This window comes from Scyliorhinus canicula, chromosome 2 (assembly GCF_902713615.1).
Source record: "Scyliorhinus canicula chromosome 2, sScyCan1.1, whole genome shotgun sequence".
Classification (NCBI taxonomy): Eukaryota; Metazoa; Chordata; class Chondrichthyes; order Carcharhiniformes; family Scyliorhinidae; genus Scyliorhinus; species Scyliorhinus canicula.
The window spans coordinates 78277818-78421996 of record NC_052147.1 but is presented as its reverse complement, the minus strand read 5'-3'; positions in this window follow the sequence as shown (position 1 = coordinate 78421996).

Sequence of the window (144179 nt, the reverse complement as noted above, 5' to 3'; positions counted from 1 at the left end):
ATTCAGTTTCCCCTCCACAGATGCTGCCAGACCTGCTGAGTATTTCCAGCACTCTCCGCCTCTGTGCCAATAAACTTCATGGCTTTTTTTTGTGATTCTATGCACTAAATTGTTATAATTCAATTTTCTTCTGGTAATTTCTACACCAGCCTCATGCAACAGTCAATTTCCAGATACAAGCCCTGGCTCCTTAAGAATTGCTCCTTATGCACACATTATCTAGGACACAGAGTGCCGGAGTGAACAATGAACATTTTTATTGTTGCTTTGTACATGGGAAACAGCGTGGGTTCTCTCATTAATTCTTGACCTCTCCAAAATCAGTGGAATGTAAAATATGAAGAAATTGTTCTGAAAACTAATTTTATCAAGAATATAAATATCAAACATAAAAGTATCAATCAGCAGATTGCGTCCAGTCATAGAATACCTGATTTGTCACTAGTGCTTTATGTAATAGGTCAAAAAGATTTAGAAGTTTCCTTCAATAACTTTGCACCGTCTGTCCATAATTAAAAGCATTAAAAGACATGGGGTGGAACCTTACCAAAAATTTGCCAAGTATCAGCCCCGGTGAGAAAAATGGAGTGGCTCGGTCAGCAAAATTTCTTCCGGAATCTTACGCCTCTTAAAGGGTTCCCTCCGCAGGAGAATCACACAGCACTCTTGGTGCCCTCCCGCTGATTCACTTGCCCCCGGGGAAACCTATCACCGCAATAACTGAGGAGCTCCATTTAAACCCTTCCCCAGCACTGCTCAGCATTTGTTTCAGATCCATGAGAGGGTGTGGTAGCAGGAAAGCCAGCACTGCATTTCATGGAGGGACCCCAACCAGATTCCCTAATGGTGTGCTGCAGACACGGGAAGTCCTGTACCTGCGATCTGGGAGGTGTCCCACCAGTAGGTTTTCCACCCCTGTCCGGGAGTGCCAGCAGGCTACAGAAGAGGACAGGGAGCAGTACAGGAACAAGAGGATTGGCCTCTTTGAGCGGCCAGGGTAGGTCTGCCACCTTCAGTCAGCCAGCCACCTCGCGGATTGCTCCCACTCCAGTGCCACGAATGCCACTCCTCAACTAGCTGAACTGGCAGGACTCCCGCCTGCACTCTCCCCATCTGTGTCTCCGCAGGACAAACCTGAGCGGAACCACGTAAGAGGGCACAGCCATCCAGTGTCATGCAGGAGCTCTGGAACTGGCATGAGGAACGAGTCCTTGAGCTGGCCGGAGAGGAGCCTGACAGTGCCTGTGCTGTTGGTGAAGTGGGGGCAGAAAGCAAAAATCAGAACCAGAAAGACAAACAGTCATTCCTCATGATATATCCTCCATTTATCCCCTACGATATATTAATGACAGCCCACAGTCCTGCACCCTGGGGATGTCCAGCCCACAGCTCTGCACCCTGGGGATGTCCAGCCCACAGCTCTGCACCCTGGGGATGTCCAGCCCACAGCTCTGCACCCTGGGGATGTCCAGCCCACAGCTCTGCACCCTGGGGATGTCCAGCCCAATGGACACCCCCCCCCCTCTCCCCACTTCCTGTGAGCAGCCGTACACACCAAGAAAGGCAGCACTGCAGCACCTGTGCTGATCAAAGGTATGCCCGGATCCTCAAGGTCCAGGCATCCAAAGTCATCTCAGGCAACAGGGCATGGATGGCAACAGACTGCCTCAACCTCAGCAGTGGATCCTGGGCAGACATCTAGACATAGTGTGAGGGTGAGGAAGAGTAAGAAACTGTAGGGAGCGTGTGAACATAGGCACTATATAACATTGCTCACCACCATAAATAGGCACTTGTAAATAAACATCACTTTGTTCACCAACAAATCATCCGCCCTGTAATTTCATGGCGCCATGCTCCTTAAACCACTGATGCTTCATCCCTGTGGAGTGTGAGAGTGGCAGGGGTGGGCTTCAGTGACGGGGAAGTGCTGAGCAGCTGCACGTGAGGTGGGATTCCTCCAGAATACATTAAAACAGGCATTTTTTGCCGGTTAGCCTGAAAATTTGGACTGATTCTACTCTTCAACAGAAAAGAAAGAGTAAAAGAGCAAATATCCAGCAAGCAATAGCCTGCGATAAAGTAAGAGATCAAAGTGGAGATCCAGGTGGTGGTCAAAGTGGCGGAGACGGTGGTCACCATGCAGATGGCGCTCGATGGAAGGGGGAAGAAGCTAGAGGTTCAGGGAAACACAATCCAGGATCTCGAAAAAGTGTCGACCAACCAAAACGACAGGATCGTTGCTCTGGAAGCAGAGATAAAAAGGTTGTGGTGACCCAAGGGAGCCTGAAGGGGGAAGTCGTGTGGTGAATGTACTTCATGTAATTCACACTGTATAGTATTGTGTCCTTGTGGGCTCTGTCTGTGAGCCGTTGCGCGGCTCTGCCCACAGGGGGAGATGAGGAGCTTGTACAGGGCTCCGCCCATGGCTCTGTCCATGGCCCCTCCCACTATCGGAAGTATAAAGTGCTGCAGCCTTGTGAGCCTGCCCTCAGTTCTTCTGGTCGCAGGCAGGCTCAGTTGTAAGTCTATTAAAACCACAGATTACTTCCTATCGTGACTTGAGTGAATTGATGGTCACATCAATTTACAGACTTAAGAAAACTACTATGGAATCAGCCCTCAAACCTGATCGACTAGAACTCGACCCGCAGGCTGCAGAGGCAAAGGAAATCTTTCTACACTGGCTTTGGTGTTTCAAGGCCTACCTGGCTGCATCGACTACCTCTGAGACTACAGAGGAGCAGAAACTCAGCCTACTGCACGCACGGGTGAGCCATCGCATCTCTACGCAACTCAACTGTACCGACTCGTATACCGAGGCCCTCGCTATGCTTGACTGATTATACGTGCGGCCGGTAAACGAGGTCTACGCGCGCCACATTTTCGCTACCCGCCGTCAGCGCCCCGCAGAGTCACTAGAGGTCTTCCTGCGCGACTCAAAAGCCCTTGCTCGGGAATGTAACTTTCAGGTTGTAACTGCCTCCCAGCATATGGAACTTGCTGTCCGTGATGTGTACGTTGCGGGGGTACGGTCTAACTATGTGCGCCAGCGACTACTCAAAAAAAGGGCCCAGAACTTGGAGGACACGGTAGCGCTAGCAACCTCAATGGAGGTCGTGTTTCAAAGTCTCAACTCATTCCCCGCATACCAAGCGACACCACCGTGGACCCCCGACCAGCGCCTGCCCCAGGCCTGCGCCACGCGGCCACCCACCCACTATGGAGTGCCAGAGTGCCATTTTTGTGGCCAGCCCCAACACCCACGGCAGCACTGCCCAGCCTGCAACGCGACCTGCAGCAGCTGCGGCCAAAAAGGACATTATGCCAAAGTATGCTGGGCGAGATCAAAACCCTCTAACTCCCCCGGAGTCCAGAGGAATCGCTGCCCCAACTCGCAGGCCCGCAGGCCCCGCAACGTTGCAGCGTGTCTGCCTACTCTGCCCCCACCCGACATGTGCGACTCATGGGGGCCGCCATCTTGGCAATCCTCCCCCACGCGGCTGGCCATGTGCGAGTCATGGGGACCACCATTTTGGGCACCATCTTCCTCGCCGCCTGCCACGTGCGACCCATGGGGTGGCCATCTTGGACGCCATCTTCTTCATCGCCCGCCACGTGCGATCAACGGGGGCCGCCATCTTGGCCATCACCCAATGTTCACCTCGACGACTACGACCTCCGCGGACAGTCATCACGGGGCCACTCCAGCACTGCTGATCGAGCCGCCGACTACCCGCAACTCAACGCAGTCACTTTGGACCAGTCGCGTCCGAAGCACCTCAGGACTCGATGATGTCCGTTCAAGTCAACGGTACAAGACACCGTGACTCTTCAACTCCGGGAGCACCGAGAGCTTCGTACATCCTGACCTGGTAAGACGCTGTTCGCTCCCCATTTTCCCTGCACGGCAAACTATCTCCCTCGCCTCTGGTTTGCACTCGGTCCAAATACAAGGGCGCACCGTTGCGACCCCAACGATTCAGCGTGCCAGCTACTCTAATTTCCAGCTGTACGTGCTCCCCGACCTCTGCGCCCCATATTTACTCGGGATCGACTTTCAATGTAACCTCAAGAGCCTCACACTCAGCTTCGGCGGACCCCTACCTCCTCTCACTATATGCAGCTTAGCGACTCTAAAAACCGACCCCCCTCCACTCTTCGCTAACCTAATGGCTAACTGTAAACCAGTAGCCACCCGCAGCAGGCGATACAGCCTGCAGGACAGAGTATTTATCAGAGCCGAAGTCCAGCGGCTCCTACGTGAGGGAGACATAGAGGCCAGTAACAGCCCCTGGAGAGCTCAGGTGGTGGTCGTCAAGACCGGGGAAAAGTTCTGGACGGTGGTTGATTATAGCCAAACCATTAACCGGTTCATGCACCTCAATGCGTAACCCCTCCCCAAAATTGCAGACATGGTCAACCAGATCGCCCAGTACCGCATCTTCTCCACGGTGGATCTGGTTTAGTTCACTGGGCTAAATCGCTGGCTTTTAAAGCAGACCAAGCAGGCCAGCAGCACGGTTCGATTCCCGTACCAGCCGCCTCGGACAGGCGCCGAATTGTGGTGACTAGGGGTTTTCACAGTAACTTCATTGAAGCCTACTCGTGACAATAAGAGATTTTCATTTTCATTTTTCATTTCATCTGAAGTCTGCATACCACCAGCCCGGAGGACCACCACTACACGGCGTTCGAGGCAGATGGCCGCCTCTTCCATTTCCTCCGGGTACTCTTTGGCATCACGAATGGGGTCTCGGTGTTCCAACAAGCAATGGACCGAATGGTGGACCAGTACGACCTGCGGGCCACGTTTCCGTACCTGGATAACGTCACCATCTGCGGCCATGACCAGCAGGACCACGATGCCAACCTCCACCGATTTCTCCAAACCTCCCAGAAACTCAATCTCATCTACAATAAGGAGAAATGCGTTTTCCGCACTACCAGACTAGCCATCTTCGGCTATGTCATGGGAAACGGAGTCCTGGGCCCTGACTCCATCTCCCTCATTGTCCCAGGGCCCTCAAGAGGTGCCTGGGATTCTTCTCTTATTACGCACAGTGGGTCCCCCAGTATGCAGACAAAACCCGCCCACTTTTTAAGACCACACTCTTCCCACTGCCAGCAGAGGCCCGCCAGGCCTTCAACTGCATCAAGGAGAACATCGCCAAAGCCGCCATGCGGGCGGTGGATGAATCCGTCCCCTTTCAGGTGGAGAGCGACACTTCAGAGGTCGCTCTCGCCGCCACTCTGAATCAGGCTGGGAGACCAGTAGCCTTCTTCTCCCGATCCCTCTCCGCTTCGGAACTTCGACACTCCTCAGTAGAAAAGGAAGCTCAAGCCATTGTGGAAGCTATACGGCACTGGAGGCACTACCTCGCAGGTCGGAGGTTTACCTTCATTACCGACCAGAGATCGGTTGCCTTCATGTTCGACAAATCGCACCGAGGCAAAATAAAAAAGGATAAAATATTTGGTGGAGGATCGAACTCTCCACCTATAATTATGACATCATATATCGGCCGGGGAAGCTCAACGAGCCCCCAGATGCCCTGTCCCGCGGCACATGTGCCAGCGCGCAAGACGACTGCCTAAAGGGTATCCACAACGACGTCTGCCACCCGGGGGTCACCCGGCTCGCCCACTACGTCAAAGCCCGAAATCTGCCTTTCTCCACCGAGGAGCTAAAAGCCATCACCAGGAATTGCCCGATCTGCGCGGAGTGCAAACCGCACTTCTATAGGCAAGACAAGGCCCACCTGGTAAAGGCATCCTGGCCCTTTGAACGCCTGAGCATCGATTTCAAAGGGCCCCTCCCCTCGACCAATCGAAATGTGTACTTTCTCAATGGCATAGACAAATTTTCCCGCTTCCCCTTTGCCATCCCGTTACCCGATATGACCTCCCACACAGTCATCAGAGCCCTGTACAGTGTCTTCACCCTGTTCGGCTTCCCCAGCTACGTACACAGCAACAGGGGTTCGTCCTTCATGAGTGACGAGCTGCGTCAGTACGTGCGCGACAAGAGCATCGCCTCGAGCAGGACTACCAGCTATAATCCCAGGGGGAACGGGCAGGTGGAGAGGGAGAACGTGACGGTCTGGAAGACCGTCCTACTGACCCTCCGGTCCAGGAATCTCCTGACCTCCCACTGGCAGGAGGTCCTCCCCGACACGCTCCATGCAATTAGGTCCCTCCTGTGCACTGCCACTAACCAGACCCCTCACGAGCGATTATTTGTTTTCCCTAGGGGCACTACCACGGGGGCTTCGCTCCCATCTTGGTTCAGGACACCGGGCCCGGTTCTCCTCCGGAAGCACATCCTGAGACATAAAACGGACACACTAGTAGAAGGGGTACTACTGCTACACTCGAACCCGCACTACGCCTTTATTGAACACCCCAACGGCCGTCAGGACACCGTTTCCCTCCGGGACCTGGCGCCTGCAGGATCCACCACTACCACCACCACCGAGGTACCCCTCACACTATACCCCACCCGACCCCCCACGCCCTGCGCCCCACACCTACGGGTTTCCTGCAATCCCTTTCGCCCGTCGCACCGGTCAAGAACGAAGCTCTGAACAAACCACCCTCGGTGTCCACCCTCAGATCCACACCACCCTTCAGCACACAGCCATCCGAAGAGGCTGCAACCCCGGTGCTCCGCCGATCCCAAAGGACGACTCGGCCACCGGACCGGCTCGACCTGTAGACCCGTCCCCCTGCCGGACTTGATTTTTTTACAGGGGGTGAATGGGGTGAATGTACTTCATGTAATTCACACTGTGTAGTATTGTGTCCTTGTGGTCTCTGTCTGTGAGCTGTTGCGCGGCTCTGCCCACAGGGGGAGATGAGGAGTTTGTACAGGGCTCCACCCTCGGCTCTGCCTATGGCTCCGCCCATGGCCCCTCCCACTACCGGAAGTATAAAGTGCTGCAGCCTTGTGAGCCTGCCCTCAGTTCTTCTGGTCGCAGGCAGGCTCAGTTATAAGTCTATTAAAACCACAGTTTACTTCCTATCGTGTCTCGAGTGAATTGATGGTCACATCAGTCGACCAGAAGAATCGGTCTTGGCAGCAAATTATTCGAATAGTGGGCCTGCCAGAGCGGATTGAGGACAGTGACCTGACTGACTATGCACCCACATGCTGGGCAACTTGGTCGGAAGGGACAACTTCCCCAAGCCACCAGAGATTGAAAGGGCCTACAGGTCACTCCGACCGAATCCCAAGGCCAGGGAGCAGCCAAAGGTGATAATCGGCAAGTTACACAGGTACCAGGATCAGGAGAAGATCCTGTGTTGGGCTTGGCAGACCAAAGTGAGCAGTTGGGAATGACACAGAATACAGATGTACCATGACATTGGGGCAAACCTGGCAAAGCGCAGGACCAAATGAAATCGGCCCTCTACACGAACGATATAAAATTCGGGATGTTATTCCCAGCAAAGCTCTGGGTGACATTCCAGAAGAAAGAACATTATTTCACCACCCCGGCAGAGGTGGACGAGTTTATGCGGAAGTACGGCCTAGACAAAAGGCAGACAAAGCAACGATGAAGACGCAGGGAGAGAAAAGAAAAGTTATGGAATTGAGCCATGATCTAATTGAATGGCGGAGCAGGCTCGAGGGGCCAGATGGCCTACTCCTGCTCCTAGTTCTTATGTTCTTATGTTCTTATGAACAACCTTTGCGCTGGATGGTGCTGCTTTGCTTTGAGCAAGAGCACTAGCCCACAGGAGGGAAGGGACAAGGGTAGTGGAGCGCAGACAAGGATGAAGAGGAGTCAGAATTGATGGCAATTGATCAGGCACAAGGAGGGGAAAAGATCAGCACCGGGAGGGGGGCCAGCACTCGAGCAGGGATAGCTGGCGCCAGGAGATGTGAAAGAGAGGGGGGCTGCGGAGCATCTCCCAGCGCGGAGGAAGTGCCTGGTTGGGGTTGGGGGGGGGAACCACAGGGATAGGGGTGGGGAAGATGGGGGGGCATGTGGGGGCAGGGGAGGGTAGAAAGGGGGACAGAGGGGGAGAAGGGGGACCATGGGGAGATCATAATAATAAGGAATGGAAGGGCTCCAGACTGTCTTCAGCAAGTCAGGTTTGGGTTGATGAAACAAGATGGCACAGTAAGCAGCCACTTTGGAGGGTCCCTAAACAAAGTGAAACCCCTGAGTACAGGGGCTCACCCACATGGCATACACACATTTGCCATCCATGTTGGGTGGCCCCTGGACAAAGGGAAACCTGAAGCACAGGGGCCAGGCCTCGTGGTGAGAACGGCGACTATGGCCATTTTAGATGCCCCCTAATAAAGGGAAACCCCAGAGTGTAGGGGCGCATCCACAAGGTAAATATGGTTGATCCTGCAGGAAGGGGGGACAGAAATGGATGGTCACCTGGAACGTTAGGGGACTTAATGACCCAGTGAAAAGATCCAGAGTCTTCATCCACCTGAGAAGTTTAAAAGCCAACATAGCCTTCCTCCAGGAGATGCACCTGAGCAAGAAGGACCGACTGCGGGCAAGGAAGGACTGGTTGGAGAAGACTTACCATTCCTGCTATGGGAAGAGCGCTAGGGAGGTAGAAATATTGATAAGTTAGAGGATGGTGTTCACGGCGAGATAGACGGTCACGGACTAAGGGGGACAGTATGTTATGGTCAGGGGTGTCCTAGACGGGGCACTTGTAGTCCTGGTAAAAATGCCCAACTGGGAGGCCACGAAATATATAAAGAAGACCATGGTGGAAATCCCTGTCATAGATTCGCACTGACTGATCATGGGGAGGGACATTAACTGTGCACATGACCCATTGACGGACCGATCAAACCCCATAACGGGGAAAACGACAGGCATGGCTAGGGAACTGGGAACGTTGATGGAACAGATGGGGACAGTGGACCCATGGCAGTTCCTGCAGCCAGGTGAGAAGGAACTCTCGTTCTTCTCACTGGTACATAAGATCTACACCTGCATCGACTTCTTTGCAGTGGGGAAATCGTGCTTCCAGAAATAGTCAGGGCTGAACACCATGATTGTAATCTCCGACCATGCTCCACATTATGTGGACGTGAGGTTGGAGAGGAGCCATGCCCAATACCACCCATGGAGGTTTGGCACGGCCCTGTTGGCCGACAAGGTCTTCTGCCAGAAAACATCACTGACTATCGGCGAGTACATTACGAATAACCGGAATGGGGAAGTCTCACCTTCCACATTCTGGGAGGCACTAAAGTGGTTAACCACAGAGTGGTTAGGGGAGAAATTATAGCCTACAAGGCTCATAGAGACAGGGAAGAGAGGGCGGCTAGGCAACAACTGATCAACTCCATCCTGGAGGTCGACAGACGGCACTCCGAGGCCCCAACTGTAGAGGTTCTGGCAGAGAGGAAAAAGCTACAATTGGACTTTAAGCTGCTATCAAGCAGGAACAGTAAGAAGTTTTACAACACCAGATTAAAGTCCAACAGGTTTGTTTTGAATCTCTAGCTTTCGGAGCACTGCTCCTTCCTCAGGTGAATCAAGCAGAAAGCAGCGCACCAACTCCGCCAGGCACAGAGGATCTTTTATGAACATGGAGAGAAGGTCAGATGCCTGCTGGCTTACCAGCTGAGAAAGCAGGCAGCCACGAGGGAAGTAGCCCAGGTAAAGGACAGCAGAGACAGCCTGCTAGCCAAACCAAAAAAGGTCATCAAAGCATTTGAGGGCCTCCACTGGGGACTACACCTTTGAGCCCTCCAACGGGGACTCAGGGATGAAATGGTTCCTCGATGGACTGGAGAAGCCAATAGAACAGATGGGGCAGCTTGAAGCACCAGTTCCCGGCGGACTTCGAAATAAAATTTGCACCGGCTCTCGCCCCGCACTTGCGGGAGATGTTCGTAGACACAGCAAGGGGCAGCCTGCCTCCAACGCTAACACAGGCCAGCATATCGCTGATACTCAAAAAAGACAAAGACCCAACTGAATGTGAATCATACATACCCAGTTTGTTGCTCTATGTGGACGCAAAAATACTCGCTGAAGTCCTGGACAGGAGACTGGAGAACTGCATACCAGCGGTGGTTGCAGCGGACTAGACAGGCTTTATCAAGGGTAGACGGCTAACTGTGAACATCAGACGACTGCTGAATGTGATACTGACCCCATCTGGGAAGTGAACACCAGAGGTGATCATCTCCCTGGACACAGAAAAACCATCGACAGATTAGAGTGGAAGTACCTCATTGAGGTATTGGAGTGATTTGGGCTGGGGACAGTGTTCATCTCATGGGTGAAACTTCACCCCCAAGGAGAGTGTTTGAACCAACACCACCAGCTCTGAATACTCCCAATTGCACAAAGACACAAGACAGGGATGCCTGCTGTCCATATTCCTGTTTGCCCTGGCAATTGAACCCCTGGCAATGGCCCTGCAAAACACGAGCTGAAAGATCTCCCATTTAAAATAGCCCAAAACAAATTCTGCTACCAGATAGCTCACAATTAGACATGGATCCAAAAGTTGAATCTGACCAGCCTGGTGGAGGAAGTAAAAAAGGACCTACAGAGATGGGATGCACTTCCGCTTTCCCTGACAGGAAGAGTGCAGGCGGTCAAGATGAACATAATGCACAGGTTCCTCTTCCTGTTTAGATCCCTACCGATCTTCATCCCCAAGACCTTTTTCCAAAAATTAGACAAAATGATTAGGGTGTTTGTGCATGTGTGTGTGGGGGTTGGGGGGGGGGGGGGGGGGGGGGGACACGCGGAGAATCCAAGAATCCCTAAGACAACACTGAAAAGTAGAAGAAGCATTGGAGGCCTGGCCCTCCCGAACTTGCAATACTGCCATTAGGCAGTCACAGCCGAGAGAGGAGATAGGTAAAGGAACCAAACATGGAATGGGTGAGGATGTATGTGTCCTCCTGCATGGGAATGACCATCTGAGCCCTCGCCATGAAAGAGCTTCCATCCCCGCCACAAAATATTCAACCAGCCCAGTGGTAGTAGCAACACTAAGAACCTAGAACCTGATGAGACAGCACTTCGGTCCAACCAAGGTGTCCACCATGACCCCCATCTGCGGCAACCACAGGTTTCCACCAGCTATGCTAGATGTCATCTTTAAGAAGTAGAGACAGGACATGGGGACTCTAGCAGTTAGGGAGTTCTACAGAGGGTACAGACATGCAACCTTAGAAGAGCTGATGGAGAGACTGAAACTACCGAACGGACAGGAACTCCGACATTTACAGATCAATAACTTCCTCTGCAAGGAGACGATGTGGTACGCTAGGGCCCCAAGAGACATAATGTTGGAGAAGCTATTGGATGTGGACAGTATGGAAAAAGGGAACTGCGGGGACATATACAGACCACTTCTAGAAAGGACATACTCTCCACTGGACGGAACAAGGGAGAAATGGTAGGAAGAATCAGCGACAGAAGTATGGTGGGGACTCTGAAGCGAAGGACTGAACAGGGCCAACTCTACCTCCTCCTGCGCAAGGCTAAGCCTCATGCAGCTTAAAGTGGTGCATGGAGCCCATCTGACAAGAACCTGAATGAGCAGGTTCTTCCCGGAGGTGGAGGACAAATGTGAACGGTAGCAGGGAGGCCTGGCCAACTACGCTCACATGTTCTGGACCTGCCCCAGACTTGTCGGGTTTTGGACAGCCTTCTTTGAGGCGATGTCCAAGGGTGTTGGGGTGAGGATCAAGCCCCAAGATTGGCAGTCTTCAGGATATTGGACCAGCCAGACATCATTTGGGGAAGAGGGCCGACGGCCTTGCATTTGCTTCCCAATCGCCCGCTGGAGAATCCTGCTCAGCTGGCGATCAGCCAGAACACCCACAGCTGCAGACTCGCCGGCAGACAAATCAGAATTTCTCCATGTGGAGAAGATCATATACACCATTGGAGGGTCGGACAATAGCTTCCACAAAGCTTGGGGGCCATTCATCAGCCTGTTCCAAGACCTATTCGAAGTCAACAATGGGTAGAACAGAAGGGGGGGAGCACAGCCATTTCCCAAATCCCATCCCAAGGTTAACCCTCCTGCCCTCCCTCCCCTTGCACTGTGTGAAAGGGCTGTTGGGTGGATGCATGGGATCTGTGTCTGCATCCTCAGGGGGCACCTAAAAGAAGTCCCCCCCCCCACCATCCCATTATGACATGTGAGGTGTAAGTGATCATGGACTTAACCATGAAGCCTTGCTTTGGGGGTGGGGGGGGGGGGGGGGGGGGGGGGGAGGGGGGGTCATTTCAGAGCATTCTGTGTGATGTAAACTCTTGATCGAACATTGGGGTTCATTGGTTGGAACTGATGCAGTCTATAGTTGCATGGAACTGCTGCATGCAACACCCTCCAACCCATGTCCCTCATGTTAAGGGGGACAACTCCTCCGTAAGGGGATCATCATTGCCAGATGGCAACAAGGCGTGCCAAGGCATGTCCAGCTGATGGTCAAGTGAAGGGTGTGCAACAGCAGCCTATACAGAAAACAGCTCCTTGAAGTGTGGTTGGGACTGAACTATTTTGTATGAAACAAATTAAACTAAATCAAACGAACTGAAGGATCAAGTAAAAGGGGCAGCTCCTGAAAGAGATATAGCCTTAAACAAATTCAAATGAAACTTAAATCACCAAAACTAAAATGTGATTAAGAGTCATAAGACACTCTAGTCCTTGTGGTGCCCAGTGGACATAGAAGGCCTCGAGGATGCCAGTGGACACCACATGTTTCCATTTGTAGGGACACCTGGCCATGAATGTAGTTGTGGTAGAGAGGCTGACACTTAAATCAGATGACGCCCTTGTCGCTCGCTGCCTGGACCTGTTGATGGCAAGTTTGGCCAGGAGCAGGTTTAGAATTTAGAACAGTACAGCACAGAACAGGCCCTTTGGCCCTCGATGTTGTGCCGAGCAATAATCACCCTACTCAAACTCACGTATCCACCCTATACCCGTAACCCAACAACTCCCCCTTAACCTTACTTTTTAGAACACTACGGGCAATTTAGCATGGCCAATCCACCTAACCCGCACATCTTTGGACTGTGGGAGGAAACCGGAGCACCCGGAGGAAACCCACGCACACACGGGGAGGACGTGCAGACTCCACACAGACAGTGACCCAGCCGGGAACCGAACCTGGGACCCTGGAGCTGTGAAGCATTGATGCTAACCACTATGCTACCGTGCTGCCCCATTCATGAGGAGGCTCTCCTCCTTCCCTGGCTCTTTCCGTATGGGGTGCCCGTAGATCAGGAGCATGGGGCTAAAGTGCAAACAAAACTGTAACAAAAGGTTTTTTTCAAATAACGTAAAAGCGAGTGCAGCCTAAAGCAACCTATATACGTATGGCCCACAGACTCCACAAGGCCGCATAAAGGGCAGTCCGTGAATTGGTGCAACCTACGGTTATATGGGACCGCTGTGTGCAACACCCTCCACCCCAGGTCTCTGATTTCAAGGGAATGGACACCTCCTATAAGGCTCCTCCTGTTTAAACCTGGCTGATCTTGTGTCTTCCCTTCATTTTCTATTATTCTTTGTTTTTATACAAACTTGCCTGCCTGGACGGTTTCTGGGACTCACGCCTTTCAGATGGACTGCACTTTTAATTTTAAAAACAAACGGGACACCCCCGGCAGATATGCTAGTTGTTCTGACCTCAGGACACCCTCCCGGTGAGGTGTGCTGCTTTGTTTGGCCCAATGGTAACTCATCTTGATGGACTTGGTTGGCCACCATCCAGTTACTTTAAATTCCTGGGACTTAAAGATCCTCGATGCTGATCATTCCAAAATGTCCCTTACCTGTGAGACTGAGTGTTTTGGCTTTCATTTTCGACTTGAACTCAGAGCTGAGCAGAACTCTTTTAAACTCTTTGGGCAGCACGGTAGCACAGTGGTTTGCACAGTTGTTTCACAGCTCCAGTGTCCCAGGTTCGATTTCTGGCTTGGGTAACTGTCTGTGTAGAGGCTGCATGTTCTCCCCATGTGTGTGTGGATTTCCTCCGGGCGCTCCGGTTTCCTCCCACAATCCAAAGATATGGCGGTTCGGTAGATTGGCCGTGCTAAATTGCCCTTAGTGTCCAAAAAGGTTAATTGGAGTTACTGGGTTCAGGGGATGGAGTGGAGGAGGTGTTTCTTGAGATGGGCACTCTTTCCAAGGGCCCGTGCAGACTCGATGGGCTGAATGGCCTCCTTCTGCACTGTAAATTCTATGATTAATCTATGAGATGTCTCTTGCAGAAAGGGTGGAACTCTCTCCCTAATACCTCAGCTGGGCTCACTCCAGATAAACGGAGCAGCCAGTGTTTTGCTCTCTCTGGAACGCTTGAGGCTTTCCGCATCTGGTGGGCATCGTCAATCTGGAGTGCATCCTCAGCCCAAGGAATGTTACCTTAATTTGCTTTGGGTATTTGTTGGTAGTTCCCGTTTCGAATGGGGCACTTAGTTTATCATAATTGACGATCTTTAAATTGCTTCACAATGGTATAAGTTGAAGAATAATCTGTGACGCTGGGTTATCAGGTGAGTGTTTCTAAGTGTATCTCTGTTAAAAAACACTGTAAAGTGTTTAAAGATTGGCTCAGTTCTATCCTTCGTCATTAGGCTTTATGGACTATAACATGGTAGCAGAGAATGTTGCCTAAAACAGAAGGTTGGAAATTAAGAAACAAAATTCAGACAGAAAACTAAAATCCCATCGGCCTTCATGAAAAAAGGCAGGAAACAAATATAAATTCTTGGGGTGTGGTTGCCTTCCAATATTCTCAGAATCTGAGCTATATGACTGGTGAAAGAATGACCTGCATATTACAAGCCTATCAAAGGAAAAGCCTTATGGCCTTGATGTTGTTGCTTCGTGCAAGACATTAAATCAGCTGTAAAGTACCTTGTGAGATGGATTTTCATCAGTTGTACATATGAGAGTTCCTGGGTGAAATCTACAAGGATGAAAATCTGTTAACTGCTTATGGGGTATTTTCAGAATTTGATAAATTTCAGAAAACAGATGGTCATCCCCTGGAAGAATACATCATGGGCTTTAATGGATTGTACAATAGGTTGACAAACTTCAACTTGCCGATTCCACTAAGGTGGTTCATATATGGATAGGTTACTGGCTCTAATTGGTGTCTTGTGGCTCAGAGAAGGAGGCTTTATTCGATCAGATGTCTGCGACCTTAAAGAGTTTCCTGAGGAAACATTCATTTCCTTTAGCCATCATGGAACAAATTAGACATTCCGTGGTTACACAAACAATAGAAGACTCAATGATTGCCATATTTTGAAATAGTCCAGATTCCAGACGCAGGCATCAGTACTACAGAGGGATTAAAGACAGGCGGAATGAGGATGAAAGCATCTTCAGCAGATCTGCCGATTACAACAGAAGACAATATTGGGACAATAATAGGTGAATGAGTAACCGAGGAACAGCTAATGAATGCCTCGGGTGTGACTCAAAATATTATTATGTGATGAACTACCCAACGCGAAAGGCAAGATCCTCAAAATGACATAGGACAAAGAGAATTCTGAGGAAGAGGAAGAAGATAATGCTGATTCTGAACACATCACGAGTCACAAGGAATTTTAGTTCTCTGATGAATACATTAGTCACAGTACTCCTTTAACTTTTCAGTGCTAGGTAATACTTGTACTTCAACAGTACGTGGGTTAGATGGATGAAATGTTATTTTAATTCACTAAATGGTGGCGATTGAGGAATACAAAAGTACTACTTACTAAAGATTTGGCGATGACAATAATTGAGGTCACTAAATAGAGTTTTAAAATAGCTGGAGTAAATATTTTCTAACTAACATCGTAGTCTCTAATGAGGTTGACTAAATCTTCTATGAAAAGAGTGCAAATCAAACTTGACACAGAGCATGGTAAGCTTTTTATTTTTACAGTTTATTCAGCCAGAACAAAAACAAAATACTATGCAAATTAGAAATTTGAAATAAAAACAGAAACTCATGGAAGTATTCAGCACCTGAAGATCTTGGGCGGGATTCTCCGCGAACCGACGGGGCGGGCCACTCCGCCGGCTGAGGAGTGGCGTGAACCACTCGGTGTTGGGCCGCCCTGAGGTGCAGAATCCTCCGCACCTTCAGGGGCTAGGCCAGTGCCGGAGTGGTTTGCAGCGCGCCGGCAGGCGCGGAAGGGGCTTGGCGCGGCGCCGAAGGGCCTCCCCCGGCCGGCGCGAGTTGGTGCATTCGCGGGAGTGCCAGCGTGTGCTGGCGTCATCCCAGTGCAGGCGCGGGGGGGGGGGGGGGGGGGGGGGTTCATTTCCGCACCGGCCATCGCGGGCTGTTACAGCGGCTGGCGCGGAGGAATACAGTGCCCCCATGTCACAGGCTCGCCCACGGTTGGTGGGCCACGATCGCGGGCCAGGCCATCATGCGGGCACCCCCCCAGGGCCAGATTCCCCCCACGCTCCCCCCTGAGGACCCCGGAGGCCGCCCTCAGAGCCAGGTCCCGCCAGTAAGTACCTGTTGTAACATATGCCGTTGGGACCGGCCGAAAATGGGCGGCCACTCAGCCCATTGCGGGCCAGAGAATCGCGGGAGGTCCGCTGCCAATGGCACCCGACCGGCGCAGCGCAACTACCATCCCCGGTGCCGGAGAATTTGGCAGCCGGGGGGGGGGGGGGTTGGGATTCACGCCACCCCCCGCCGATTCTCCGATCCGGCAGGGGGTCGGAGAATCCCGGCCCATAGATCTGAAATGTTTGTCAAAGGCAAATGAATGAAAGCCTTCTGTGTCTCTGGTGAAGTGTAGACGTTCTCCTAGGTGTAATAATTTTGTTTACGAGCTCAGTGGGCTAAAACCCATGCTCCACCCCATATCATAGACAATGGGGCAGCACAGTGGCACAGTAGTTAGCACCTGCCTCTCAGCACCGTGTTCAATTCCTTGAGAGACTGTCTGTGTGGAGTTTGCGCATTCTCCCTGCATCTGTGTGGGTTTCCTCTGGGTGCTCCGGTTCCTCCAACAGTCCAAAGAATGTACAGGTTAGATGGGGTTACAAAGATGAGGCGTAGCCTGGCTAAGGTGCTCTTTTGGAGGGTAGGTGCAGACTCGCTGGGCCTTCGGTACTGTAGGGATTCTAAGAAATGGTCATTTCATGGCTCCCATTGCTGAGAACAAGCTATGTTTCAGGCATGGTAATTGAACACTGTGGTCCCACTGAAGGCAACTCCTTCCCTGCTGCTGGTTCCTTGGCGATAGGATGGGAGAACCATACAAAACGTTGTAGACATTGACAGGAAATTCCTGCCAGCAACCAATGGTGAGTCACCTCTGCCATTGGAAAGCACACTGGAAAATCCCACCCTATGAAGCTGTTGATGCACCATCAGTTACACACGAGGCAAGTTGTATAAAATGAAGTAATGGTTTTAATACTCTAAGATGTAGCCTGTCTGCTGCTGAACCCAGACTGAAAACAGGGCTACAGATCAGTCGACTATATACAACACCCAGTGGGGCAGAGCCACAGAGGAGCAACAATATATAACACTGTGAGTAACAATGAAACAAACAGTAACAGAGAATATATACAGCACTGTATACAGCACGGGGTGAGGTTAGCGAAGAGCAGGGGTGGGGCGACCTTAAGGATTGCGAGGCTACAGATGGTGAGATAGGGCAGGGGTCCACCGAACGTTATGGTCAGGCTTCGGATTTGGCATTGGAAGTCTCGGCCTAATAAAAGTGGAGCGCAGAGACAGGGTAGGACGTAGAGTTTAAAGTTAACATCCTCTACGCCACGTATCGCAAGAGTGCAACACAGAACCCCGGACCTCAACAGAGTGTGATTCGGAAGCCAGGGAGATTGTCTCAGACGCAGGAAAAATTCGGAGGGAGCAGCGCCTTACCATATCCGGATGGACGAAGCTGTCCGTGCTCCCGGGGTCGAATAAGCAGGTCATCTCATGCCCATTGATCCGGATGGTCATCATAGAGTTCTTAAGATGACGGGGCCGGGACTGGTCGAGGGTGACAGAGGCGCGCTGTGGAAGGAGGCTGATCTGGTCGGTGAAAGCGGGTGGCGTAGAAGGTGGCGGCCAATATGGCAGCCCCCACGAGTTGCACGTGATGGGTCTCGTCGGAGATGGCGGACTCCACGGGTAGCATGAGGTGGATGACGTGTTAGAAGGGGAGCGGTCCCGACAGGCAAAATACCATGCGGCGGGATTTGGACGTTTTAGGCCGGGCCTGGCAGACTTTTGCAAAGTGGCCCTTCTTACCGCACATGCTGCAGTCGCGTTCTGAGCTGGGCAGCGTTGTTTGGAGTGCTGACCCTGGCCGCAGAAGGAGCAGGATGGTCCCCCAGAGTTGGTGGGCTGCCGCGCGGCACAGGGTTATGACACCCCCGGATTGGGTGATGGCTGCGCCCAGGACACCCACGAAGATGCCGCGTGTTCGGGCATGAAGGCAGTGGCGGACTGGCCAGGGTGTCAGCTTGCCCGATGGCAAGTGGGCCCTGATGAAGTGGGCCCCCTATATCAAATAAAAATGCAATAAAGAAACAAACACAGACAACTGTTTTAGTAATAAAAAGGAATAAGAAAAAAAAGAGAACAGCAGTGCATGAAAAGGAACGAAGCAGGGGAGGTAGTGGAAGGATGTGGAATAGTGGGGCCCAGGTCGGGCATAATTAAGGAAATTCCATGTTTTCAGCAAGAGTGTGTGAATTTAAAGATAAAGTTACAATTCGTGATTTGAGATGGTCGGCAACTTCAAAGGATATCAAGCAGTAGTCTTGGTTCAGCCGGTACATCGGTCCGGGGCCCGGAGAGCCAAGAAGGGGCCTGTGAATCTTTGAAGGGCCCTTAAAAATTATAATTAATTAGATAAATAAATCTCCAACTTCTTTCCTGAGATTTGTATTCTAACTTAATAAAATATAATTGTTTTTAAAAAGAGCAATACCAAATAAAAATGCAATAAAGAAACAAACAAATAATCACTCAGTGTATGAAGGAACAAAGCAGTGTTAAACGGATGTGAAAAGGAGTGGAGGGGGGCTGGTTCACCCAGGTCGGACATAGTTGGAAATCCACGTTTTCAGCAAGAGTGTGTGAATTTAAAGATAAAGTTACAGTTCGTGATTTGAGATGGTTGGCAACTTGAAAGGATATCAAGCAGTACATAGGGTCATGAGGTCACCGAAAAGGACCGTGAATCATGAGGTCAAAGATATTGAAGTGATAAGCCATGATCGGTAAACTCAAAGGGTTGCGACTTGTAACACTACACTGGTATCAAACTGGACATGTTAACTTTGGTCGTGGGACCATTCTTAATGTCTTACTATAGTCGGACCAAACTTCTAAGTTTCAACAGTTGTCTCAGTTGCTTGCTGGTGTGAACACTGAACAGTGGATTGTCTCCTCTTCTGAAGCTGCATAGGCCACAGTAGTATTGACTAATGAACATAGCCTATTGAGGTGTAAGTAAGTTATTTTATATTTTTTATCAAGTAGGGGTTTATCTGGCGTTCCTTCAAGTTATTCTTGCAATCATCAATATTCATTTTTCCCAATGTGGGCTATTTTTAATTCAGTTTTTATTTCAGGAATATTACCCCTACCAGCATGGAAAAGAAAAGGCATAAATCTGGGCCACTAAAACGCAAAGAACAAAAAGAAGCAGAAAGGAAGGAATCAGCCAAGCGATGCAGGCCTATTACAGAGTTTATAATACCACAAGCACAATCCACATCAATATCCAGTTCTGCAACAAATAATCAAGAAGCAAGAAACAATGCTCATGGTGATGATGCAATGACATGCGAGTTACAAGAACAGAGAAGAGCTACTTTGAATATAGAGACAAATACAAGTGCATCCATTACTAATCAACCCAGGCCCAATATTTCTTTTGGCTTCCTTGTTCCGGTATCTGTACTGCTACAGGCAACATCTGAACACATAGCTTCAACTAGTGACAGGGAATCAGATATTCCTTCAAGCATAAATGACTTGGTTTCTGAAGCACATCCTGTAAATGAACCTACGCAAGAAAATGTAAGATCAATTACTGGATTCTTCCAATATCCATCACGAGCAAAGCTAAAACAGTTTTTTGCTGAACATCCACTTCAGCCACTTGATGATCTGCCATTTGATGCTCGTTTGTATGAGAGGAAAATTATGAATGACTCAGTCCCAAGAAAATGGCTAACATATAACAAAGGAAATAGATGCTTATATTGTTCATACTGCTTAGCCTTTGAGTTTCCCAACACTTGTAATCCATCACCCTTTGTACGTGGCTTTAGTGACTACAGGCATATTAGCCAGACCTTGACTTTACATGAATCGACAACAACACATGTCAGAAATGCTCAGCAATATATCAGTGTGGTTAATGATGGCACCTTAGATAGATTTTTTGCAGCATCACTAATTAAAAGGAAAGAAGAAGTATTGAAGCAGAGAAGTATTGTCATGAGGATTATAGACATCATCATAAAGATGTTAGGCAAGCAAGCACTTCCTTTTCGAGGTCACAGAAATGAATCGGCCTACACTCTAGATAATGAGGTTCTGAATCATGGCAATTTTTTAGCTACAGTGCAGTTGATGGCAAAATATGACCCCATTATGGCAGCTCACGTTTCTGCAGTGCAAAACAAGTCTAAACAAAGAATCAAACGATTAGAGCAACAAGGAAAGGCTCAAAGTAAAGGCCGTGGTGGACTTGTTACATACCTGAGTAAAACAACTATAAACATGTTAATCAAAATTATGAAGAATATGTTACAAGAAAGAATTAGTCGTGAAGTTTCTCAAGCAAAATATTATTCTATTCAGGTTGATTCAACACAAGATAATTCATCCATCGATCAGTTTAGCATTATTATTCGGTATGTGCTTAAAGGTATTATCTGTGAGCGACTGCTTTCAGTTGTGCCAAGTAATGATGGTACAGGATAGGGACTTTTTGATCTATTGATTGAAACATTACAGCATCTTAAAATTGACCCCCAAAAATGTTTATCTGATAGCACAGATGGCGCTGCAAGCTACCATGGCCAGTATAATGGTTTACAAAGTAAAATTGCTGATGTGGCTGATCAACATGTTCATATATGGTGCTATGCCCATGTCTTGAATTTGGTGATAACTGAAACAACAAAATGTTGTGTGCCTGCAGTTTCTTTTTTCAATTTGCTCCAGAATATAGCAACTTTTGTGAAAGCATCATACAAGAGAATGGCTGTATGGATGGAAGTTGTTGGAAAACATCTAGGACAAGAAAAAATGAAACGATTAAAGCTAATTGGTGAGACCAGATGGTCAGGAAAATCCAATGCAGCAACAACTATATTTGGATGTTTTGATGATGCTGCTGCCAGTACTTTCGTAATGTACATGCTTATCATGGCTTACGCCAGTACATGCTTATCAATGATACAAGATTCAGAAAAGTTTGATGCAAAAACAAAACATGAAGCAAATGTCTTCTAAAGTTTGAAACCATATTGACAGCATTTACTTACTTATATATATTTGAAACTACAACCCCATTTTCAAGTTATCCACAGACAAGTGGTTTAGATATGTTTACTGCATGGAGTTTGGTAGATTCAGCTACAACAAAGTTGAAGGAACAGACAAGAACATTTGATAACGTTCACAGCAAGGCTTTGGAATTTGTAAATAAATGTAATGACAGGATTTCACAGATGAATATGGATGAAAATCAAACATTGGAAATTGATGCGTTAGAAACAGCATTGCCAGTTAAGAGGCAGAGGAAGAAGAAAAGAATGGCGGATGAGCTTATTGATGATGAAAGAAATTCCTCAGATTCTCTAGCTGATTTTCGAATAAATGTGTTTAACCTAATAATGGATCGCATTGTCCAGTCACTAGAATCACGCTTTGTACAACACAAACAGTTGTATAAAGATTTGTCCTGCTTGGACCCAGCAAAGTTTAAAACTATTGCAGAGAAGGGCCTGTAAGATGAAGAATTGGAAGGTATTATTAAGCTGTTTCTACAAATCAGCAAAGATCAAGTAATATTGGAATTGTTTTCTTTTGCTTCAAACTTTGATGTATTAAAGCTATTGCTTAATGATGGTGAGAATATGGATTCCAGTTGCAACAATTGTAAAATTTGCAGCATTTGCCCATCGTGTGTACTAAAAGTTCTGGCATCCAACAGACTTCATGACAAGGCATATGATAACCTTTATGAACTTTATAAAGTCATCTGCACACTATCAGTTACTCGAGTCCAATGTGAGAGGACATTTTCAAAGCTAAAGATCATAAAGACAAGGTTAAGAAATTCGCTGTCTGAGGAGAATTTGGAATCATACATGTTGCTATCCATTGAAAAGGAATTGTTAGATGAATTGGATGCAGGAGCAATTATTGGCAGATTCGCACAATCATCTAGCGAACACAAACGATTGCTCTTAATATAGTGGACTGCATGCAATGCTCTATTGTGCTTTTGAACTATCTGTTAATGTGTAAATTGTGCAGTAAACTATTTAAAAATATCAACTAATTACTTAAAGTAGATAGATGGATACGTAGATAGATACATGGATAGACAGATCGCTGGCTTGATTGACATATAGACAGATAGATAGAGGGTTAGATAGACAGACTGATCGATCGTTATACAGATAAATAGTTTTAGCCCTCACGTACTGCCCTTTGAGGAGTGTAATAGCCTCGTCGTACGTGGTCGCGTCTCTGATGAGGGTAAATATTCGGTGGCTCACCCAGGCGTTGAAGACCCGAAGCTTGTGCTCCCCTGAGATGGCGTCAGTGGAAGAGTCGAGGTAGGCCTCGAAACAGCTTAGCCAATGCTGGAAGATCGCGATGGCGCGGCTTCCTCTGGGTCCAGGTCCAATCGCTCAGGCTTGAGTGACTTATCCACCGTACTATCTTAGAGTATTAAATTGATGCACCATCAATTACACACAAGGCAAGTTGTAGAAAACAATGGTTTTAATACTCTAAGATATAGCCTGTCTGCTGCTGAACCCAGACTGGAGACAGGGCTACAGATCAGTCAACTATATACAACACCCAGTGGGGTGGAGCCACGGAAGAACAACAATATATAACACAGTGAGTAACAATGGAACAAATAGTAACAGGGAATATATACAGCACTGTAGGTAACAGTGGAACAACAGTGGAACTACAATAACAGTGGTCCACCACAGCTGTCAATGTTTTAGCAGTCTAGATCAATGACATTACCACTACTGAATCATTCACCATCAACATTCTGGGGTTATCACTGATCAGAAACTTAACTCTAGCAAGGCTTCCCTACTTTTATATTTCATCCTCCTTGTAATAAAGGCCAACATTCCATTTACCTTCCTAATTATTTGCTGTACCCAGATACTAACCTTTTGTGATTTATATGCAAGGACACTGAGATCCATTTTTATTGCAGTATTCTGCAGTCTCTCTCCATTCAAATAATATTTTCCTTTTCTATTCCGGTCAAAGCAGACAACCTCCCATTTTTCCACATTATACTCCATCGGAAAATTGTTTTGCCCAGTCACTTAACCTATCTATATCCATTTGTATCCTCTTCACAACTTGTTTTATATCAACAGCAAATTTGGCTACATTACAATTGGTCCCTTCACTCAAATCATTACTATAGGTAATAAGTAGTTGAGCCCCATGGGTTAACATCAGAAGTGTACAGGTGCTAATGTAATAATGATGTCAGATCACATGACAAAGAGATATCTTGAAGAGAGCTGAGCTCTTAGTCCCTATGGAGGTCCAAAGGTGTAAATACTTGCTGTAAATAAATAATTCTAGTTAAAAAGACTATGGATTTGTACAACAAACGTTTGGGAGACCAGACAATCACTGAACCCCATCTAAATACCGACCACAACAAAACAGTCCCAGCGTTGATTGCTGTGACACTCCACGAATTAGTTTGCCAAGTTAAAAATTGCCAATTTTTCCAGAATCTCTGTTCTCTGTTAGTTGACCAATCTTCAGTCCACATGAATATATAATCCTCAGCACAATAAGTTCATTGATGCTGTGGTGACGTGCAGGTCAAGGCTGAAAATTCTACAGTGAGTAATTCACGTCCTGACTGTCAACTATGTACAAGGAATGAGTTAGGACTGTGAAGACATACTCTCCACCTTGATGAGTATGGTTACAACAACACTTAAATTTGACACCATTTCAAGACAAAGCAGCTTGCTTGATTGCTATCCCAAAGACATCCCCCATTGACGCACAGTGCGTAATGGATAAAAGATACGCTATAACAACTCATCAAACCTTCAGCAGCATCTGCCAAGCCAGTGCCCTCCACTTTCTAGAAGGACAAGGGCAGCAGACACATGGGAACACCACCACCTGCAAGGTTCTCTCCGTCCTGACTTGGAACTAAATTGCCATCCCTTCATTGATGCTGGGTCAAAACAGCCCTTTGGAACAGACTGTCTACTGGATGGACTACAGTGGTTCAAGGCTGCTCATCACCACTTTCTCAAGGACAGTTAGCGATGCTCTTATCACATCAATAATTTAAAAAGCATAACTAGAGAAGATATATAATGTTCAAATTTAGTTATTTGTATCTTTATCATTTTCCATAGTGAAGGAATGTAGGGACATTATTAAAATCACGGTGCTTATTGCATACAGTTCATTTGTGCATTTTATACAAATAAAATATTTTATGGTTTGCAAATTTGATTGGCAGAGCATCTTCCACTGCTTAGCAAGTGGATTGTGCTCCTGGTCACTACCCGCGTGGCCCATTGACATAGTGAAGAATGATTATGGGCACCTGTATACCCTGGGACACCATGAAAGGCCTCATCCAGACATCACACAGCCTAATCAGCTGATGGAATTTACAGTTTTAAGCTTGAATCACACAGGTCCTGTATAAATATGCATCAATTATTCAATAAAGAACAAATGTTGTTGGAGCTGCACTCATCCAGGCAAGCGGAGAAGATTCTATCACAGTCTTGATTTGGTTCTTGTAGGTAGTGGACAGGGTTTGGAGAGTCAGGAGGTGAGTTGTCCCTGGAAGAATTCTCAGCCTCTGGCCTGCTCTTGTAGCTCCAGTTAAGTTTCTGGTCAATGATAACCTCCAGGATGTTGCTGCTGGAGGATTCCGATGGACAACAGGTTATTGATGATTGACCATAGGATGCTACCCTGAAGATCTCCTTCAGCGATGTTCTGAGATGAGATGATAGGCTTCCCGCAACCACAACCATCTTCCTTTGCGCTAGGTATGATTCCAACCAGTGGAGAATTTTGCTCCAGGTTCCCACTAACTCAGTTTTGCTAGGGCTCCTATAACTTGGTCAATTGCTATCTTGATGTAATGAGCAGACATTCTCATCTCATTCTGGGGTTCAACTCTTTTGATTAAAGTAGCCTGTAAAGAAGTCTAAAGGCACAAATCAGTGAACCCTTTGTGCAAGGCGTAGATCCGTGTGCAACAGGTGAATCGTGTGAGAGCTCCAAATTGGTCTCTAAGCCAGGCTGATTGCAAGTCACCCCGACTCACTGCCTGCTGTGATCTGCATCTCAGCGTCACTGGGCGAGATCTAGATCTGCACATTGAAATGAGTTGATGGCTGATTTAACTACCTGGACGCCGGATTCACCCGGCGCCAGGGACTCAACGTCCACGCCTGTGAGACCTTGCCAGGATGTGGGTATAGTGCTAGTCCACACAAACATGGACCAGCATAACAGCACCTTGGGGGCTCTTGCAGGGCATTAGAGACCCCGGGTGGTCGGGAACAGGACAGGGTAGTACCCTGGCACTCCCTCAGGACCTGGGCACTTCTAGCCTGGCACCCTGGAAGTGCCAGGGTGGCACTGCTAGGGTGCCCAGGTGGAACTGATAGGGTGCCTGGGGCACTGCCAGGCTGCAGTGCCAGGTGTCAGGCCGAGGGGCCTTGCCAACTGGAGGGGAGTGTTTCCAGGTGCCGCAACAAGGTGGGGGATGGGGGGTCGATAAAGCCGGAGGGGGGGGGGGGGGGGGTCTGAAAGGGTGGGGGGAGGATCAGGTTGCCAATCAAAATGATGCTCCAATCTGCAAACTATCGTTCTTGCTGGCAAGATCAGCTCGCCAGCAGGAAATCCCTCTAAGTGCGGCCTCAGCGGGGAGAAACTCCCCAAGGCCAAAATTAAAGGCAAAATGGACTTTAACATTTGTCTGCTGAATCACTCCCTATATCTGGTGTTCCTGGTGGACTCTAAACCAAGTAACAGTGAACAGGTTGTGGGCAAAATATGCCACTTGATTGATATAGCACAGATGATTGATTGTGTACTAATGATAATTGACCAGAATGGATTGTCTTGATTTTTTGTGAACAGAACATACTTGGGCAATTTTTCATTTTCATCAAGTGGATGCCAGTGTTATCGTTGTACTAGAACAGCTTGGCCAAGGGCATAGCTTGGTTTGTCATGCAAGTCCTCAATGTGGGCGGCATGGTAGCACAATGGTTAGCACAGTTGCTTCACAGCTCCAGAGTCCCAGGTCCGATTCCTGGCTTGGGCCACTGTCTGTGCGGAGTCTGCACGTCTCCCCGTGTCATTCCATGCACGGTAGCATGGTGGTTAGCATAAATGCTTCACAGCTCCAGGGTCCCAGGTTCGGTTCCCAGCTGGGTCACTGTCTGTGTGGAGTCTGCACGTCCTCCCCGTGTGTGCGTGGGTTTCCTCCGGGTGCTCCGGTTTCCTCCCACAGTCCAAAGATGTGCGGGTTAGGTGGATTGGCCATGTTAAATTGCCCGTAGTGTCCTTAAAAGTAAGGTTAGGTGCGGGGGGGCGGGCGGGCAAAGGGGGGGGGGTTGTTGGGTTACGGGTATAGGGTGGATACGTGGGGTTGAGTAGGGTGATCATTGCTCGGCACAACATCGAGGGCCGATGGGCCTGTTCTGTGCTGTACTGTTCTATGTTCTATGTCTGTGTGGGTTTCCTCCGGGTGCTCCGGTTTCCTCCCACAGTCCAAAGATTAGGTGGATTGGACATGGTAAATTTCCCTTAGGTTAGATGGGGTTGCTGGGTTACGAGGATAGATGGAGGTGTGAGCTTAAATAGGGTGCTCTTTCCAAGAGCTGGTGCAGACCCGATGGGCTGAATGGCCTCCTTCTACACTATAAATTCTATGATTTTTCTATGATCAATACCATAGTTGGGATGTAGTAAGGTCTAATAGCCTTTGATTTATTCAGTGCCTTCATTCATTTCTTATTAGCAAGTGAAGTGAATTGACTAAAAACTGCCATCCATAATGCTGGGGAACTCAGAAGGAGGCCAAGATGGATCACCCACTTGGCACTCCTGACTGAAGATGCTTGTAAACGCTTTAGTCTTGTCAATGCATTAACATCCTAGGCGTTACCATAATGGAGGATGGGAATGCTTCAGAAGCTTCCACCTCCACTGAACTGTTTAATTGTTCATGACTGAATGTAATATATCTGCAGAATGTGGATATGATCTATTGGGATTGGGGATTGATTGATTATGTTCATAGCATGCTGCTTCTCCTATGTGACATACATATAATCATGCATTATAGCTTCACCAGGTTGACACCTCGGGTGGGATTCTCCCAACGGGAGACTAAGTGCTGATGCCGGAGTGAAACCCGGAGTGTTTCACTCTGGCGTCGGAGGGTGCTCCTCGCCCCCTATTCTCCCACCCCCGGGGGGCTAGGAGCAGCGCCGCATCATTTACACGCGCCAGGCCGTGGCGCCGTGTAAAAGCGGCGCCGCATAAATTACGCGGCCAGTGCCGCGTAAATGACGTCACCCACGCATGCGCAGGTTGGCCGGCGCCAACCCGCATGTGTGGTTGCCGTCCTCCCCGCAGGTGCCCCGCAAGAAATGTCAGAGTGATCTTGCGGGGTGGCGGAGGAAAGGAGTGCCTCCTTCAGAGAGGCCGGCCCACCGATCGGTGGGCACCGATCGCGGGCCAGACCCCTTTTGAGCGCCCCCCCGGTGCTGGATCCCCCCCCCCCCCCCCCCACAGGCCGCCCCCCAGCGTTCCCACGCTGTTCACGCAGGCAGCAATTAGGTGTGGTCGGCGGCGGCGGGAACATGTCGTATCGGGCAGGCCGCTCGGCTCATCCGGGCCGGAGAATCGGCGCTCGCCCGTTACAAACGGCGAGCAGCGATTCTCCAAGCAGCCAGCCGTAAATCTCGGCATGCCGGTTTGGGGGGGGTGGGATAATCGCGTGTGGGTGCCGGGGCGGCGTGGCGTGACTCGACCGGCGCCCCCGCGATTCTTCCACACAGCGTGGTGGGGGGGGGGGGGGGGGTGGAATTCTACCCCTCATTCCTGATGCCTGCTGTCGGCATTCTTTCCTACACTCCTTACTGAACCAGGGTTGATCCCCTGGCTTGCCGGTTTCTGGTAGAGTGAGGGATACACTGGGCCACGACGTTACAGAACACAAGAATTAGGAGTAGGCCATTCAGCCCCTTGAGCCTGCTCTGCCATTTGATATGATCATGACTGATCTGATTATGGCCTCAATTCCACTTTCCTCTCTGCCTCCTGAACCCTTGACTCCCTTGTTGATCAAAATTTATCTAACTCAACCTTGAATATATTCACTGAGTCTTTTGGGAAGAGAATTTTCAGCTTCGTGTTGTCTAGTTCGAGACTCCCAAAAAAGGGGAAACATCCTCTCAGCATCCACTGTCAAGACTACAAGACCTCTCAGGCCCTTACATGTTTCAATAAGATCTACTCTCATTCTTCTAAATTCCAATGGATATAGGCTTAACCTGCTCAACCTTTTCTCAGAAAAGAACCCTTGATCCCAGGAATCAGGCGAGTGAACCTGCCCTGAACTACTTCTAATGCAATTATATCCTTTCTAAGTAAGGAGCCAAAACTATACACAGTACTCCAGATGCTGTTCAACTAAAGCCCTGTACAGATTTAGCAACACTTCCTTATGTTTAGACTTGATTCCTCTTGCAATAAATACCAACATTTCATTTGCATTCCGAATTACTTGCTGAACCTGCATAGTAACTTTTGTGATTCAATTCACGTGACAAGACACTCAGACCTCTCTGTATCAACTGTTTTTTTTTACTTACTGCCAGGCAGATTCAGCATGGCTTCATGAAAGGGAAATTGTGTCGGACTAATTTCTTTGAGTTTTTCGAGCAAGTCACAACCAGTATCATAGAATTTACAGTGTAAAAGGAGGCCATTCGGCCCATTGAGTTTACACTGGCCTGTGAAAGAGCACCCTCCTTAAGTCTACATCGCCACCCTATCCCCGTAACCCAGTAACCCCACCTAACCTTTGGTCACTAAAGGGCAATGTGGTGTGGCTAATCCCCCTAATCAGCACATCTTTGGACTGTGGGAGGAAACCGGAGCACCCGGAGGAAACCCACACAGAGAAGGGGAGAACGTGCAGATTCCGCACAGGCAATGACACAAGCTGGGAATCAAACCCAGGTCCTGGCACTGTGAAGCAACAGTGCTGACCACTGTGCTACCCTGCCGCTCAGCAGATGTGTTGCATTTAGACTTCCAGAGGGCGTTCAACAAGGTACCTCACAAAAAAGGTTAAGTCATTAGAGAAGAGCCCATGGTGTTGGAGGTAGTATATTGGCATAGATCGAGAATTAGCAATTGGGCAGGAAACAGCGAGGTGCACAAGTTCACATTTTCCCAAGTTATACTCCATCTGCCAGACGTTTCCCACTCACTTAACCTGTCTAAATCTCTTTCTGGACTTTTTATGTCCTCTTGACAACTTAACTTCCTAGCTATCTTAGTATCATCATTAAATTTAACTCATATATTCAGACCTTTCAAGCAAGTCATTGATATAGACTGTAAATAGTGAAGGAACCAACACTGAAGCCTGTGGCACTCCACTAGTAACAGCTTGCCAGTCCAAAAATAACCCATTTAGCACTGTTCTCAGCTTCCTGTTAACTAACCAATGCTCCATCCATGTTGCGATGATATCTTTTTTTAACTTTATTTGTCCCCATATTCTTGTAAATTATCACCTGTTGAGAGTGGCAGTTGTTTAACTGAAAATTGTAACATTCAAGGCACGGAATGTTCCAATGATTGTTACATTCAATTCTGCCGAGGGACAGCAGTTCTGAATATTTTAGTAAATTGCACAGATCAGTTCAAGGGTCAGTGAATAGCAATTTAGCAAACAGTCAGGAGCAGGCATAGAAGAAAGTGACTTGCTGGATATAGCTGAAGTGCTATGGTTACCTCTAAGGAGCTGAGGGCTCAGAGAAGGCCTGTGAGCCATAGTTCCATGCTGCTAAGATTGGGTGTCAGAGAGGCCCAAGGGCAATGTCAGCTCAGTAAAATGGCAGATGGGGCAAAGGAATGCTCGTGAACTGTGGTGTTCTGCTAAGTGTACCTGGTGACCTGGAATTGTGCTGGTGATGAGATGCTGGAATGCAGCCCCTTACGAATCTAGTGGAATACAGTCTCAGGAGAAGATTTTGAGCAACTGGGAGATGAGCAGTTGTTCAGGTAGTCTGAATTGGAGAAGCTTTTGAGGGAACTCAGAGGCTAGATCTTCAAATGCAAAGAACCAAAATCTCTGCTTGAGCAAAATCAGAGCCATTCCCTAATGTAGCTATCCAAACCTGATATGAGATATCTAAAAGTGATATTATAAAGATTGGGTAATATGCATCTAACTAGAATGTAATTTTGAGAAAATACAAATTGATAGAGGACTTTTACAAAATATTGCTTCGGCCTCAGCTGGAGTATTGAGCTTCATTCTGGACACCATACTTTAGAAAGGAGGTCAAGGCCTTTGAAGAAGTGAAAAACAGATTTACTAGAATGGTACTAGGGATGAGGGACTTCTGTTTTGTGAAGTTAAGATTGTTCTCCTTAAAGTAAAGTAGGTGAAGAGGAGATTTGAAAGGTGTATTCCAAATCATGAATGCAGAAGGATGAGTAACCAAAAATTACAGATCTAAGATGATTTACCAGAAGCAACATGAGGAAATATATTTTACACAGGAAGTTATCGTGATCTAGAATGCACTAGCAGAAAGGGTGGTCCCATAGTAGCTTTCAAAATGAATTGAGTAAGTGCTGAAGGAAAAGATTTGCAGGGCTGTGGGGAGAAAGTTGGGGTGTACCACCATTTATCTAGCTCGACCAAAGAACGATGGGCTGAATAGCATCCTGCCTTGTATCATTGAGAATCTAAGAACATCGGGAATAGGATCAGGAGTGAAGCATATGGCTCGGCTAGCCTGCCTCACCTTTGTTAGGACTCCTCGATGAGAATTCCAACAATTTGCAAGTTGGAAGACTATTAAACCACAAGAGCTATAACACTGACCAATAAATATCTTTTATGTTCAAACTTTAATTTAAATACAGAATTAGTCACATTGGCAACACAGTACTAGCTTTCCAATAAACAGTTAAAGTCGTTCTTAAATAAAAGGGAAATAAACTTTAACGCCCTTGTGGTAAACACCATTGGTCATACACTACGTGTATTACGGTACTGCCATTGTACTACAGTAAATACAGTAAATCCCGGCCTGCTGGCTCCACCCAGCAGGCTCTGTATAAAAGTGTACACTCCCCTGCACTGCCTCCATTCTGGTTGCATCTGCAGAAGGCTTAACATCTAGCACAATAAAGCCTTAATAGTTCACCATTTCATCTCGTGGCCATTAATGGTACATCAATTTATTGTGCTACAATTTTAAAGATGGATGTCTTAATCAAGCCGGTTCGCCTGGAGCTGAACTCTCATGCAGCCGACGCCACAGCCATGTTTGAGCACTGGCTCGCCTGCTTTGAAGGATATCTCAGAGCATCCACAGAAGCCCTCTCAGACCCGACGAAGTTCCAGATACTCTATGCACGGGTGAGCCCACAAGTTTTCCTCCTCATTCGGGATGCCCCCACTTACACGGAAGCGATGGCACTACTGAAAGGACAGTACATCAAGACTGTTAATCAGGTGTTCGCCAGGCACCTCCTGGCCTTGAGACGGCAACTCCCGGGGGAGTCTCAAGACGATTTCCTGCGTGCCTTTCGGATACTTGGTAGAAACTGTAGTTGCCAGGCGGTGTCGGCAGTCCAACACACAAAACTGCTGATCAGAGACGCCTATGTCATGGGCATTAAGTCCAATTACGTCCGCCAGTGATTACTGAAAGGGGGTACGCTCGACCTTACAGAGACTGTGCAGCTCGCTAACTCCCTAGAAGTGGCCTCCCGCAATCTAGAGTCCTACACTTCCGACCGCGCGGCACCCTCGTGGGCGTCATGAGCCCCACCATCGTCCGACCCGGGTACACCGCAAGCCTGCGCCGCGTGGCAGCCAGCTAACTCCGGAGGCCCCAAATGCTATTTTTGTGGCCAGAACAAGCACCCCAGACAATACTGCCCATGATGTTGTGCCGAACTTTTGTCCCAGATTAAGAACAAATCAATCTACACCCCAGCATTCTACCGTAATCTATGTACCTATCCAATAGCCACTTGAAGGTCCCTAACGTTTCCAACTCAACTACTTCCACAGGCAGTGCATTCCATGCCCCCACTACTCTCTAGGTAAAGAACCTACCTCTAACATCCCCCCTACATTTTCCACCATTCACCTTAAATTTATGCCCCCTTGTAATGGTTTGTTCTACCCGAGGAAAAAGTCTCTGACTGTCTACTATTCCCCTGATCACCTTACAAACCTCTATCAAGTTGCCCTCATCCTTCTCCGTTGTAATGTGAAAAGGCATAGCACCCTCAACCTTTCCTCGTAAGACCTATTCTCCATTCCAGGCAACATCCTGGTAAATCTCCTTTGCACCTTTTCCAAAGTTTCCACATCCTTCCTAAAATGAGGTGACCAGAACTGCACACAGTACTCCAAATGTGGCCTGACCAAGGTTTTGTACAGCTGCATCATCACCTCAAGGCTGTTAAATTCAATCCCTCTGCTAATGAATGCTGGCACACCATAGGCCTTCTTCACAGCTCTATCCACTTGAGTGGCAACTTACAAAGATCTATGAACATAGACCCCAAGATTTCTCTGCTCCTCCACATTGCCAAGAACCCTACCGTTAACCCTGTATTCCGCATTCATATTTGTCCTTCCAAAATGGACAACCTCACACTTTTCAGGGTTAAACTCCATCTGCCACTTCTCAGCCTAGCTCTGCATCCTATCTATGTCTCTTTGCAGCCGACAACAGCCCTCCTCACTATCCACAATTCCACCAATCTTCGTATCATCTGCAAATTGTGGCAGCACGGTAGCATTGTGGATAGCACAATCGCTTCACAGCTCCAGGGTCCCAGGTTTGATTCCGGATTGGGTCGCTGTCTGTGTGGAGTCTGCATATCCTCCCCGTGTGTGCGTGGGTTTCCTCCGGGTGCTCCGGTTTCCTCCCACAGTCCAAAGATGTGCAGGTTAGGTGGATTGGCCATGATAAATTGCCCTTAGTGTCCAAAATTGCCCTTAGTGTTGGGTGGGGTACTGGGTTATGGGGATAGGGTGGAGGTGTTGACCTTGGGTAGGATGCTCTTTCCAAGAGCCGGTGCAGACTCGATGGGCCGAATGGCCTCCTTCTGCACTAAATTCTATGTAAAAAAAAAATTTACTGACCCACCCTTCAACTCCCTCATCCAAGTCATTAATGAAAATCACAAACAGCGGAGGACCCAGAACTGATTCCTGCGGTATACCAATGGTAACTGGACTCCAGGCTGAATATTTGCCATCCACCACCACTCTCTGACTTCTATCAGTTAGCCATCTTGGATGTCGTCCGCCATGTGCGGCCCATGGGTGCTGCCATCTTCGGTGCCACCATCTTGGAATGCACCCCAGGACCTCTGCTCACCTGGCCATTTGCGTGCCGCCGATACCTCCGCCAACGCCGATCAGCCCTCCCACCAACTTCAGCAACTCGCCTCCATCACCCTCGATCAATCTCTGCCCCGCAACCTCGCAACCTCGAAACCGCTACAACGACCGTACGGATCTACGGGCACGAGATGACCTGTCTCTTTGACTCCGGGAGCACGGAGAGTTTCATCCACCCTGCCACGGTAAGGCCCTGCTCCCTCCCGGTCCTCTCCATCACCCAAAAAATCTCTCGGGCCTCCAGATCCCATTCCGTACAGATCCAGGGGCTACTGCATCACGACCCTCTCCGTACAGGGTGCCTGCATACCACCAGCTCCCCATCCACCCAGAGGACCTCTAATACACTGCATTCGAAGCAGACGGCCGCCTCTACCATTTCCTTAGGGTTCCCTTCGGCGTCACCAATGGGGTTGGTCTTCCAGAGAGAGATGGACTGAATGGTTGACCAGTACGGGCTGCGGGCCACGTTTTCGTACCTGGATAACATCACCCCAGGATCACGACGGAAATCTCCAGAAATTCCTCCACACCGCGAAACTCCTTAACCTTACCTATAATAAGTAGAAATGTGTTTTCCGCACTACCCGCTTCGCCATTCTTGGATACATTGTGGAAAATGGAGTCCTAGGGTCCGGCCCTGAACGCATGCGTCCCCTCCTGGAACTACCCTTCCCCCACTGCCCAAGGCCCTGAAACGATGCCTGGAGTTCTTCTCATACTACGCACAGTGGGTCCCTAATTATGCGGATAAGGCCCGCCCACTCATCAGTCCAGTTTTTCCGCTGACAGCTGAGGCCCGCCGGGCCTTCAGCCACATCAAGGTGGACATCGCCAAAGCCACGATGCACGCGGTCGACGAGTCCCTCCCCTTTCAGGTGGAGAGTGAGGCATCGGACATGGCTCTGGCCGCCACCCTCAACTCGGTGGGCAGGCCCGTTACCTTCTTTTCCCGCACCCTCCATGCCTCCGAAATTCGGCACTCCCCTGTCGAAAAGGTGGCCCAAGCCATTGTGGAAGCTGTGCGGCATTGACGGCATTACCTGGCCTGCAGGAGATTCACTCTCCTCACTGACCAATGGTTGGTTGCCTTCATGTTTAGCAATACACAGCGGGGCAAGATTAAGAACAACAAGATCTTGAGGTGGAGGATCGCACTCTCCACCTACAATTACGAGATTTTGTATCGTCCCGGTAAGCTCAACGAGCCCCCCGATGCCCTATCCCCTGGTACATGTGCCAACACACAAGTAGACCGACTTTGGGCTCCCACAATGACCTGGGTCACCCGGTTCTTCCAATTTATCAAGGCTCGCAACCTGTCCTACTCCATCGAGGAGGTCAGGACTGTGACCATGGACTGCCAAGTCTGCGCGGAGTGCAAACCGCACTTCCACCAGCCAGACTTCAAAGGGGCCCTCCCTTCCACTGACCGCAACGTGTACTTTCTCAATATCATTGATGAGTACTCACGTTTTCTCTTCTCCATCCCATTCCCTGACATGACTTCTGCCATGGTCATCAAGGCCCTACATAGTATCTTCACCTTATTTGGTTTTCCCACCTACATCCACAGTGATCGGAGATCCTCCTTCATGAGTGATGAGCTGCGTCAGCTCCTGCTCAGCAAAGGCATTGCCTCGAGCAGGACGACCAGCAACAACCCTCGGGGAAACAGACAGGTAGCGACGGTCTGGAAGGCCGTCCTGCTGGCCCTTCGGTCTAGGAATCTCCCGGTCTCCCGCTGGCAGGAGGTCCTCCTTGATGCGCTCCACTCCATCCGGTCGCTCCTGTGCGCTGCTACCAATGAGACCCCTCACGAACATGTGTTTGCCTTACCTAGGATCTCCGGGGTCTCTCTCCCAACCTGGCTGACAGGTCCTGGGCCCGTCCTCCTCCAGAAGCATGCAAGAAGCCACAAATCAGATCCCCTCGTCAAGAAAGTCCTCCTCTTCCATGTGAACCCACAGTACGCCCAGTTTCCCTCTGGGACCTGGCACCCGCTGGTTCCCCATCCACTATCACCACCACCCCTGACCTGGTACCATCCCCTTCCCCGCCGGTTGCCAACCTTACCCCAGCACCGTTCACCCCCCCCCCCCCCCGCCCCCACCAGCGACTATCACTGCGACCCCCACCCCAGCAGCACCCATTCCCCCCACCGGATCCACTACTGGGTGAAGGAGAGGACAACACGCTCCCGGACTCGCAAGTACCCACATCGGTGCCCACACCACAACCGGGACTGAGGCGATTACGGTGGAGGGTAAAAGCCCCCGACAGACTCGACCTGTAACGTTGCTTCACCCCAGCTGGACTTTTGTTTAAATAGTCAGTGAATGTGGTAAACACCACTGGTCATACACTACGTGTATTACGTTACTGTCATTGTACTACAGTCAATACAGTAAAAGCCGGCCTGCTGACTCCACCCAGCAGGCTCTATATAAAAGTGCACACTCTCCTGCGCTGCCTCCATTCTGGTTGCAGCTGCAGAAGGCTTAACATCTAGCACAATAAAGCCTCAATAGTTCACCATTTTGTCTCGTGGTCATTGATGGTACATCAGCCCTATCTACACCTGCTACTACATATTCAAAATAGGCAACCCAATACAGTTTAAATGCCACTTATAAATAAAATTAACCCAAGGTACTTGCTTCTCTGTGCAGACCTTTGGAGAGAGACTATTTCAGGAAGAACCTGAAAATCTTTCTGCCTTGTCAGACTCAATTCCTATGCAAACTACAAAACTACAGAGGGACCTGGCTCTTCCCATTAATGACATTACCTGTATCCCAAACAGAAGGCATTCTCCAATATCTTCCCACTAAGTTGTCTCATGATCTGCTTAGCTAGGTCTAAACACAATCCCTGATGAATTATCTACACCGCAGGGAACCTCTTAAACATAAAACAATCTTCCATTAGCCACCTCTCTGGAAACAAGTAAATGGTTAAAATCTATGATTACCTCGCCTTTATGACCCCTAAATCATAGCTGTAGCACACATACTGCCTTTATGTATTTGAACACAGGGTTTTTAATAACATTACTACAACAAAATATAAAATGCAATATCTAAACATTTCCTACCTGAAAAAAAATGAAAAATGAAAATCGCTTGTCACGAGTAGGTTTCAATGAAGTTACTGTGAAAAGCCCCTAGTCGCAACATTCCGGCGCCTGTCCGGGGAGGCTGGTACGGGAATCGAACCGTGCTGCTGGCCTGCTTGGTCTGCTTTAAAAGCCAGCGATTTAGCCCAGTGAGCTAAACCAGCCCCTAAATGAAAATCGCTTATTGTCACAAGTAGGCTTCAAATGAAGTTACTGTGAAAAGCCCCTAGTCGCCACATTCCGGCGCCTGTTCGGGGAGGCTGGTACGGGAATTGAACTGTGCTGCTGGCCTGCCTTAGTCTGCTTTCAAAGCCGCACCATTCAATATGATAATGGTTCATCTTCTGCTTCAACTCCACTTTCCCTGAAGCTCCCCATATCCTTTGATTTCCCAATGACCAAAAATCTGGAAACTCAGCCCAGAATTTCTCAACCTTCAAGCATAGAGAATTCATAGAACATAGAACAGTACAGCACAGAACAGGCCCTTTGGCCCTCAATGTTGTGCCGAGCCATGATCGCCCTACTCAAACCCACGTATCTACCCTATACCCGTAACCCAACAACCCCCCCCCTAACCTTACTTTTTTTTATTAGGACACTACGGGCAATTTAGCATGGCAAATCCACCTAACCCGCACATCCAGGGTCCCAGGTTCGATTCCCGGCTGGGTCACTGTCTGTGTGGAGTCTGCACGTCCTCCCCCTATGTGCGTGGGTTTCCTCTGGGTGCTCCGGTTTCCTCCCACAGTCCAAAGATGTGCGGGTTAGGTGGATTGGCCATGCTAAATTGCCCGTAGTGTCCTACAAAAAGTAAGGTTAAGGGGGGGGTTGTTGGGTTACGGGTATAGGGTGGATACGTGGGTTTGAGTAGGGTGATCATGGCTCGGCACAACATTGAGGGCCGAAGGGCCTGTTCTGTGTTGTACTGTTCTATGTTCTATCTTTGGACTGTGGGAGGAAACCGGAGCACCCGGAGGAAACCCACGCACACAGGGGGAGGACGTGCAGACTCCACACAGACAGTGACCCAGCCGGGAATCGAACCTGGGACCCTGGAGCTGTTCAAAAGATTAATTCAAAAGATTCAAAAATTCAAAAGATTGATTCAAAAGATTAATCCCTCTAAATAAATAAATAACCTCTTCTTGTCATGGAAATCATAATAAAGATTATTATCCAGAACACAATCCTCTATCCCAACGATCCTAACCACCCAAAGCCAAAGTCCCATCCCTCATTTTTGTGTAATCTTGTTACCTCTCTACGAATGTGATCCACCAGATTATCAATTTTTCTGAGTTATCAGAGATATATGTGCAACAGTCACTTCCAATCAGGGCACAAGTGCCTCCCTTTTCAGCTAACAAGAAATCAAGAGCCATTCTATTCTGCAGGGCAACCACTCTTATAGCAGCCATCTCAGTTTCTATCTGGTTAACAGCTTCTGTGGTGTCATTAGCTACCTGCTCAAGGATGTCTCGTAGTTCGCGTAGTTTGTATGCATTAGTGGATATTCCTAATGGTGGTATCATTATTCCCAGCATTTGTGCCCATGTCATTAGACTTCGTATCGTCCTGTGATGGGGATGGTCCTGCAATTGCTGAATGTGATGCACATAAGGGACTACCTATCCCAAATAGCAGGAGCCTTCCACACATCTCAATCCTAAAAGATCAATCCTTTATCTTGAGAGTATCCCATTATCCTAGATTTCCCAGCCACGGGAAATAATCTCTCAGTGTTCAGCTTGTCAAACCCCTCCAGAATCTTGAATATTGTGATGAGATCACCTCTCATTGAAAGCCTCGTGAATATGGGCTCAATTTGTTCAGTATTACAGCCTTTTCATCCCAGGAACTAACCTCATTAACTGCAATTTTCTGTACTGTCTGCAATGTAAGTATATCCTTAGATATGAAGACCAAAACAGCGTAGTAATCAAGGTATGGTCTCACATAAATGCTATATATTTGTAGCAAGACTTTCTTGTTCTTATACTCTGATTCCTTTGCAATAAAGTCCAAAATGTGATTTGCCTTGCTAATTGCTTGCTGTCTCCCTGAAAATTAATCTTTGTAAAAAAAATTCTGATTTGTGTTGTCAGCAAACTTTACACTCAGTCCCTTCATCGAGGTCATTGATATATATTATAAATAGCTGAGGCCCCATTGATCCTTGTGGCACTCCACTAGGCACACCCTGCAAATGAAAATGTGCCACTTATTCCTATTCTTTGCTTCTCTCCATTAATCAATCCTCTATCCATGTGAATATATTAGCTCCAACTCTGAGTTCCTAATCATGCCTTCTGTAAGGCAGACTATTGAATTCCTTTGGAAATCCAATTATACTCCATCTGCCTGCTCCATCTATTAGTTACATCCTCAAATACCTGAGCGCATTTGTCAAACATAATTTCCCTTTCATAAAACCATGTTGATTCTGTCAGATCATATTATGATATGTTAATTGCATTAAGAATTCCTTAATAATGGATTTGACTATCTTGCCGACAACTGATGTCAGGCTAACTGGCCTATGGTTCCCTGTTTGCTCTCCCCCACATTTCTTGAATAGCCTAGTTATTACTGATTTGCTAATGTCCAATCTGTTGGAATTGTGTTGGAATCTAGTGAACTTTAAAATGTCATAAACCAGTGCAACCACTATCTCTGCAGCTACCCCTTTTCGAACCAGGGCCAGGGAGAAAAATCACAGAGCGGGATTCTCCCGTACCCGGCGGGACGGCAGGTCCCGGCGGAACGGATTGGCGTGAACCACTCCGGCTTCGGCCCACCCCAAAGGTGTGGAATCTTCCGTACCTTCAGGGGCTAAGCCGGCGCCGGAGTTGTCCAGCCGGCTGGCTGGCGAGTCCGCGCATGCGCGGGAGCGTCAGCGGCTGCTGATGTCATCCCTGTGTGCATGCGCCCGTGGGGGTGTTCACTGCGTAGCCTGACACGGCTGGCGCGTAGGAAAAGAGTGCCCCCACGGCACATGCCCGCCCGCGGATCGCTGAGCCCCAATCGCGGGCCAGGCCACCGTGGGGGCACCCCCGGGGCCAGATCACCCCTCGCCCTCCCCCCTCCAGGACCCCAAGCCCGCCCACGCCGCCAGGTCCCGTCGTAAGGGACCTAGTCTAATCTGCGATGGCGGGACTGGCAAAAAACCAGCAGGACTTCAGCCCATCGCGGGTCGGAGAATCGCCGGGGGGGGGCCGCTGTGAGCGGCCACCGACCGGCACGGCGCGATTCCCGCCCCCACTGAATCTCCGGTGCCGGAGAATTCAGCGGACTGCGGGTGCGGGATTCACGCCGCCCCCCGGCGATTCTCCAACCCGGTGGGGGTTCGGAGCATCCCGCCCCTGGACTCTGATAGTTCTCCTGTTTCCAGGCCCCTTATTTGCATCCCGCTAACCCTCTCCCTCAATTGTGCCCAATATTTATTCCCCTTTCAAGATTCATTGATCAATTCACCTAACAATCACAGAAGAGTCCTTGGAAAATTATAGTGCCCATTATTGACATTTGGTTATATATGATTTAATGTATATAGATAGCATGGGTTATTACTATTAAGAGCAGCAATAATGTAATGCAGTGCGAATTTGTGTGCACCCTGTAGAAGATCCCACTGTGGCTATTAAATAAACCAGAAAATACAAATTGTACTTTAACAGCATTGTTGTTAATTTGATACGAAAATGTCCCATTAGTTAGTAATAACACTGTGCAGATGAAACACTGATTTTAGTGACTGCCTCAGCCCTTATTAATATGTTCTGCACATCGCACCATATTTTTTTTCATTCGTTCATGGGATGTGGACGTTGCTGACTGAGCCAGCATTTATTGCCCATCCCTAATTGCCCTTGAGGAGGCTGTTAAGAGTCACTATGCGACCACCTCTCCATAGGGACATGGTGACAGTAAATTCATACTCTGGGGAAAGAGTCATTACTTGAAACTCAGACGAACTGCACAAAATCTTTTCCATTCTATAGAAAAATCTTTTCCATTCTATAGAAAACTTACATTGCCTGGGTTCATGGTATTGTTCAATGGAATTATTTCACACAAGTGTTCAAATTGGATTCTATTTTACCAGTAATATCACAGGATCAAAAGATCAAATTACTCCGAAGCAACAAAATAAATGATTGAACAACATAGGTCTTCACTGAAGTGTCAGTGAGAAGCGTTGGAGCCCTCAAATGTCTCTATGCGACACAACATTTAAGAGGCCAGAGGGCAAAAACTGAATGGTTCATAATTATATCTGTGTTTTCTTCAACAGCAAGTGAGAAGACTCTGATGATTGCTTCTCACTGCAATATATTTTCAATATCTATTTTGCAACACAATTTTATTATGTGTTAATGTCCAATCTGTTGGAATCGTGCTGAAATCAAGATAGAGTGGGATAATAGGTATAATCAAAAGGACAAGATCAAAGTCAATGAAAAAGTCTCTTGAGAATCATGTGCAGTGTAAAATATCTTACTGATTCATTTATGAGCCCACATTGCAACTTCACCTCTCAAATCCTGTTAGCAACAAAATAAACAAAGCTCCAGCTATGACTCCACTCACTGTTCACAAGATAATAAAAGGCCATCTAGTGCAGCTCAACACATCCATACAGAATGACATACAAACATATAAACATATAAACATACATATACATAATAAGAACAGGAGCAAGCCATTCAGCCCCTTGAGCTTGCTTGCTTTGGTCTACCATTTGATAACATTGCCTTTATTATACCAGTGACTACAAGTCTAAAGTATTGAATTGGCTGTCAAGTGAGTTTGGACATTATGAATGGTGCTGCTTTTAGTTCATTGCACCTGCATACAGTAAGCAGAATGACTGCAACAATGGTAAAATTGGAGGCCCAAATCTGATTCTTCAAGGATAACCAGAACAATCAATTGCTGGGAACGCAGCTACAAAGAAATCACGATCTTTACAAAACAATTCAATTCTGTAGCTAATACCACCTTACCATTTTGAGTTCTCTGGCACAATATTCAATAAATGGTGTCTGCCCCTTTCGTGGTAATGACATTATCTCCAGGGTTTGTCAGTCAGACATGTACTAGCAGCTCAGGAAAAATATAGATTGAATTTTTAATCAGAATTTTTCAGAAAATAATGAGACAAAGTACATAAATTCAGTGCAGCCTTAACCCAACATGTGGATTGTTTCCTCTTCCCCAGAAGCTGTCATAAATATTGTGCTGTACATTGTGAGTTTACAGACTATCTGGAGTCAACCTTGGATGGAATAGAAATTTGTAAAACCTTTCTTTAAACAATCTCCTAATGACAAATAGTAATTTAATTCCCAGACTTTGAAAGACTGATATAATGGGCAATAGTGAGTTAATGCACTAGTTTCTGTTTCTGACATTTATTTTGATAAGGACCAAGATACCCAAGCCTCTGTTACATTAAGACAGCATATCATCAGAATTGTGTCTACTTTAGAGCATATGGTGGTTTAAATTCAAAAGAGAATTTTGAGAAATGTGCAGTATTCAATTTTGTGGTTCTAAAATTTCAAAACGACTGTCCAACCTACTATCACACCTTACCCCACCAACCACCCAACCTACCCACTCCATCTGGACCTTCAACCCTAACCACTCTATCCTACCCTTCACCACCACCCACCCCACCCCCTCATCCCAACTTCCACCAGCACCCCCATACATCCAATCAGTTTCAGAATTATTCCAGACACTTACCACATTTCAAGCATTCAACAGAGAGCACTCTCTTCACAGTTGCTGCAAAAAAAAACTGCTGCTGCTGACCTTCCAACAGCATTGCGGTTTTCTGACAGGCTTTTCAAAAAAGTTAATTTGAAGTAAATTTGAAGCAGCAACATAGCAACTCAATGAAATTGACCTGGAAGACTGTTTTTTTAAAATCAGACATGTCAAGCTGACAATTCCAATTTTCTTTGTAAAGCTGGTCTGTTAAGTCTGGCTGCTCAATCAGGATGCTGTTTGCAACACCAACCCCGCTACCCCATCCCCTGGGCACCAGTGTTTTGCGTTATATGCACCCCCTCTCCTGGGCCCTGTTTAGAAATCTAGGGTATAAGTTAGAATTTGCCAATGTTTCGTCTCTTACGTTTCTCTAATATGGCTTATCTGCTGGTGTTAATTATGTAAAAGTTCCTTACTCTTATTAGTCCCTTGCTTACCCTCAATTTTTGGTATATAATTTGTGCCTTCTCCAGTGACGAAAGGCACAAGATATTTGTTCAATGTCCCTGCCATTCCCTCACTCTCAATGAAACTTTCCGTTGCCTCTGCTTCTCAGAGACCAATATTTACTTTAGCTACTCTTCTAACTTTTATATACTTGTACAAACTCATAATCTGATTGATCATTCTTGGCTTGTTTACCTACATTCTAAGGCCAGAATCTTCCGGCGCCTCCCGTCGTTGGGCCATTGCTCACCCGTGCCTATGTCTCTGCTCTTGACCTTTCTGTCTAGCCAGTGTCTGCCACCTTGTAAAGTACTCTGGGACACTTTGATGCCCCTGATGAGTATTATAAAATATAAATTCTTCTTTCCAGAACTCTGAAATCATAGCAATATTACATTGTAATATTTCCAACATTGATTCATGAATTTCAGCACAGGAAAGTGTTTTCATGCCATGATACCTTGCAGAACTAAATCATCAAAAGGGTAGTCAGATGTGTGCATTTGATGGCAGCACGGAACCTTTAGTAAACTCTGGGTAATTATGAATTCAGCACTGCAAGACCTTCTGTTCCCTAATAGCAGTATTTTGTGTGCTGTCTCAAGTTCTCTTGAGGCATTAATGGAGACTCAGCTGATATCATCCAGACACCCATGTCTCAGTTGTCATCTCACTGACAGATGCACTTGCCAGGTAAGCATGTCCTGATATCTAGTTTCTCACAGTCAATGCAGCAGCAACAGCAAGACAAATGGAACTTGCGTCACATGTTCGATTTAGTACTGAATGTTCTGGGTTCAGTCGATGATGCATATGTTGTCACATCACCTGCTAATAATGACACTGCCTTTCCAAAAAAGGTGCCAGAATGTGCAACTGGTCTGTGAGGCAATATGTAAAGTCTTGCCCATCTGCATAACTGAGGGCATATGACTTATAGCCCAGTAACTCTTTTTAGATGCAAAATCCTCTTCCCTTGGATTCATGCCATTCTGCGATTGTCAACTATCTGTTCTCTCTTGTGCTGCTTTGAAGGAGTTCTCCTGTGCTTGATACCTAGATTGAAGCTCTTTGGATGTTAAATTGGACATTTTAGCAAGAACACAGTCAATATCAATTTTCACTGTACCTCGGTACACGTGACAATGAACAAATCCAATCCAATATTTTACACTTTTTCCTTTGTGCAGCCTCTGAGGAAGGTGGTATTAGGGACTGACAATCAAAACGTGAAGATATTGATTGAGCCATTGATCCTTTTTACCTCAGGCAAAATTTTCGTGCAATATTCCAGAAAATCTGGCACATAGCTTGAAAACACACCAAATCAATTGGTGTATTCTTATCCTGCCAGTATGTATTCAATTTGTTTCCACTCAATTGTGGACACTGTTCAATTTTCAATGAAAATCTTGTTAAAAGCAATTTAGTCAGAGTTAGCAAGCTTTCTGGAACATGTAAATACATGCATCCCAGTCCATATTCACAGAGATTCTGGCACAAATGTTATTATCCATGAAATGGTTCAACGCAATGAAGGTGTTATTTGATTAAATGAAAATTATAATTTGTACGCACTTAGAATGATGCCTGGAATATCGAAAAGATGACTAGGAACAAAGTTGGTAAGTCAAAGACCAATACCCCTCTTTTATATTAATTCCTGTTTTTAAAAAATGAATTTATTCAAAGTCTTTCAAGAAGTTTTATTTTACAAAACACTCTAAAAAGGAAAATAATACAAAGAAAAAAAAAGGGCAACATGCCAACCGAACAGAACAACTTAACCCTCTAAACGATAAACAGTTTAACCAATTAACACCCAACTTGAAACAAAATAGAGCAAGCACCCTTTTCAAGAAGGAAAAGAAATCAGCCACCTCCCCCGGGTTGCTGCTGCTGTTGACCTCCACCTAACATTCCGCGAGAAAGTCAAGGAATGGTTGCCACCGCCTGGAGAACCCCTGCAAGGACCCTGGCAAGGCAAACTTTATATTCTCCAACCTGAGAAATCCCGCCATGTCACTGACCCAAGCCTCTACGCTTGGGGGATTCGCGTCCCTCCACATTAACAAGAGCCTTCTCCAGGCTACCAAGGAGGCAAAGGCCAGAACTCCAGCCTCTTTCGACTCCTGCACTCCCGGATCCTCCGATACCACAAATAACGCTATCCCCCAACTCGGTTTTACCCGAGTATCCAAGACCTTGGACATAACCTTTGCAAAGCCCTTCCAGAACTCCGCAAGCGCCGGGCACGCCCAGAACAGATGGCGTGGTTTGATCACACATCTGTCTCCACCCCAAAAAATTTACTCGTCCTCGCCCCTGTCATATGCGCCCTGTGCACCACTTTAAACTGGATCAGGCTGAGCCTGGCGCAAGATGAGGAGGAATTGACCCTGCCTAGGGCATCAGCCCACAGGCTCACATCCAGCTCCTCACCCAGCTCCTCCTCCCATTTTCCCTTCAGCTCCTCCACTGAGGCTTCCTCCGCCTCCTGCAGCTCCTGGTATATCTCCGAGATCTTACCCTCTCCAACCCATACACCTGAAATCACCCTGTCCTGTATCCTTCGGGCAGGCAGCAACGGGAATTCTTCTACCTGCTTCCTAACAAACGCCCAAACCTGCATGCACCTGAAGGCATTTCCCGGGGGTAACCCAAATTTCTCCTCCTGTGCCCTTAAACTGGCAAAAGTCCCGTCAATGAATAGATCCCCCAGCCTTCTAATTCCCAACCGGTGCCAGCTTCTAAACCCACTATCTATCCTGCCCGAAACAAACCTATGGTTATTCCGTATCGGGGACCAGACTGAGGCCCCCGTCTCCCCCCTTTGCCGCCTCCATTGCCCCCAAATCCTCAGCGTCGCCGTCACCATCGGGCTCATGGTATACTGCGTCGGCGGAAGTGGAAACGGTGCCGTCACTAGTGCCCCCAGACAAGTACCTACACAAGATGCCGCCTCTAGTCTTTTCCATGCCGCCCCCTCTCCCTCCATCATCCGCATCCGAATCATCAACATGTTTGCTGCTCAGTAGTAGCTACACAGATTCGGCAGCGCCAAACCACCCCCCCCCCCCCCCCCCCCCCCCCCCCCAACTGCACTCCAAGAACAATCTTTTAACCCTCGGAGTCTTACTGGTCCACACAAATCCCATGATGCTCTTGCTCACTTGCTTGAAAAAGGCCTTAGGGATGAGGATGTGCAGGCACTGAAACACAAACAAGAACCGAGGGAAGACCGTCATCTTGACAGACTGCACCCTACCCGATAGGGAGAGCGGTAGCATGTCCCACCTCCTAAGGTCCTCCTCCACCTGGTCCACCAGCCACGCCAGATTGAGCTTATGCAAGACCCTTGGCCACCTGAATACCCAAATACCGAAAACTCCTCTCCACCATCTTGAGTAGCAGCTCCTCCAACCTCTTTTCCTGGCCCCTCGCATGCACCACAAAGCGCTCGCTCTTCCCAACATTAAACTTATACCCCGAGAAGTCTCCAAACTCCCTGAGAGTCTGCAGCAGCACGGTAGCATTGTGGATAGCATAATCGCTTCACAGCTCCAGGGTCCCAAGTTCGATTCCGGCTTGGGTCACTGTCTGTGCGGAGTCTGCACATCCTCCCCGTGTGTGCGTGGGTTTCCTCCGGGTGCTCCGGTTTCCTCCCACAGTCCAAAGATGTGCAGGTTAAGTGGATTGGCCATGATAAATTGCCCTTAGTGTCCAAAATTGCCCTTAGTGTTGGGTGGGGTTACTGGGTTATGGGGATAGGGTGGAGGTGTTAACCTTGGGTAGGGTGCTCTTTCCAGGAGCCGGTGCAGACTTGATGGGCCAAATGGCCTCCTTCTGCACTGTAAATTCTATGTAAATAACCTCCCCCATCCCCTCCACCGTATCTGTAATATGTAAAAGCAGATCATCCGCATATAGTGAGACGCGGTGCTCCTCCCCGCCCCTCCCCCCCCCCCCTCCCCCGAACCAAACCCCTCCAGCTTCTAGATTCCCTCAGTGCCATGGCCAATGGCTCAATCGCCAAAGCAAACAGCAGGGGGCACAGGGGTCACCCCTGCCTCATTCCACGATATAGTCTAAAGTACTCTGACCTCAACCGGTTCGTCGATACACTCGCCACTGGGACCTGGTATAACAATTTAACCCACCCTATGAAATCCTCCCCAAACCCAAACCTACCCAGCACCTCCCACAGGTACTCCCACTCCACCCGGTCAAAGGCCTTCTCCGCGTCCATAGCCTCCACCACCTCTGCCTCCCCCCCCCCCCCCCCCCCCCCCCCTCTGAGGGCATCATAATCACATTCAGGAGCCTCCACACATTTGCATTCAACTGCCTACCCTTCACGTCTGATCCTCATGTATCACTCCCGGGACATAATCCTCAATCCTAGTGGCCAGGACCTTCGCCAACAACTTGGCATCCACATTAAGGAGTGAAATCGGCCTATACGAGCCACAATGCAGTGGGTCTTTGTCCTGCTTGAGAATAAGCGAGATCAGAGCTTGCAACATCGTCGGGGGAAGACTTCCTTTTTCTCTCGCCTCGTTAAAAGTTCTCAACAGCAATGGAGCCAACAGTTCCGAAAACTTCCTATAGAATTCAATCAGGAACCCATCCGGTCCCGGGGCCTTGCCCGCCTGCGTACTCCCCAACTCCTTAACCAGCTCCTCCATCCCAATTGGGACGCCCAAGCCCTCTACCTGCTCCTCCTCCACGCTTGGAAACCTCAATTGGTCCAGGAACTATCGCATCCCCCCCCCCCCCCCCTCCTCCTCCGGGGGCTCTGATTTGTACAAGTTCTCATAGAGGTCCCCAAAGACCTCAGTTATTCTGGCTGGACTCCGCACCGTATTCCCTCCCTTGTCCCTGATTCCCCCAATTTCCCTAGCCGCCTCCTTCCTCCGCAGCTGATGTGCCAGCATCCGACTCGCCTTCTCCCCATATTCATACGGTGCTCCTTGTACCTTCCTCCACTAGGCCTCAGCTTTCCTCGTCGTCAACAAGTCAAACTCCGTTTGGAGGCTCCGCCGCTCCTTCAGCAGCCCCTCCTCAGGGGATTCCACATATCTTCTATCCACCCTAAGTATCTCTCCTGCCAATCTATCCCTCTCCCTCCTCTCCCTCTTCTCTCTGTGAGCCCTGATGGAGATCAGCTCCCCTCTAACCACCGCCTTCAGCGCCTCCCAGACCACACTCACCGAGACCTCCCCGTTTTCATTGGCCTCCATATACCTCTGTATACACCCCCGGATCCGGCCGCAGACCTCCTCATCCGCCAACAATCCCATGTCCAAGCGCCACAACGGGCACTGGTCCCTCGCTTCTCTCAACTCCAGCTCCACCCAGTGCGGGGCGTGATCCGAAATCGCGATGGCCGAATACTCCGTCCCCTCTACACTTGGGATCAGTGACTTGCTCACCACGAAAAAGTCTATCCGTGAATAGGCCTTGTGCACGTGGGAATAGGAGAACTCCCTCGCCCTTGGCCTAGCAAACCTCCACGGATCCACTCCCCCCACCTGATCCATAAACTCCTTCAGGACCTTGGCCGCAGCTGGCCTCTTCCCCGACCTAGACCGATTTATTGCCGGGTCCGGTACCGTGTTGAAATCCCCACCAAAATTAGGTTCCCCACCTCCAGATCCGGGATCCGGCTTAGCATCTGCTTCATGAACCCTGCATCGTCCCAATTTGGGGCATATACATTCACCACCACCACCCGGGCCCCCTGCAGCCCACCACTCACCATCACTTACCAGTCCCCTTTATCCGCCATGATGCCCACTGCCTCGAAAGTTGATGTGACCATCAATTCACTAGAGACACGATTGGAAGTAAACAGTGGTTTTAATAATCTTACAACTGAGCCTGCCTGCGACCAGCGGAACTGAGAGCAGGCTTACGGCTGCAGCACTTTATACTTCCGGTAGTGGGAGGAGCCATGGGCGGAGCCAAGGGTGGAGCCCTGTACAAGCTCCTCATTTCCCCCTATGGGCAGAGCCGCGCAACAGCTCACAACAGAGCCCACAAGGACATAATATAATGCAATGCAATACAGTGTGAATTACAATACAGTATAATTCACCACATTCACCCCCCTGTAAAAAAATCAAGTCCGGCGGGGGTGACGGGTCTACAAGTTGAGCCGGTCCGGTGGCCGAGTCGTCCTTTGAGATCGGCGGAGCACCGGGGTTGCAGCCTCTTCGAGTGGCTGGGTGGTGACGATCGGTGTGGGTATGGGGGCGGACTCTGGGGGTGTTTCGGTCCGAGCTTCATACCTGACCGGTGCGACGGGGGGTACAGGAAACCTACAGGTGCAGGGGCGCCGAGCGTGGGCAGGGATCCTATAGGCGCGGGGGTTTAGGTGGGGTGTAGTGTGAGGGGCACCTCGGTGGTGGTGGTGGTGGAGCTGGATCCTGCAGGCGCCAGGTCCCAGAGGGAAACGGTGCCCTGACGGCCGTCGGGGTATTCAATGAAGGCGTATTGGGGGTTTGAATGCAGCAGTAGCACTCTCTCCACCAGCGGGTCTGTTTTGTGTTTCCTGATGTGCTTCCGGAGGAGAACCGGGCCCGGTGTACTCAACCAGGATAGGAGCGAAGCCCCCGTGGTAGTGCCCCTAGAGAAAACAAATAGTCGTTCGTGAGGGGACTGGTTGGTAGCAGTGCATAGGAGGGACCTAATAGCATGGAGCGCGTCGGGGAGGACCTCCTGCCAGTGAGAGGTCGGGAGATTCCTGGACCGGAGGGTCAGTAGGACGGTCTTCCAGACCGTCGCGTTCTCCCTCTCCACCTGCCCGTTCCCCCTGGGGTTGTAGCTGGTAGTCCTGCTCGAGGCGATGCCCTTGTCGAGCAGGTACTGACGCAGCTCGTCGCTCATGAAGGACGAACCCCTGTCGCTGTGTACATAGCTGGGGAAACCGAACAGGGTGAAGACACTGTGCAGAGCTCTAATGACTGTGTGGGAGGTCATATCGGGGCACGGGATGGCAAAGGGGAAGTGGGAGAACTCATCGATGACGTTCAGAAAGTACACATTTAGATTGGTCGAGGGGAGTGGCCCTTTGAAATCGATGCTCAGGCATTCAAAGGGCCAGGATGCCTTTACCAGGTGGGCCTTGTCTGGTCTATAGAAGTGCGGTTTGCACTTTTACCTCCTCTGGTGATGGCTTTTACCTCCTCGGTGAAGAAAGGCAGATATCGGGCTTTGATGTAGTGGGCGAGCCGGGTGACCCTTGGGTGGCAGAGGTCATTGTGGATAGCCTTCAGGCGGTCGTCTTGCGCGCTGGCACATGTGCCGTGGGACAGGGCATCTGGGGGCTCATTGAGCTTCCCCGGTCGATATATGATATCTTAATTATAGGTGGAGAGTTTGATCCTCCACCACAAGATTTTATCATTTTTAATTTTGCCCCTTTGCGAGTTGTCAAACATGAAGGCAACCAATCTTTGGTCGGTGATGAGGGTAAACTTCCTACCTGCGAGGTAGTGCCTCCAGTGCCGTACGGCTTCCACAATGGCATGAGCTTCCTTTTCAACTGAGGAGTGTCGAAGTTCCGAAGCGGAGAGGGTTCGGGAGAGGAAGGCGACTGGTCTCCCGGCCTGATTCAGAGTGGCTGTGAGAGCGACCTCAGAGGCGTCGCTCTCCACTTGAAAGGGGACGGATTCATCCACCGCCCGCATGGCGGCTTTGGCGATGTCCTCCTTGATGCAGTTGAAGGCCTGGCGGGCCTCAGCTGACAGAGGAAAGAGTGTGGTCTTAAAGAGTGGGCGGGCTTTGTCCGCATACTGGGGACCCACTGGGCATAATAAGAGAAAAATCCCAGGCACCTCTTGAGGGCCCTGGGACAGTGAGAGAGAGGGAGTTGTAAGAGTTGTAAGAGTCGGGTCGGGGCCCAGGACTCCGTTTTCCACGACATAGCCGAGGATGGCTAGTCTGGTAGTGCGGAAAACGCATTTCTCCGTATTATAGGTGAGGTTGAGTTTCTGGGCGGTTTGGAGAAATCGGTGGTGGTTGGCGTCGTGGTCCTGCTGATCATGGCCGCAGATGGTGACATTGTCCAAGTACGGAAATGTGGCCAGCAGCCTGTATTGGTCCACCATTCGGTCCATTGTTCGTTGGAACACCGAGACCCCATTCGTGACGCCAAAGGGGACCCGGAGGAAATGGAAGAGGCAGCCATCTGCCTCGAATGCCGTGTAGTGGCGGTCGTCCGGGCGGATTGGGAGCTGGTGATAAGCAGACTTCAGATCCACCGTGGAGAATATGCGGTACTGGGCGATCTGATTAACCATGTCTGCAATTCTGGGGAGGGGGTACGCATCGAGGTGCGTGAACTGGTTAATGGTTTGGCTATAATCAACCACCATTCGGAACTTTTCCCCGGTCTTGACGACCACCACCTGAGCTCTCCAGGGGCTGTTACTGGCCTCTATGATTCCCTCGTGCAGGAGCCTCTGGACTTCGGCTCTAATAAATACCCTGTCCTGCAGGCTATACCGCCTGCTGCGAGTGGCTACGGGTTTGCAGTTTGAGGTGAGGTTAGCGAAGAGTGGAGGGGGGTCGATTTTTAGTGTCGCTAGACTGCAGATAGTGAGTGGAGGTAGAGGTCCGCCGAAGCTGAGTGTGAGGCTCTTGAGGTTACATTGGAAATCGAGTCCAAGTAAGAGTGGGGCGCAGAGTTCGGGGAGTACGTACAGCTGGAAATTAGAGTAGCTGGCGCCCTGAATCGTTAGAGTCACAACGGTGCGCCCTTGTATGTGGACTGAGTGTGAGCCCGAGGCGAGGGAGATAGTTTGCCATGCAGGGAAGATAGGGAGCGAACAGCGTCTTACCAGGTCAGGATGTACGAAGCTCTCGGTGCTCCCGGAGTCGAAGAGGCACGGTGTCCTGTACCCGTTGATTTTAACGGACATCGTCGAGCTCTGGAGGTGCTTCGGACGTGACTGGTCCAACGTGACTGCGTTGAGTTGCGGGTAGTCGGCAGCTCGATCAGCTGTGTTGGAGTGGCCCCGTGATGGCTGTCCACGCTTCAGACGCGACTGGTCCAACATGACTGCGTCGAGTTGCGGGTAGTCGGCGGCTCGATCAGCTGTGCTGGAGTGGCCCTGTGATGACTGCCCGCTGAGGTCGTAGTCGTCGAGGTTCGGTTCGGTTGATGGCCAAGATGGCGGCCCCCGTTGATCGCACATGGCGGGTGCTGAAAAAGATGGCATCCAAGATGGCGGCCCCCATGACTTGCACGCGGTCGGCCGCGTAGAGGACGGTTTCCAAGATGGCGGCCCCCATGAGTCGCACATGTCGGGTGGGGGGGGAGTCAGCAGACACGCTGCAGCATTACGGGGCCTGCGGGCCTGTGAGTTTGGGAGGCGAGTGCTCTGGACTCTGGGAGAGTTTTCGATCTTGCCAGACATACTCGGGCATAGTGTCCTTTGCGACCGCAACTGCTGCAGGTCGTGTTGCGGGCCGGGCAATGCTGCCGTGGGTGTTGGGGCTGGCCACAAAAATGGCACGCTGGCACTCCATAGTGGGTGGGTGGCCGCGCGGCGCAGGCCTGGGGCAGTCGCTGGTCGGGGGCCCACGATGGGGTCGCTTGGTCTGCGGGGAATGAGTTCAAACTGCGGAACGCGACCTCCATAGTCGTGGCTAACTCTACAGTGTCCTCCAAGTTCTGGGCCCCTTTTTCAAGCAGTCGCTGGCGCACATAGTTGGACCTGAGCCCTGCAACGTATACATCACGTACAGCGAGTTCCATATGCTGGGAGGCTGTTGCAGCCTGAAAATTGCAGTCCCGAGCAAGGGTTTTTAAATCGCGCAGAAAGTCTTCTAGCGACTCTGCGGGGCGCTGGCGGTGGGTCGTGCCGCGTGTAGACCTCGTTAATCGGCCGCACGTACAGTCGGCTGAGCATAGCTAGAGCTTCAGTATATGAGGTGGTACAATTGAGTTGCATAGAGATACGATGGCTCACCCGTGCGTGCAGTAGGCTGAGTTTCTGCTCCTCTGTATTCTCGGATGTGCTTGATTCAGCCAGATAGGCCTTGAAACATCAAAGCCAGTGTAGGAAGATTTTCTTCGCCTCTGCAGCCTGCGGGTCGAGTTCTAGTCGGTCAGGTTTGAGGGCTGATTCCACAGTAGTTTTCTTCAAGTTTTCTAAGACTATTAAATTGATGTGACCATCAATTCACTAGAGACACGATTGGAAGTAAACAGTGGTTTTAATAGTCTTACAACTGAGCCTGCCTGCGACCAGAGGAACTGAGAGCAGGTTTACGGCTGCAGCACTTTATACCTCCGGTAGTGGGAGGAGCCATGGGCGGAGCCATGGGAGGAGCCAAGGGTGGAGCCCTATGCAAGTTCCTCATCTCCCCCTATGGGCAGAGCCGCGCAACGGCTCACATACAGAGCCCACAAGAACATAATATAATGCAATGCAATACAGTGTGAATTACAATACAGTACAATTCACCACAAAGGTCACTCGCCTGCTCACCATAATTGCTACCCCCCTGTTCTTCGCGTCCAACCCGGAGTGAAAGACCTGCCCTACCCATCCCTTCCTCAGCCTGGTCTGATCCGCAACTTTCAGGTGCGTCTCCTGTAACATGGCAACATCTGCCTTCAGTCCCTTTAAGTGCGCAAATACCCGGGCCCTCTTGACCGGCCCATTTAGGCCTCTCACATTCCACGTGATCAGCCGGATCGGGGAACACAGGGGCACACAGTCGCACGAGCTGCAACAGTCCAAACTTCAGTCCCTTTCCGTGGAGAACCGCTTTGGCCCGATTGAATCCTGCCCTCTTCTTGGCCAGCTCTGCACTCCAGTCCTGGTGAATGCGAATTTCAGCATTCTCCCACCTGCTGCTCCGCTCCTTCTTCGCCCATCTCAAGATGCACTCCCGGTCAGTGAAACGATGAAACCTCACCACCATAGCTCTCGGCGGCTCATTCGCCCTCGGTCTCCTCGCCAGGACTCTGCGCCCCATCCAGCTCCAAGGGCCTCGGGAAGGCTCCCGCGCCCATCAGCGTGTTCAGCATCGTAGCTACATAGGCCCCAGCATCCAACCCCTCCACACCTTCAGGGAGACCCAGAATCCGCAAATTCTTCCTTCTCGACCTGTTCTCCAGATCCTCGATTTTCTCCTGCCACTTTTTATGGAGAGCCTCGTGCACCTCCACTTTCACCACCAGGCCCAGGATCTCGTCTTCGTTATCAGAGGCCTTCTCCTGCACCTCTTTAATCGCTGTCCCCTGCATCCTCTGGGTCTCTACCAGCCTTTCGATCGATGCCTTCATAAGGGCCAACATCTCTGCCTTCAATTCCGCAAAGCAGCTTCGTAGAAACTCTTGCTGCTCCCGCGAACCATTGAGCCCACGCTGCCTGGTCTCCGCCCGCCGCCATCTTGCTTTTTCGAGCCCATTCTTCTCTCTTCTCTAACTAATGCCCCTTTTTTGACCGCGCCGCTCCTGGTCCACTCCATACAGTGCTGGGGGGACCTTACTGCCGTCTTCCCACACCAGGAATCGTCGACCAAGTGCCGCTGGGGCTCCTTAAAAGGGCCCAAAAGTCCGTTTTCGGCGGGAGCTGCCGAACGTGCAACCTACCCAGGCATAGCCGCAACTGGAAGTCCTTTATATTAATTCCTAATGTATCTCATAACATTAAAAATCTGAACAGTTTGCTGCTAATGCATTCTATGTTCTTAGAAGAGCAAGATCCATTATCAAACTTCTGTAAAATGTTAGTTTTGCTAATAAATATATAACAAATACACTGTGATGTAAAAACAGAAAATGCTGGAAATACTCAGCAAGTCTGGCAGCATCTAAGGAGATGCAGAACAGAGGCCGGGATTTTCCACTCCTTTTTTTTTGTAAATTTAGAGTACCCAATTAATTCTTTCCAATTATGGGGCAATTTGACATGGCCAATCCCCTATCCTGCACATCTTTGGGTTGCGGGGGCGAAACCTATGCAAACATGGGCAGAATGTGCAAACTCCACACGAACAGTGACCCAGAGCCAGGATCGAACCTGGGACCTCAGCGCCGTGAGGAAGCAGGGCTAACACACCGCGCCACTGTGCTGCCTGGGATTTTTCACTCCTGTTAGTGTCAGGCGAGTTCATCGATGGGATCAGAAAATATCGCAAGCTGTCCAAAGTCATGTTTTACGTTGGTCTGAAAGCTTGCTGCTGTCGACCTCTTGATCCCCTGATGGGGGTTCAGTGGCGGGCCCCATTTCCTGCCATTCATTGTGAACCTCATTATAATACATTTGCATTTCATTATCAGGCCCATACACCGGAATCATACATGTCAAAATATTCATCAAAGGCGGCATGCTGTCAGAATGACATGAATCACAACTGACTGCAAAAGGCATGCATCTAGTGAGCACACATCCGAGGGGAACTCAGAGGTGAGCGTGGTGTTCTTTGTGTTGCTTATTTCAGGATGGTTGGTGTAGCGTTCACAAATACCACACAATAGTTTTAACTTAAACAGAGCTATAAATGTATTAACACTACTAACTTGGATTCGACACATACTCCTGAAGAATACACGGTTGATTAATAACATTTAAACAACACTCATCTACAGCTAATCTCACTACAGATTTAAACTATGATCTGCACTCACTTACACTATCTGTACTTCTGACTCTCTCCAGCTAACTCCTGCACATACTCTCCCACAAGGCTCAGCATCACTGCCTTATTTAGTTGTAACTGTAGCTCCCTCTGGTGGCTACTCTCAACACTTCCTTAACCCTTGCAGTTCTGATAGTTATGATAATATCACAGTGAACACAGCGCTCATGGAGCAGCTCCATGTAGTCAGAGGGTTGGCTCGGGGGTACCGGCATCTGAATTGGGGGTGCCAGGGTCTGAATTGGGGGTACCAGTTCTGCCTCTGGTCAGAGATATCAGCTCTGACTCAGGGGACAGCAGGCTTGACTAGGGGGAGACCAGGCTTGACATGAGTGAGACCATGGTAACAGTCGAGGGAGGCCGGGTAATAATCGAGGGAGACTGGGGAAACATTCAAGGAAGACAAGATTAACACTTGGGGGGGGGGGGGGGGGGGGGGGGGGGGACAAGGGTAACAATTGAGGGAGATGGGTAGTGCTCAACGGATCAGGGGTAACACTTGAGGGAGACCTCCTTGAGCAGCCCCTCAGTGTTGAGGATGACTTGCTTCCACTCTGGGGAGGTGGGTTCTGCGTTGGCTTTATAATCCAATCCTGGATCCGCAGACTCTGCCACAGGTTTGGCAGTGCATTTGATGAAGTAGGTGGGTGGGATGCTCTGGATTCTGTACTCACTGTGTGTTGATCATGACATAACGGACTTGGGAGGCTGATTCCAATTCGAGTTGCAAATATGCATGACTTATATCAAGTTTAGTAAATGAGAGTCCACCTACTAATTTAGCATAAAGGTCCTCAATGTGAGACATCGGGTAGCGTCATATTTGCCGTCAGTTTGTAATCCTCGCATTACCGAACCGTCTTGTCCGGCTCCAGTACCAGAACCACTGGCGCTGCCCAGTTTGCAAAGCACTTGGGCTGGATGATCCCTGATTCTTTAAACCAGCTGAGTTCAGTTTCCATTTTTGCCAGCTATGTATTAGGGACTGGATGGGCCCTGAAATATATTGGCTGCACAGCTGTGTCAACATGGATATCGGCTACAGCACCCCTAATTTTCCCAAATCCGGCTGAAAGACTTCATTGTACTTTCCAAGTACTTCGCTCAGGCCCCCTGATTCCATTTGGAAGATGTGTTGCAAATCAAGGTTCAGGCAGCTCAACCAGTCGGGACCCAGCAAGCTAGGGCCATGCCCTCTACCTCAATTAGCAGGAGGCACACCTACTGCCATCCATAAAGCACCAGGCCCATGATGGTCCACACAGTGGCCAATTGGGCCTCAGTGTCCCTCAAATCCAAATGCTGCACTCCTTTCTTAATGCGGCCGAAAGTCTGCCTCCCTATAATGGAAACTGCAGCGCCAGTGTCAAGCTCCATTTCCAAATGGTGTCCGTTCACTTGCACTGCAATTTTGACGGCCAACCTGCCACACAATTGAGCTGCATACAATCCTCCTCTGGTTCATCCAGGCGGAAGATACGGGTCCTAGTCAGGCGTTTAACTGTACCGGGGCACCGGGACCTCTGACTGACCTGTTGGGGCTGTGACCACATCTCCCACAACGGCCTGGTTCTCCCTCTGTAGATTTTGGAGAGGTGTCCCGTTGGCACGACTTGGTCTTTGACAACAGATCAACTACACGGCGGCAACCCAGGCGGATACCGCCCTTGGGATGATGGAGATGGGGGGGGGGGGCCATCGTCGGAATTGGCACACCCTCAAGCGTTCACTTCCATTCTCTGGATTTCTTGCACCCCTCGTTCAGTGCTTTCGCGACAGAAGGAAATTTGCACAGCTTGCTGTAGGTTTAAGGACAGTTCGTCCCAGAATTTCTTTAGTGGCCACATTATTGATGCCACATACCAAGCAGTCGAGCAGCATTTCCAACTGGGGCATACAATATTCTCAAAATTCGGCTATCTTTCGTGATCTCGACATAAACTCAGTGATGGACTCACCTGGAGTCCTTTTCGTTTTATTCTAGCGATATCTCTATTTAATTACAGATAGCGTCAGGTTAAAATGTTTCCCAACTAGTTGCTTGAAAGCATGAGTGTCAGATGCCACAGGATAGGTGAGGCTCTGAATAACCCTGTAGCTATGTGCACCACAGGCAATTAACAAAATGAGTATCTGACGTTCATTCTCTGTGACACTATTGGCCCTGAAAAAGTAGCGCATTCAATGGTGTCAAACACATCTAATCTTCTAAACAGTGGCTTAGTAAATCAAAACCTGTGTCCGGCAGGGTTAATGAGGTAGGCTTAACCAATAGAGTTCCAGCGTCGACAGAAAACCATTTGAACCCTCGTCGCCAATTTAGTAGACTATGAAAGGAGTCCATACTGAGTTGTACAAAGAATTAAAGTTTTTTGCAATAACTATTATTTTCACAGCACAAAATATCCTAACCAGGTCTCTCTTCTGGGTCAGTACACAAACTGGCCGACTTTATACAGAGGTTTAACTATACATGGTTTAGGGTTTCCCAGCGAAGCACACGGGGAGTTCAATCATTGCCACTTTGTAAGTTGCGTGCGGGTTATGACAAAGGGTTAAAATTGCCCCATTGACTTTGTTGCTCCCTCCACAGCTACTGCCTGAATGGCTGTGTTTCCATCATTTTATGTGTTTATTTCAGATTTCCAGCAGATGTCGGATTCTTACTATATAAATGTTACAATAGTGTCAAAAGAGAAAACACTTAGCTCCTAGACAGTTATTTTTAAAGTTAAAAAGAACTACTGTGTGGCCAGAAACACTCACCAATAACTCATCTTTATGAAGGTGTAACGGTACAAGTATCTATCAACAGTATTTAGGCTGTTTAAATATGCATTTTCTTTTTCTGAAGCAGCACATTTAATAAAAATCCTTCTGAGTTATATGTGAGGTTTAGCTCATTTGGAGATTGAAAACATAAGTGCTTTCTATTTTGAATTTGAAAGCCTGCCAAAGGTTTTTGGATCAATCTAGTGCAGAGGAAGAGATTTTGCAACCTCTGTGTCACAATAAATTAAGTGTTGCTCTCTCAAATTCAGAAAACAAGTTCCCAAGTGTGCAGAAAAGTCATAAATTCATTGGAATAAAAGTTAGTGATATATGAAATGTCATTATTTAAACTAAACTTTTGGGTGGCATGGTGGCGCAGTAGTTAGCACTGCTGTCTCACGGCGCCGAAGACCCAGGTTTGATCCCGGCCCTGGGTCACTGTCCGTGTGGAGTTTGCACATTCTCCCCATGTCTGCGTGGGTCTCACACCCACAACCCAAAGATGTGCAGGGTAGGTGGATTGGCCATGTTAAATTGTGCTTTAATTGGAAAAATTAAAGAAAAATAAAAAATAAATTTCTTGCAAAGTTATATCATAAGAGTTTGACATGGTATAATGGGTGGAATTTTCCATGAATGAGACTTAAGCATGATGGTGGCCGATTTTCACGGCGCCCACCCTGATGGCCAGAACAATGATTCTAGCTTTAAAGCTAATTAATTATGCACAGACAAGTATTGGGCTGCATTACCTGGTGGCTTGGGAGCTGATTAGTTTGTCAGCTGGTGGGGTGAAAGGTCCGGGCAACATATTTAAATGCCAGTCCAACGCATACATCTCACTCTCTATAGTCCATCTATCTTCACAAAATGTGCAGAGATGTCTTCCAGCCACAAGAAGAAGGATATAACTCAAAGGAAGAAGGCAGCATCCTGCTTCAGCCTCCAGGCTCTCGAGGTCTTGACCAGAGGAGTGCAGGCGCACAGGCAACCCATGCACCTCAGGGATGGCTCCAGAAAATATACTAATCTCACCTCTCCAGCCTTGGAGGCCATTGCAGTCTAGGTCAGCACAGCTGGCAACCACACTTGAAACATCATCCAATGCAGGAAGAGGGTGATAATCTCATATGCTCTGCCAGGGTGAGATATCCTTCAACTCCCTCCAATATCAAACTTTCAGCATGTACTCAACTGGCTACTCTCTTCAGAGATCTCATACATCCATTAACGGGGGACATATATCGACATTCATTCTTTCATGGAGAATTTAACATCTTCACCATCCCATCTATCATGTTGCTCACATTCCATCCTGTGGCCCTTCCAGGGAGGGCTCACCACACATAGGGGACTTGCATCTTACCAATCTCTGCTCTATCCCTTCTCATCACATGTCTTTCATTCATCTTCAAATAGGCCCAGCTGGCACACAAGCCACAAAAAAAATCACAGATTGAGGGAAGGAACAGCCAACATCATTTCCCTCATTGTGTTCAAGAAGGCTGCAGCTGAACTGGCTGGGGAGGACAGGTACAGCTCCTATGGGAAAGAGGAGATTGGCCTCCCCTAGAAATCTAGTATGGATCACAGCACCACCATTCATCAAATCCTGACAATTACAGTGTGACACGTGAGGTCTTATGGGCACGATTCTCCGCACTCACGACGGGTCGGGGAATAGCGGGCGTCGCAAATTTTTACGGCGACGCTGGTCCGACGCCCTCCCGCTATTCTCCGAACCCCGCAAAATCTCGGAGTCGCCATTCCCGCCAAACGCCTCCATCACACCCCCGACACGACCAGAATCGCTACAAATTGGCCCCCCCGCTATTCACCGGCCCAGATGGGCCGAAGTCCCGACGTCATCGCGCACTGTTTACACGGCGTCAAACACACCTGCGTTTTAAGTTCGTCAACCAGTCGTGCTGGCTGACGACAGCTTCGAGGAGGTTAGCGCACCGCTCAGCGCATCGCTCAGCGCACTGCTGGAGTCTGGCCACAACGGGGAAGGCATCCCTGAGACCGGGAGGGGGGTCCAGAGTGGGGGGAGTGGGGGAGACGGAGGGGGGAGTGGGGGAGATGGAGGGGGGAGTGGGGGAGACGGAGGGGGGAATGGGGGAGACGGAGGGGGCAGTGGGGGAGATGGGGGGGAGTGGGGGAGACGGAGGGGGCAGTGGGGGAGATGGGGGGGAGTGGGGGAGATGGAGGGGGCAGTGAGGGAGATGGGGGGGAGTGGGGGAGATGGAGGGGGGGAGTGGGAGTGGGGGGGGGCTTAGGTAGAGAGTGAGCCGTCCAACCCCGTAACAAAATGTCTGCCAGCATGCCATGGCGTGCCGGTCACGAGGACACGGCCGCTGGTTCCCCTGTGGCTTACGGCCACAGGCCACTGACGCACCCGTGAGGAGGACATAGTTAACTGGCCATTGGATGCAGAAAGTGACCAGGGGTTAGGCTGCCCGCGTGTCAGCAGCGCGACCAGGCCACCGGGACACACAAGTATCCCGTGGCTGGCGGCTGTCGAGTTGTCGACTAACCTCCATCTAACATGTCCCGTTTCTCTGCCCCCACCACCCTTCTGTAGGTTAGCACAATGTATGTGAACAGAACGCCTATGTTCTGCGCAGTGGTTGGGGCCGCTGCACTGCATTTGGCGATGCAGCAGCATCCACACCCACAACCCGCAGTGGATGCAGAGCCAGCTGCAGCAGCAGAGGGAAGGGCCGAGGAGTTGCCAGTCGTCGAGCAGCATGGGGAGGAGGAAGAGGAAGAGGAGAGAGTGAGGGTGCAGCCACGGCGCCAGAGGCGACGACCAAGGCCGAGGGTGTACCGTGTCCGGGTCTCTTTCCTAACAATGATGGACATCATCTGCAGGAGGAGACTCCGGCTGAGTAGGCAGACGGTGATACATATCTGTCACCTCGTGGCGCACCTCGCCCCACGTGGAACGGGGGGAGGACACGCGATCCCGGTTGCCATCAAGGTGACGGTCGCTCTTAACTTCTGTGCTACCGGCTCCTTCCAGTCTCCGAGCGGGGACGTCTCCGGGATCTCCCAGTCATCGGTGCACAGGTGCATCCGGGATGTGACCGATGCCCTCTATGCCATCGCGGACCGCTACATCACCTTTCCCGAGGACCAAGCAAATCAAGACTCACAAGCTCGTGGATTTGCCAGCGTGGCCGGGATACCGAGGGTGGAGGGGGCAATCGATTGTGTTCATGCGCCCGCCTGCAGGGGACAGGGACGTGTTCACAAACAGAAGGGGGACATACTCCATGAATATCCAGGTGGTATGCGACCCCCACATGAGGATCATGAATGTCTCTGCAAGGTTCCCAGGGAGTGTGCATGACTCCTACATACTGGCGCAGTCGTTCATCCCTGCGATGTTTGAGGGACGTCCCCCCCCCGGCTGAGGGGCTGGTTGCTAGGCGACAGGGGTTATCCGCTGAGGTCTTGGCTGATGACGCCTATACGGAGGCCTCAGACCAATGCAGAAACACGATACAACGAGGCCCATGCAGCAACCAGGGGTGTGGTGGAGTGCTGCCTTGGCCTCCTGAAGATGATTCAGGTGCCTGGACCGCTCCGGAGGGGCCCTGCAGTACCAGGCCGACAGGGTCGCTCGCATTGTAGTGGTCTGCTGTGCGCTGCACAACATCGCGATGCAGAGGGGAGATGACCTGCTGCAGGAGGCGGAGGGAGAAGCCAGTGGCAGTGGTGCCAGCAGAGAGGAGGAGGAGGAGGAGGAGGTGGAGGAGGCTGGTGGAGTGGCGGGCGCAGCACGCAGACACGACCCAGGTTCTGGTGATGTCCAGGAGGCGGCACGACAGCCCCGGCGAGGATGGCGGGCACGCGACGCCTTGTTGGCAGCACGGTTCACGCATCGCATGTGACGTCCCCGCTGAACACCAAACCACCACCTGCATCGCTAGTCGTGCAGAGGGTCAACACACAACTTCCACCACCACAACCCCCCCCCCAACCCCCTCTCAGTGTACACTGCTCCACTTTGACATCACCCTTACCATTGGGTCCAGACGGCATGGCACAACATTGATGGCTGTGTCAGCGGGTGTGATCAGTGCCATGTGGAATGATGACAGCCCGCTCTGCGAAGAGCTGTGAGCTCAGAATCGTTAGAGAGAGTCTGACCCATGGCAATAGCTGAACCATCCACCTTGGTGGCCGCTGAGATCGTCACTGACACTCTATCACCTGCCCGCGTGGGCTAGCTGTGGGAGGGGGGAGGGGCAGGGACTGCACACCCGGCACCGAAGTTTCACCGCTCGTCAACCCCAGCGACACTCGGTCACCATCACGATTCCTGTGGCTGTGGAACAATCACACGGTATTACAAGTAAAGTGGAACAGTGCGTTTAATGTTAACAATTATTTACAGGTGCCCTAGCCCCTACAACTAAACTGTGCCCTTCACCCGTGCCAACTTACTCAGTGTCTATCTTAATTGCCTTAGGGGCCCTAACACTACGCCTACGTGACTCCCCAGATGATACAGCAGGAGTGGAGGAGGATTGCTGCGAATCGCCCCCCTCGACTCGTTTCTCCTTGGCCAAGCGTTTCCTGGGGCGACCCGGCCTTGATGGGCCAGGCTGCTCTGCGGGCGTCTCGGGTGACATTGTGCCACCCTGCTCTGCCTGCTGCCCACCCGATGCACCAGGGATGGGATGGGGGGAGGCCGAGAATTCCGGGACGTCCCGTGATGGACTTAATGGGACGGGCCCCGAAACCTCCTCCTCCCTCGGGGAGCCCGGTGGCCCCCGGGCCTCACTTTGGGACAGAGGTGCGAGCGGGGAGGTGCCCCGTCGCACCACCGACACCTGGCGCTGCCAGTCCTGGAGGCCTGCAACGGTATCCACCAGGATCCGAAGGTTTGCAGAGACGGAGTCCAGGGAGTTAGACATTCCCACCAGGGACTGTGCGATCTCAACCTGTGTGTGCACGACGCCATCCAGCACATGTGTCAGGCGGTTGATGCTCTCGGCGACTGACTGCTGCTACTGGCCAATGACCTGGTGAGACTGGGCCAAGGCCTGCAGGGTGCCGGAAATGTCGTTTTGCCTCTGGCACATTGCTGCCTGTGAGAGGGCAACCCTGTCCAGGGCCGAGGATGACACGTGCATATTAACCCCAATGCCTTGCATCACCTGACCCATTGCCTCCACCGCGGATGCCATCCGTGCGGTGTCGGACTGGGTCTCTGCCATGAGCGGCACCACTCCCTGCTCGTGGACGTGGTTCGACTCCTCTAACAGCGTCTGCAGAGTCTGGAAGGAAGCCCTCATCCCGTCGTTGTTTCCCTGGGTTTCTTGAGGCATCGGCTGGGCGGGTGGGTTGAGAAACTCCAGGAACTCTGAAAACGTCTGGGAGCCAGCTGCATCCTGGGCCTTGTCTGGCCTCCGCGAGTCCGGGCCCTCGGTTGCTCCGACCTCCACCTGCTGTACCTGCTCAGCTGTGATGTGCGAACCAGACTGTGACCCAGGAGACTCATCACTAAATAGGCCCGCCGGGGTGAGTGTCTCTGGGATGATGGATGTTGTGGGAGATAGCAGTGCCGCAAGCCCGATGTTGTCGCAATTTAGCGCCTCCTCAATGGTGTGGGGCCGCTCAGAGTCCGGAGGGTTATCGCTGGCCATTTCCGTGGCTTGTGGTCTCGCCACCCTCTGGGCGTCCTGATCCGCAGATTGGGTTGGGGAGGATGGGACTCCCTGCTGTTCGGGCACCCTCTATCGTGCGGCCCCGGGTGAGGTGGCGGCAGATGCCTGTGTCCGTCTGCAGCCAGACAGCCCTGGTCGTTCGGCATCACGTCCTAGGGAAGAGAATGAGACGGGTTATTTAGATTTGCTCGGCAGGCCACTGGACGGTCCCAGTGGGCAGCGTGTGAAGGGACAGAGGATGGGGGAGGTGTCCAATTGGGCAGGGTGTGTGAAGGGACAGAGGATGGGGGAGGTATCCCAGTGGGCAGGGTGTGTGAAGGGACAGAGGATGGGGGAGGTATCCCATTGGGCAGGGTGTGTGAAGGGACAGAGGATGGGGGAGGTGTCCAAGTGGGCAGGGTGTGTGAAGGGACAGAGGATGGAGGAGGGGTGGGTGTTTGTCAAGGAGGGTTGTCTCACTTGTTGCAGCTCTGCCAACCTCGCATAGCGCGACATCCCGGGTGGCAGACCCCCCAACAAGGTCCAGTGCCCTCTGCTCAAAGGTGGTGAGGGGGTGCAGGTTGGGCGAACTCCCTCCAGTCTTGTGCCGCTCACGGTTGTTGTGAGCGGACTTGGCCTGTTGGGGGAGGGTACATAGGTAGATCATTACAATACGGCAGGTATCAGCAGTCCGTTCAGATACTGGCACAGTTTGGGGGTCAAGTTGTCATAAGATGATTGCATCTCTCCACGGGGCCAGAGCGCTGGGTCTGTGACAACTTTGTGAACCACCCTCAAATAACTCTGCCCCAATCCCCCTCCACCCCCCCCCCCCCCCCCCCCGGTGCCAGGGGGGGAGGTGGGTGATTAAGTAAAGGGGGGGGAGGGATGGTTGTGACCAGGGGGCACCTTCTTGGCACTTACCCTGGCAGCCCTGGTGATGTCGTGAAGCTTTTTCCGGCACTGCTCTGCAGAGCGAGGGGTCTGCCCCACAGCACTGACGGCAGCAGCCACCTCACGCCAGGCCTGGCGTACCGCGCTGGCAGGTTGGCGATGCCCTCTCCGCGGGCGGATGATGCCCCTCCTCTGCTCAACAGCATCGAGCAGCGTCTCGACATCGGCCTCCACAAAACAAGATGCAGCTCTCCTGGGCTCCGACATCATGGCCTACAGATTCTGTGCTCGCCAGCGCCTTTTTACGGCGTCGGGCGGCATCACGTGGGCGTGATCGTGTTGTCGCCGCGTTCCATCGTCATCGCGCACGTGATTGACGCGGCCGCATTACTAGCCCATTTCCCGGAAGTGAATACATCGGGAAATGGACCCTTCCCGACCGTCGTAAAACGCGCCCGTTTTTTACGACAATTTCACGATTTTTCGCGGGTGCGGAGAATCGCACCCTATATATCTCATGCTCATCAACTGAAAATGTATTTTCTCTTTTATATGCAACAGCAAATAAAGCTCACAAGGCAGTCAAGCAGAAGTCTGAGCCCCCAGACTACATCCGAAGTTCGGGAAGAATCATTACAGCGCTCACCCACAATCTCCAGTGTAGAAACACACATTGCAGTGAGGCACGACTTGATAGGAGGCTTAGGTTTACTTTCTGGAGAACACCTTGCTGACACGTGACAAAAGCAGTCATAGGCAGAGGCAGCCCAGTTCTTCAGTACACTGTCGGCTGCTATAGACCAGTTACTGCTCGGTCCAAGTCAGATGAATCTTTGGAAGCGGCTTCTTAATGCTGGAGACGCAACGGCAGGCAGCAGAACATCAGGCAAAGATTCAACAGTCACTCAGCAGACTAGAGCGAATGATGGAGGAGTCATTGAACATAGAACAGTACAGCACAGTACAGGCCCTTCGGTCCATGATGTTGTGTTGACCATTTACACTAATCTAACATCACCTAACCTACACCCCTTCAATTTACTGCTGTCCATGTGCCTGTCCAAGAGTCGCTTAAATGCTTCACAGCTCCAGGGTCCCAGGTTCGATTCCCGGCTGGGTCACTGTCTGTGTGGAGTCTGCACGTCCTCCCCCTGTGTGCGTGGGTTTCCTCCGGGTGCTCCGGTTTCCTCCCACAGTCCAAAGATGTGCGGGTTAGGTGGATTGGCCATGCTAAATTGCCCGTAGTGTCCTAATAAAAAGTAAGGTTGGGGGGGGGGGGGGTTGTTGGGTTACGGGTATAGGGTGGATACGTGGGTTTGAGTAGGGTGATCATGGCTCGGCACAACATTGAGGGCCGAAGGGCCTGTTCTGTGCTGTACTGTTCTATGTTCTATGTTCTATGTCCCTAATGACTCTGACTCCCCCACCCCAGCTGGCAGTGCATTCCACACACCCACCACTCTCTGTGTAAAGAACCTACCTCTGACATCTCCCCTATACCTTCCTCCAATCACCTTAAAATTATGTCCCCTCGTGACAGCCATTTCCGTCCTGGGGAAAAGTTTCTGGCTATCCACTCTATCCATGCCTCTCATGGAATCCATCCACGTTCTGTCTGATCTTGTGGCTCCAACATGCGTGTGCCTCAAGGTCATCATAGGAAGGTTGGCGAACACCATGGAGACCATTGTCCAGCAGATCTTGCCAGGTTTGCACTTGGTCCTGCACTTCATGGCTACACACCCTGGAGGGCACGATCAAAATGTAAGTGACATGGGGGTGAGGCACCTTGGTTTCCCTTCAAGTGCACCATGTACTGCAGGAGTCAGGCCAGGGCCCCGGGAACCTAAAGGGAGGATGAGCGTCATCCTGGGGCCTCCTTTCAGGACACTCCAAGGATGTGCAGCGCCTCAAAGACCCCTCTGCCTGTGACCACATTCACTCCAACTACTCAGGCTTTCGAGGGCACTCTGCTCCTGAGCAGGAGACCCTTATCAGGCTGGTGCCCTCCAGGCCTTGGGCCACCAGAGGACCTCCGCCAAGGTTATCACAGAAATCAAGATGTAACAGTCATCTGGTTAACTCCATTTCTGCTGCAGATGTCGGGTCATAGTGGTAGAGTTAAGAAATGTAAGAAATTTTGGGGGTTTTGGGTTACTTTTGGATTATGGGTCTGCTACCACTGTAAACAAATTGCACTTTTATGAATACATTTGATAGATGACTTCCGGTGGCAGCATGTGGAAAGCGGTCGCGAGCAACGCAGTTCCTGCCCAGGCACTTCGTTTTTTACCTTTTCCACCCAATGCTTGAAGGATGTTGGGGGTGATAATTCAAATAGTTTGGGATAAGGCTCCTATATTGTGGAAATGTCAGGGAAATCAAGGTGGAAGAAATCAGCAAGCAACGAATCATCGTCCGGTTCAGAAACCTCTTGAGGCTCGTCAGTTGATAAAATGGCAGGGGGCGCTGCCGAAGCTAAGATTACCTTGTTGACGATCGAGATACTTATGGGCATTTTTGCTGAGGAAAACAAAAAAACAATGGTAAGTTGTCTCCCAGGACCTCCAACATTCAATTGAGGAGGCCCTAGCTCCTTTTCAATTAGTGCCAGCAAAGACGGATGAAACGGCAAAGGCACATGGCGCGGTGTTGCAAGATCTGGAGGCGGCTCTTTCGACCCAGAGTGATCAAATTGTCTATTTGGAAGCTGAGGTGGCAATGTCGGCTGAGAATAACAAACCTTTGCGTGCCAAGGTGGACGACTTGGAGAATCTCTCCGGGAGGCAGTACCTCAGAGTTGTGGGGCTGTCTGAGGGAGTTGAGGGCCTGAACCCGATTGAATATATGTTGAAGACGTTTGAGTAGATGGTGGGGGAGAGTGGACAGTTGTCCCCTCCTGAGCTAGATTGGCCCCCACGGTTGCTCCGTCAGTTGCCTCGCCCAGGAGAGCCACCACGGGCAATTATCGTAAGGTTTCACAGTTACCAGGAGAAGGAGTGAATCCTGAACTGGCAAAAGATTACCATGACTACAAATAGGAGGGCCACGCCATTAGGCTGTATCAGAATGTGGGAGTGGAGTCAAAAGAGAACGGCATTCAATAAGCCAAGGCAGCGTGATTCAAAAGTGGAGTTCAGTTTGGGATAGTTTACCCAGTATGCCTCTGAGTGACTTATAACTCAAAAGACTATTATTCTGAAGCACGAGAGGACTTCTTGGGGTTTATTGTTCTTGTATAGGATGGTTGTTCTTCTTGTTCATCAAAATTGGATGTGGGCGGGTGGCTGGTTGTTCCGGTTATTTATTTGTATATGTCCCGAACGGGAGTTGCTTTGCTAACTATAGAAGTTAGCTAATGAGAGCAAAGCTCATTATCTTCGTATAGGCTTTAGATAATGAGCTTAGCGGTTTAGCTATGTTTGGTGTTAAGGATAGATGAGGTAGGGGTTTGTGGTTGTTTGCCTTTTGACTGTTTATTTGGGTTTTTGGGTGTGATGTTAATGAGGGGCAGGGAGATGGGGAGGGAGGATGGGGGAAGTTTATTGACAGTGACTACAACTTGTTCTTTGTTCTGTCTTGATGGGGGGATTGGTGGCTGTTGTGTTTGGTCCTTTGTACTTTATGAAGGAATCCACCAAACACCTTGACTTGTCCAAACCAGAATCGTTTACTGAATCCCATGAGGTAAGATAGCAATCTGATACAGAGCATATTATCATGGAGTCTGCTAACTACTCTTCTGGAACTTGCACCTAACACTGACCATTCAGATGTATATCTTATTACCCTCTCAATCTTCTTCTGCAGATGACAAGATGTGTCTCCCCTTATGTCCAAGTCACAGGTCACGTGACCGTGGTCTAGAGACCGCACGGAGTGGCTGTACCGCCACCTGCTGGTTGGAGGTCGCACACCATCCAACTATGATATAGCCCATAGGCATATCACCACATTCCCTCTTCCTCACAAACATCATTATCATGGAGTCTGCTAACTACTTCTCTGGAACTTGCACCAAGTACTGACCATTCAGATGTATGTTTTATTACCCTCTCAATCTTTTTCTGCAGATGGCCAGATGTATCTCCCCTTATATCGGAGTCACAGGTCATGTGACATTGATCTAGAGACCGCATGGAGTGTCTGTACCGCCACCTGCTGGTTGGAGGTTGCACACCATCCAGCTATGATGTAGCCCATAGGCATATCACCACATTCCCCCTTCCTCACAAAACAGTGAGATGATTTTTTTTACAGGTAAAATTAAACTTTATACATTCATTATATGTAGCTGGTAAAGTGAGCAAGTTTTACTAAAAGTACCTTAAACCTGCTGTGCCTGACAAGTGTCCATTTCCTTTGTACAGCTCTCATTCTTTCGAGTTGTTGCCCACCTCATCGGAGAGTGGTTTACTTGCTGGCATCTTGATTCTTTTGCGCTTCACCCTGTGCCTTTGAAAGGCCTGTGTCCAACACTGCCAGCCATGCTTGTGTTACCAGTCGCTTTCTCTCCCGCTTGATGCTGCTTGCTACTTGCGATTGTTATCGTTGCTGGTTGGTTGGTGGGATGAGGTAGTTCTCCCAGTCTTCACTTTTTGCTCTTAATTTTTAGGGCACGCTGATGTATTTTGATGTGTCTTTTGGTTTTGGGTGTTTTCTTTGTAGCAGCCTCTGGCGTGGTGTTGATTGTCGTGCGTTGAGTTGTTTGTAGTGGATTGGGCATCGCATGATCTCTGGGTGGTGTGACCATGCCCATTTCTGCGGTCTCATCGACATGCTGGATCAGCTCGGTTTCTAGTGCCGGCGTGAAGGATGGAACTGGGGTTGTTGGTTTCACATCTTCTTGGCGTGCTGGAGCATCGGCGACTTGCTCTTCATCACTGGAGATGACTATACTTTCTGGCTGAGCGGATCCAGGCACTGGATCTTCCTCAACAAACTCGCAAATGTGCAAGAAGATGTGCAAGAAGCTCATCATCCGTATCACCTTCCATGTCGTCACTTTCCACATTACTGTCAATAACTCCAAGCAGATATTCATAATAACCGTCCTCGGATTCAGCATCATCGTCAGTCTTTTCACCTGAAAAATATAACTTCGCATACGGAATTATTTGTTGATGAAATAGAGCACCAAGTTCAAAATCAGCCTTTTGTTAGGCCGCCAAAGCTTGGTTTAAAATTCCATCCTGTGGAACGTCAGTGGGACCAAAGAAATTGAAGAATTTTCACCGTAACTTCATTGCAGTGTTAATGTAAACCTTCTTGTGACAAGAAAGATTATAATTATTATCATGGAGTCTGCTAACTACTCCTCTGGAACTTGCACCTAGCACTGACCATTCACATGTATGTCTTATTATCCTCTCAATCTTCTTCTGCAGATGGTCGGATGTGTCTCCCCTTATATCGGAGTCACAGGTCACGTGACCTTGGTTGAGAGATTGCATGGAGTGTCTGTACCGCCACCTGCTAGTTGAAGGTCGCACACAATCCAACTATTGCCATTGGCATATCACCAAAGTGGCCATCTTGGGTGAGCTCGATGCCTGTACTTGTTAAGTAGTTGTGGGACTATCTCTTTTAGTGAAAATGGCTGACTCAGGTATGGGAGGGACTGGAGGGCCCCCAATCCATCTAGTCACTTTCTTTAATTAAAGAAAATTACTCCAGCTGCTGAAATCTGAAACGAAAAAGAAAATGCTGCAAAATCTCAGCAGGTCTGGCAGCATCTGTAGGGAGATAAAAGAGCTAACATTTCGAGTCGAGATGATCCTTTGTCAAAGCTTTGTCTGGCTGTGTCTGGGGGTGGCTTTCTGGATGGTTGGATGGCACAGGACTTTCCATCATTCAGGGACTTCTCTTATGTTGCATAATGAACTTATCATTTACGTAGCGATCTTGCTGATCAAATGCATTGGCCAACGTATGGCTACCCATAATGCTCCACCAATCAAAGTGGTTTATAATAATCCAACTGCACCACCAGCCCATGACATTGAATCCTGCTACTACTATTGAACTGTTATTACTGCATTAGTATTGCATTATTAACCAATTATTACTGAATCATATAATCAACTTCAATTATTACTGAAATTGTTATCGTACTTTATAGTCACCTTTTTGAATAAAATACTTCCAGAATGTTTGTAATGTTTGCAAAGCTATGCCCACTCCATTGTGAAAGGCAATGTGAATGAGTTCCTCCCCATGCTTATTTCTATCCTGTTGCATTTCTTCCTTGATTTCTATTCTTTATTTTGATTCATCTTATTAATCATTAGAAGAATTAGAAGACTGATAGAAACCAGATTTTCTGGTTAGTTATAGATAAGATAGATAAAAGGTTTAATGAAGAAATCCTGGTTGGAAAAATCTTTAAAATCCTTAAGAGTAATTAACTAAATCAATATATTACCCATGGGAGTGAGGGAAAGCTGACGAGCTGTGAACTGATCAGATAAGACACTCCATTCTCACATTTTGCAAGTTGCTTGACACAGCGAGATAATTCAAGGCCAGTGAAATGAGACTCACATGCCTCCCAGGTCTGGGCAAGATCCATTTCCATGGTAACAGTCAGTCAGTCGGTCATAATTACTTTTCAAAAACTGTGTTAATCTAATTAATGTTAGAGGCGTAATTGGCAAGCCAGGTTATGGAAAAATACAAAATCACACAAAGACTTTTATCTCTTAAATTGACAGACAGACAGTTTGGTCAAATTGAGTGAATTATAAATTAGTTAAAACCAATCACAGCTGTAAAGAGGGCAAAATGTTAAAGATAGTAATCTCCTTAAAAGATCAGTTGTCGGGATGAGAAATCACTTTTCTATTCCGGAATCATTCTTACCTAATCTGAAACCTATCCACTTGATTGCTTTGTAAGTCACCATTTTTTCTTTTGGTTAAATCTCTCATTTTAAAAAAATATTGTGAATTATGATTTGAAGAATTACCGAGTTGAATTTTAGAACTCAATTACTGTATTTTCTAAAGACAATCGATCTAAAGAGCTTGTTTCCGGGCTAATTGGAACTTCCTAAATATTGTATTGAAAAATTGACTTTATCAGTAGACACTAAAGGTGATGAATAAAGTTTCAAATAACTTTACCAATATCGCAGTCTGGAATCTCTGTTATTTGGGACGCATATCCAGGGTTCCGAATAGACACAGAGATTCATCACCAAGCTACCTAACCTGCACATCTTTGGATTGTGGGAGGAAACTGAAGCACCCAGAGGAAACCCACGCAGGCATGGGGAGAACATGCAAACTCCACATCGACAATCACCCAAGGCTATAATTGAACACGGGATCCTGGTGCTGTGAGGCAGCAGTGCTAACCACCATGGCGACCATAAGTTGTTGAACACAGTGTGGAGCCCAGAAGGCTGTAATGTGCCTAAGCAGAAGATGAGATGTTGTTCTTCCAGTTTGCATTGGGCATTACTGAAGCATTGCAGTAGGCTTACGATGGACATGTGGGAATGAGAGCAAGAAGCTGAGTTGAACTGGCAAGCAACCAGAAGATTGGGGCTCATGCTTGTGAATGGAATGACCATGTTATGCAAAGCGGTCGAACATGTCCTGCAAAGCGGTCGAACATGTCCTGCAAAGCGGTCACCCATGTCCTGCAAAGCGGTCACCGACTTAACTCTGTTTCTCTCTCCACAGATGCTGCCAAACGTGTTGAGTTTAACCAGCATTTTCTGTTTTTATTTCCGATGTCTAACATTCGCAGTTTTTTGCTCTTACCTGATGAAGTGCTGGATGACATATTTCACATGATTTCTTGGTGCAGTCTCTGATTTCCGCGCAATTATTTGATCTTAGCCTTATCATGGGCTGGATTCTTTGCAGCCCTGCACCAAAATCGCGTTTGGCACGAGGGTGGAGAATCAAAGTTTACAATGGAATCGGCCCGGCGCCACTCCGGCGATTCTCTGGGCCCCGAATATCCGCGAATTACGCCACGCAGCTGGTGGGCCATTGCCAGATGCCCGCCCAATGATACTCTGCTCCCAGCATGCCGAGTTCCCGACGGCATGGTTCTAACCACGTATGGCCGTTCGGGAACCTCGCGTGACTCAGTCCACGGCTACTCTAGTGGGGGGCAGGGAGATGGGGCACCAGGGTGGGCCTTATGAGTGGCCGGGGCAGAGATCAGGCCGGAAGGATTCTTGGGCGTGCGGCTGATCAGAGGGGCCTCGTTTGTTGGTGTTGGTCCGCGCTCTGAGTCTTCCATGGCGCTTGATGTGGCTGCTGGAGGTTGCCGCCGTGTGCATGCGCGGACTCAGAACCGGAAGTGCGGGAAGCACTCCGGGTCAGTGCCAGCCCCCTGAAGGTAAGTGAATCTGGATTTTGTTTTCTCGGAAACTTGGGAGTGCAACACCTGCGGTTCTACGCCGCCATGGGGCAATAGCCCCATTTTTGGAAAATCCAGCCCCATAACTCTCAGCTACACAGATAATTTACTGTTTTGAAAGCATTAAACATCTCAATGATTTTGCGCACATATGCTGCAGACATGCCTAAATTGTGCATGTGTGTGTGTGTGTGTGGGGTGGGAGGGGGGGGGGGGGGGGTTCATTCAGGCGTTCAGATATTAATTACATCCACTGATGCTTCCATGGAAAGTAGATCTCTGTGAACATTGAGTGAGGTTGGGCTCAGTTGTGATGGCATTATGTTAGAAGAACCTATGAATATGAAAAAATGAAAAATGAAATATTCACTCACTGTGTAGCCTTACGCATAGAAATGGTAAATTCAGAGAGGTACTGTGGGCAATAAACTTGAATTTTAATCCTCTGTAGTCCATTACTACGTGTCAAACAGCAAAGAGAAGTAGTATGAAGGAAGATTTGTATGTAGATCGTTTATTATTTGAAGAAAGCAGTGTGGACTTAGGCTGAGTTCTCCAAAGTTTTTCATTTATCAATCTTGAAGCAAATAGCAGTCGTTGAATAAAACCGGAGGTGATCCATGATAAACCAAAAAGGTTAATCGGGAATAACTCAGCTTAAGCAAAGCTTTAAAACTTTAATATTTTAAACATTTTTTGCTTCCCCCTTCAGGTTATGAAGGTAGTAGACTATTTCATTAAGGGTGCGACATTTGAGATGTCTTTGTGCCTTCGGAGAACCCTTTTAAACATTCTTGATAAGACCATATTATTAATTTATTCCGCTGAACTCAGAAGTTACATATAATTGGAAGTTGTGTGAAGTCAGAATACAGTATAAACAACTACTAAGAGAATCTATCACAAACAAGGGTCAATTAACTTAACACAAATCCTGGGACATGCTTTTGACATGAACAAGGTCATAAACCAGCCGGAATTCACACCAACTCCAGTCGGCCAATAGATGTGCACCAAAGAAACATTGGGCAGGATTCTTTGGCCTCCCTACGGCACGTTTCACCCCATGCCGCTGGAAACCATTGGGGAAAGCAGCTGCCGTGACCAGATGATTCCACCGGCATAAAGAACCGGAAGAACACGGTCGGCTATTGCAGAAAATACGGAGGCTGGGGATTGAGGGTGATTTAGAGATGTGGATCAGAAGTTGGCTAGTTGAAAGAAGACAGAGAGTGGTAGTTGATGGGAAATGTTCAGAATGGAGTTCAGTTACGAGTGGCGTACCACAAGGATCTGTTCTGGGGCCGGGTGAGTAAATTTGCAGACGACACTAAAGTCGGTGGAGTTGTAGACAGTGCAGAAGGATGTTGCAGGTTACAGAGGGATATAGATAAGCTGCAGACCTGGGCTGAGAGGTGGCAAATGGAGTTTAATGTGGAGAAGTGTGAGGTGATTCACTTTGGAAAGAATAACAGGAATGCGGAATATTTGGCTAATGGTAAAATTCTTGGTAGTGTGGATGAGCAGAGGGATCTCGGTGTCCATGTACATAGATCCCTGAAAGTTGCCACCCAGGTTGATAGGGTTGTGAAGAAGGCCTATGGTGTGTTGGCCTTTATTGGTAGAGGGATTGAGTTCCGGAGCCATGAGGTCATGTTGCAGTTGTACAAAACTCTAGTACGGCCGCATTTGGAGTATTGCGTACAGTTCTGGTCGCCTCATTATAGGAAGGACGTGGAAGCTTTGGAACGGGTGCAGAGGAGATTTACCAGGATGTTGCCTGGTATGGAGGGAAAATCTCATGAGGAAAGGCTGATGGACTTGAGGTTGTTTTCGTTAGAGAGAAGAAGGTTAAGAGGTGACTTAATAGAGGCATACAAAATGATCAGAGGGTTAGATAGGGTGGACAGCGAGAGCCTTCTCCCGCGGATGGAGGTGGCTAGCACGAGGGGACATAGCCTTAAATTGAGGGGTAATAGATATAGGACAGAGGTCAGAGGTGGGTTTTTTACACAAAGAGTGGTGAGGCCGTGGAATGCCCTACCTGCAACAGTAGTGAACTCGCCAACATTGAGGGCATTTAAAAATTTGTTGGATAAGCATATGGATGATAAGGGCATAGTGTAGGTTAGATGGCCTTTAGTTTTTTTTTCCATGTCGGTGCAACATCGAGGGCCGAAGAGCCTGTACTGCGCTGTATCGTTCTATGTTCTATGTTCTAAGACCTTGCCCTCGAGTCAAAACTGCAAACTTTACAACTTTTGAAAGAATAAAATAGAATTATATAGAATCTTTGCAACATGATGGAAGATATAGGGGGGATGTCAGAGGTAGGTTATTTACCCAGAGAGTAGTGGGGGCATGGAATGCACTGCCTGTGGACGTAGTTGAGTCGGAAACATTAGGGACCTTCAAGCGGCTATTGGATAGGTACACGGATTACGGTAGAATAATGGAGTGTACATTAATTTGTTCTTAAGGACAGCATGGTAGCATTGTGGATAGCACAATTGCTTCACAGCTCCAGGGTCCCAGGTCCGATTCCGGCTTGGGTCACTGTCTGTGCGGAGTCTGCACATCCTCCCCGTGTGTGCGTGGGTTTCCTCCGGGTGCTCCGGTTTCCTCCCACAGTCCAAAGATGTGCAGGTTAGGTGGATTGGCCATGATAAATTGCCCTTAGTGTCCAAAATTGCCCTTAGTGTTGGGTGGGGTTACTGGGTTATGGGGATAGGGTGGAGGTGTTGAACTTTGGTAGGGTGCTCTTTCCAAGAGCCGGTGCAGATTCGATGGGCCAAATGGCCTCCTTCTGCACTGAAAATTCTATGATAATCTATGATTAACCTAGGACAAAGGTTCGGCACAACATCGTGGGCCAAAGGGTCTGTTCTGTGCTGTATTTTTCTATGTTTTATTTTTCTATGTTCTATGTATGATATTTATAGCTAATTACGCTGTTGAGGAGTGTCAGGAAGCAATTGAGGATGTGCTCCAAAATGAAAGTAGATGCCTAACTAATTGGAGAGAAGTGGAAAGCACATATAAAAGATTTTAAAAAACAATAAGTTAAGATGCATCGGTGTGTACAAAAAGCAGAGTATTCTGTCAAAGGATGGGCTGGATTCTCCACCCCACGACACTGGAAACGTGAAATGCGATTATGCGGAGAACTGGGTTTCCTGCTGAAATTGAGGTTTGCACTGGGCGGCAAACCGACCGCTCTGCTCCGGCCCCCATTAATGTGGGGATCGGGGTTCTCACCCAGTGGGAGGATGCTTGTGGGTGAAAATGGATCTTAAAGACCTATTTGCATCTACTTGACACCAGAATCTCTGGGCTACAGGAATCCACTAACTACAGGGGCCCCCACAGTGATCCCCTAACTAAAAAGAACCCCACGCCCCTCCCCACAGACACCCCCAGAAAGAAGACCCCTGTCTGGAAGCTAGAGAACAGTCCAGACAGGGGCAGTGAAAGAAATTACAGCTGTAACACTTTCCTGGAAACACCACGGGCGCGATTCTCCCAAAACGGGAGAAATCGTAAAGCTGGCGTAAAACCCGGGCGGGTTTTACGGCAGCGCGCCCCTTCCCGACCGGGGACCGATTCTGGTCCCCGGTCGGGGCTAGCAGCCCGACGCCGTAGGCTCCGGCAAGACGGGCTTAACGAAAATCGTTAAGCCCGCTTGCCGGAGTTAGCGCCGGCTGACGCGTCATATGACGTCAGCCGCGCATGCGCAGTTTGGAAGACTCCAACCCGCGCATGCGCGGGTGACGTCATCGCGTTTTGCGCGAAACCCGCGCATGCGCGGGCCGGGTTGCCCCTCAGCCGCCCCGCGAATGGATACTGCGGGGCGGCGGAAGGACAAGTAGTGCGCGGGCATCGGGCCCGCTGCCCGTGATCGGTGGGCACCGATCGCGGGCCCATGGCACCCTATCGGTGCCATGGTTATTAATAGCGAGTTTGTGACGCCGTTTTTACGAATGGCAAGACCAGGTGTGTTTGCCGTTTGTAAAAACGGCGGAAAGGGCTGGGACTTCGGCCCATCTAACAGCTGAGAATCGCTGCCGGCCGTAAAAAAACGGCGGCAGCGATTCGGGTCGGGACTTCGGCGGGGGGAGGGGAGAATAGCGGGAGGGCGGCAAAAATGTCGGGAAGGCCCTCCCGCTATTCTCCCACCCGTCGTGGGGGGCGGAGAATTTCGCCCCACTTGTCCATTCCTGGAAAGAGAATAATTGTGACTTGTGGAAGGCTGATTTGCGGTGCAGGGTGGATATGGGCTGATTTTATAGTTGGGGGGCCTTACGCTGCCAAATTTTGTATTTTATTACTGACTGCTAAAGCGGGAAAGACATTGGGATGATATGGGGACCCACGGTCTTCCCGGGTGCAGATGGAGTCTGAGCCTAGGCCTAATTTGGGGGCACTGGTGATGGCCTCTCTTCCATTTGCTCCGGCAAAGTACTGATCAAACCCTGTTGTTGTCTCCACTTTAAAAGTATGGAGGGACCTCCAACATTTCAAGCTGGGGTCAGTGTCAAGGCTGGCCCCTATTCGTATTAACTCCCTGTTCGAACCGGCAAGGTTTTCGGGGCCTCACGGTAGCATGGTGGTTAGCATCAATGCTTCACAGCTCCAGGGTCCCAGGTTCGATTCCCGGCTGGGTCACTGTCTGTGTGGAGTCTGCACGTCCTCCCTGTGTGTGCGTGGGTTTCCTCCGGGTGCTCCGGTTTCCTCCCACAGTCCAAAGATGTGCGGGTTAGGTGGATTGGCCATGCTAAATTGCCCGTAGTGTAAGGTTAATGGGGGGATTGTTGGGTTACGGGTATACGGGTTACGTGGGTTTAAAGTAGGTTGATCATTGTTCGGCACAACATCGAGGGCCGAAGGGCCTGTTCTGTGCTGTACTGTTCTATGTTCTATGTTCTATGTTTTGGATGCTACATTTGGGGGGAAGGAGTTGGAGAGAGTGAGTGATTTATTCCTGAAGAGGCAGTTTGCCAGCCTGGAAGAATTGAAAGAGAAATTTGGGCTCTCGGGCTTGAACTCGTTTAGGTGTCTGCCGATACAAAATTTTGGTGGATGGATGTGCCCGACATTCCCGGTGGCGCTGCCACGTATGGATTAAATTTACAATATCTTCTTAAACCTTTGTTTTCCTGTAGCAATTCCTAAGGAAAACAAAATATGTGATATTATCAAATAGGGATACGTTTCAAGATATAGAATCATAAACAAAATACTTTAAATGATTCACAAAAACATGATGCTTGAAAGCATGTCAATAGTATTTGGCAATGCCCTGTTCCATGCGCAGTCTAGGATCTGAATGATGCAATTCTTATCCACCATCTGTTGTGATTGATCTGTTACCCATGCTAAATGTACATGGTTCACCTCCTTTCTATTGCAGTGTACATCAGCAGTGACACAATATTTTGATGTGAGTTTATGGTAATTGTGTTGATTTGATATCGCTGTCCCTGCACTGACAGAATATAAATACGATTTAGGTAAGAGCTATTAAACCCAGTCTGCAGTGATGCTTGAAGTCCCTCGTCAGTTATGACTAGCTCTTTAAACAATAAAGCTTACTTTCTGTCAATGTTAAAGAAATTGGTGTAATAAACACTAACGCTATATGGTTATATTTACAGTACGTGAATCAAGTCATTTGCATGTATCTTGTTTATGTGCAAACCTGTCACATCAATCACATTATTTGTAGTTGAACATGTCCTTTATCCAAGTCGTGCTCTTGAGAATTTGAGGATTTCCAAGTATTTTATATAAAGCTTTCTATTGCATTTTATGCATGAGTTTCACATCTGGTAAAGTATTGGGTTTCACAAGTCTGATGTTAAGAAAACAATACTTTTCAAAAGGCTGAAAAATACAAAGTTAATTAGTAAAATAATAATACTTACTTTTCAATCAATATCATCTTGAATCAACAACTGTGGCCTCCAATCCATATCACGAGAAAAATTAGATAAGCACCAACAATTTGTATAGTCCTTGGAATGTAAGAAAACATCTCAAGGCACTTCACAGGATCATTATAAAACCAAGCCACAACAGGCAGTATTAGGGGAAATAACCAAAATCCGGTCAAAGTAGATTTCAAAGAGTGCCTTATACAAGAACACAAGAAATAGGAGCAGAATTAAACAATATTGCCCATTGCTCTGCCATTCAAAATGGTTGTGCCTGATCTTGGGCTTCAGCTGTACTTCCCTTATTCCTTAATTCTCTGAGAGGCCAAAAATATGTCTAACTCAGACTTAAGTGTATTCAGCAATGGACCATTCACAACACTCTCTGGGGTACAGGATTCCAAAAAATGACAACCCTTTGAGTGAAGTAATTTCTCTTCCTCTCAGCCCTTATTCTGAGACTGTGCCCTCATGTCCTAGATTCCAGTGGAAACAATCTCTCAGCATCTACCCTATCAAACCCCTTCAGAATCTTACATGCTTCAATGAGAATACCTCTCTCATTCTCAACTCCAGAGAATATGGGCTGAATCTACTCAGCCTTTTATCATATGACAACCTCTTAATCCCAGAGACCAATTGAGTGACATTCACTGTATCACCTCCAATGTAAGTATATTCTTCATTAAATATACAGATCAAAATTGCACACAGAATTCTAGCTCTGATCTTACCAAAGCCCTGAATAACTGTAGTAAGACGTTTTTATTCATATACTCCAATCACTTTGCAATGAAGGCAAACTTTGATGCCAATTACTTTCCTAATTGCTTGGTGTACTTGCATGCCAACTTTCTGCGTTCCTTGTATGAAAACACTTAAGTCCCTCTGAACATCAACATTTACAAGTTTCATATCATTCAAAACGTGTTCTGCTTTTACATTCTTATGACCAAAGTTAATAACTTCACACTTCCCCAAAATATATTCTATTTGTTGCTCATCCACTTAACCTGTCCATATCTCTTTTCAGTCTCTCTCTATGTCCTTCCCACAACGTGCCGTTCCACCAAACTTTGTATCATCACCAAACTTAGAAACATTTCTCTATGTCTCCATCTACGTCACTAATGTAGATCATGGGTGGACGGATTTTTTTGTGGTATGAACAGACATATCGGCTTCGCATCGTCGCTCTATATAATCCTGTGTGTGGTCCTCAGTCGCTCCAATTCATTGAAGAGTTTCGGGAACTCCTTTTTTAGTTTGGAACCGGGCCTTTGCTTGATAGCCTCATTAATCTTCTGTAGGATTATGAGGTTGACACAGGCTTTTCAGGTGAAATGGAAGCATTCTTGCTTGTGAATGATGAACAGGGTCTCTCATATGATTTTATCTTTGTACCTGAATGTCACCTGTAGTGTAGTTTTCACCAGGAGTTTGATGCCACATGCTCTATACAGCTGTTATGGGTGGCATCAGCTGTTGGGTCATCGGCCATGGCTCCTTGTCCAAGAGGATCATAACACTGGTTCCCATGTCAAAGTTTTTGAGATAACCATTAACCGAGATGTGTGTATTCCAGAACAGAAAGCACTGATCCTTGACCTCACCCAAGAAGCATGGTTGTATTTCCTCTTGGTGTGGTAAACTAAACTAATGTGGCAGGGGGATGGGAACCAATGCAGGAAGTTGGAAGGTAGTAAAACAGGGACAGAGCAAAAGGAAGTAAGGGGGAAAGTGTAAGGCAGAGAAGCCATAGTCAAAAATTAAAAAGGGCGACAGTACAAGGTACAGTGACTGAGGGGAGCTCAGTGAATAGGCCCAGTAATACTAAAAGGAATAAAACGGGAAGTAAAAACATTAATGGTAAGCGACGCGCAGGTTGTTACATGAAGATATGGGTTCAACGACAAGGAAAATTAGGAGAAAAGTTAAGAGGAAATATAATTTAGGAAAGATTACTGATCAAGGTGTTAAGATTCAAAACAGACGTAAAAAAGCCAACATAAGTGTACATTACCCGAATGCTCGTAGTATTCGGAATAAGGTAAATGAGTTGATGGCGCAAATCATCGTGAATGACTATGATTTAGTGGCCATTACTGAAACATGGTTAAAGGATGGTCACGACTGGGAGTTAAATATCCGAGGGTATCAAACTATTCGGAAGGACAGAGTGGATGGTAAAGGAGGTGGTGTAGCTCTGTTATTTAAGGATGACATTTGGGCAATAGTAAGGGATGACATCAGTGCCATGTAGGAGAAGGTTGAATCCATTTGGGTGGAAATCAGGAATAGTAAGGCAAAAAAGTCACTGATAGTAGTCTGTAAGCCACCAAATAGTAACATCATGGTGGGGCAGGCAATAAACAAAGAAATAAAAAATGCATGTAGAAATGATACAGCAGTTATCATGGGGGATTTTAATCTACATGTTGATTGGTTTAACCAGGTCGGTCAAGGCAGCCTTGAGGAGGAGTTTATAGAATGTATCCGCGATAGTTTCCTAAAACAGTATGTAATGGAACCTACGAGGGAACAAGCGGTCCTAGATCTTGTCCTGTGTAATGAGACAGGATTGATCATGATCTCATAGTTAGGGATCCTCTCGGAAGGAGCGATCACAATATGGTGGAATTTAAAATACAGATGGATGGTGAGAAGGTAAAATCAAATACTCATGTTTTGTGCTTAAATGGAGGAGTTTCAATGGTATGAGAGAAGAACTAGCTAAGGTAGACTGGGAGCTAAGACTTTATGGTGGAACAGTTGAGGAACAGTGGAGAACCTTCCAAGCGATTTTTCACAGTGCTCAGCAAAGGTTTATACCAACAAAAGGGAAGGATGGTAGAAAGAGGGAAAATCGACCATGGATATCTAAGGAAATAAGGGAGAGTATCAAATTGAAGGAAAAAGCATACAAAGTGGCAAAGAAAGTGGGAGACTAGAGGACTGGGAAATCTTTAGGGGGCAACAGAAAGCTACTAAAACAGCTATAAAGAAGAGTAAGATAGATTATGAGAGTAAACTTGCTCAGAATATAAAAACAGATAGTAAAAGTTTCTACAAATATATAAAAAGAGTGGCTCAGGTAAATATTGGTCCTTTAGAGGATGAGAAGGGAGTTTTAATGGGCGGGATTCTCCGACCCCACGCAGGGTCGGAGAATTGGCGGGAAGCGGCGTTATTTCCGCTCCCGCAGGTTTTCGAATTCTCCCGCCGGTAAAAAACCGGCGTTGTGCAAATCCCGCCGGCAGCCTGTGAAAACAGCTGGCGCCGGCGGGATTTCATTTTATTTGCACTGACCTTAAATCTCCGGCCCGGATGGGCCGAAGTCCCGCCGACGTGGCCACGGGTCACGTCGGCGAAAATCACAGTTGATTTAAAACGGCGTCAACCATTGATGATGGTTGACGCCGTTCAGTGTCGGGGTGGGTTGCGGCATGGGGGGGGCATCGGGGGGGGGGTGGGTTGCGGCCATCGGGGGGTTGCGTTGCGGCCATCGGGGAGTTGCGTTGCGGCCATCGGGGGGTTGCGGCCATCGGGGGGTTGCGTTGCGGCCATCGGGGGGTTGCGTTGCGGCCATCGGGGGGTTGCGTTGCGGCCATCGGGGGGTTGGGTTGCGGCCATCGGGGGAGTGGGTTGCGGCCATCGGGGGAGTGGGTTGCGGCCATCGGGGGGTTGCGTTGCGGCCATCGGGGGGGTTGCGTTGCGGCCATCGGGGGAGTGGGTTGCGGCCATCGGGGGAGTGGGTTGCGGCCATCGGGGGAGTGGGTTGCGGCCATCGGGGGAGTGGGTTGCGGCCATCGGGGGGTTGCGTTGCGGCCATCGGGGGGTTGCGTTGCGGCCATCGGGGGGTTGCGGCCATCGGGGGAGTGGGTTGCGGCATCGGGGGGGTTGCGGCCATCGGGGGAGTGGGTTGCGGCATCGGGGGAGTGGGTTGCGGCCATCGGGGGGGTTGCGGCATCGGGGGGTTGCGGCCATCGGGGGAGTGGGTTGCGGCATCGGGGGAGTGGGTTGCGGCATGGGGGGGGCATCGGGGGGGGGGGTGGGTTGCGGCCATCGGGGGGTTGCGGCCATCGGGGGGTTGCGGCCATCGGGGGGGTGGGTTGCGGCATCGGGGGGGTGGGTTGCAGCATCGGGGGGGTGGGTTGCGGCATCGGGGGGGTGGGTTGCGGCATTGGGGGGGTGGGTTGCGGCCATCGGGGGGGTTGCGGCCATCGGGGGAGTGGGTTGCGGCCATCGGGGGAGTGGGTTGCGGCCATCGGGGGGGGCATCGGGGGGGGGGTGGGTTGCGGCCATCGGGGGTTGCGGCCATCGGGGGGGGGGTGGGTTGCGGCCATCGGGGGTGTTTGGGGGCAGCGGCGGGCAGAGAGGGGGGGGCGATGGATGCCCGGGGCCAACGCACCGTCGCCCCCCCCCCTCTATACGCCGCTGCCCCCTACCCTAACCACCCCCCCCTCACCACCCCTACCTCCCTCCAACGCCCCTACCCCCCTCCCCACCACCCCTACCCCCCTCCCCACCACCCCTACCCCCCTCCAACGCCCACCCCCATCTCTCGCAACGCTGCAACTCCCCCCCCCTCCCTCAATGCTGGGACCCCCCCCCTCCCTCAACGCCGGGACCCCCCCCCCTCCCTCAACGCCGGGACCCCCCCCTCCCTCAACGCCGGGTCCCCCCCCCTCAACGCCGGCCCCCCCCTCAACGCCGCACCCCCCCCTCAACGCCGGGCCCCCCCCCCCTCAACGCCGGGTTCCCCCCCCTCAACGCCGGGTTCCCCCCCCCCCTCAACGCCGGGTTCCCCCCCCCCTCAACGCCGCAACCCCCCACCCTCAACGCCGCAACCCGCACCCCGTCCCCGTCCCCCTCCCTCTGAAGGCCGGTACCCACACCCCCCCCCCTCTCTCCTCCTCCCCCCCTTTCTTCCTCCTCCCCCCCTTCCTTCCTCCTCCCCCCTCCTCCCCCCCTTCCTTCCTCCTCCCCCCCTTCCTTCCTCCTCCCCCCTCCTCCCCCCCTTCCTTCCTCCTCCCCCCCTTCCTTCCTCCGTTGGTGGGGGGGGGGGGGCGTGCGGCGTTAGTGGGGGGTGGGTGCGGCGTTGGAGTGGGGTAGGGGTGGTGAAGGGGGTAGGGGTGGTGAGGGGAGGGGGTTGGAGTAGGGGCAGCGGCGTGCAGAGGAGGGGGGCGACGGATGCCCGGGGCCAACGCACCGTCGCCCCCCCCTCTGCACGCAGCTGCCCCTACCCCAACCCCCTCCCTTCACCACCCCTACCCCCTTCACCACCCCTACCCCCCTCCAACGCCGCACCCCCACACCCCCACTAACGCCGCACCCCCCCCCCCCACTAACAGAGGAAGGAAGGGGGGGGAGGAGAGAGGGGGGGGGAGGAGAGAGGGAGGGGGGGAGGAGAGAGGGGGGGAGGAGGAGAGAGGGGGGGGAGGAGGAGAGAGGGGGGGGAGGAGGAGAGAGGGGGGAGGAGGAGAGAGGGGGGGAGGAGGAGAGAGGGGGGAGGAGGAGAGAGGGGGGTGAGAGGAGGAGAGGGGGGGAGGAGGAGAGAGGGGGGGAGGAGGAGAGAGGGGGGGTGTGGGTACCGGCCTTCAGAGGGAGGGGGACGGGGTGTGGGTACCGGCATTGAGGGGTGTGGGTACCGGCATTGGGGGGGGGGGGGGGACCCGGCGTTGAGGGGGGGGACCCGGCGTTGAGGGGGGGGGGGACCCGGCGTTGGGGGGGGGGGGGGGCCCGGCGTTGAGGGGGGGGGGGGGGGACCGGCGTTGGGGGGGGGGGGGGGAGACCCGGCGTTGGGGGGGGGGGGGAGACCCGGCGTTGGGGGGAGGAGGGGGGGGGACCGCGTTGGGGGAGGGGGGGGACCCGGCGGTTGGGGGGGAGGGGGGGGACCCGGCGTTGGGGGGAGGGGGTGGGGGAACCGGCGTTGGGGAGAGGGGGGTGGGACCCGGCGTTGGGGGAGGGGACCCGGCGTTGGTGGGATGGGGGAGGGGGAGGTGGGACCCGGCGTTGGAGGGGGGTGGGGACCCGGCGTTGGAGGGGGGGGGAGACCCGGCGTTGGAGGGGGTAGGTGTGGTGGGGAGGGAGGTTAGGTGTGGTGGGGGAGGGGGGGTAGGGGTGGGGGGAGGGGGGTAGGGGTGGTGGGGAGGGGGTAGGGGTGGTGGGGAGGGGGGTAGGGGGTGGTGGGGAGGGAGGTAGGGGTGGTGGGGAGGAGGTAGGGGTGGTGAGGGGGGGTTGGGGTAGGGGGCAGCGGCGTACAGAGGGGGGGCGACGGTGCGTTGGCCCCGGCATCCGTCGCCCCCCTCTCTGCCCGCCGCTGCCCCCAAACCCCCCCCCCCCAAATGCCGAACACACCCCCCCCCCCAAATGCCGGAACACAACCCCCCCCACCAATGCGGACACACCCGCCCCAAATGCCGGAACCCCCCCCCCCCCAAAATGCCGGAACACCCCCCCACCCCAAAATGCCGGAACACACACCCCCCCCCCCCCCCCCCAAAATGCCGGAACACCACCCCCCCCCCAAATGCCGGAACACACCCCCCCCAAATGCCGGAACACACCCACCCCCCCCCCCCAAAATTCCGGAACACACCCAACCCCCCCCAAATGCGGGGAACACACCACCCCCCCCCCCCCAATGCCGGAACACACCCACCCCCCCCCCCCAAATGCCGGAACACACCCCCCCCCCCAAATGCCGGGGGGACGGAACACACCACCCCCCCCCCCAAATGCCGGAACACGCACCCCCCCCCCCAAATGCCAGAACACCACCCCCCCCCCCAAATGCCGGAACACACCCCCCCCCCAAACTGCCGGAACACCCCCCCCCCCCCAAATGCCGGAACACACCCCACCCAAATGCCGAACACAACACCCACCCCCCCCCCCCAAATGCCGGAAACACACACACACCCCCCCCCCCCCAAATGCCGGAACACACCCATAACACCCCCCCCCCCCCAAATGCCGGGTCTGTCTCTCCTCCTTATCCTCCAAAAAAACGCCGGGCTCACCACTTCCGCAGCTGGTGAAACTGACGGGTCTCGCGTCAGTCAGCTGCTAGCCCCTCCGGGAACGGAGAATAGCGGCCTTAAGAAGGCCCGACGCCAGAGTCATTAACACCGATTTTTCTCGCCGGAAACCCGCGTTACGACGGGCAACGGAGAATCCCGCCCAATAATGGGAGATGAGGAAATGGCTGAGGAACTGAACATGTTTTTTGGGTCGGTCTTCACAGTGGAAAACACAAATAACATGCCAGTGACTGATAGAAATGAGGCTATGACAGGTGAGGACCTTGAGAGGAGTATTATCACTAAGGAGGTATTGATGGGCAAACTAATGGGGCTAAAGGTAGACAAGTCTCCTGGCCCTGGTGGAATGCATCCTAGAGTGCTAAAAATTATGGCTAGGGAAATTGCAAATGCACTAGTGATAATTTACCAACATTCACAAGACTCTGGGGTGGTCCCGGCGGATTGGAAATTAGCAAACGTGACACCACTGTTTAAAAAAGGAGGTAGGCAGAGAGCAGGTAATTATAGGCCAGTGAGCTTAACTTCGGTAGTAGGGAAGATGCTGGAATCTATCATCAAGGAAGAAATAGCGAGGCATCTGAATAGAAATTGTCTCTTTGGGCAGACGAAGTATGGGTTCATAAAGGGCAGGTCGTGCCTATCTAATTTAGTGGAATTGTTTGAGGACATTACCAGTGCAGTAGATAACGGGGAGCCAATGGATGTGGTATATCTGGATTTCCAGAAAGCCTTTGACAAAGTGCCACACAAAAGGTTGCTGTATGAGATAAAGATGTATGGCATTAAGGGTAAAGTAGTAGCATGGATAGAGGATTGGTTAATTAATAGAAAGTAAAGAGTGGGGATTAATGGGTGTTTCTCTGGTTCACAATTGGTGTCCCTCAGGGATCAGTGTTGGGCCCACAATTGTTCACAATTTACATAGATGATTTGGAGTTGGGGACCAAGGGCAATTTATCCAAGTTTGCAGACGACACTAAGGTGAGTGGTAAAGCAAAAAGTGCAGAGGATACTGGAACTCTACAGAGGGATTTGGATAGGTTAAGTGAATGGGCTATGGTCTGGCAGATGGAATACAATGTTGACAAATGTGAGGTTATCCATTTTGGTAGGAATATCAGCAAACAGGATTATTATTTAAATGATAAAATATTAAAACATACTGCTGTGCAGAGAGACCTGGGTGTGCTAGTGCATGAGTCGCAAAAAGTTGGTTTACAGGTGCAACAGGTGATTAAGAAGGCAAATGGAATTTGTCCTTCATTGCTAGAGGGATGGAGTTTAAGACTAGGCAGGTTATGCTGTAATTGTATACGGTGTTAGTGAGGCCACACCTGGAGTATTGTGTTCAGGTTTGGTCTCCTTACTTGAGAAAGGACGTACTAGCACTGGAGGGTGTGCAGAGGAGATTCACTAGGTTAATCCCAGAGCTGAAGGGGTTGGATTACGAGGAGAAGTTGAGTAGACTGGGACTGTACTCGTTGGAATTTAGAAGGATGAGGGGGGATCTTATAGAAACATATAAAATTATGAAGGGAATAGATAGGATAGATGCGGGCAGGTTGTTTCCACTGATGGGTGAAAGCAGAAATAGGGGGCATAGCCTCAAAATAAGGGGAAGTATATTTAGGACTGAGTTTAGGAGGAACTTCTTCACCCAAAGTGTTGTGAATCTATGGAATTCCTTGCCCAGTGAAGCAGTGGAGGCTCCTTCATTAAATGTTTTTAAGATAAAGACAGATAGTTTTTTGAAGAATAAAGGGATTAAGGGTTATGGTGTTCGGGCCGGAAAGTGGAGCTGAGTCCACAAAAGATCAGCCATTATCTCATTGAATGGCGGAGCAGGCTCAAGGGGCCAGATGGCCTACTCCTGCTCCTAGTTCTTATCTCAACCGTGTGATTGTCTTGGAATCAGCAGTGTGTCTGGTTGTGGATGCTTTGCATAACTTTCTGAAGTGTTCTTTGTGGATGAAATTCAAATGCTGTGCTGAGACTGCTGGACATTGATCATGCTGGTGAGGCCTTTTGGCTTCATGATGCTGGCATGGTCGCACACCCTTTAGTGGTTAGTTATGTTATTGCTTCCCTTGGCCTGCAGTGTCCCTGCTCCTCTGCTGTTTTACCAGTTGGACAGATGGGATTGCTCTGTATCATGGCTTGCTTTTGCCCCTTAAGATGGATCTGTGCTGTAAATGGACTTTGGATTGTCTGACAATATGAACGGCTTTTTCAAGGATCAAATCTTCCTGAGCTTAAAGCATGTCTGAGAGTGCATTGTCTCCCACTCAGACAAAAATTCTGACCCTGATTAACCCTGAGTTCAAGTCACTGTAGTCGCTACTGTCAGCCACTCTGTATAGCTCATTAATGAAGAAGTTAACACGTTTTCCTGATTGTTGAACACATTTGTTAAATTTGCTCTTTCAAGGACCTTGGCCAGGATTCTCCCCTACCCGGCGGGGCGGGGGGTCCCGGTGTGATGGAGTGCCGTGAACCACTCCGGCGTCGGGCCACCCCAAAGGTGCAGATGTCTCCGCACCTTTAGGGGCCAAGCCCTCACAATGAGGGACTAGGCCTGCGCCGGAGTGGTTCCCACTCCGCCGGCTGGCGTGAACGGCCTTTGGCGCCACGTGAGCCAGGGCCAAAAGGACTTCGCCGGCCGGCGTACATCCGCACATGTGCCAGAGCGTCAGCAGCTGCTGACGTCATACCGGCGCATGCGCAGGGGAGAGGATCTCTTCCACTTCCGCCATGGTGAAGACCATGGCGAAGGCGGAAGAAAAAGAGTGCCCCCACGGCACAGGCCCGCCCGCCGATTGGTGGTGTGGGCCAGGCCACCGTGGGGGCACCCCCCAGGGTCAGATCGCTCCCAGCGCCCGCCCATGCCGCCAATCCTGGTGGTTTAATCCACGCCGGCGGGAGAGACCTGTTAGCGGCGGGACTTCGGCCCATCGCTGGCCGGATAATCGCCGCGGGGGGCCCACCGACCGGCCGGCATGATTCCCGTCCCTGTCGAATCTCGGGGGGCGGAGAATTTGGGACACGGCGGGGGCGGGATTGACGCCAGCCCTGGGTGATTCACTGACCTGGTGGAGGGTCGAAGAATCCCGCCCCTTGTTACTGCTCAACTTACAATATGTGTCAAATGATTTTAAAACTTTGTTCAATTTTGCTGAGGATTCATTGATTCCATGTGTATCATAATATATTGTTGGTGACTGGACCTACTGATTAAAGCAGTGTATTAACCTAATCAGTTTTTATCTTTTTGTCTGGACTTGAAGCAGTCATGTATCTAAGGAATCTCTTTCTGCAATGTCCCCAATTTTGTGACTGGGCCTTGGATGAGTATGGTAGAGTTTTGATCCATGGTTATTTAACATTAAAAGTGTGGATAGCTTTAAAGGCTATTAGGAAATCCAAAGTGGCACTACCGTATGTATTTTCTCAAGGAGGGTTTCCTGCCTTTGTCGGCTTTGGCGGGGTCACAATTTCAGTGCATTTAAATTTCCGGCAAGAACTCCCTGGATCAATCTGACTGTTCCCACAGCATCTAAGTACTTTCAGGTCATGAAACCATTGATTCCAGGCTTTTGCTGTTTTTCTTTAACTGACGATTATTTTTCAAATTCCCACATGGGGAGGGAGTGACTAACTGAAAACTCTGTGTGCAAGAACCAGGTTCCTGATAATGCATTGTCACATCTGGGTGACAGGAATCTGTCTATCATTGGCACCCCTATCCACATCCTGTGAAAGTAGATATATGGAGGAGACATTTGAAAACCCCCATAATGGACCTGAGGGATATCACCAGCAAATGTGATCAACTGATCTTTGTGTGAAAACTCACAGTATTCCTCCTTCTGCCTCCAGGAGAAACAGACCTACAGAGCAAGGAGAGGAGCGAGAATAATGGTGGGATGGCTGACATTCACCCATTGATATCTGGAGATGAGAAGACCCTCAAACTGACAGGACACAGGATGGTTGGATGCCAAAATTGATGTCACAAATGAGAAGACTTTGAGCTCATCGTTACCCACACCCTCCACCAGCACAGAAACTATCAAGTCACTGTACTGGTGCATGTGAGTAGATTCTGGATTCCAAGCTGGTGAATACATCACAGACAGGCCTTAGCAGCTGCCAGAGGATTTGGTAGCTGAGGCCACTGACAGGGCTGTGGGAGATCAGGCTTATGTTGAGTTCTGTCGTGTGAATTCATGTCATGCTAGATAGGCAGACCAGTCAATCGATCCCAGCTGCATGCTGATCAGTATGCCATCATTTTGTCCATGGGCTTCATGTAGTATGGCAAGGCGAGGGGGAAATGAGTCTCCTCCAGATGCTACCTCACCTCCCATACACAAGGAGGTGTCATTTGCTGTGTGTGAGAGGAAGCCCTCTTTCAGCACCTAGAGCCTCCAGTAGCCATGGGAATTAAGGCAGGAGCTGACAAAATCAGCATTTGAGCCAATTCTAGGGAAAATGGGTCCTGTACAAACTGGATGGGTTGTGCCCCAGCAGTACTGGGACCAATATCCTCGCAGGGATTATTCGTAGTAATGTCAGGCTGGGTTTGAACTAGACTGGCAGGGTGGTGGGAATGTGAGCAGAGAAATGCAAGAGAGGGGAACAATAATAGAAATTAAATATAGAAAAGTAGAAAGCAAAAGTGGAAGGCAGGGAAAATGAGGGCTAGTTGCAAATAGGGCCATAGTACAAAAAGCCACGGGTGCGATCCAATGGCCACACCCGAAAAGCAGCTCACCATGGTGTAGCGTGGCTGATGAAAGCCGGGAGGCACTGCTCCCGGGATCTACCCGGCTCGCACCATCTCGCGAGATCTAAGGGATGAATGTATGCACTGCAAGTTATACATCCTTTCTAGTGCAAAAACACAACAAGAAAAGTGGTCCAACCATGGCCAACAAAATAAATTAAGGATAGTATTATATCCAAAAAGCTGTCATATAAAGTTGATAGAAAAAATAGCAAGCTTGAGGATTGGGAGCAGTTTAGAATTCAGCGAAGGAGGACCAAGGGATTTATTAAGATGGGAAAAATAGAGTATGAGAATAAACTCGCAAACTTAAAGTGGACTGTAAAAGCTACTTTCGGTACATAAAAATGAAAATATTAGTAAGGCAAAAATAGGCCTTTTACAATCTGAAAGAGGAGAATTTATAATAGAGGACAAGGAAATGGCAGAAAAATTAAACAACTACTTTAGTTTTGTCTTCACAGAGGAAGACACATATAACTTCCCAGAAATGAAAGAGAATCAAGGGTCTAATTAGAAGGAGGAATTGACTAAAGAAGTAGTTCTGGCAAAATTAATGAGACTCAAAGCTGATAAATACCCAGGGCCTGAAAATCTTGATTCCAGGATACTAAAGGAGGTAGCCATGGAATTAGTGGATGCGTTGGTTGTCATCTTCCAAAATTTTAGATTGTGGAACAGTCCCAGCAGATTGGAGCGTGGAAAATGTAACCCCACTGTTTAAAAAGGAGGGAGAAAACCAGGAATTACAGACTGGTTAACCTAAAATCAGTAGTAGCACAATTGCTGGAGTCTATTATAAAGGATATAATAACAGGACGCAGAGAAAATATCAATAGGATTAGATAAAGTCAACACAGATGTATGAAATTGGAATCATTTTTGACAAACTTACAGAGTTTTTTGAGGGCTTAACTGGCAGAGTGAATGTGGTGTATTTGGACTTTCAGAAAGCTTTTGATAAAGTCCCACATAAGGGGTTAGTGCGCAAAACAAAAGCACATGTGATTGTGTGTAATATATCGACATGGATTGAGAATTGGTTAGCAGACCGGAAACAGAGAGTAGGAATAAATGGGTCTTTTTCTGAGTAGCAGCCAATGACGAGTGGGTCCTGCAGGGTTGGGCTCCAGCTATTTGCAATATATTCGTAGTGACTTGGATGAGGGAACAAAGTATAATATTTCCAAACTTTCTGATGACACAAAACTTGATGGACATGTAAGAGGTGAAGAGGATGTTAAGATGTTTCAAGGCAATTTACATAAGCTGAATAAGTAGTCAAATAAGTGGCAGATGCAGTATAACATGGATAAATGTGAAGTTATCCAGGGAAAAAGAGAATGGCATTATTAAAAGTATTATTTAAATGGTGATAGATTGGGAAATGTTGACATACACCAATCACTGAAAGAACGGATGGCACGGTAGCACAGTGGTTAGCACTGTTGCTTCACAGTGCCAGGGTCCCAGGTTCGATTTCTGGCTTGGGTCACTGTCTGTGCAGAGTCTGCATGTTTGCCCCTTGTCTGCGTGGCTTTCCTCATTCTATACATGAAAAGAAAATACATAGGGTAAACATAAAATACACAATGTGAATACATAGACACGGGCATCGGGTGAAACATATGGATTGTAGTGCTACTCAGTAGAGAAGGTGTGTGAAGAGATCAGTGGTGGAATTCCCTGATAATGGGACCATGTCCCCCCTCCCATGAGAAAACGGGCGCGAATCACTCCAGACTTTCCTGGAGAAAGTCCAGAGTGGCTCTCCGTTTTGAAGGGGACTAGCAGGGCCCGGGGTGCTCCACACAGCTCCGGCTGCCTATATGGAGCCCTGCACTTCCAGCTGCAGGTTCGCGCATGCGCGCGATAGCTGCCTGCGGTGGCAGCCCCACACAACATGGTGGACCCACACAGCCGGCCGGCCCCAACAATATAGGCCCCACCCCAGATCGCGTGCACCCGCCGACCGGTGGACCCCGATCGTGAACCTGGCTGTCCTGGAGCCCCCCTCTGGTGACGGATCTCCCAGCCTCCCACTCCGAGTGCCCGCCACGTGGAACCTTGAGTGAACGACACCGGCAGGAACTTGGCCAGTTGCTGGTGGAGAATCGCACAGGGGCCTCTTTCAATGACCCCTCCACCGGCGCTGCATCGACCGGTTCCCGGAGAATCTCAGGAAGATGACAGACCCGATTGCAGGTCAGACGCCCGATTCCCCGTCCCCGCACCGAGAGCGATTGCAGTGCGGAGGCTTGGAGAATCCCGGCCCGTAAGAGGGTTATTTAGGAGTCTGGTAACAATAGGGAAGAAGCTGTTTTGAATCTATTAGTGCATGTTCTCACACTTTAGTATCTCCAGCCCGATGGAAGATGTTGGGAGCAGTCTGTGATTATGCTGCCCGCATTCCCCAATGGGAGATGTAGACCGAGCCAATCCATAGGAGGCAGGTTTGTGTAATGGACTGGGCTGTGTTCACAACAATCTGTAGTTTCTTATGATCTGGGGAAGAGCATTTGCCATACCAGGCTGTAATGCAGCCAGATAGGATGCTTTCTATTGTGCATCTGTAAAAGTTGGTAAGAGTTGTTGCTCATTGTGTTCTATCTTTAAATGGCTCAGTTTATGGCGGTTAATATGGTCGCCGTCCTTAATTCTAATTACGTTTGCTCAAGAGTCGCCAGGTATCTTTCGATACCGCCAAAAGGTTCAAAACCGAATACTGATCAAAGACTCGATACAGCAGTTAGTAAGCTCGAAATCAATGCTCATTTATTTACACACACAGTCAATTATACTCATGCACAAACTCTACCAACTAAACTATCACTACTACTTAGCTTTGGGCGCCCACTCAGTCAGAGGAACAATGGCTGTTGTCCGGTTCTGAGGCTGCTGGGGTTGAACTGGTACGGAATAGTAGCTAGGAGTGTCTATCTCGTAGCGTGCGTTGACTTTGGACTTACTTGTTCTGGTGCAGCTGCTAGGCAGGTCTCTCGCTGCTGAGAGCCAAGGCCAAGAAGAACGATTCTCTCTTGGGGGCTTCTTCTTATAGCCAAAGGGGGCTTCACGCGCTTTTGGGAAGTCCTTGAACATGGTCCCAATTAATTGGACCATATCCTGATCATTGGTATCGATTTCCTCCAATAAAAGGGTGCTGCGCTGATTGCTGGGCGGGCCCTAGGTGGCCGTTGGCCTGCTTTGTCCTAGTCTCCTCTGGCGCCGGGGTGTCTGCTTTGGTATCTTTTACCTAAATGTTTCTCTTTTGTCCCCGGAGATGGCTCATTAGTATGGTAATTGTTTTGCAGTATCGGTCTTGTCTGGGAGCTGCAAACTCCAATCAACAGACAAATCTTGCACCTGCTTGCTTTCTCAGCATTGTCCATTTTTCCCTTCATTCTCTGCAAGTGTCCATTTTGTAATCGGGACGTGGCCACCCCAGGTGGCTACAGAGTCAATATGGACATGCCAAATTTCGTTAGTTTCCTGAGGAAGTATAGGTGCTGTTGTGCTTTCTTGGACGTGGCATCGACGTGGGTAGACCAGAACAGATTGTTGGTGATGTGCACACCGAGGAATTTGAAGCTGTCAACCATCTCCACCTCGGCCCTGTTGATGTAGACAAGGGTGAGTACGATACTTTGCTTCTTGAAGCCAAAGACCAGCTATTTAGTTTTGCTGACATTGAGGGAGAGATTGTTGTCGTTACACCACTCAGTAAGTTCTCTATCTCCCTCCTGTATTCTGACTCATCGTTGTTCGAGATCCGATTCACTACGGTTATGTCGTCAGCAAATTTGTAAATGGAGTTGGTGCCAAATTCCTCCATGCAGTCGTGTGTATACGAAGTATAGTAGGGGGCTAAGTACGCAGGCTTCAAGAAGGCCAATCTGACTTTTGCAATACTTGGAAGTTTTGTGAACAATGAGGAGGGTATGATATAAAGACCAAATAACAATACAGCACAGGAACAGGCCCTTTGGCCCTTGAAGCATGTACCGGTCATGATACCACCCTTGCCCAAAACCCTCAGCACTTCCGGGTGTCATATTCCTCTATACCCATCCTATCCATGTATTTGTCGAAGTGCCTTTTGAACGTATCTGCTTCCACAACCTCCTCAGCAACACATTCGAGGCACTCACCACCCTCTGTATAAAAAACCTGCCTCGCACATCTCCTCTAAATTTTGCCCCATGGACCTTAACACTATGCCCCCTGGTGACTGACGCCTCCACCCTGGGAAAGAGTGCCTGCCCATCCACTCTATCCATGCCCCTCATAATCTTGTAGAGCTCTATCAGGTCATGCCTCAAACCCCGTTGTTCTAATGAAGACAGTCAGAGTCTATCCAGACCAGGCACAATCCTGGCAAACCGCCTGTGCACCCAATCCAAAGCCTCCATATCCTTCTGGTAGTATGACGACCAGAATTGTGCGCAATATTCTAAGTGCGGCCTTACCAAGGTTCTATACAACCGTAGCATGACTTGCCAGTTTTTATACTCTATGCCCCTTCTAATGAAGGCAAGCATTCCATTTGCTTTCTTGACTACCTTATCGACTTGTGTTGCCACTTTCAAAGATTCATGGACCTGCCTGCCCAGATAGAACATAGAACATAGAACATAGAACACTGCAGCGCAGTACGGGCCCTTCGGCCCTCGATGTTGCGCCGACCTGTGAAACCATCTGAAGCCTATCTGACCTACACTATTCCATTTTCATCCATATGTCTATCCAGTGACCACTTAAATGTCCTTAAAGTTGGCGAGTCTACTACTGTTGCAGGCAGGGCGCTCCACACCCCTACTACTCTCTGAGTAAAGAAACTGCCTCTGATATCTGTCCTATGTCTATCACCCCTCAATTTAAAGCTATGTCCCCTCGTGTTGGTCATCACCATCCGAGGAAAAAGACTCTCACTGTCCACCCTATCTAACCCTCTGACTATCTTATATGTCTCTATTAAGTCACCTCTCAGCCTTCTCCTCTCTAACGAAAACAACCTCAATTCCCTGAGCCTTTCCTTGTAAGACCTTCCCTCCATACCAGGCAACATCCTAGTAAATCTCCTCTGAACCCTTTCCAAAGCTTCCACATCCTTCCTATAATGTGGTGACCAGAACTGCATGCAGTACTCCAGGTGCGGCCGCACCAGAGTTATGTACAGCTGCAGCATGACCTTGTGGTTCCAAAACTCAATCCCCCTGCTTATAAAGGCTAGCACACCATATGCCTTCTTAACAGCCCTATTAACCTGGGTGGCAACTTTCAGGGATTTATGTACCTGGATGCCGAGATCTCTCTGTTCATCTACACTACCAAGAATCTTGCCATTAGCCCAGTACTCTGCATTCCTGTTACTCCTTCCAAAGTGAACCACCTCACACTTTTCCGCATTAAACTCCATCTGCCACCTCTCAGCCCAGCTCTGCAGCTTATCTATATCCCTCTGTATCCTATAACATCCTTCAGCACTATCCACAACTCCACCGACCTTCGTGTCATCTGCAAATTTACTAACCCATCCTTCTACACCCTCTTCCAGGTCATTTATAAAAATGACAAACAGCAGTGGCCCCAAAACAGATCCTTGCAGTACACCACTAATAACTGAACTCCAGGATGAACATTTGCCATCAACCACCACCCTCTGTCTTCTTTCAGCTAGCCAATTACTGATCCAAACCGCTAAATCACCTTCAATTCCATACTTCCTTATTTTCTGCAATAGCCTACCGTGGGGAACCTTATCAAACGCCTTACTGAAATCCATATACACCACATCAACAGCTTTACCCTGATCCACCTGTTTGGTCACCTTCTCAAAAAACTCAATAAGGTTTGTGAGGCATGACCTACCCTTCACAAAACCGTGTTGACTATCGCTAATCAACTTGTTCTTTTCAAGATGATTATAAACCCTATCTCTTATAACCTTTTCCAACATTTTACCCACAACCGAAGTAAGGCTCACAGGTCTATAATTACCAGGGTTGTCTCTACTCCCCTTCTTGAACAAGGGGACAACATTTGCTATCCTCCAGTCTTCCGGCACTATTCCTGTCGACAAAGACAACATAAAGATCAAGGACAAAGGCTCTGCAATCTCCTCCCTGGCTTCCCAGGGAATCCTAGGATAAATCCCATCTGGCCCAGGGGACTTATCTATTTTGACATTTTCCAAAATTGCTAACACCTCCTCCTTTTGAACCTCAATTCCATCTAGCCTGGTCGACTGAACCTGAGTGTTCTCCTCGACAACATTGTCTTTCTCCAGTGTAAACACTGACGAAAAATATCCATTTAACGCTTCCCCTATCTCCTCTGATTCCACACACAACTTTCCACTACTATCCTTGATTGGCCCTAATCTTACTCGAGTCATTCTTTTGTTCCTGATATACCTATAGAAAGCCTTAGGGTTTTCCTTGATCCTATCCGCCAACGACTTTTCGTGTCCTCTCCTCGCTCTTCTTAACTCTCCCTTTAGGTCCTTCCTGGCTAACTTGTAACTCTCAAGTGCCCTAACTGAGCCTTCATGTCTCATCCTAACATAAGCCTTCTTCTTCCTCTTGACAAGTGCTTCAACTTCCTTAGTAAACCACGGTTCCCTTGCTCGACAACTTCCTCCCTGCCTGACAGGTACATACTTATCAAGGACACGCAGTAGCTGTTCCTTGAAAAAGCTCCACATTTCGATTGTACCCATCCCCTGCAGTTTCCTTCCCCATCCTATACATCCTAAATCTTGCCGAGTAGCATCATAATTGCCTTTCCCCCAGCTATAATTCTTGCCTTGCGGTATATACCTATCCCTGCCCATTGCTAAAGTAAACATAACCGAGTTGTGATCACTATCACCAAAGTGCTCACCTACATCTAAATCTAACACCTGGCCGGGTTCATTACCTAGTACCAAATCCAATGTGGCCTCGCCCCTTGTTGGCCTGTCTACATACTGTGTCAGAAAACCCTCCTGCACACACTGCACAAAAACTGACCCATCTATAGTACTCGAACTATAGTATTTCCAGTCAATATTTGGAAAGTTAAAGTCCCCCATAACAACTACCCTGTTACTCTCGCTCCTGTCGAGAATCATCTTTGCAATCCTTTCCTCTACATCTCTGGAACTATTCTGAGGTCTATAGACAACTCCCAACAGGGTGACCTCTCCTCTACTGTTCCTAACCTCGGCCCATACTACCTCAGTAGACGAGTCCTCAAGCGTCCTTTCTACCGCCGTAATACTTTCCTTGATTAACAATGCCACCACCCCCCCCCCTCTTTTACCATCTTCTCTGTTCTTACAGAAACATCTAAATCCTGGAACCTGCAACAACCATTCCTGTCCCTGCTCTACCCATGTCTCCGAAATCGCCACAACATCGAGATCCCAGGTACCAACCCATTCTGCAAAATCACCCACCTTATTCCGGATGCTCCTGGCGTTGAAGTAGACACACTTCAAACCAGCGTCCTGCTTGCCGGTGCCCTCTTTCGAACTTTTAACCCTATCCCTGACCTCACTACTCTCAACATCCTGTACACTGGGACTACAATTTAGGTTCCCATCCCCCTGCTGAATCAGATGTCTCTGACTTTGTATATTCCTACGAGTTTTGCCATTTACTGTATATTTCCCTCTATGTTAGATCTACCTCACATTTGTCAGAATTAAACTCCATTTGCCAAATTTCTCTGCCCAAGTCTCCAACCTATCTACATCCTGCTGTATCCTCTGACAATACTCAAAACTATCTGCCACTCCACTAACCTTGGTGTCATCCGTGAACTTACTAATCAGACCAGCTACATTTTCCTCCAAATTGTTTATGTATATTACAAACAACAGATGCCCCAGCACAGATCCCTGTGAAACACCACTAGTCACAACCTTCCATTCAGAAAACCACTCTTCTACTGCTACCCTTTGCCTTCTGTGATCCAGCCTGTTCTGTATCCACCTTACCACCTCACCTCTGATCCCGTATGACTTCACCTTTTGTACCAGTCTGCCATGAGGCACTTTCAGGCCAAGACTTCACTGAAGTTCAAGTAAACAACATCCACCGCCCCCTCCTCATCAATCATTTTTGTCACCTTCTCAAAAAACTCCATCAAGTTAGTGAAGCACAACCTCTCTTTCTTCCCAAAACCTTTACCTCTAATGAGTCCATTTGTTTCCAAATGGGTATAAATCCTGTCCCTGAGAATTCTCTCCAATAATTAACCTACTACTGACGTGAAGCTCACAGGCCTTTGGTTCCTGCATTATCCCTGGTACCTTCCTTAAAACAGTGTTATTACATTAGCTATTCGCCAGTCCTATGGGATCTCACCTGTAGCCAATGAGGATACAAATATGTCAGTTAAGGCTCAGCAATTTCGTCCCTTACTTCTCTCAGTATTCTGGGGTAAATTCTATCTGGCCTAGGAGATCTATCTACTTTAATGTATTTTAAAACACCCAATACTGCCTCCCTTTTGATGTCAACATGACCCAGGCTGTCCACACACACTACCCAAGAATTATCTTCCGCAAAGTCCTTTTCTTTGGTGAACACTGATGCAAAGTATTCATTTAGGACCGTGCCCATTTCCTCTGGTTCAACACATAGATTCCCTCACTGTCCTTAAGTAGTCCAATCCTTTCCCTGGCCACCCTCTTGCTTTTTACATATCGTATCCCTATCCAAAAGTACCCTAAAACCTACGGGATTGTGGTCATTACTCCCAAAATGTTCACCTACTGAAACCGCAACCATCTGTCGAGGCTCATTCATCAATACTAAGTCCATTACTGCCCCTTACCTAGTTGGACTATCCATGTAATACATCAAGAAAACTTCCTTCGGAGTTCCGTGGGATCCTTTGGTATGGGCGCCTGTTGGATGGCCTGAACTTTATCATCTACTGGGTTTGTCTGTACCTGTTATCCTTGCAGCCCAAATAGACCACCTCCTTCGCATGGAAAACACACTTTTCACATCGCAGACGGACCCCAGCTGCCTCGAACCTACACATCATGTCCTCCAGGTTTTTCAGATGCTCCTGGTCGGAGGAGGACTCAGCACACCTTCCAGGTAAACGGCCAGCTGTGGCAACCCACAGAGGATATTTTCCATCACACTTTGGAATATGGCACATGCCGAAGAGACCCCGAAAGACAGCCTGGTGTATTCATACAATCCCCTTTGCGTGTTGATGGTCACGTATTTGCATGAGGATGGGTTCAAAACCAAGTGGAGATAGGCATGGCTCATGTCAAGCTTGGTAAAAGTCCTTCTTCTATTGAGCTTCTCATATAGGTCCTTAATCTTCAGCTCCGGGTAATGATCCAGACGGGCTGCTCGATTGAGTGTCATTTTCTAACTCCCACAAAGGTGGACGGACCGGTCAGGCTTTAGAACCAGCATGACTGGCGCAGCCTAACCCGAAATTGCACCAGACGGATGATGCCCAGCTTCACCAAACGTACCCGTTCTGCATCGACCTTCAGCTTCAAACCATAAGGAATGGGGTGGACCCGAAAATAGCATGGTTAGGAATCTGGGTCCACTGATATCCTGGTGAAGGAACCCTGGATTGTACCGAGGCCCACTTCGAGCACCCCCTGGAAAACGTGCCAAAATGCTTCTGTCCCATCGGGGTACATTCGGCATACTCGCTGCCAGTCCAGCCAGAGGCATTTTAGCCAGTTGCACCCCAGCAAATTTGGGCCTGAACCTTTCACCACTTCTAGTAGTAGATTCGTTGACTGAACCCCTATTCCATGGGGACTTCCGAGGTGCCCACGATCGGCAATGGTTCCCCATGTATATGTGTCGTAATACCTCAAAGCTAAGGCGCGTATCCTTGAACAAATTTTGTTGTAAGTGCGATGGTTGATCACCGAGACCATGGCTCGGGTATCAAGTTCCATGTGAATTGGGAACCCATTGATCCGGACCTAACCTGAATCGGCACCACCCGTGGTGCTGAAATGCAGGAAAGGCGGTGGGCCTCCTCCGGCTCGTCGCTGATGAAATGCGTCCGTGCTTTGAGGTGGTCATCGTTGCAGGGGTGGTAGGTGGGTGAGATTTCCTGCTGGCGCCTGTTCTGCCCCCTCCCTCTGGTGCCAGTGCGTTCATTCCGCTCGTCAGGGATCTTCGGTGTTCAAGGAAATTATGCTGTCAGTCCTGGTCCTCTCGAGTTTGCCTCCAATACCGGGAGTCCAGATTTGCTGCACAAGAGAGGGGTGTTCCATGCCCTACTAGGCGACCGCGATTCAGGACGCCATCCCTCTGATCTCCTGGACACCTTATTTTGCGCCCTACCGGGACAAAGCTATCTCAGTCATGTTTTTCAGGTCCAGATCAGATTCACTCAATAAACGCTCTTGGGTCACCTAGTCTCTGATCCCACAGACCGCCTCTGATAATGCCAGCCCGAACTCACAGAACTCGACGAGTTTGCACAACCGGCCCAGGAATTCCCAGGGTTTGCCTTGGTGTTGAGAAGATGCGTGGACATGAAAACAACAAAGGATTAGTGGCGGTTTTGGGTCGAAATGGTTGCCAACCAACGTAACGAGTTTCGCAAACTGGCGGTTGTCGGGTGAGTCGGGAAAAGTAACATTTTTGATGATGCTGTATGTCTTCGCACCACAAACTGTGAAGAGGGCCACCATCTGTCTGTCATGCAAGAATTTTTTCTGGCTCTGTTACAATCATAGAATCCCTCAGTGCAGAAGAAGGCCATTCGGCCCACGAGTCTGCACCGACCCTTCGAAAGACTTCTCTACCTAGACTCAAGTCTTCCATCCTAACTATGTAGCCCACCTAACCTTTGGACACTTAGAGGAAATTTAGCATGACCAATCCCCCTAACCTGCACATTTTTGGACTGTGGGAGGAAACCGAAGCAGACATGGGAAGAATGTGCAAACTCCAAACAGACCCGAAGTCAGAATCAAAACAAGGTCCCTGGTGCTGTGAGACAGCAGTGCCAACCACTGTGCCACCGTACTGCCCCATTTTTCTCTCCCTTTTTGAAAAAAGTGTGCCACTATCTAATGTATAAGCCCTAAACATGAAAATGGAATTGGAATGGAAACAATAATCATTAAAAAAACATTACTGCTGAAATTTATCAGGCTTTTTCATTTTCAAATTCGGCCAAATATAAAATAAACAGGAAATTGTTTCTTTAGTTCAGCATCTTTTTGGAGAGAAATGTAGCATAAATATTCTTGAAACATTCATATGGAAAGTAACGATAAATAGGTTTAGCCTTCAAGAATTATATCTGAAGTACACTGATACAGTTTTGTTCAAAATCGGAATGACTCCATCATTCAGTTTGGCATTCTTTCCAAAAATTAAGTAAGCAGCACTTAAGCTTAAAGTACTGTATCTTTAAAGTAAAAATGTATCATTGTGCTGACAAGGTCATACTGAGGATTCATCATTGAATACATTTAAGAAATAAGTTGACAGGGGGAGTTGCAGTGTGTCTAGCAAAGTAATTGCCATTAATTTTGAATTGCCTTTTCACATTTTTAATTAAAGAAGCAAACTATATCTTTTGACCCTTGATCAGATTGGGTCACTGATTTAATTGCTGGTGCCTGCATAATTGTAAATAGAGGTTCCTCGAATATGGACAAGGTAATTACTTGTGCAATGTGGATGTTAGATTACACTTTAGCAATTTTCCTGGAAACTTTGTTTGGTTCTTTACAGATACACATAAATTCTCCTGCCAATTGTGTTGTGCTAATACTGTCTAGATAGGAAAATAGGAATAAGAGTAGGCCATTCAGTCTCTCATGTTGCTCTGCCATTTCATTCAATCATGGTGAGCTACATCTCAACTGCATTTTATTCCGCACTTCACTGATCAATGTATGAACATTTTCTGAATGAAGCATTGTCAATTGTGCCAACGAATGTAATATTTTTAAGTTAATATTAAAATAGAGGTGTTCAAAATCATGAGGGGGCTGGACAGTGTAGATAGGAAGAAACTGTTCTCCGTCGTAAAAGGATAAAGAATGAGAGGGCACAGACTGAAAGTGATTTTCAAAAGAAGCAAATGTGATGTGAGAAAACTTCTTCGCAGAGTGAGTGGTTCGGGTCTGGAATGGACTGCTGGATGTGTGGTAGAGGCAGGTTCAACTGTGGCATTCAAGAGGGCATTAGATGATTATTTGAATAGAACAATGTGCAAGCGTACAGGGAAAAGGCAGGAGAATGGCGCCAAATCATAAATCTCATTTGGAGAGCTGGTGCAGGCAAGATGGGTCAAATAGCCTCATTCTGTACTGTAACAATTCTGTGATTCTGTGAAAATGTGATTTCAATAAAATTCCTGAATTACAAATATGTCTCTAAAACAGTAATCTTACAACTTCAAATGGAGGCTCTCTTAACTCTTTGCTTACAGTACTAAATGAGACCATTCAGTCAATTGTGTGTCATGTTACCTCTTTGCTAGAACAATCCAAATCAATCCCCATTGCCCCATTCTTTCGGTAACCTCGTATCATCTTTGGTTTTAAATATTTATATACTTTTGATATAAAAATATAAGAAATAGGAGCAGGAGAAGACATTACAGCATGCTAAATCTACTCAAATCCAGTATGAATACAGATGATCTTTGCTTTCAATTCCACTTTCCTGCCTACTCCCCATACCCTTGAATCCCTGAGGCCAAAATCTGTGCGTCCCAGCCTTAGATATGTTCGACAATGGAGCATCTACAACCTTCTGGAGTAGCAAATTCTAAAGATTCATAACTTTATAGAGTGAAGAAAATATTCCTCATCTCAGTCCTAAATGGTTGGTCCCTTATCCTGAGACTGTGCACTCTCCATCACTTCCTCCCTACCCCGGCCACGTTCAGGATTTCCTAGCCGGGGAAACAACCTCTCAGTGTCTACCCTGTGAAGCCCCTTTAGAACCTTATATGTTTCAATAAAATTACCTTTCATTATTCTGAACAGCAGAAATGATAAACCTAATCTAACCCTCTGGACTTTGCCAGCGAATCAGATCTCGCCACCCCACTATGCATCTCACTTCAGAATGCCCATTTACTTATGAACAAGGCCTATGAACATTTTGGGCGCGATTTAACTAAATGGGAACAAAGCGAACATTTTGCCACGTGTTTCCAGGTGCTCATAGCAGCGAAAAACACAATGCTATGGGGCAGCACTGGGGTTAGATAGGGGGCCTCAGCCGGGAATGTGCAACTGAGGACGCACATAGCCCCGTTTTCTGCACAGAGGAGCTTTGCTCGATGGAATTCCTCAATGTAGCGAAAGATTGGGACATCATTTAACAATAGCGTCCTGATCTCTGGAGCCCCTGATGTGACCCCTGAACCCCCCAAACCCCAATACACTATGCGGGGGAAGCCTCCCCCCCCCCCAAGCCCCAACACACTATGCAGGGGAACCCCCCCCCCCCCCCCCCCCCCCCCCCTACTGTACCAGCACAGGACACCCCGGCCTGATCACCAACTGTGCAAAAAATGCCAGCTTGGCACCTCGGCAGTGCTCCTGCCAGCACCACCTGCGCACCTTGGCAGTGACAGGTTGGCACCCAGGGAACAATGCCAGAGTACCACCCTACCCAAAGGTCATGCACCTGGGAGATTCCCACAAGTGCAGTTCCGTCTGGTCCATATTTGTGGAGACCAGTACTGAACAACATTTTCCTGAGGTCTCCAAGGCGAAGATCCCATTGCCTCAGGTGCCTCGGGAACTACATATTTAAGTGAGTCTAGCTGTCTTGCTCTAATCTCGAGATTTGCCAAAAAATGATGCCGCCTATTACAACATCGCAACATCCCATGAGATTGCATTAGATCTTGTGAGGGGTTGCAAGCCATGTAGATCCCAGGAGCGGGATCTCCCAAGTTCTAACGGCCATGTTGCGCGTGGCACGCTACTTTTCGGGCACAGCGTTGCCGTTCGATCGTGCTCATTGCAGTTTATTGCTTGTCTTAATGGAAATCAGGCTGAGGAGTGATGGCATCTTCTCCCTTAATGAAGACCACTGCCCATGGCTACATCTTCCACCACTTGCCCCATCAAGACCAATATGGTGGCATTGTGGCGGTCACAAGATGACAACTTGGCCTGACACCCTGCTCCTCTGGCACTTTAGCCACCTTTAAGCACATCACCTAGTTCCATTCCTCTCACCTCTCTTTCAAAATCCTAATTTTATTCCACCCCTGAGGTAAGATAAACATTTTATCACCATGCTTTTCCCCATCAGCCTCAGCACCAAAGGATTTCTCATCCTCAGTGATTTCAGCATCTATTCATTATGTTCCACCTCCTCTGAGTTCATTGCCCTTTCGTCCTCCCAGAATCTCTTCCTCCATGTAAATTCCCCAACCCATATTCACAGCTACCGCATTGACCTCACCATCTCATATGGTGCCACTACTCCCAAAGTTTCAGTCAGAGAGAAGGTCATCCCTGATCCCAACTTGTTTCACTCGCCATCCAGATTGCACTTTGCCCCAACACTACACCCTTCTGTATCCATTCCTGGAAAGATCCATGGCCCAAATCACTTATTTGCAAGTTGTTTGATATTATTAGATTTTAAAAAGTCTCATAAGGTTACAAAGAACTGAGGATTGAGAGTGTTTTAGAAGCAAGCAGCAGGCTACCAAAAAGTTGATAAAAAGTGAAAAAATAGACTACTAGAGTAAGCAAGCCAGCAATATAGAAAAATAGATTGTGAGAACTTTTACAAGTATACAAAAAGGAAGAGGGTAGCTAAAGTAAAAGTTAGTCCCATTGAAGCAGAGACAGGAGATAGTATCATGCAAAATGAGGAAATGGTAGAGGCATTGAACAAATATTTTGTGGCTGTCTTCACCATAGACAACACAAATTGCATTCCAGGAATTTAGGGGCTAATAAGAGTGTGGAAATTAAGATAATTGATACTAGAAATGAAGAAGTACTGGAGAAACACAAGGGATTAAAATATGACATATGAAGGCCCACAACCTGAGGTATTAAAAGAGATCATTGCAGAGGTGGTGAATACACTGGTTCCGATTTTCTTAAAATACCCTAGATTCTGGAATAGTCCCAACGGGTTGGAAGTTAGCTATTCAAAAAAGGAGATAGAGAGAAAACAGGATCTACAGACCAATTAATCTGATATCAGACATCGGGAAAGTGCTGGAATCTATTACTAAGGAAGTCTTAATAATGCACTTAGAAAAACATGATTAGTGTTGTGGCTCGACACATACACTAAAGGCTTCCAGTAGTTAACAAAAGGATTTCTTGATGAAAACTAATGGCATTTAGATAACAGACACCGAACACTATACAGCAAGTCTTTACTCTTCAGCTCCCTTGTCCACACTGACCGGGGTCCTGCTCCCAGGGCCCTACGCAACTTTCCCATTGGCTGGGGTCAGTGCGCTCCGGTGAAATTAGTCACGAGCTGGTCATGTGGTCAGTGGAGCTCGCCCACCCCTTAAAGGGGCCACACTACCACAATTAGAACAAGAACGGTTTTATGAAAGGGAAATTCTGTTGACAACCTTATTAGAGTTTGTTGACAATGCAATTAGTATGACAAATAAAGGGGTACCAGCAGATTTCGTATACTTGGATTTCCAAAAGATATTTGTTGAGCCGAATGGCCTTACTTCCACTCCTATGTCTTATGGTCTTATTCGAGGAATTAAGGGCTATGGGGAGAGAGCGGGTAAATGGAGTTGAAATCAACCATGATTGAATGGTGGAGTGGACTCGATGGGCCGAATGGCCTTACTTCCACTCCTATGTCTTATGGTCTTATGGTCTTATATTTGATAGGGAGTCACTCGATAAGGGTTCATTGAATTGTGGGTTGGATAAAGGATTGGTTAATAACAGGAAGCAGAGGTAGGGATAATTGGGGCATTTTCAGGAAGGCATGCTGTGACTAGTAGAGTGCCGAAAGGATTAGTGCTGAGGCCTCAATTATTTACAATCTATTAATGTCTGAGACAAAGAAACAGAGAGTAATACATCCAAGTTTGATGATGACAAAAAGCTTGGTAGGAAAGCAAGGTGTGAGGAGGACACATAGAGGCTAAAACAATATATAGACTTGTCAAGTGAATGAACAACTAGATGAAAGATGCAGTAAAATGTGGGGAATATGAGGTTATTCACCTTGATTGTAAAAATAGAAAAACAGAACTTTTCTAGTAGGCATGAAACTTGTAAATGTTGATGTTTGGAGAGACTTAAGTGCACACCCACAAGGAACACAAATAGTTAGCTTGTAGATCCAGAAAACAAGTAAGAAAGCAAATGGGATGTTGCCATTTATTGCAAGAGGATTGGAGTACAGGAATAAAGAAACCTAGCTACAATTGTACAAGGTTTTGGTGAGGCCACACCTGAAATACAGTGTGCAATTTAGGTTTCCTTAGTTAGTCAGGAATATAATTGCTTCAGAGGCTGTAAAGTGAAAGTTCACTGGATTCTGTAACGTTAAGGATTAACAGATAGGATATGACAATGTATGATGAAGATGATGGTGTACCACTGCACTAGTCAGTCATGCATTAGACTCAAGACAGGAGGTTGGAATCATGCCCAGGAGTGGCCTTCCTACTCTGCAATATGTTTATAAGTAGCACAAATAGACAAGTGTTAAGGTGATACCAGAATATGTCTACAGCCTGTCCAAGAACCAAGTCCCAAGCGTGAAATCCAAGATGGACCCAATCTCAGAGCTGGTGCCTGGGATGAGAGAGTTTTCAAATGATGAGTGGTTGAGTAAGTTGGGTCTATATCCTCTGGAGTTTAGAAGAATGAGAAGTGATCTTATTGAAACATTCATATTTCTGAAGGACCTGACAGAGGAGATATTGAGATGTTGTTTACCTGGCTGGGAAATCTAGAACAAGAGGGAACAGTTTTGGGATAAGGGACAAATCATTTTTGACTGAGATGAGGAGAAATTTCTTAATTGATAAAGTTGTAAATGTTGTAATTGTAGATGTTGTGAACCCCAGAGGGCTGTTAATGAATATCTTTAAAGTTGAGAAATGCAGATTTTTGGTCTTTTGAGGAATCAAGCAATAAGGAGGCAGGTGTGAAAGTGGATTAAACCCCAAGATCAGCCATGATCAAAAGGGGGGAAGCAGCTCAATGAGCCATATGGCTTCTCCAGTTCCTAGTGTTAAGCAGAGCATTTCCTTAACTGCACTTTCAAAATTCCAACTATCTGGCCTTAGGCCCCCTTTGTGACATTTCTGCTGCTGCTAATTTAGTCAACCATGTCCTCCCTCCCACCTTTAATGTTCTAGTCCCAATAAAAGCATGATTCTCTCTCACCCTGGCTACTCCTCCTAGAACTGCCCTTATCCATAGGGATCAAAGGATATAAGCGCCCCAGATGTTAGTAAGGAAGACTTTGTAGGGTTGACAGGGCTGGGTTTGCCATTGTCATTGCTGGTGCCTAGGTTAATGACGAGTGGTCCAGGTGAGCTTTTACGACAATTGATTCGTGGTCATTGTTATATTTTTAATTCCATATTTTTATTAAATTCAAATTCCACCACCTACAGTAATGGGATTCGAACCTGGGTCCACAGAGTGCCAAAGTCTACTGAAAGGTGAGTAATGAGGCTGTGGTGCATTGGTGGAGCAGTAGGTAGGCGATGTCATATAAGATACATTCACTACCCTTGACCACTTGCTTGAGGACATTAAGCCTCTTGTGAAACTGCTGGCATGTCCTCAGGGCAGACATGTTGGATTGGTCTTCTGACCCCTGTGTGGAAACATGGCTTTCCATCTGTCAACCTCCACCACTAAGACATCCAGCATGGTACACATTAAGTGAGGACCCTCTCTCTTTCCTGGTGATCCATTTGTGCAGCAGCTCCTACGTGCAGTCAGTGTCAGTACAGGAAGCCTGCAGCAGCCTCCTTCCATTGAGTGCAGCTGTTTCTTAACAGGGATAGGTTAACTTAAGAGGAGCAAGCTGGTTGTGCCACATATTGTCAACACACACTTTGCTGCCCCTGCTGAACACTCATGCATAAGATCATAAATAATAGGAGTAGACCAATTGGTCCACTGAGTCTGCTCTGCCATTCAATAAGACCATGGCCTTTAGAGGTGATCTCATTGAATCAAGCAAGATTATAAAGGGGCTTGACAGGGGAGACAACATAGAGATTGTTTCCCCTGGTGAAGGAATTTAGTACACTCGGGCAAAGTCTCAGGATAAGGAGCCAATCATTTCGCACTGAGATGAGAAGGAATTTCTTCACTTCAAGGGTTGTGAATTTTGGAAAGGTTGTGGACACTCCACCTCTGAACATGTCGAAGACTGAAATTGATTGATTTTTGATCCTTCAGGGAAACAAGGATTATGGCGAGCAGACAGGAAATTGTAATTTGAGGCAGAATATTAGCCTTAATCACATTACATGGCGGAGCAGGTCAAGGGCCGTATAGTCCAATCCTGCTCCGATTTGTTTTTCTCTTATACTTTTACGTTCTTATTTGTGCTGAGGCTTGACCAGAATTGAAATTGTCTAGCTACAGATATGGTGAAACAAGTCTCCAGAGGACTCAGAAAGGTTGCATGCTAACATGTTGTGCTCTGAGTCTGCAGCTCACCTCAGAAAACATGTCTCATCCCAGCAGAACACACAGCAAGGCATTATAATAAGTAATAATAAAGAATTCTGCAGTATGGATCAAAAGACTACCCAGCTCTTTGGGGAAAATGAATGCAAAATGATGATGATATCAGTACATTTAGACAAGGAACAAAACAGTTTTGCTGCAGTGCAGTCATTTGCGTACACCACAGCACCATCTTCAGGTGTTGCCTTGCACATGCTCCAATGGAAATTTCTTTCATGCGATCAACATAGCTTGTTTTCAAATAGATAAATACACTATCTTTAGACTTGAATTAAACTGTTTCATAAAAAGTCCTTTGCTGAAAATCCAAAGAAATCAATTCTAGATTATTTTAGACAAAACAAATGAGTTATTGTTGCAAGCTACCTATTTACCTGCAAACCTGCAAACATCATAAAACAAAAGCAGTCCCGGGACATCACTGCAGGAGTTCCTCAGGGTATTGTCCTTGGGCCAACAATCTTCAGCTGCTTCATCTATGACCTTCCTTCCAACACAACATGAGAAGTGGGAATGTTTGTGGATGACTGCACAATTGTTCAGCACCATTCGCGACTCCTCAGATACTGAAGCAGTCCACATGTAAATGCAGAAAGACCTGGACAATATCCAGGCTTGGGCTGACAAGTGGCAAGTAACATTCACATCACACAAGTGCCAGGCAATGACCATTTCCAATAAGAGAGAATCAAACCATCGCCCCTTGACATTCAATGGCATTACCATCACTGAATTCCCCACTATCAATATCCTGGGTGTTACCATTGACCAGAAATTGAACTGGACTAGACATATAAATACTGTGGCTACAAGAACAGGTCAGAGACTAAGAATCCTTCGGCGAGTAACTCACCTCCTGACTCATAGAATCAATAGAATTTACAGTGCAGAAGGAGGCCATTCGGCGCATCGCGTCTGCACCGGGCCTTGGAAAGAGCACCCTACCCATTCCCACACCTCCATCCTATCCCCACACCGCCACCCTATCCCTGTAACCCCACCTAACCTTTGTTGGACATGAAGGGTAATTTAGCATAGCCAATCCACCTAACCTGCACATCTTTGGTATGTGGGAGGTAACTGGAGCACCCGGAGGAAACCCACGCAGACACGGGGAGAAAGTGCAGACTCCGCACAGACAGTGACCCAAGCCAGGAATTGATCCTGGGACCCTGGAGCTGTGAAACAACTGTGCTAACCACTATGCTACCGTGCTGTCCACGGCCTATCCAGCATCCACAAGACACAAGTCAGGAGTGTAATGGAATACTCCTCACTTGCTTGGATGAGTGCAGCTCCAACAACACACAAGAAACTCAACACCATCCAGAACAAAACAGCTCACTTGAATGGCACCCCTTCCACTAACAATCACTCCCTCCACTATTGATGCACAGTGCCAGCAGTGTGTACCATCTACAAGATGCAGTGCAGGAACCCACCAAGGCTCCTTGGGCAGCACCATCCAAACCCACAACCACTACCATCTAGAAGGACAAGTGATGTGTGAGGCAGGTTGATTCAATGTGGATTGCACTTGATGCAGTGAAGCTAGAAACAGACCTCTAACACTGGAGAAGATCCAACATGGTTTTATTCAACGATAGAACTAATATACATAATCAGCTGTGGGTCGACACTATACTGAACTGACTGGAGACCTTGTACTAGCCTGACCAGACTTACTAGCTACTGCATGGTGTTTGCACTTGCTAGCTCGTGGACTCTGACTGTCTCAGTGGCTGGGTCCAGAGAGAGCGGGAAACCTAGTGCCCTCTGGCTTTATAGTGGTAATGTCCTGTCTGGTGATTGGCTGCGCTGTGCTGTGTGCTTACTGGTCATCCTGTGTGTCAATCACTGCCTGTCTGCACTTCATTATGTACATGAGTGGATATTATGACATCTCACCCCTTTTTTTTGGGGATAAATAAATACTAAGGTGTGCGTGCGTATACATGTATATGTATATATATATATATATGCCTGACTATATACAAAAGGTGTTGAAATGAACGTATATACATAGGAAGGTGTCGATAGTGCAGATACATGGCAAACAAAACAATATTTAGAGGTCAGATCGATGAAGTCACAAAATGTACAAAAGTTCAGTCTATAGATTTAGCCGTTGTGGTGGGCGACAAATTCTTGCTGACTGTCGCAGAGGTGGATCAGGAGCCGCCTGCACTTGGATAGGCGGGATCGCTGCCATCGTGGTGGTTGCGTGGGCCAGCAAGATTGATGGCAGATCGGTGGCCTCGTGGTAGGGGACGTCCGGAAGAAGCATCGTAGGCGGCGGGGCACTTGGGTCAGGTAGCGGGCGCGGATCTCTTCGCAGTGCCCGTCTGTTGCACCATAGCAGGGAGCCATCAGCCATGCGGACAACGAACGATCTTGGGGCCACTTGTTTGATCACAACAGCTGTGGCTGACTAGCCGCCCTCAGGCAACTGGACATGAACATGATCAGTTGGGGCTAGCTCGGGTAGATCCGTGGCATGAGCATCGTATGTGGCCTTCTGTTGGACCTGTGACTGCTGCATTTTCTGTAAGACCGTGAGGTGGTCAAGGTCTGGAACATGGATGGCTGGAACTGTGGTCCTTAGAGTGCGATTCATGAGCATCTGCGTTGGAGACAACCCAGTGGACAGTGGGGTTGCCCTGCATGCCAGCATTGCCAGGTTGAAGTCAGAGCCTGAGTCTGCAGCTTTGCACAGCAACCACTTTACAATATGGACCCCTTTCTCGGCCTTCCCATTTGACTGCGGGTAGTGGGGACTGGAGGTTACGTGACGGAAGTTGTAAGACTGTGCAAAATCAGACCATTCCTGGCTGTAAAAGCAAGGACCGTTGTCGCTCATTACCGTGAGCGGTATCCCATGCCTGGCGAACATTTCTTTGCAGGCTTTGATTACCGCCTTCGACGTGAGGTCGGACACTTTCACCACTTCTGGGTAACTGGAGAAGTAGTCGACCAGGAGTACGTAGTCGCGTCCCTTGGCGTGGAAAAGGTCGACACCGACTTTGGACCACGGACATGTCACGATCTCGTGCTGCTGCAACGTTTCTTTGGGTTGAGCTGGCTGAAACTTCTGACAGGTAGGGCAGTTGAGGACTGTGTCGGCACTGTCCTGCTGATGCCCGGCCAATAGACCGCCTCCCGAACTCTGTATCAGCATTTCTCGACCCCAAGGTGACCCTTATGGAATTGGCCCAGCACCATAGGCCGCATGCTCTGAGGAATTACGATCCTGTCGAGTTTCAGAAGGATACCTTCCACCAACGTCAGGTCATCTTTTGCGTTATAGAACTGGGGACATTGTCCCTTCTGCCAGCCATTGGTAAGGTGTTGCATCACACGCTGCAGCAGAGGATCCTTGGCCGTTTCCTCACGAATTTGGACCACCCGTTTGTCAGAGGCCGGAAGGTTGGTGGCACAAAATTGCACTTGGGCTTCTATGTGGCAGATGAAGCCAGTTTGTTCACAGGGTGTGGTAATGGACCTCGATAGGGCATCTGCAACGATCAGCTCTTTGCCTGGCATGTAGACAAGTTCGAAGGCGTAGCGGCGTAGCTTAAGAAGAATTCGCTGAGGCAGCATGGTGGCACAATGGGTTCGATCCCGACTCTGGGTCACTGTCCTATGGAGCTTGCACATCCTCCCCGTGTTTGCATGGGTTTCTCCCCCACAACCCAAAGATGTGCAGGGTAGGTGGATTGAACACGCTAAATTGCCCCTTAATTGGAAAAAATGAATTGGGTACTCTAAATTTATTTTAAACAAAGAATTTGCTGTAACCGAGGTGTCATGTCATTTAAATCCTTCTGGATTATGTGGACTAGAGGCCTGTGGTCCGTTTCTACCGTGAATTTTGGCAGGCTGTAAATATAGTCGTGAAACTTGACTATCCCCGACAGGAGCCCAGACACTCCTTCTCAATCTGAGCGTATCATTGCTCAGTTCGCGTCATGGCCCTGGAGGCATACGCCACTGGAGCCCAGGATGAGGAGTCATCCGCTGAAGAAGCACCGCCTCAATGCCGTCCTGGCTTGCATCGGTTGATATCTTGGTTTCCTTGGTTGGGTCGAAGAACGCTAGAACTGGGGCTGTGGTGAGCTTTGCTTTCAGCTCACGCCATGCGTGGGCAGCCACTGGAATTCCGTCGACTTCTTGACGAGATGGCAGAGATGGGTCAAGAAGGACTGAAAAGGTTCATCCTTACCCTGAAGCCTTAGCTGGAAAATGTACCATTCAAAGCTCTCATTCACCTCAATGTTGCAGTGGCTGTCGAACTTCAGCAGGACTGTTTTGAATTTTGTTTTGTCTTCGCCTTCAGCAAACGTAAGGGAGTTGTAGATGTGGATGGCGTGGTCCCCCACTGTGGAGAGAAATAGCGCGATCTTCCTGGCATCCGATGCGGCTTTGAGGTCGGAGGCCTTGATGTACAAGAGGAACTTTTGCTTGAAGATCTTCCAATTGGCGCCGAGGTTGCCGGAGATGCGGCAACCTCGAGGTAGGTCCGTCAATTTCAGTAGCACTCTGGTACCATGATGTGTTAGGCAGGTTGATTCGATGTGGACTGCACTTGATGCAGTGAAGCTAGAAACAGACCTCTAACACTGGAGAAGATCTAACACGGTTTTATTCAACGATAGAACTAATATACATAGTCAGCTGTGGGTCAACACTATACCGAACTGACTAGAGACCTTGCACTAGCCTGACCAGACTTACTAGCTACCGCATGGTGTTTGCACTGGCTAGCTCGTGGACTCTGACTGTCTCAGTGGCTGGGTCCAGAGAGAGCGGGAAACCTAGTGCCCTCTGGCTTTATAGTGGTAGTGTCTTGTCTGGTGATTGGCTGCGCTGTGCTGTGAGCTTACTGGTCATCCTGTGTGTCAATCACTGCCTGTCTGCACTTCATTATGTACATGAGTGGATATTATGACAACAAGGACAGTAGATACATGGGAGCATCTCTGTAATAGCCCGCACAGCACGTATGGAATGGGAATGATTATCTTCCCTGTGGTGCTTGATGAATACCAACTCCCCAGCTAGGGCACGGAATCTCTATTAACCTCTGTATAAAAGGTTGGCCAGTATAGCTGCTGAAAAGTTAATGGGTCGTAGGCTTTGCATGCAACTGCATTTGATTATTCTAGACATAGGCACCAAGATGCACTGTAACCAAGATTTGCAAGGGTGTTCCCAGTTCGATATCAAACTCTTCGCACCTGACAATGCGGTGTTCATTCGTAACTTCAACGCTGGAGCTCGCTGGTTCTTTGGGATAGTACTCTGCCAAACTGGACCAGTCTCCTGGTTTGGGTCTAGTGGCAACTGATGCAATGGCATTTGGACCGCCTTCACTAACGAAGGGTTCTCCCAAGTGAAGTTCTTTGAAAGAACCCCGTATCGTCAGACTCTGAAATGGAGGCGCAGGCTGTTGAAATTTCAGACGCCGATCAGCTGGCTCCCAACGATAGTCTGCCAGGGCTTCATGCTGCAGACGTTGTTTCCCTGAATGGTATACACTGACCGATCTGGCGCATCAGCCGCATGATGAATTGCCGGGGCCAAAAACAATCCAATATCCTCCACCTCTGCCTCTTCAGTCCTCAAGGGGTATTTGGATTTGAGGGGGTGGGAATGTAATATCATGCATGGGACCAGGGGCTGGAATGATTGTCTTCCTCATGATCCATGCGGAGTACGAGGTCCCGCGCCCCCAGCTTCTGTAAGGCACTGACCAGAACAGGAACCCAGTAGGGAGCTATCGAGCAGTGTATATATTGTGCTGTAAATAAAAACTTTGTTTCTTTATTTTACTCGGTCCTTACTCCCGTTTTACTCCCATGTCCTTATTAAAATCATCATCTGGAGGTTCCCCTCCAAGTCACTCACCATCCTGACAGGGAAATATATCGCCGTTCCTTCACTGTCACTGGGTCAAAATCTTGGAACTTCCTCCCTAACAGCACTGTGGGTGTACCTACACCACATGTACCACACAGGTTCAAGGAGGCAGCTCAACGCCACCTTCTCAAGGGCAATTAGAATCATAGAATTTACAATGCAGAAGGGGGCCATTCAGCCCATCGAGTCCGCACTGGCACTTGGATAAGAGCACCCTACCAAAGTCCTCCAGCCCATCTTCATAACCCAGTAACCCCAACTAACCTTTTTTGAACACTAAGGGCAATTTATCATGTCCAATCCACCTAACCTGCACATCTTTGGACTGTGGGAGGAAACCGGAGTACCGGAGGAAACTCACGCACGCATGGGGAGAAAGTACAAACTCCACACAGTCACCCGAGGCCGGAATTGAACCCAGAACCCTGGAGCTGTGAGGCAGCAGTGCTAACCACTGTGCCACCGTGCCGCCCGCGGCATGGGCTGGGCAACAAATGTGGGCATAACCAGCGAGGCCCACCTCCCGTAAAAAAAAATTTTAATGTGAAAGATTCTTACATCTGTTGCTTGATTTGTATTTAATAACCCAATTTCTTCCATAAAGAGCAATATAGAAATATATTTTAGGATGAACAACTATTGTCAGGGGACAGATTGCAGACTTGTCAAAGCCATATTGTTTCCTTGCCCCATTTCCTCAAATAAAGTTCAATTTTTCTGCCATGAAGCATGCTGATGTTCTTTGTGAGAGCTTCCCAACTTGGAACACCAGTTTGTGGGGGTTTTGTTTTAGTTTGAGGAGACAAGTGAAATCCCAGTGAGAATAAATAGCCCAGTTATTGTGTAACAATTACTAAAGATGATTTATTAAAGTAATGGGAAATAAAGCATGATGGATCCGGAGGGTGGCGACTCTCTGTAAGCTCTCCGCCACAGATTCTCTTCCTACATCTCTTATAACCGTACCAACCTTCTGAAACTGAATTCTATCACTAATATTATCTCTAACCATATTCTCTTATGCTTACTCACAGGGCTGGAGGTCCTCCAACATCCGGGGACCGACCCACATTACCCAGCACAACCCGACCCAGCAAAGGTCGATCAGCAATCCGATCCCGATCTGGACCTAGAAGCGGCCTAATGCAGAGGTCCGATTCCGACCTCGCCTGGAACTCGAACCGGCATCCTAAGCATCTGACCCATCTCCTGAAGCGCTTATCCCGGCTCCCAAATTGCCCGGCCTGGCTCCCAAAGCACGCGGCCCAGCCTGCAAACACACAATCTGCCTTGCCCGACCCAGAGAGGCTCGCCCAGTGCCTCGATTCATGAGAAGAAGAGGGAGGAAATCGACATGGAGGCCCGCCGAGGCCTAAGTAGATGCCTGATCCCAAGAGCACCTGACCCGATCACTGGCGCTCGATCCAACACGAGACCCGGCCTGACCCCACCTAGGAAAACCCTACAAGAGTCCCAAATGCAACATTATCCCCACCATAATGTGGAAGACCCCAGGCGGGGATGCAAACATACCGGAGGTAAGACCTGACGTCGTGGAACCCCGGGGCCCGACCAGATCACTAACGGGCATCCCCTGGCGACCACAAAATCACAACCAGAGCCCAGGACACCTCCAGACACAACCACTGACTTTCCAAAAGGTCAGACTTCTCTCATTGAATCCCGGGACCACCCAGAAGCAGCCACCGACCGAGAAAACGAGGCAAACGCACTGGTCTGCAGGTGAGACGAAAACAGCATGGTTTCAAGTCTCCTCTCCCCAGCATATTCCAAGCAAATGTCCAAGCTATCAACACTAGACTTACCTCTCAGAGAGCACTGAGAGACTGCTATGTGCTCTGCTTCAGACACTTTCTCACTCCTTCCTCACCGAATAGCGCCCTGCAACCTGAGGGACCACATGGCGTCCTCAGGCAAGGTGAAGGGTCGAGGGGTTTGCCTCCTCATCAATGCCTCCTGGTGCTCAGATGTGGTGACCCTGGCAACCAACTGCTCCCCGGACCTGAAATACCTGATTGTGAAGTGCCGTCCGTACTATCTTCTATGTTTCACCCCAGACGGAAGTGAAGAAGGCGCTTGATGAATTGTACATGTAATGTAATGTAAATTGCTTATTGTCACAAGTAGGCTTCAAATGAAGTTACTGTGAAAAGCCTCTAGTCGCCACATTCCGGCGCCTGTTCGGGGAGGCTGTTACGGGAACCTAAGCACCTGACCCATCTCCTGCCATAAACAACCTGGAAATGGTTTTGTCCATCGGGGCTGGGGATTTCAACCAGGCCAACCTCAAGCGTGTTGTGCCAAACTTCATGTTCCACCAGGGGCCCTAACATCTTTGATCATTGCTACACAATTATCAAGGGCTTCTACCACTCCATCCCCCGACCGCATTTCAGAAAATCAGATCACCAGATAATGGGTGGGATTCTCTGATTCTGAGGCGAGGTGTTAATGTCATCGTAAATGCCGTTGTGGTTCCCGACGGCGTCAACATGGCCTCAGGATCAGCAATTCTGGCCCCTACAGCGGTCCAGCACGGCACTGAAGCGATCCACTCCGCTCCAGTTGCCGATCCCGGCGTCAACTGGGCGCCGCGGGGTCCATGCATGCGCAGTGGCTCCTTTTTCTGCGCCGGCCCCGACACAACATGGCATAGGGCTACAGGGGCTGGCATGGAATAAAGGAGGCCCCTAGCCTGGAAGGCCGGCCCGCCGATTGGTGGGCCCTGATCGAGAGTCAGGCCACAGTAGAGACCCCCCCCCGGGGTCTGACCCCCCCCCCCCCCCCCCCACCCAGAGGCCGCCCCCTCCGACCCTTCCATGCCGAGGTCCCACCAGGTTAGAACGCCGCCGGCGGAACTCGGGTTTTTTGGTAAGGCTGCTCGGCCCATCCCGGGTCGAGAATCGCTGGGGAGGGGGGGCCTGTAGAGCGGCCCTCGACGGCGCCGCACCGACCACGCCAGCGCCAATGGAGGTGATTCCCGCTCTGCGGAGAATCGCGTCCCGGCGTCGGGGCGGCGTGGTGTGATTTGTGCCGGTCGCTGCGTTTCTCCAGCCCAGCCCCGGGCTGAGAGAATCCCACCCAATGTTCCCGCTATATAAGCAAAAACTTAAGCAAGAGGATCCGATTAAGAAGATCGTGCAATGCTGGTCCAAAGCAATGGAAGAACTCCTATGTGACTGGTTGGAGTCAGTGGACTTGTCCATTTATAGTGGCTGGTTTAGCTCAGTGGGCTAGACAGCTGACTCGTGATGCACAACAAGGCCAGCAGCGCAGGTTCAATTCCCGTACCAGCTGAGTGTACCCGAACAGGCACCAGAATGTGGCGACTCGCGGCTTTTCACAGTAACTTCATTGCAGTGTTAATGTAAGCCTACTTGTGACAATAAAGATTATTTATTTTATATTTGTATTCAAGAACTCGGCAGCCAACCGAGACGAGTTTGCCACTACGGTCACAGACTTCATCAATGTGTCGAGGACAAGTGCCAAAGAAGATAGTACATGTGTTCCCCAACCCAAAACCATGGTTTAACCGGGAGATCCACTCCTTACTGAAGTCCAGGTCTGAGGCATTCAAGACGGGTGACCCTGACCCATACAAGAAATCTAAGTACGACCTCCGCAAAGCCATCAGGGGCGCCAAGTGACAATACCAAACTAAGCTAGAGTCCCAAACTAACGACACAAACTCTATCGGTTGTGGCAAGGCTTAAATGATATAAAGGGCTACAAAGCAAAGCGAAGTAGAATCTCCAGCAATGGAGCACCCCTCCCTGATGAACTCAATGCATTCTGTGCTAATTTCGAGCAGGAAACCAACAAACCCATGTCACCTGCTCCAATAGCCTGACACACCCATTCCTACTGACATAATTTCAAACGTTATATCAACCTTCTTGAAAGTGAACCCATGGAAAGCAACGGGTCCTGACAGAGTCCCTGGTCATGCACTCAGATCCTGCGCAGACCAACTGGCGGATATGTTCGCAGAGATCTTTAACCTCTCCCTACTCCGTTCCGAGGTTTCCACTATCTTACTGGAACAAAGAAGAACCAGGCAACATGCCTCAATGACCACTGACCGGTGGCCCTGACATGTACTGTTACGAAGTTCTTCAAAGGTTAGTCATGAGCCACATCAACTCCAACCTTCCAGATTGCCTTAATCCACTGCAATTCGCCTACCACCACACCAGTCCAAAGCAGATGCTATCTCCCTGGTCCTACACTCATCCCTGGAGCATCTCAATAACAAGGGCACCTACATCAGACTCTTTTTCATTGACTACAACTGTGCCTTCAACACCATAATCCCAGCCAGGCTCATATCCAAACTCCAAAACCTAGGACTCGGCTCCTCCATTTGCAACTGGATTTTCTAATAATAGACAAGGTCCGTTGGTACATTGAGATTAAGTTAATTGCAAAACTTAGTACAATTTCAATTATAAAAAAGAGAAAGAAAAGGCCCAGAGGACAGCACGGTGGTGCAGTGATTAGTACCGGGACTAGGGCACTGAGGTTCGAATCCCAGTCCTGGGTCACTGTCCATGTGGAGTTTGCACATTCTCCCTGTGTCTGCGTGGGTTTCACCCCCACAACCCAAAGATGTGCTGGTTAGGTGGATTGGCCACGCTAAATTGCCTCTTAATTGGGAAAAAAAATTATTGGGTTCTCTAAATTAAAAAAAAAGAAAAAGCCCAGAGGGACAAAAGAAAGCAAACAAAGATGAGAAAGTAAAGAGAACCACACACACAAAGGGTCAAACTTTATACATGCATGTTTTTGGTGCCCCTTCTTTGTCCCCCATTGGCTTAGCAATCCTGAAATGTGATTCCTAATTGGTACTCCATCTCAGCATTTTATACCAACATTTATACTTGTATCTAACTTACTGTCTGCACTTGCACTTACATTGTTATATTGCCACATTTGATGTTTGGATTCTGAAAATCTGATGTGTTCCCACAGTATATTTTCCCACAGTTTCAATTTTTAATATTTCCCCACAGTCCCTCCTTTGATTCTTCAAAAAATTAAAAGAGAATTAATCATTAAGAGCAAGCAAGTAGAAAATAGCACAAAGGAACATATTCACAGATGTATTTGATGGTGCTTTTGTTGAGGAACAGCCTTCAACATTGGAATGGGCAAGCCGATAAACTGTTACAATCCTTTAAATATAGGAAGCTCGCTTATTAGGCAAGAGGAGATGTTGGATAGCCTTGAGAGGCATAACTTTATATGGGGCTTTGGTTAATTGTTTCAGTCTGGTGGGTCTGGCAGCTAGGTTCACCTGTAATTTCCCCTTACGGGCCTGTTCTTTGGAGCGCCTGGCGTAATCTTGAGCAGCCTTTGCATGGCTTGTTAAACCATGTGCCTTGGGGTGTCATCGATTCTGGGAAGCATTCTGCAGTGCTTATATATGTTAGGTCCTCCTTTCTGGGTCCTTTAGACGTGGTAAATTAAGCCCCCTTTGTCTGTCCCCACCTGGTGGGGTGATGTGATTACCATTTCATTTCTGTCTTGGTGGATGGTAAGAAAATGTAATTTGTACAGGGAGACTAATAAATGCTGGGGAATAATCTCAAATCTTCAATCCTTGATGTCTGAACAAACACCCATTAGCAGGCCTCGGGCTAAGTTATACATTTCATTCTTTCTTCTTATGTGGATGTCATTTCAACTTCTGAGACACGTATAATACGGTTCCAGTTTTCACAGGGTTAGATCTTACTCTTTAACACCTTATCTCATTATTATTCTTAATTACTTTCTTTCCCTCGCCCTTGAGTGGTGGTGATCAGTGCAAGGAGAAAATTCACTTATTTTTAAAATTTAGTGTACCCAATTATTATTTTCCAATTAAGGGGCAATTTAGCGTGGCCAATCCACCTAGCTTGCACATCTTTGAGTTGTGGGGCGAAACAGACTCAAATATGGAGAGAATGTGCAGACTCCACATGGACAGTGACCCAGAGCCGGGATCGAACCTGGGACCTCAGCGCCGTGAGGCAGCAGTGCTAACCCACTGTGCCACCGTGCTGCCCGAAAATTTACTTCTTACCCCTTTCTCTCTGACATTCCCCACTTGCAGATCATCTCACTCAATATCATTCAAAATAACATTATGCACGGACTTCAATATTCTCCAGTCTCCAATCATCTGTATCCACTGCTCACGAGGTTTACTTGCGACCAGGCCCTTACTTTTTCCTATCCAAATAATTTACCCTGTCCCTCCAACTGTGCTCATTTTGGCAGGTATCAGTGTGTTTGATTCCAATGATTCTAAAGTCAGTTTCTCTATGGAGTATGTGTCAATGCCTTGATCACTTAATGGTGTTGTTTCACTCTATTGGCCCCATTGCCCATTTCCTGCCATGCTGTTTGTCAAGTAGTGTGCATGCATAGGATCTGCTCTTCAATGCATAATGGCAAGGAGTTTCAAAGCCTTGAAAGGCACTCTTTTGAACTGGTTTTGTGCTTTTTAGTTACTTCACATGTACTCATCTGCACACGTACGCTGTGCCCCAAATTCTATATCACACATTCTTGAACCTTTTGTGATCTTATCAAAAGATCTCAAAGTTGTTGCTCCTCTCTCCACGTATGGTCTGGATGTCTTGAGTGGTGGCCAGAGTATCAAACTTTTGTTCTCTTAAATAAAAGGACATAAGCATTACCAAGAGAAAGTTTATCAATTTACTCGCCTCCTCTACACTTTCCCCTTCATATTAATGCCAGATTGAAATATTCTATTGAATCGCATTCAATATTCCAATTCCCATTTCCTGTTTTGATTTCCTGGCTCTATTCTCTACCTCAATTATTTAATCCTATCCCAACATGAGCCCTGGAGAAATCTTGCAGTCCAATAAAATATCTTCATGTTTGAAACAGAAATCAAACATTTCCATTTGAGCCCAGGCAGTAACATTGTGATTGCTTGTTCATTCGCTCCGCTGTCATACCCAACTCACTTCCTCAACTCCAATCTGCCTCAATGTTCATATATACCACTTGGTTGTTCTTTTCGTCCTGAACTACTGTAATGCACCCATTTAAGTAATAGACACTCCCCTTGAGCCCTTCTAGCATCTGAGATCATTTTCAATCTTCCCATGTTCAGAATCTGCACTAAGGGGTGTTCTATATGGATTTCTTATAGCCTGATAGCCTGTTGGACTAACAGACTACAGGTCACTTATAATCACCATACTGTTTGGTCCGTACGCAACATAGTATGTAGAAGGGGCAAGTAAAATCTGGCAACCCTATTGATGACGCTGTTGTTAGGACTTGTCTAAGACTGGTGAATTCGACATCACACTTCTCCATCTATTCTGTCTTTTACAACTTCTCACTAGCAGAAGTGTGCAGCATGGTAGCATTATGGTTAGCACAATTGCTTCACAGCCCCAGGGTCCCAGGTTCGATTATCGGTTTGTGTCACTGTCTGTGCGGAGTCTGCACCTTCTCTCTGTGGGTTTCCTCCGGGTGCTCCAGTTTCCTCCCACAGTCCAGAGATGTGCAGGTTAGCTGGATTGGCCATGCTAAATTGCCCTTAGTGTCCAAAATTGCCCTTTGTGTTGGGTGGGGCTACTGGGTTATGGGAATAGGGTGGCGGTGTGGGCTTGGGTAGGGTGCTTTTTCCAAGAGCTGGTGCAGACTTGATGGGCCAAATGGCCTCCTTTTGCACTATAAATTCTATGATCACGGAATGTCCACCCCCTTTCACCGGATTTTAAATCAGGCCCTCTATTGCTGCAAAATTGAAAGTCTTACAAAGGGACGGTATTCAACATTGCTGCCTCCCAGCGCCAGGGACCTGGGCTCCACTCCAGCCTAGGGTGACTGTCTGGGGGGAGTTTGTACTTTCTCCCTGTGCCTGATTGGGTTTTCCTCCCGCAGCCCAAAGATGTGCAGTATTTGCCATGATCAATTGTCCTATAGTGTCCAAGGATGTGTAAGTTAAGTGGGTATCTGTGGATAGAGCGGGGGAGTAGGCCTGGGTAGGACAAACTTTCAGAGGATCTGTGCAGACCCAATAGGCATAGCTTCCTTCTGCATTGTTGTGATTCCATGATGCTCTGATTCTATTAAATAAATTCTCAAATTTCTGGAGCTACTGGAAATCTTGTTCCACTTGCTGTTATCTGTAAAGCAAAACACATAAAATCCATTCTGCTTGGGATATTATGGATGAATTAATTGGAACATAACTAACAATTCAAAGTTAAAATTTGTAATTCCAAATTCCTGTAAAAATATAAATACATCTTCAGCTGTTAACAGGCATTCTCTGACCATTTGAGTAACTTTGTTTGAAAAAGCTGAGGAGTCAGAAAGGGGTGAAGTTTTCAACTGGACATCATTACGTCACCCTGTCTTTGTTTTGACCCAACAAGAAACTTGACCAGGAACCCATTTGTTTAATAATCTCTACTTTACACTCTTTTTTTCCCTTCGCTCTCAGACTTTCTCTTTTCTATCTTTCTTTTTCTTTGTGTCAGCTGTGTTAGGAATAATTATTTTTTGAAGTTTTAGCAAGTAATTTCGACACATAAGTCTCTGGGCTATTTGAAAAACAATCAATTGCCTGCTGAAATATTTTTGTGCTCCAATTTAATTTTCCTTCAAACTGACTTCAATTTTATTACTTAACCAAATTTGAAAGAAGTCTTAACATTTTAGTCTTAACACCTTTCACCTTAACAGTCTTAACACCTTTAACTTTTTCGAATTCAAATTGTATCACCACTGAACTGTAAATTTATAATCTGACCTTGACCCAGAATAATGCAAGCTTGTATTCCATCTTCAACCCAACAAATTCTTTATTTGATCAATTTTGTTGTGACATTTTTCTCTTCGCGGCACTGTTTTGACATTCCTTGTCTGGATAAGTTTGTACAGTACTTCCAGTTGGTCTTTCATATGGATCAATTTTCTCCAGGCCCTTTTAATATCCGCCAAGGACCATTGTTCTTTGCTCAATCTCATTACAGGTTTTGGATAAGTAAAACTGCTGCTCTATATATTCTTTTAATTACTGAAGGATCTTGTCTTCGGAGGCATCCGGGAAGGCCTGCCTGCCTTTGACTGTGGTAGGCAACTGTTTGTTCTTTTCCTCTGCCATAATATTGATTCTTATTCAGAGATTCAAGCCGTGGGACTTTTCAGTCAGGTTGGTATATCTATACTATAATATTTCATATTTCCCCACATGGATCCTCGACTTCCTGACTCACAGACCGCAATTAGTAAGGATAAACAACGAGACCTCCCCCACAATAGTCCTCAATACTGGGGTCCCACTGTTGTGTTCTGTGACCTGCCACTTTGTCAATGTCTTCTTACTTGGTGTCATCAGTGGAACTCATGGTATCCCTCACTCTCCTTCTCTTCTGACTCAACATCCTGGGGGTTACCATTGATCAGAAACTGAACTGGACTAGCCACAGTATTAATGTGGCTACCAGGGCAGGTCAAAAACTAGGAATCCTACGGTGAATAACTCACCTGATCCCCCAAAGCCTGTCCACCATCAACAAGGCATAAGTCAAGAGTGTAATGGAATGCTCTCTACTTGCCTGGATGAGTGCAGCTCCAACAACACTCAAGAAGCTCAACACCATCCAGGACAAAGCAGCGTGCTTGATTGCTCCCCCTTCCACAAACATTCAAACCCTCCATCACTGACAACCAGTGGCAGCCATGTGTGCCATCTACAAAATGCATAGCAGTAACTCACCAAGGTTCCTTAGACAGCACCTTCCAAATCCACGACTACTGCCATCTAGAAGGGCAAGAGCAGCAGGAACCCCACCATCTGGAAGTTCTCCTTCAAGTCATTCACCACCCTGACTTGGAAACATATCACCATTCCTTCACTATCACTGGGGCAACATCCTGGAACTCTTTCCCTGACAGCACACTGGGTATACCTACACCTGAAGGACTACAGCGGTTAAGAAGGCAACTAAATATTCTTGATGATCCAGTATTATTCAGACAAAAGAGGCAACTGGTGACTTGTAAGTAGCAGAGTGGACAGCTTGGGTTAGGTTGCTCATCTCTATGTTGAAGGAAGGCAGAGCTCTATATTAGGGAAACTTCTGATGAGTAACATCCAAATGTCTTCAAAAAGCATAATGCCTGATTTCATTAATTTGTAGACAATATACTGTGCTACCAATGCAAAAGCAATTATTGATACGTTGTCTCATTATAAGTGACAAAATTCTACTGCCAGCACTATACTGTCAATGGTGCAATGCTAAGATAAATCTTGCAGTATAACTATCTTAGGCCTCTCTTGATTAATAGCTAATTATCCCACAGCAAGGATATATCTAATTTCTTTCACTTTGAACAGAATGATAGCATTTATAAACTTCTACTCATGTCTAATACAGGCAGTATTTAATAATAGACTCTGATATCTTGTGGCTCCCGGTTCCGTGGAATTCATTCTTCTTTTGTCTTGTCTAATGTCTATTTGTTACACCCTCAAAAAACTCCAGTAGATTTCTTAAGCGTGATTTCCCTTACTGATTTGTCCAATTTTTTTAATAATAAACTCTCATATCTTCCCTACTGAACAAGGTAACTGGTCTGTAATTCTTGCTTTTTCTCCCCCCTCCCTTTTTAAATAGTGGGGGTCTCATTTCCACCCTCTATTGTAGGAGCTTCTCCAGAGTCAGTGTACAAGATAAGAGAGGCCGAGATAGAGTAGGAGAGGTCAATTACCAGGGGGCACAGATTTAAGGTGATTGGTCGATGAATTAGAGGAACATGAGGGAAAACCTCTCCACCTACAGTGTGGTTTGTGTTTGGAATTCACTGGTTTGGTGGTGGAAGAATAAATCATCAACTCATTTGAAAAATATTCATTTGAATCTGGACCTAAGGTGCTGTAACCTGCAAGGCTATGAATCGGATGCTGGAAGGTGGGATTACCATGAGGTGTCAGTCTTTTTATTCTTTATTTTTCAGCCGCACGGATACAATGGTCTCTTTCTGTACTGTAACTTTTCTATGGTTCTTGTGGGATATTCAACAGGGAGGGTTCCCAAAAATGAACTCATCAAGCTACAATAGGAATACACTTTAAATCCACTCATATGAGCAATGGAACCCTGGGTGATAGAGGGGATTCCCAGACAGGAACTGTTTTAGTGAAAGGGAGTTAATACACTCGTAACAAGCATGTTGGAATGACTAGATGATGGTCCTGGAACAGGCCCACACATAATGTATTTAATCTTCTGCATTCTCTGCAGTAATAGGACATGCAGCTGACACACAGATGAGAGAAAACCTGTTGCAGCACGCCCCTTTAAGGAGTCGAGTTCTCGGAGGGTCATGTGACCTGGAGAACCAATTGTGAGAGTGCAGGAATCCTGGGGCTGCACGTGGTTTTACTGTTAGTTAGGAGTTTGGAGCCGTGGCCTTTATCTCACTCTGTAAATAGTTATTTGCCTTAATAAACTGTACATTTGTTAATCTACTTGTTTGTCGTCAGTCTTTCAAGATGATGAGGATCAATCAGAATCCCTTCCTACTGCTGCAGAAATTGGGAGAGCTGACCTCGTGTGGAAGCCTTTCCTGTAATAAGTCCACAGAGGCAGAAGTCTCTTCACGAGAATCCCTTTTATTTACAAAACCAACAGCAGTACAACCAGGTGCATTCTGCTTGCTGTCTACACCAGGAGTGCAGACTATCTGACATTCCCTGTTATATACAAAGAAGAGATTCCCTGATTGACCCACTAATCAGGGAACTCGTATTCTAATTGGCCAATCTCAAAGGCCTCTAAGCCATTACATTTTCCTTTGAAGCAAACTTGTTGAGCAGTCTGTAAGTGTCAAAATGCCATTTTTTAGGGAACTTGAACCATTCGATCCGAACACAGAGCAGTGGGTGCTATATGTCGAAAACCTGTGCCATTTTTTTTAAGGCCAATGAAATTGTGGAGGAAGAAAAGCAACGGGTAATCCTATTAATAGCCTATCAGCTCCCAACCTATAACCTGATAATGATATCTGACTTCTCCATATGCCCCTGACTCCAAAACCTTTGAGGAACTTGTGGAATTTGTCAAGGGATATTATCACCTGAAGCCCTCGGTGATAATGCAATGATACAAACTTAATTCAACAAGAAGAGCCCCTGGGGAGATGGTAGCGGTGTTCATGGCCGTCTAACGTAAATGGCTGAACATTCCAAGTTCTGACTGCACTCAACAACATGTTGAGAGATAAGCTAGGTAGTCTGTGATGTTAATGGCATGGACATACAAAATAGCACGGTAGCATGGTGGTTAGCATAAATGCTTCACAGCTCCAGGGTCCCAGGTTCGGTTCCCGGCTGGGTCACTGTCTGTGCGGAGTCTGCACGTCCTCCCCGTGTGTGCGTGGGTTTCCTCCGGGTGCTCCGGTTTCCTCCCACAGTCCAAAGATGTGCGGGTTAGGTGGATTGGCCATGCTAAATTGCCCGTAGTGCCCTTAAAAGTAAGGTTAAGGGGGGGGGGGGTTGTTGGGTTACAGGTATAGGGTGGATACTTGGGGTTGAGTAGGGTGATCATTGCTCGGCACAACATCGAGGGCCGAAGGGCCTGTTCTGTGCTGTACTGTTCTATGTTCTAAAATGCTAGCAGAGGTAAATATTACCATAAAGAAGGCATTAGGGGCTGGTTTAGCTCTCGCGGCTAAATCGCTGGCTTTAAAAGCAGGCCAGCAGCACGGTTCGATTCCCGTACCAGCCTCCCCGGACAGGCGCCGGAATGTGGCGACTAGGGGCTTTTCACAGTAACTTAATTGAAGCCTACTCGTGACAATAAGCGATTTTCATTTCATTTCATTTCATTAGATCTTCCCCAGGTGATGGAATGTGCTGAAAGCAGGGTGATGGAACCGCAAACAGGCGAGGGCCATCAGGTTTGATGGGAAGCTGCTGGCAGTCGTGGCACCAGGGATGAAGGCACAGAAAGTAATGAGCAAAGAGGTTTGGAGAAAAGAGAGTGCAATGATATATGGAATTTCATCCACAAACCTGGAGCTATATAGGGGACATCACCCCCCAGGAGAGATGTAAATTCAGGGAAGTTATATTTTATACCTGCAACAGGAGAGGGCACTTTAGGAAAAAGTGCAAGGCTCGGCAGAGCCTACAGTGGGCCAACAAAAACAAACTCTGAGTCCAGTACACAGTGTTGAGAAGAACCTGAAAATGGATCTGAAGTATACAGTTTAAACAACATTAAGGTGGGAAAGGCGGCCCTAATTGCAATTGTATTAATGGTCAGCCACCTAGAATGGAGGTGGACAAAGGGACCTCCGCTACAGGTGTAGGTGTACAAAAGTATCGTTATTTACAAGGTGGGGTCCACCCCTGAAGTCAAGAAGCACAACAGCCAGGCTAGCCACGTATACTGGGGTATCTTTAAGCATCCTGGGAACCACCACAACACCCGTGAGCTACCGACACCAGTCAGCTCAACTGTCTCTAATAGTAGTGGGTGGAGAGGGACGACAAATCTGATGGGCCAAGATTGGCTTCGAAAAATTAGATTAAATTGGTGAGAAATCTTCAAAATTAACGAAGGAGATTTTAATGACAACTTAAAAATATCCCAGCAGGTTTCCCAAGACGAGTTAGGCAAGATACAGGGCTTGAAAGCAAAGATTTACATGGATCCTGAGGCCACGCCCAGGTTTTACAGAGCCTGATACTCCCCCCTATTTCTTACATCAGAAGGTTAAGTGTGAACTCGAGGGGCTGGAAGAATTAGACAACATCAAACCTCTACAGTTTTTTGAGTGGGCGGCTCCCATTGTGCAAGTCAGATAGGACCATTAAGATCCGTGGAGACTACATATTAACCATGAATCAGGTGGCAAAGTGGACCGATACCCAATACCAAGAATTGAAGATCTGTACGCTAAATTAACAGGAGGTTTAACTTACACAAAACTTGATATGAGCCATGCATATCAACAATTAGAATGAGACCAGGATCTAGAGAATTTGCTGCTATAAATACCAAAAAAGGCCTATGCCAGTATACCAAGCTACACTACGGAGTCTCATCGGCGTGTGCAATTTTCCAGTGCACAATGGAAAGCTTACCACAGGACCTGCCCATGGTGGTTGTAATCTAGATGATGCACTGATAACAAGAGCGTCCGAAGAGGAGCACCTTGCACATCTCGAGGACGTTTTAAAAAGATTTGGGAAGGCTACAGTAAGGCTAAAAAGAAAAAATCATGTTCCAAGTTTATGAAGTGACCTACTTAGGATCTAGGGTGCACGCCAAACAGCTGCACCTTATGGAGGAGAAAATAAAAGACATTAAGGACGTATTAGCCCCATAAATACATCCGAATTGAAATCTATTTTAGGAATGGTGAATTATTACAGCAGATTTATTCCAAATATTTCTACAATGTTGCCATTGTACTCAATGGTACACAGTACTCAAGAAGCACCAGAGTGGGAATTGAAGAGAACATCAGGAAGAACCTCTGAACAGGTTGAACTTGCTTTGCAGTCAAACAGTCTCTCAGAGGGGAGAGTTCTGTTGTTGGTGATGTTGAGGGGGGGGGGGGGGGGGGTAGTTTGGTTTTGAGTGATTTTGAGGGGGGAGTTCTGTTGGGGGTGATGTTGAGTGGGGGGGGGGAGTTCTGTTGTAGGTGATGTTGAGTGGGGGGAGTTCTGTTGTTGGTGATGTTGAGTGGGGGGGGGAGTTCTGTTGGGGGTGATGTTGAGGGGGGAGTTCTGTTGTGGGTGATGTTGAGCGGGGAATTCTGGGGGTGATGTTGAGTGGGGGATGGGAGTTCTGTTGTGGGTGATGTTGAGTGGGGGGGGAGTTCTGTTGTGGGTGATGTTGAGTGGGGGAGTTCTGTTGGGGGTAATGTTGAGTGGGGGGGAGTTCTGTTGTGGGTGATGTTGAGTGGGGGGGAGTTCTGTTGTGGGTGATATTGAGTGGGTGGAGTTCTGTTGTGGGTGATGTTGAGTGGGGGGAGTTCTGTTGTGAGTGATGTTGAGTGGGGGGAGTTCTGTTGTGGGTGATGTTGAGTGGGGGGAGTTCTGTTGTGGGTAATGTTGAGGTCAAAAAGAGGAGGTATTGGGGATCTTCAAAAACATTACGGTTGACGAGTCGCCAGGGCCTGATTGGATATACCACAGAATACTGAGAAAGGCAAGAGTGAAAATTGCTGGGGCCTTGAGAGAAATCTTTTTATCCTCACCGGCTACAGGGGAGGATCCAGAAGATTGGAGAATAGCCAATTTTGCCCCTTTGTTTAGGAAAGGTAGCACAGATTATCCAGGTAATTACAGGCCGGTGAGCCTTACGTCAGTGGTAGGAAAATTATTGAAGTGGCTTCTTCGAGAAAGTATTTACTCCTTCTTGGAAATGAGTAGACATATTAGCGAGAGGCAACATGGTTATGTGAAGGAGAGTTTGTGTCTCACTAACCTGATCGAGGTTTTCGAGGAAGTGGCGATGATGGTTGATGAGGGTAAGGCAGTGAATGTTGTCTACATGGACTTCAGTAAGGCCGTGGACAAGGACCCTCGAGGCAGACTGGTGAAGTCGCACGGCATCAGAGGTGAGCTGGCAAGCTGGATACAGATCTGACTCGGTCATAGAAATCAGAGGGTAGCAGTGGAAGGGTGCGTTTCTGAATGGAGGGCTGTGACTCATGGCGTTCCTCAAGGATCAGTGCTGGGACCTTTGTGGTTCGTAATATATATAAAGGATTTGGAGGAAAATGTAACTGGTTTGATTAGTAAGTTTGCGGACGCCACAGAAGTTGGTGGATTTGCGGATAGCGATGAGGACCGTCAGAGGATACAACAGAATATAGATCGTTTGGAGACTTAGGTGGGGAGATGGCAGATGAAGTTTCATCTGGACAAATGTGAGGTAATGCATTTTGGTAGGTCTAATACTGATGGGAAATATTCACCAAATGGCTGAACTGTAAAGAGTATTGATCGGCAGGGAGATCTGGGTGTGCAGGTCCACAGGTCACTGGAAGTGGCAACGCTGGTGGAGAAGGCAGTCAAGAAAGCATGTTTGAGTTTAAAAATTGGCAAGTTATGTTGCAGCTTTATGGAACCTTAGTTCGGCCGCACTTGAAATATAATGTTCAAATCTGGTCCCCACACTATCAGAAGGATGTGGAGGCTTCGTAGAGGGTACAGAAAAGATTTTCCATGATGTTGCCTGGGACGGAGGGCATTAGCTATGAGGAGAGTAGGAGAAACTTGGTTTGCTCTCAGTGAAATGACGGAGGTTGAGGGATGACCTGATAGAAGTATGCAGGATTATGAGGGGCAGAGACAGAGTGGATAGTCAGAAACTTTTTCCCAGAGTGGAAGAGTCAATTCCTAGGGGGGCATAGGTTGAAGGTGCAAGGGGCAAGGTTTAAAGGAGATGTACTAGGTAGGTGTTTTACACAGAGGGTGGTGGGAGCCTGGAACTCGCTGCCGAGGGAGGTAGTGGAAGCAGATACAATGGTGACTTTTAAGGGGCGTCCTGAATAGGATGGGAAAAGAGGGATATGGTACCCGGAAAGGTAGTGGGTTTTCGTCCTGATGGACAGCATGGTGCAGGCTTGGAGGGCCGAAGGGCCTGTTCCTATGCTGTAATTTTCTTTGTTCTTTGTCATTATATTAAGTATTTTAACTAGTTAAGCTAACAAAAATTGATGCAACACTTATATCGCTCCAATGTCACTTTAAGCTATTGCCCCCATTTAGAGAGATAAAATCTTAAAGCCTGCCAATGTATCACCGACATGTTTACCTGATTAATGTCTTTGAAAACTCACCAGCTACTGAGATTTGAAAAAAGGTTATAAAAAGCAATTCCTCCTTCCCCATCGGCATTGAAAACATATCTGCACCAAATGTCCAAGTTAGCATCATTGTCTCCACTCTGTGCTTCCAAACTTGCTGTCGGAAAACGTTTTGCTCTTATATAGGGTGGTGACTCATATCTAAATTGCAAGTGCTCAAAGTCAGTTTCCTGCTCCAGTGATTAATGCCTATTCAGGCAACCAGCTTCAACTGATTGATAGATAACTGGCGTTGCAAGGTGGTTTCTGGTAATTTAGGCAATTAACTAGCTTGCAATTTTCAAATTCTACGTCAGAGTTTCACTGTCACCTAAATTATGGCTTAAAAAGAACTTAGCAGCAAAATCCCCAATTCTCCAGGCAGCAGTTCATTCTCACTGCATTTAGGCATTGTGTGGTGAATGTAACATGATAATTCACACTATGTCTTTGTAAGCGCGGTAGCGTTATCCGACCACTAGGGAGAGTAGCTCTGGGAATGCTCAGGAGCCTGTACAGGGCTCCACCCTTGGCTCCGCCCACGAATCCTCCCCCTAGTGCTGCTGTATAAATACCCTTGTCCAGAGTCAGCCTGCAGTTCACTGAGAGTTCATCAACGGGTAACAGGCTGGCTCTGTAGTAAGTCGATTAAAGCCTAGATTCATATCGGAAACACGTGTCTGGTGAATTGATGGTTCCATCAAATTGTAGTCCTCACTCTGTGCTCCCATTTCGAGCAGCATTTGTATCTGCCAGCAAAGAGCCACTGCCTCGAGATCCTCCCACTAAAACCATCGCTTTTGGGTGAGTCTCTTTAGGTGACACTGTCTCATGTATTTTACAGTTCTGTCACTTGACTAGCAAAGGAATACAGAAGCTGTTAGTGGGAAAGAGCAAAGTGTGGTAAAACGTTAAGATGAAAAATAAAGAGTCCTTTCATGAATGAAAACTTTAGCGCTATGGGTCAGTGACGCAATGGATAACGTGTCTGACAACGAATCAGGAGATTCCAGGTTCGACTCCTGGCTGGCTCGGAGTTTAACATGAATGAAAACTTTTCTTGTGTAAGTGCACAGACTGACAGTTGAGAAACTGGGAAGAGAAGCAGTAGGAAGTTGCCAAGCAAGTATCAAGTACAAATGCCAAACAATCATCAAGTCATATGCTACAGAAGCATATGGTAAAGCACCAGGACAGCACTAAGGTGCAAGTGAGCAGCATGCTAGTTGAGTACAACTCGCATATTAAGCTCACGCCAAGTTACCAGGCAAACATTGGAAAAGTAAAGGACGAAGGAAAGTCATTCAAAGCCCTTCCCTCTAAAAAATAAACTTCTTTTATAACACCAAACAAGGTAAATTAGAGGGAAATTTAATTTAATTTACAAAAATGTTTATCAAAACTTTTTGACTGGATTTTCTTTTTTCTATTTTACTTTTCGTTCACTTTCTACAAACATCTTTAAACTTTTTAGATATGCTAGAAAATAATGGTTAATGTGGAATTTAGTAAGAAAGGATAATCGATTTCTTCAGCCAGAGGGTGGTGAATCTGTGGAACTCTTTGCCGCAGAAGACTGTGGAGGCCAATTCACTAAGTGTCTTTAAGCCAGAGATAGATAGGTTCTTGATTAATAAGGGGATCAGAGGTTATGGGGAGAAGGCAGGAGAATGGGGATGAGAAAAATATGGCGGAGCAGACTTGATGGGCCGAGTGGCCTAATTCTGCTCCTATGCCTTATGGTCTTATGATCCATCTGCCAATCGTAATCTGTGATTTTAACTGTATTTAACGGTATTTAAAATTTAACCCTACCACATGACCATTGGAGCCATTCCCCAATTTAATAAATGAAGAAAATTTGTTGTGAAGAAATAAAATGGATTTTAAAAATCATATTTTGCTACATTAGTCCACAAGGAAATATATTCGCAACACCTTCCTGGTGCTTCGGTTTCCTCCCACAGTCTCAGGCACCAACGTAAGAACCGAAAAGAATACATTGTAAATGTATTTTGCGAACATGCAGGATTCTGGTGAGAACAATTTATTAACTATGGGGGTAATTCTACAGGGCTGTTGGCCCCAGCCAGGATATCCGCTGGCCTGTTCAATCTGGCGTGAGAGCAAAAGGGGATGCTCGCTAGGTTTAAAACTGTTGGAACCAACAATTCTACCGCCACGTGCTTGTAGGATTAGAATAGCGGTTTTAATATACTCACAACAGAGCCAGCTGGTAAGCCATTGAACTTTTGGTGAACTGGCCGGCTGACCATGTGGCACTGATCTTTATACAGCAGCTCCAGGGGGAGGAGTCCTGGGCGGAACCAAGGGAGAAGCCCAGTACAATTCTCGAGCATTCCCAGAGCTACTCCCCCTGGTGGTCAGGTAGTGCAACTGCACTTACAATATAGGCACATGTATATACAGATTATAATCTGGTGTGAATCACATTCACCACAAAAACCTATCGTGCGTGTCCAGGTCTGCTCCCCTGGCAAGATCAGAAATGGCAAGAACCTGGTCATTAGCGTTCATTGCAATCTCATTAGCGGATTGAAGTGGAATGCTGCAGCCTCCAGGGTTGCTCCTGCTGCCCAGATGGAAGTCCCCTGGGCACCAGTCAGTAGTGGTCCTTAAAAGTGGGGCCAGGGGCCATGGGCATCAATTGGGAGCAAGGGGTTGAGTACCCTCTCTGCACTTACATCCAGGGTGCCGAGGGGGGTGCTTCATGGGAGGTGGGTGTCGGGGTCGGGGGGCTTGGATGGAGACTCTCAGGTCGGGGTCTTTCTCTGAATGGGGGCCATTTGGCAAGTCTTCCCTCTGTAGCCTTGAAAACCTTTAAACTCGCTCCCAGCATGTCAAGGGTGGCACGGTGACACAGTTGTTCACACTGCTACCTCACAACTCCAGGGACTCAGGTTCAAATCTGGCCTCAGCTAACTGTCTGTGTGGAGTTTGCACTTTCTCCCCGTGTCTGCATGGGTTTCCTCCGGGTGCTCCGGTTTCCTCCCACAGTCCAAAGATGGACACGACCGAGCACTGATGGAAGAGCAGCCCGAACACCACCCCTCCGCCCGAGACCCAGGACACCTGGAGCTGGGGTCGGGAGATGACACTGACCTACCATCACAGCTGTCTCCTCCACCCTCCATCATCCCAGAGACTATCACCTCGGTTGGGCACATTAGTGAATAGGCTCCTGGGACACAATCTGGTGCGCACCACATAGTTGACCCGGTACAGCAGGTGGAGATGGGAGCAGCCGAGGGGCCAGATCGTCAGAGGGCAGGCCGGGCTCAGGAACCATCCAGATGGGTCCCGGGCTTCTGGAACATCCAGTCCCAGCCACACTGGAGATGTAGTCAGAGACCCAGGAACCACAAGAGGGGATGACGGCGGGAATCCACCACCTGTAGGTGCAGGTGGAGGAGTCCATCCACGTGCAGGAGCAGGGGGTGGTGCCTGTCATGCGTGCCACCCAGGCCGACACCAGACGGGTGGCATCCGTGGTGCAGACATTGGGGGTGACAGTTTTGGCTATGGATCAGCATGTCCAAGGCCTGGGGCATTCTGTGCAGGTGGTGGCCGGGGCAATCAACTGGGTTGCCCTCTTACAGGCAGCCATGTGCCAGAGTCACCTGGTCATTGCAGTGGCGCACCTCAGCATGGCCCTGTCACAGCAGGCCATGGCTGGGAAAGTCGTCGGCATGACCCAGGTGCTAGCCGGCGTGGTGCAGACACTGGGCGGGGTGGCCCAATCCCAGAGGAAGGTGGCCCAATCCCAGAGGAAGGTGGCCCAGTCACTGGCTGATGTGGCACAGACTCACAAGGTGGTGGCACAGTCCCAGCTCTGATCCTGGTGCATCTTGTGGGTAGCCGACAGGACAGGACGGCAACCTGTCACCCAGGACACCGGAGCAGAGGCCGAGCACAACCCCCCCCCCAGTAATGCTATTGTGGCCGTTCATCAGCCATTGTCATACGATGTGGAGCACCAGAGTTCATTGCAGAGTGGGCTGATATCATCCTCCATCCCATGGACCAGACCAGCTGTCTCTGTCAACCCAGGGCCCCCAGCTCGTAGCACAGCAGGTATGTATAACGGAGGGGTGTGCAAGCAGGCAGTTTGGCGGTGTGGGAAGTGAGGGGGTGTGGGTCTGGAAGGTGACCATGCCCCTGGCCAGCATCCCCCCCCCCCCACTCTCCCCCCGCCCTCCTAGTCAGTGAACCTGAAGGCGATCAGAGCGTCCCGTGAATCCTGGCCCTGGCGATGACATTGTGTGGCCTCCCCGCCTGCCCGGGCCCCATGTCCTGCTTATCGTCCCCCTCCCCTGCATCCTCCTCGTCAGAATTGTCCTGCCCTTCCTCCGCCTCCTCCAGCACATCATCCCTCTGCTGCGCAATGTTGTGCCGGATGCATGAGGCCACCACGAGATGGGCGACCCTCTCAGCATCATGCTGAACGGCCCCTCCAGAGCGGTCCAGGCACCTGAAACGTATCACACTCCTGGTCGCTGTATGGGCATTGTTGTAGCGGGTGTCCACGTCGATCTGTGGACTCCGGATAGGTGTCATCTGTCACAGCTGCAGCAGGTAACCCCTGTCACCCAGGAGCGAACCCCTCAACCGGGGGAGGGGTGCCCGTCGAACTCGTCAGGGCTCACCAAGTGTGCCAGGTTGAAGGAATCGTACACACTGCCCGGGTATCGAGCACAGAGGTGAATGATGCACACCTGATAGTCACAGACCAGCTGGATGTTCATTGAGTGGAATCCCTTTCGGTTTGTGTAGAGCAGCCTGCCCCTCTGCTGCTCTTTCTTCTAGAGCCCATTCTGCTGCTGGACCCTCTGCTGCTGCCTGCGCCACTGCTGCAGCTTCCCCCTCCTCTCCAAATGGACCCATTCGTGGCCGCAAGGCATCTCTCAGAGCTGCGACCATCACCACGGCGGCCAGCATTGCTGGTTGAAAGCCAAACACCATTGTCTGTATGGCGTGATAGGCCAGCATGTTAGTATGGCGCATACTCCCGTGCCCAATCAGGTTCCATGGGCGACACGGTCACCACGTTGGCACTGCGGGCTCTGCCTCTGCATGTCCCTCCCCCACCCCCGTCAGTATCCGACACCGCAGGTGCCCTCGGTCCTGGCGCCTGTCCCTGCTGCCAGGGGTACCGTTGGCTGGCACTGCCCTCACTGGAAGCTGCCTTAGGTGTGGCATTGGGTGGGCCCCAGTGGGTGGCGGCCAGTTGGGCGGGGTGTTTGGGGATGGGGGGTCGCGCTGTGGTGGGGGCTGCGGTGTCACTGTTTAGAACCTGAGGCCAAGGTGGGTGGTCAATTGGTACGCAGCAAGATGGCCACCGTGTGGTGAATCACAGTAGCGTAATTCACACTGTATTACACATGTTGTACTATGTCTCGGTAAGCTCGGCACACGAGCAGTTGCGCTGCTCTGCCACTAGGGGGAGATGCACTGGGAGTGTACGGGTGTTTGTACTGGGCTCCACCCTTGGCTCCACCCACGGCTCCTCCCCCTAACCGGAAGTATAAAGGTTGATGCTGAGAGCCTGCCTGCCAATTCATCTGGAGTTCATCTTGTCACAGGCAGGCTCTGTTGTAAGACGGTTAAAACCACTGTTCACTTCTAACCATATGTCGCGTGAATTGATGGTCTCATCAATTTAATCGTCTTAAGAAACAGTAAGGAATGACTATGTAATCAGCCCTCAAGCCTAATAGACTGGAATTCGACCCGCAGGATGCAGAGGTGAAAGAAATCTTTTCACATTGCCTCCGATGTTTTAAGGCCTACCTGGCTGAAGCAAGCACCCCAGAAACGACGGAGGAGCAGAAACTCAGCCTACTGCACGCGAGGGTGAGCCATCGTATATCTACTCAGCTACACTGTACCGGCTCATATACAGAGGCCCTGGCCCTACTCGATAGAATGTACGTGAGGCCTATTAATGAGGTCTACGCATGCCACGTTTTTACTACTCGCCACCAGCGCCCCACAGAATCGCTAGAAGAATTCCTCAGAGACTTAAAAGCCTTATCCCGGGACTGTATTTATCAGGCTGTAACTGCTGCAGAACATAGAGAACTTGCTGTCCGCGATGTCTTTGTTGCAGGTCTTAGATCGAATTACGTGCGCCAGCGATTGCTGGAGAAGGGGGCCCTAAATTTAGAAGATACTGTTGAACTCGCTACAACTATGGAGGTCTCATTTTGTAGCCTCACCTCGTTTCCTGCCGACTGCGCGACCCCGTCATGGGCCCCCGACCAGCGACTTCCCCAGGCCTGCGCCGCGCGGCCACCCAGCCACCATGCTGCCCCAGCCTGCCACTTTTGTGGCCAGCCCAGCACCCGCGGCAACACTGCCTGGCCCGCAACGCGACCTGCAGCAGCTGCGGGCGAAAAGGCCACTATGCCAGAGTGTGCCTGGCAAGGAAGGCCCCAGCCCCTAAACCTCCAGCAGCACAAAGTAATCGCCCTCCTCACTCGCAGGCCCGCAAGCCCCGGAACGCAGCGGCCTATGCCCCGACTCCTGGGGGCCGCCATCTTGGACGCCATCTTACTCACCGCCCGCCACGTGCGATCTACCGGGGTGGCCATCTTGGGCCCTATCCTCTCCACACTCAGAAAACTCGATTGAAGACTGCGACCTTAGCGGGCACTCATCGCGGGGCCATCCCAGCGCAGCCGACCGAGCCGCCGACTACCCGCAACTCAACGCAGTCACACTGGACCAATCCGCGCCGAAAGCATCTCCACAACTCGATGACGATGGTCAAAATCAACGGGTACAGTACACCGTGCCTTTTCGACAATTGGCCAAATTTCCCTCTATCCCACACTTCCTTACTTTCTTCATGAGCCGACCATGGGGAGCCTTATCAATGAAGTTACTGTGAAAGCCCCTAGTCAGCACATTCCGGCGCCTGTTCGGGAAGGCTAGTACGGAAATTGAACCCGCGCTGCTGGCCATGCTCTGCTTTACAAGCCAGCTGTTTAGTCCACTGAGCTAAACCAGCCCTGTCCAGGGTCCAGGGTCTGCGTCCAGGGTCTGGTATTTTTTGGTAAGGTCAGTTTCGTTAAAGTTGTTAAAGTTAGGCTATTGCCAATTGAAAGCAGATCCGGCAATGTTTTACTGGCACCATAAAGGAAATCTTTCTGGCGTCTTTGTGACGCATGTCGATGATTTTTTGTGGGATGGGACTAGTGATTTCAAAGCTATTGTATTCTCTGTGTTGAGGAAAGATTTGGAAGTTAGGCTTCCGGTGCATTTAAATATATTGGACTGAAAATCGGACAGACTGAGTTAGGGGCAACTTTATGTCAACAATCTTATTTGGAGACCATCAGCCCAATAACAGTTGTAGTCGGGTTTCACAAAAAGACGCAGTGGTTTCAAAGATGGAAAAGAGCAACATCGAAGTTTAATTGGGCAACTGAATTGGTCAGGTCGACAGACTAGACCGGACGTTAGTTTTGATGTCTTAAGAGTCGAGTACAAAAATGAATGATCCTAAAGTGGAAGACATAATGAGGGCAAATAAAGCATTGGTCAAAGAAAAATGCAGGGGTGTGTTTTGAGGTTCCCTGTTTTGGGTGACCCTAGGCATTTGAAACTCATAGTTTATAGTGGTGCATCCTATGCAAATTTATGTGATGGGGTTTCAAGCGCAGGAGGTTTTATAATTTTCCTCATGGGGAACAATGGTAAATGTTGCCCTCTTGTGTGGGAAACAAAGAAAATAAGGAGAGTGGTCAAAAGCACTTTGGCTGCTAAGACTTTAAGCCTTGTAGAGACGGTGGATATGGCCTGTTATACATCTCAGATATTGACAGACATTTTGTGATTAGGGGATTTGGGTAACATACCCATTGAGTGTCACATTGACAATAAATCCTGTGGGAAAATGTGCACTCGACAAAAAGTGTCAATGAGAAAAGAATAGACATCGCAAGTAGCAGATGTTGGACAGAGAGGAGATAGCAAACATTTAATGGGTCGACAGCAGCTATTGATTATCTGACTATTCAACGAAAAGAGGGGCTAGTTCACAGAAACTTTTGGATATTGTAAATGACAGGTGCCTGTTTCTGTGACTGTTTGTTTTGGGGTTTTTTTCTTTCCAAAAACGAAAAAAAAAGAGGGGGGAAATTGCGTGTGTTTTTGAGTTTCTTGTAATTTTGTTTTCACCAATTATTTTTTTTTCTCCAAAGAAGGGGAGACTATTAAGGAATGGGTTAAGAAACATTCCAATTATATGTCTCATTGATCCAATAATTGCCACTGATATCCAAGAGGCTATAGGTGGCCATAGGGACATGTGATGTAATGATAGAGTTTGGTGCTGAGTGTGTGCAAGGAAAAATAAACATGTTTGGGAAAAGGAGCAGAACTCTTGACTTTTTACTCAACAGCAGCCTGAGGCTACCATCACCGATTGACAAGAAATGCTTTCATAGTACGTGACCTGAGCTATGTCATTCCATTGCCAAACCTCAATATTTTTCCACCGCAAATTAATTTTGTTTCTTTGATTAGTTAAGTCCGAATATCCATTTTAGTTTCTTGTCAACTTTATCATACACTCCTGAAACCTTAGGGGATAGGTTCCCTTGCACCCATATCCCATGAATTAGCCCAGGGGACTTGGGATTCCTCAAGGGAGGAGGAGGTGATGGGGCCTGTGCCGATGACTCCCACAGGGGAGGTGCCAGAACACTGTAGCATCTCGGACCCCCCCCCCCCCCACTGTCTCTGGCCCATCTGCTGGGCAGCGGGCCGCATGGGGTGGCACCACGCCACCCGGGTCACCCGAGCAGCAGCCGGGCCCATCCAGAAGATGCCTGCAAATGGTCACTCAGTTCACAGGGCAGAAATCACAGCAGGCAGCCTCCACTCCTGCTGTACCATCTGGGGAAACATCTAGGCATAGTGTTAGGGCCCGTAAGGCCAGGATGTTAGAAACCAGTTAAGTTGGCATGGGTGCAGGGCACAGTTTAGTATTAGGGGCTAGGGTACAAATCTGTATATATCCGTTCACACTGAACACCTATTGCCACCGTTACAACCTGCTTCGGTGCTCTGTCTGAAAGGTGTGAGGGATGGGCTGGTCTGGGCTGGCTGGGGGGTGGGGGTGTGTGAGGGAAATGGGCAGATGCTGAGGGGGGAATGACCGGACCCCGTTGATGACCCGGGCTTCCCAACCCACCGCCTCCCCACACCCCACCCCCAACCGTCACCAACACCACCACCCCAGGGATCCAAAAGGACCTTGTGATGGAATGGCCAGCTCTAATGCAAGGTCACCCAGGTGAGCGGTAGACAGTATTGCCGTGGGAAGGAGTCAGACATTGCCATACGATGCAGAGCACCACAGCTCATCTCGGAGCGGGTTGTGATCATCCTACATCCCATGGACCAGACCTGCTGTTACTGCCAATCTAGGGCCGCCACCCCGTGGTGCAACAGGTTTGTATCATATAGGGAGTTGCAGACAGATGATGGCATGGGTGGGGGGGGGGGGGGGGGGGGGGGGGGTTTGAGGGAGTTTTGGGTTGGGATGCGGTATCCGTGACCCTGACCACCGCCCCCCAGTCGGTGAACCAGGAGGCGATCAGAGTGTCCCGTGCCCGTTGGCCCTGGCGCACACGTCGTGCGGCCTCCCGTACCTGCCTGAGCTCCAGGTCCTGCCCACCCTTACCCTTCCCTGCATCCTCCTCGTCGGACGAGGCCTGGTGTTCATTCTCCTCCTCCAACACATCATTCCTCTGCTGTGCGATGTTGTGGAGGATGCAATATACCATCATGATGCGGGCGACCCTCTCAGCATCATACTGGAGGACCCCTCCAGAGCGGTCAGGCACCTGAACCACATCTTCAGGAGACCGACGTACCTCTCGATCACACCCCTGGTTGCTGTACGGGCGTCGTTGTAGTGTCGGTCTGTGGCCTCCGGATATGGGTCATCAGGCACGCCGCAGTGGATAACCCCTGTTACCCAGGAGCCAATCCCCTGGGGGTGAGGGGGGGCATCTTGAACATGGCAGGAATCGTCAAGTGTGCCAGGATGAAGGCATCGTTCACATTGCCCGGATATCGGGCACAGACGTGTATGATGTGCAGCTGATGGTCTTATGTCAGCTGCACGTTCATTGAGTGGTACCCCTTTCAGTTTGTGAAGAGCAGCCTGTCATCTGCAGGTGCTCGGAGGGGGATATGCATCCTGTTGATCACCCCCTGGACCCGGGGTATTCCATCGATGAAGACGTACCCCACTGCCCAAGCATCCTGGTGGGCTCTGTCCACATCAAAATGGATGTATTGAGTGCTTGGGGATATAGGGGCTCCATGGTGGTGCAGCTGCACCTGTGAATCGAGGTTTGTAAGATCGCCACTCGCTGCCTGGAAGGACCCTGTGGCGTAGAGATTGAGGCCGACCGTCACCATTGTGGCCGCCAGAAGCAGGTGTCCTCCCCATATCCCTGTAGTGCCAGGTGTGCCATCACCTGCCAGGTATGTCATACGGTCCCCCTGTTCAGCCGAACACTTGAACGACAAGCCTGGACCAGCAGATCCTTGAATGACAGGCGGTGCCAGTACACACAAGGCCTCATGCGGCGCCTCCTTGGCACCTCCTGCTCCTCGGCCTGGCTCTCCAACTTGGGTGGCTGCCACCTGCCCCTCTACTGCCCGTTCTGCTGCTTCCCGTTCTGATCCACTTCTGTTTGAGCAGTACCAGCTCGTACAGCTGCAGAGCATCCCCCAGGGATGAGGCGGCCAACAGGGAGGCCTCCAGTGCTGGTTGAATTCCAATATCCATTGTCCGCAGGGAGTGAAAGGCAGACATATTAGAATGGTGTGTATCCCTGTGCCCAACTTGGTGGCCCCGGTTGGCACTGCGGGCTTTGCCCCCGCATGTCCCCCACCCCCCTGCATCCCTGCCTCTGGCACCCATCCTTGATGCCAGATGTAGGCTCCACGGCCACCGAGTGGGCTAATATGGGTATTGCCCAGGCTAGGCCATCGGAGGGTGATGGCCAGGGAGGGGAGAGGGAGGGGTGGCAGGGAGCAGTGTGGGGGATCACACTGTCCATATGGTCGGTGTTACTCTGCAGAACCAAGGACCAAGTGGTGCGCAGCAAGATGGCTGCTTTGCAGGCCACAGTAACGGCAGTCCAGCACTGGACACTGCCCCAGTCCCATGAGGGGTCACCCTGGCCACTCAGACTGTTCCCCCCCCATCCCCAA